We start from the raw sequence: 104,121 nt of genomic DNA on the forward strand, positions 1-104,121 counted from the left end.
TGTCCCCATTGACCTGACCCCGCTCACCTCCACTCCCGCTGTCCCCAGGATGTCCCCAACCCCACGGACACCCTCTCCCCACTGTCCCCAGCATGTCCCCAACCCCACGGACACCCTGTCCCCAACATCCCCAGGATGTCCGCACAGCCCTGACCCCACAGAAACCCGTCCCCGTTGTCCTGACCCTGCTCATCCCCATCCCCCATGCCCCCAGGCCGGTCCCGGCCCCACGGCCACCCGTCCCCGGTGTCCCGACCCAGGCCATCCCCGTCCCCCACGATGTCCCCAGGAGGGCCCCGGCCCCACAGACACCCCCGTCCACGTTACCCACCGCCCCGATCGCCCCGCTGCCCACGCAGACTTACCCCTGCGGGGCTCGGGAGCCGCGGGGGGCCCGGTGGGCCCGGACGAGACCTGCGGGGGGGCAACCGTGAGCCTCCAACCTCCGCTCCCCACGCCCCTCCCCCCGCGGCCACGACCCCCGGTCCCCGGTTCCCGGTCCCGGTCCTCACCCCCGCGGCCCCAGCCCGGCCCCGGGCCCAGGCCCGGACAGCGGCGGCGACAAGGCCGGACCCCCCCGTACGGATCATGGCGGCAGCGTGCGGCCGGCCGGCGCGCCGCGATGACGTCGTCGGGGAGCGCGGCGCGACTTCCGGCGGCGAGCGGAAGTGGGCGCGGAGGGCGGGAGAGTAGGAAGAAGAGGAGGAGGAAGAGGAAGGGGAGGGGGAAGAGGGGAGCGGGGAAGGGAGCAGGAGGGAGGGGAGGGAGCGGGGCCTGGATTCTCCCCCCAGTACAGCCCACTCAGTCACCCCTCACCCCAGTGCCCCCCTTTATCCCCCCCAGTCACCCCCCACCCCACTATCCCCCCCACCCAGTCACCCCCACCCCAGTCACCCCCGTTAACCCCCCCGTTATCCCCCCCCGAGTCATCCCTCACCCAGTCACCCCCACCCCAGTGCCCCCCCGTTATCACCCCATTATCCCACCTAGTAACCCCCCCAGTCACCCCCACCCAGTGCCTCCCCGTTATCCCCCCATTACTCCCCCAGTAACCCCCCCACCCAGTCACCCCCACCCCAATGCCCCCCCCACTATCCCCCTCCCTTGTCGCCTCCCCCAACACCCCCCCCCCCCCCCAGTGCTCCACACCTCTCCCAGTCCAGCCCTGCTATGGGGGGGGGGTGGTCTTCCCCCTGGGCAGAGCCCCCATGGACTGGGGGGGGCTCAGGGCTGGGCTGCGGCTGAGCCGGTGTTGGGGTGTCAGGGGGGGACCCCCCAACTAGGGCTGGCGTCAGCCTCCAGCCCCAAACCTTCACCGGCCCCGGGCAGGGCCTCGTGCCGGAGCCAGGCCGGTGCTGCCGCACTCGTCACGGTGTTCTTGGGGGACATGATGGGGCTGGGGGCAGCAGCACCCACCAACCCCTCCCCAGAGAGCCGCGGTGAGTGCCAGCACCAGTGCTGCTTCCCAGTGCCGCTTCCCAGTGCCACTTCCTGGCACCGGTGCTGCTTCCCAGTACCATTTCATGGCACCACTGCCCCTTCCCAATGCTACTTCCCAGCACCACTGCCCCTTCCCAGTGCCTCTTCCCAGTGCCACTTCCCGGCACCAGTGCCACTTCCCAGTGCTGCTTCCCAGTGCCATTTCATGGCACCACTGCCCCTTCCCAGTGCCGCTTCCCGGTGCCACTTGCCAGTGCCACCTCCCGGCACCACTGCCTCTTCCCGGTGCCCCTTCCTGGCATGTGCCAGTTGCATCGCGGCATTCCCGCTGGGCCGTGTGGCACCGGGGCAGCACCGAGGCCGCCGGGTGGGATGTCCACCTCGACGCCAATCGGGGCTGTAATGGTGCCAGGGCCGGAGCCGGTGGGAACCGAGCGGCCGCCGGGATCCGGGGGGGATCCCACCATGGCGTTTATCCTGGTCAGATCCCGAGCTCCGATCACTAGCGGTCAACTCCATGCTTGGCCGACGGTGCGGAGCTGGGATGGGGGGGCCGGACTGGGGAAGCGGCCCCCCCCCCCCCCCCGACCATCTGGGAACGCTTCTCACCCCCCGATCCCCTTTTTGGTGAGCCAGGATCCGGCCCCAGCCCGGAGGCGGGTGGGCTCTGCCGGCCAAATCACGGCGGCTGAGCTGTGTGCAGCCGTCCCGGGGGTCCGGGGGCGGGAGGGCTGGAGTTGGGGGGGCCTCCGCTGCCTGCCCATCCCCTTCCCCCCCCCTCCATCCCACCGTCTGGTTCTAATTAAATCCCTTCCCCGGCCCCTCGCCGGCGGCCTCTCGATGCCGCGGCAGGGGGGGCCGGTGAGACCCCCCACCCCTCTCCCAGCACCCGGGGGCTGTTTGGGGGCACAAATTGCTCAATATTTGGGGGGGGGGGTCTCCCCTTCCCAGCCCCACCCCATTCTCCTTGGTCAGATCCTCCCCCCCTCCCCAGTTCCTCGCTGGCCCCCGGCCGAGCCGTGGAAAGTCCTGGAAGCTTTTCCAGGCGCGAAAATCCGTTTGCCAAAGCATCAGCATCGGGGGGGGACGGGACGGGACGCAGGATGTGACACCCCCAAAACGCTTCCCAAAAGTGGGGTGAAGGATCCGGAACCATCCTCCGGTTGGGATTTGGGGCCCAATCCTGCACCCCAAGCCCCCTCTCCCTACTCCGGTGTTTTCAGTTCTGGGGCCAGTGCTGGTGGGAACCCACAGCACTGGGGGGGGGGGGGTCCCCCTGGTTTTTTTTGGGGGGGTGGGAAGAAGGGGTGGGTGGCTGGGGTTCCCCCCCGACGTGTCTCTTTCCGTCACCGATGTCACACGACTCTGTGACAAAAAGCCACCGACCCACTTCCCCGTGGGGCGGCGGGGGGGGCGGAACCAGGAGCCCCCCGCCCTAATTTTGGGGCCTCCCCCCCCCCTCAGGACACAGAGGACCCAGACATGCCCCCCCCCCCCAAAAAACGAGGGACCCAGGCGTCCGGGTGGGTCGCGGGGGTGCGGGACACGAGTGGCCTCGCCTCTCCACGGAGGGCGGGGGAACGGTCCGGGACCGCCCCCCGTGGCCCCCCCCCCTCCTCCTCCTCCTCCTCTCCGTCCCCGTTCCCCCCCCCGCCCGCCCCCGCTCCCCCGCACATGTTGCAACCGGTCGGCGGGCAGGAGCTCTGCGCTGCCGGGACCGGCACCGGCACCGGGACCGGGAAAACAACCGGTAAGAGGCTGATTCCCCCCCCCGGCACCCTGCCCCGACCCCCCCCCCCGCCTCCCCGGGGCTTTCCCTCCACGCGTGTCCCCTTCCCACCGTCCCCTCCCCATCCCAGCCCCAGGGGAAAGGGCGGGGGGCACCCACAGAGGGACCCCACTCGGGGGGGGACGACACCCCACTCGGAGAGGGGACACACACACACACCCCCCCCCACCCCGGTGTGTCCCCAAGGGTGGCGGTGCTCGCACCCTCGTCCGCCCCGCGGTGACGAAGCGGGGCGGGTGTCCCACGGATGACACCCTAGGGGGGGCTCAGGGGACCGGACCCTCCGTGACCGGGGGTCTTGGGTGACGATCCCACCACGGGTGACGGTGACCGTCCCTCAGCCGCCGGCCATTGTCCCGCTCGCCGGCGGCCAGGCCGCCCCGCTGCGCCGGCAGCGGAAAGCGGGTGCTCGGATCCGGCCCAGCTGTTTCAGCCTCACCAACATCTGGCCCGCAGCTGGCGGGGCCCCCGGGGGAGCGGCGCCGTTGGCACCCCTCGGCTGCCCCCCCCACACCTTGTGCAACACCTAACGGCTGCGGCGAGCGCCCGCCGGCCCGTGGGTGGCATCGCCGGTGCTGCCCTGGGCACCGTCCCTGGGCACCGCGGGCTGCTGGAGGCTGTGCCCTCGGGTGAGCACCCGTGTGCCCTCGCTGGCACACACACGGGTGTGCAACGGGGTGCTGGCACCCGTGTGCCTTTGCTGGCACCCATCTGGGTGTGCAACGGGGTGCTGGCACCCGTGTGCCTTTGCTGGCACCCATCTGGGTGTGCAACGGGGTGCTGGCACCCGTGTGCCCTCGCTGGCAGCCACCCGGGTGTGCAATGGGGTGCTGGCACCCGTGTGCCTTTGCTGGCACCCATCTGGGTGTGCAACGGGGTGCTGGCACCCGTGTGCCCTCGCTGGCAGCCACCCGGGTGTGCAAGGGGGTGCCAACACCCGTGTGCCCTCGCTGGCACCCACCCGGGTGTGCAACGGGGTGCTGGCACCCGTGTGCCCTCGCTGGCACACACACAGGTGTGCAATGGGGTGCCGGCACCCGTGTGCCCTTGCTGGCAGCCACCCGGGTGTGCAACGGGGTGCTGGCACCCGTGTGCCCTCGCTGGCACCCACACGGGTGCACAACCGGGATGCCAGCATCCATGTCCCCTCACCGGCACCGACCTGGGTGTCCCGGTGTGCTGGTGCCCTCAGCCGCGCACCGTGGCACTGCCGTGCCCTCGCTGGTGCCCCACTGAATCCCGGTTCATGCTCGTGGTGCTCTCTTGGTGTTGGGGTGCTGCCGGCTGCACCCCGTCTCCTGCCCCCACCGAGCCGCGACCCCCAGCTACGGAGGAATTTGGAGCATTCGGCACTGCCAGGGGTCCAGTGGCAGCTGCCGCCGGCCACGGCTCGGTAAACACTCCATGCCCGTCGCGGCGCCGAGCAGCCGTCTCAGCCGGGACGAGGCTGGCACCGCGTGGCTTGGGGGGGGTCCCCGAAGTCTCGGGGGTCCCGCGCTGGGGCGGTTCGGTGGCGGTGGTCAGCCAGGAGGCCACACCGTGCCATGCCACTCCATGCCACGCATCTTCTCCCCTGCGCGTGAGCGCCCACCCGCACACGCATGTCCCCACATGCGTGTGCCGGAGCGGGGGGGGCACGGCGGGTCCCCCACCCCGCAAGGCCGGATCCTGCCCAGCACCATCTGGCCGCCGCCTCCGCGGCTATTTAAACCCGGCGCTAAGCACCGGCTGCCCGGGCCTGATCCAATTTGCTCCGCGGTGGCCGAGTGGCCCCCAGGGTCGGAGCTGGGGATATTTTGGGAACAAGGGACCCTGTGTGTCCCTCCGCGACCCCTCCCCCTGCATCTATGGCCGGGGGGCTCCCAGCCCCCCGAAACACCCCCTGCCCGGGATGTTCACGCCTGCCTGGTGGGTGAGGGGACGGATCCGGTCTGGGACCCCCCCCCAGACCCTGATCCTGCCCGGGACCCCCCCAGATACTCTGAGCCTGGGCCCCCCCCTGGCTACTCTGGGCATGGGATCCCCTAGACCCTGGTCCTGCCTGGGACCCCCCACCCTGGATCCTCGGGTCGTGAGGGGGGTCCTGGGGGAGGATCACGGTGTGGGGTCCCGGGGTGGTCCCAGAAGGGTCCCGGGGCAGGATCCCAGTACAGGACCCCAGTGCAGGATCCTGAGGCAGAGTCCTGGGGCAGGACCCTAGTGTAAGATCCCAGCCTGGGATTCTGGAGCAGGATCCCAGGGCAGGATCCCAGGGCGGTTCCCAGTATAGGATCCCAGTGTGGGGTCCTGGTACAGGATTGCAGTGCAGGATCCCCTGCAGGATCCCAGGGTAGGATCCCAGTTTGGGATCCTGGTGCGGTTCCTGGGGCAGGATCCCCATGTAGGATCCCGGGGCAGGATCCTGGGGCAGGGTGTCCAGGCAGGATCCCAGTGTGGGGTACTGAGGCAGGATCCTGGTTTGGGATCCCAGTGTGGTGTCCTGGTATAGGATCCCAGTAGAGGATCCCAGTGCAGGCTCCCAGTTCAGGATCCTGGCTTGGGATCCCAGTGTGGGGTCCCAGTACAGAATCCCAGTTCAGGATCTTGGTAGAGGATTCCAGTGCAGGATCCTGTTTCGGGATCCCAGTGTGAGGTGCAAGTACAGAATCCCAGTTCAGGATCCCGGTTTGGGATCCCAGTGTGGGGTCCCAGTACAGAATCCCAGTTCAGGATCCCTGTACAGAATCCCAGTTCAGGATCCTGGTTCCTGATCCCAGTTCAGGATCCTGGTACAGAATCCCCGTTCAGGATCCCAGTAGAGGATCCCGGTAGAGGATTCCAGTGTGGGGTCCTGGTGAAGGATCCCAGTGCAGGATCCCAGATCGGGATCCCAGTGTGAGGTCCCGATACAGAATCCCAGTTCAGGATCCCGGTAGAGGATCCCAGTGTGGCATCCCAGTATAGAATCCCAGTTCAGGATCTTGGTAGAGGATCCCAGTGCAGGATCCTAGTTTGGGATCCCAGTGTGGGGTCCCAGTACAGAATTCCAGTTCAGGATCCCATTGCAGGATTCTAGTGTGGGGTCCTGGTGCAGGATCCCAGTTCAGGATCTCGGTAGAGGATCCCAGTGCAGGATTCCAGTTTGGGATCCCAGTGTGAGGTCCCGGTAGAGGATCACAGTGCAGGATCCCGGTTTGGGATCCCAGTGTGGGGTTCCGGTACAGAATCCCAGTTTGGGATCCCAGCATGGGGTCCCGGTACAGAATCCCAGTGCAGGATCCCGGTTCGGGATCCCAGCATGGGGTCCCGGTACAGAATCCCAGTTCAGGATCCCAGTACAGAATCCCACTGCAGGATCCCAGTTCGGGATCCCAGCATGGGGTCCTGGTACAGAATCCCAGTGCAGGATCCCGGTACAGAATCCCAGTGCAGGATCCCGGTTGGGGATCCCAGTGTGGGGTCCAGGATCAGGATCCCGGTTGGGGATCCCAGCGTGGGGTCCCGGTACAGAATCCCGGTTCAGGATCCCGGTAGAGGATCCCAGCGTGGGGTCCCGGTACAGAATCCCAGTACAGAATCCCGGTTCCTGACCCCGGTTCGGGCTCCCAGCGTGGGGTCCCGGTGCAGAATCCCAGTTGAGGATCCCCGCGCGGTTCCCGCCTCAGGATCCCGGGGGTCCCCGGTGCCCCCTTCCCCTCGGCCCCCCCCCCCTCCCCTCCCCGGTCCCTGGCCCCGCCCGGCGGCAGCAGCGGGGGCCGGGGGCGGCGGGGCGGGCGCCGGGAAGGGGAAGGGGAAGCGGCGGATTCTCCGCGCCGGCGGCCGCGGCTCTGCCGGCTCCTCCCGGGACCGGGGACCGGGGAGAAGAGGAGGGTAGAAGCCGGGGGGGGGGGTCCCGGGACGGCGGGAGCGAGGGGCGGTGCCCCGGCACCGGGCGCGGCTGCGCAAGAGCCCGGGCGGCGGCGGGAGGCAGCGCTCGGCGGCACCGGCACCGGGACGGAGCGGGAGGCGGCTGGAGGTGCGGGGGGGGGGGAGCGGGGGTCCCTCCCCATCACCCCTTTTTCCCTTTCCTCCCCCCCCAGGACCTCGGTCCCGGACCCACCGGATCCCCACGGGGGTCCCGGCACCGGGAGATGGGGGGGGGTGTCTAACCGTGACCCCCGTCCCTGACTTTGGAGGGGGACGCGGTACTGGGGGTCCCGTCCCTAACTGGGGAAAGGGCGGACGGTACTGGGAGTCCTGGCTCTAACTTGGGGAGGGGGGGGGCGGACACCGACGTACCGGGTGTCCCGTCCCTAAATGGGGAGGGGGGGACACGGTACCGGGTGTCCCATCCTTACTGTGGGGGGGGGCAATGGTACTGGGTGCCCCATCCTAACTGGGCAGATGCAGGGACCCCCTCCCTAATCAAGGGGGGACAGTACCAGGTGTCCCCCCACCCTGAGGCGGGGGACAGTACCAGGTCCCCCCCACCAACGAGGGGAAGGGGGACATTACCGTGTCCCCTGTCCCTAACTGGGAGGGTGCACGGTCCCCCACACCCTAACTGGAGGGTGAGGCAGCACCAGCCCCCCCCCAATCAAGGGGGGTCAGTACCGGGTCCCCATCCCTCACCAGGGCGGGTGCGTCCTGCCCCCCTCATCCGCGGCTCTTCCATGCCCCTGGGGGAAGACACCTGGGGCTTCACCCCACAGCAGCCCCCGTCCCCATCCCCAGGGAGGGTCCCCATGCCCGTCCCACTCCCACCCCGGCCTCTTTGCACCGGGATTGTGCTCACCCCGGGGTGTCACCTCCGGCCACCCCTGTGTCTCCGTGGCGGCGGCAGGATGGTCCCGCTAGCTGCGCTTTGCACCCCAGGCAGCTCGAAGGTGCATCTCTTATCCCCCGTCATCAGGATTTCCTTTTTGAGTCATTTCTGCCATGCCGGCGCAGACGCTGCGTGGCAGGATCTCAAGCCTCTCTCCTCGCCGAACCTGATGCGGGCCCAGATGTGCACCCCCCCCGCTCCGGCTCGCCGCGGTTGGGGGACCTCGGCGCCGTTCCTATCCTGTTTCTTCTGCCCTGCAGGTCTCCGCAGCCCCGGATTGCCGGCACCATGTCCCGGCAGCGCTGAGGTCGGTGGGACGGGCGGCGAGCGGCGCCGCGGCCGGCGAGGAACCATGGGGAGCATCTACAAGGAATACTTCAACACGGAGAAGATCCGGGAGCACTATAACTACACCAAGGAGGGCTCGGAAAGCTCCCCCACCACCTCCCGTTGGGTGGTCTCAATCCTCATCGTCGTGTTGTGCTGCTTCATCGTGCTGGAGAACCTGCTGGTCCTCATCTCCGTTTGCCGCAACAAGAAGTTTCACTCGGCCATGTACATCTTCATCGGGAACTTGGCTTTCTCCGATCTCTTGGCCGGGTTGGCCTTCATGGCCAACATCTTGCTCTCCGGAGCCACCACCTTCAACCTGACGCCGGTGCAGTGGTTCGTACGGGAAGGCACGGCCTTCGCCACGTTGGCCGCCTCCGTCTTCAGCTTGTTGGCCATCGCTATCGAGCGCCACGTGGCCATCACCAAGGTCAAGGTCTACAGCAGCGACAAGAACTGTCGGATGGTGCTGCTCATCGGGGCTTGTTGGGTGATTGCCGCCGCCATCGGCAGCCTCCCCATCATGGGTTGGAACTGCATGAGTGACCTGCGGGATTGCTCCACCGTCCTGCCCCTCTACTCCAAACGTTATGTCCTCTTCGTCATCACCATCTTCACCCTCATCCTCCTCACCATCGTGGGGCTCTACAGCCGCATCTACTGCATCGTGCGCTCCAGCCACGCTGAGATCGCCACCGCCCAGACCCTGGCCTTGCTCAAGACGGTCACCATCGTCCTGGGCGCCTTCATCGTCTGCTGGCTACCGGCCTTCATCATCCTCCTCATGGACGCCTCCTGCCCCGTCCGGGCGTGCCGGATCCTCTATAAGGCGAACTATTTTTTTGCCTTCGCCACGCTCAACTCGGCCGCCAACCCCATCATCTACACGCTACGGAGCAGGGACATGCGCCGGGAGTTCCTGCGAGTGCTCTGCTGCTGCGGGGCCGGGCGCCGGGACCAGCCCGCCGGCCGTTGCGGGCTCCCGCTCCGCACCTCCAGCTCGCTGGACCGCTGCACCCCAAAATACGAGTTACCCACCTCGCCTATTACCCGTGACTGTACCACCTCCGTCTAGGGGGTCCTGGCCGCCCCGCGGCCGCCCCACGGCCGGGGCCATGGTACGAAGGGAGGAGCGGGCTCGGGGTGGGCGTTTTTCCAGGTACGGATGGACAACTGCACCTTCATCCCGGGCATCCCCCTCCCACCCTGGGCATCCCGCCGGGCATCCCCCGCCCCGACCCCCCAAGCATCCCTCCTGGCATCCCCGGTTGCCGACGGGCGGCGATGCCCGACGCTCCGGCTGGGATTGCTGGTGACCGGCGTGCGCGCGCCGGCCGTGTGCGCGGGCACGGGCACGCGTGTTGCTCTTCCCACGCCCTGCCCGAGCCCCGGGGCCCCCGCGGGACCTGTCGGACGGGTCCCGGGGCCCCTCCCCGGCACCCGGCTCCCTGCGGCACCCCTGGCGCCAGTGGCAAATCCTCTGCCCCCGGCTGCTCCCCGGCACCGTGGGTGGCTCTGACCGCTGCTCCAGCCGGGGGCAGGAGTTGGCGGTGGTGGCGGCGGGGTGGGGGGGCTTTGCCAGGAAAGCCGGGTCTGGGGCGCTCACCGCGGGGGGACGACGAGGCGTACGGGGACCCCCGCGTCCCCCCACCCCGCTCCGCGGTCCTGCCGCGTGCTGGCGCGCGGAGAAGGGAGGGGCCCCGTTGCGGCCGGTTCCGCCGGGACCCCACCCCGTCCCTGTGACACCCCCCCCCCCAGGAGCCCCCCCCATCCCCAGTGACACCCCCCCACCCTCCCAGGGGCGACAGTTGTATTAAAACGGCGCTTCTCCACCTGCCTCTGCCTCCTTCCTGGGCTGGGACCGGGACCACCGAGCCCCCCCCCACCGCCCCAGCTCTCTGGTGCGCCTTTGGGGAGGGACGGAGGGGACGGGGCTGGGGGGGGACGGACACACATGGGGACGTTCAACGCTCGGCGGCTTTTACCACCGGGAACCTCCGAGAGCCCGGCTGAGCATGCCCCTCCCCGCTCCGGGAACGGAGTCGGGTGCTTTGCCCCACGTCCCGGGTTGCCAGCACCCAGGGGGGGTGTCGGGGGCCGCGGACCTTCGCCCTCGCCCCGGCTTTCGCCGCCTCCTTGCACACCGAGGACGGGCAATGCCACGGCGTCGGGCCAGGCAGGCGCTTCCTCATCTCCGTCTCACACGGCTCTGGCCTCGACCGCAGCGGCTTCTCCGCCACGGCGGCGGCGGCGGCATTTTGGGGAAGCCCTGGGCCGTGCCGGGGGGAAGTGAGGGGACACGTGTCCCCCGCCGCGGCCCTGCAGACCCCCTCCCTGCTTTTGCAGCCACCTCGACCCGGTGCTTTGCGCTCCCCGGTGCCGGCTGGGGCTCGGCACGAAGGCGCCGGTGCCGAAACCTTTGATGCCCCAATTTGGGCTCGTTTCCTCCCTCGGAGGGTGCAGAGGAAATGAGAGGGGGGTGTTTCGTTTCCTTTCCCCCACCGCCGTCGGGACGGGTCCCCGTCACGGCACCCTGTGGGCGCCCCGGCAGTCACCCGTGGCGTTTCGGCCGCCCCCGCAGCTCCAGGGCCCCGCTCGCGATCCCAGACCGCCTCTGTGGGAGATGGGGAAATTCCACCGTTTCCTCATCGCCCCGGCTGCCTGCCACCGGGCACGGGGACCCCCACCCGGTCGGCGGAGACCCCCTGCCCGCACCGGGGATCCCGAGGGCAGCTCCCGGCGGGGATGGGGATGGATGGGGGAATCCCGCGGGAACGGGAAGGGCCTCGGCGGGCGTGATTCATTACAAGCAGGCGGGAGACGGGGACGCATTGGCTGTTTTGGGGCCAGAAGAAGGGGTTTGGGGGTCGAGCTGCCCGGCGAGGGGCTGATCTGGCCCCGGTGGTCTTTGAGGCGCCTCGCCGAGGCGCGGGGGGAACACGGGGCTGTGCGAGGGGCGGCGGGTCCCGCGTGGCCCCCGCTGGGTTCTGCTGCCCCGTGGCCGGGGCCCACCCGGGGGGGGTGGTGTCACTGGGTGGCGTAGAGCAGCCCTGGGGCTGCGCCTGGCTGGGCAACCCGACCCCCCGCCATCCCTGCCATGGTACAGCCTGTGTCGTGTGTGTGTCCCCCATCCCCACTGTGCTATTGCATGTGTGTCCCCCCCCCCGTGGTACAGCCCGTTCCCCCCCTTCCCCACAGTGGTACAGCCCATACCGGCTGGGATAGCGCCCCATCCCCGCAGCGCTATGGCCCGTGTCCCCCCCCTCCCCCAGTGGTACGGCCCGCCTCCCCCCTTCCCCGCCCCCCCAGTGGTACCTCCTGTCTCCCTCCCCCCTTCCCCTCAGTGGTACGGCCCCGCACACCTCCCCACCCCCCCGAAACCCCGCAGTGGTACGGTCCCCCCCGAGGCGGCCCCTCCCGCCCGGCCCGGCCCGGCCCGGCCCCTCCGGGCCGCGTCTCCCCGGGCCGCCCCGCTCCGGCCTCCCCCGGACAGGTACCGCCCCGCCGGCCCGGGCCCGCAGCCCCCGCCTCGGCCCGGTGCGAGGTGTGCGTGTGTGGGGGGGGTGGAGGTCCTGGTGTGTCCCCCGTCCCCCCCCCGCTCTGCCCGACCCCCTCTTCCCCCCCCCACCCCCCCGTCCCTCCGGAATGGTCTGTCCCCCGCCTTCCTCCTCCTCCTCCTCCCCCCCCTCCTTCAACCACGCGGAATGGTCTCTCCCGCCCTCCCCTTCCCCCCCCCCTCCCCGCCGCCGTCATGGTCTCGCCCGGCGCCGCCCCGCCCCCGCCGTTGGTTTCCGCGCGAATCCGCCGCCCGGTCCCGCCGCTCCCGCCGCCGCCGCCGCCCCGATGCCGGCCCGGGCCGCCCCGCTGCCCCCGGCCCCGCTGCCCGCCGAGCTGCGCCGACGGTGAGTCCCCGGCCCCGGCAGCCACCCACGCAACCCCCCCCCCCGCCATCCCCCCCCGCTCCGCCGGTGCCCAGCCCTGACCCCCGGCACCGCACCGTAATCCCCCCCCCCGGCGCGGCGCTGACAGCCCCCCGGTGTTGCCCTGACAGCCCCCCGGCATTGCGGGGCCCTGATCTGACACCACCACCACCCCACCCCCCCCCGGTCCGCCGTGACAGCCCCCCCCGGTGTTGCCCTGACCTCCCCCGGTGCTGCCCTGACAGCCCCCCGGCACCGCGGGGCCCTGATCTGACACCCACACCCCCGCCGGGACACCCCCCCCCGGGACTGCCCTGACCCCCCGGTATTGCCCTGACAGTTACCTGGCGCTGCAGTGCCCTGATCTGACACCGCCCCTCCGGGACCACCTTGACAACCGCCCCCCCCACCCGGGACCACCCTGACCCCCCCCAGGACTGCCCTGACGCCCCCGGTGTTGCCCTGTGACAGTTATGCGGCACTGCAGTGCCCTGATCTGACGCCCCCCCTCCGGGACCACCCTGACACCCCCCCGGGACTGCCCTGAGCCCCCCAGCATTGCCCTGACAGTTACCTGGTGCTGCCGTGCCCTGATCTGCCCCCCCCCCCCCGGACCACCTTGACACCCCCCAGCATTGCACTGTATTGCCCTGCATTGATCCCCCCCCACCTCAGCACTGAACTGACAGCCCCCCAACATTGCACTGCATTACACTGCGCTGCCCTGACACCCCCAGGACTGCGCTGACACTCCCCCCCCCCCCCCCCGGCACTGCACTGCATTGCCCTGGACCCCCCCAGCACTACACTGCACTGACACCCCCCCGGGACTGCCCTGATACCCCCCCCAGCATTGCATTGCACTGGCACCCCCCAATATTGCACTGCCCTGACTCCCCCCCTGCAGAGTGGGGAGCCTGGTGCTGCCCTGACAGCCCCCAGCACACCGCAGGATTGCCCCGACCCCCCCCCCCCGCCCCCAGTTTTACACCCCCTGCGGTGTGGGGAGCCCTGCGTTGCGCTGCACGCCCCCCCCCGCCGCGTCGATGCCCAGCTGTGTGCTGCAACCCACCGCACAGCCCTGACGCCCCTGTGCGCTGCGCTGACCCTCGGCACTGCGCTGACGCCCCCCCCACCCCCCCCCCGTGCAGTGCACTGACCCCCCCAGCCCTCCGCTGCACAGCGCCTCCCTTCCCCATGCCTTGTGCTGACCCGCCAACATTGCACCGACCCCTGTGTGCAGTGTCATGGACCCCCCAGGCAGTGTGCTGACCCCCCCGGCAGCGTGCTGACCCCCCAGCACTGCCCTGACACCCCCAGTACAGTGCACTGGTCCTCCGTGCGTCGCATGGACCCCCCCAGCGCCACCCTGACACCCCCCCCATGCTCCCACCACCCCCCAGCACTGTGCTCCGTGGTCCCCCCGACCCCCCCAGCACCCACCAAGCCCCACCACAGCTCAGCCATGCACCGCACCGGGGTCCCACCACCCCCCCCGCAGCCCCCTTTGCTCCACAGGACAGCCCTGACACCCAGCTGTGGGGGGGGGTTTCACCAGGGAGGGCCATCAGGGTGCTCCTGCCCCACAGCCGGGCCCCACGTGGCAGTGGGGACGCCCAGCCTTGCCCCCGCACGGCTTTGTCCCCGTGTTGCCGCTCGGGACAGGGAGCGAAGGTGCACCCGGCCGGGGGGGGGGACACGCTGGGTGGCCCCCCACCTTTCTCCGGGGTGGGGGGCACAGAAATCCCTTCCTGGGGGAGCGGAAGCGGAGTGCAGCGGGGGGACCTTTCCTTCCCTCAGCGTGGGGGGGTTTCAAGCCAATCCCACTCCTCGCTCCGGAGGGATCCGGCACCATCCCCGCGTCCCCCCCCCGCCGGCTCTCGCCCCGCCACCGGCAGCAGGGAGGGCACATGGAGGGGTTGGCGTTTCCTGCGCCGTATTCCCCGCCGGCTATTGTCCCTTCCGCTCGCCTCCCGGCATCCCCTGGCCGGCGGGAAGGGGGGGGCTCGCGCTCGCCGGCTGCCGCCGAGCCGTTCTCCGGTTCGGCTACCCCTCTTCCGGTGCGGCGGCCGCGCGGCACAGCCTTGGCGCGCCCCGACCTTTCCCCGTCCGCCGTTGGTCTTTGCCGGAGCTCCGGCTGCATGGCCGTCTTCAAACCCAGGTGCTGATGACGGGACGGGATTTATCGCCCTCCTGGTTTTTGGGGGGGGTGGCGGTGGGGACCCCTCGCCCTCCCCGCTGGCCCTGGCTCGAAGGAATTGGCGGTAGCGTGGGGGCAGGAAGCCAAAAAAGCGGGTGGCCGGAGGTGAGATGGGAGCGAACGGAGCCGGTGCCGGACATGCCGGTGGCACCGGAGAGGTCCTGTCCCGTGTCCTGGCAAACGGAAGCTTTCCTGGGGGCGGCTGCGTGGCCCTGGTTCGGCAGACAGGCTCCCCATTTTTGGCGGGAGAGCCGTGGTGAACTGGGCGGGGGGGGTGTTGGGGTCGTGCCGAGCCCCCAGCGGGGACGGGGTTTCCGCCTCGCCATCTCCTCGCTGCGGGGCTGGGGGCTGTCCCCGCTGCGCAGGGGCAGCGCCAGCCGCTTCCCCCCACCCTCCGTTCGCCGCTTTGTGCCGCCAGCGCCGTGGGAAGACGACACGTGGCTTCTCCCCCGTGGTTTTTTGCCATTTCCATGCCAGGGTAGGACACGGGTGGGCAACGAGCGCCCGCTGCTACCTCAGGGGGTCCCTTGGGCACCGGCATCCCTTTGCCGGCTCCCCTTTATTCCCCACCTGGGAGCCGAGCATCCCTCTTGCTCCAAGGGAGTTTGGCCCCGCTTTGCGGTTGCAGCCGGTGCCGCTCCTTTGCCGGGTGCCGTTTTTAGAGCTGTAGAGGCGATTTTGGGGTCTGTCCCGGTTGCCGCTGCCCATCAGTGTCCCCTCCCATAACCTTGTCGCCTGTCGGCGGAGCGTGGTCTGACCCCCAACGCTCTTCTCTTGCAGGCTGCAGGACTTGGAGAGGGATGAAGACAGCCTGAGCGAGAAGGTGAGTGTCCCTGGATCACCAGGAGCCCCACTTCCACCTGCCCTCGGCTCCAATTTGGGTGCCCGCCATCCTGCGCTGTCACTGCCGGTCCCGCATCGGGTGCTACCATCAGGCTTGGGATGCTCCGGCTTACAGCGGTGGGAGTCGGCGGGGCTCCGGAGCTGGCTCCTGGATGCTCAGCGGGGAAGTGACTCTGGTGCTGAGTAGGGGACTGCGATTCATCGGTGCTCCTGAGCCTCTTGTTTCTGTGCTGTCGTGACGTTGCCAGGATGGGGGGTTTCTGGAGCCCCACGGGGGAGGGTCGGGGGGGACGGTGTGGCAGGCTGGCCGAGTGAGACCCCCGTGTCTCCCTTGCTGGCCCAGTTCCCTGGACCTGATGAGGTCGTAGTCCTGGTGTTGGCGCTGTCTGTTGTCATATGGAAACTGCCGTCACCTCATATCAGGAGGGTCCTGGTGAGCTGGGTGAGCGGCGCCCGGATTCGGAGTGACCGGCGGTTCGGCTCAGCCCAACCGCCTACGGAGATGCCGCTCTGCCGAGCCCCGAGGGGAGCGTCACCGCCGCCCACCCCATGCCGTCCCCTCCGTCCCCGCAGGAGTGCGTCAAGGAGAAGCTGAGCCTCATCCACGGCTTCCTCCAAGCCGATGTCCAGAACCAGTTGAGCGAGCTGGAAGCCAAACTCCGCTGCGAGGAGCTGTCAGAGGTGAGACCCTGGGTTTCGGTGAGCTGGCGGGTTGGGTTGTGCCGGCTCCTTAGGGGCATGGCTCACCGGAGCCAGGCGGTTTAACTGACGCTCTTCCCTCCCAGGAGAGGTACCTGGCCAAGGTGAAAGCCCTGCTGCACCAAGAGCTCTCGGCGGAGAATGGGGACGTGGCACCGCTGCTGCAGGCATCGAACGGGTGCTCCAAAAACGGCGCCTACGGGAGCGACGAGGACTCGGAGCGAGCAGGACCCGATGGGGAAGAAGACAGCGCGATGGAGATGGAGGAAGCAGCCGCCTCTTCTTCCTCCTCTTCATTGGTCCCCACGCCGCGGGCACGCAAGGCCAGGAGGAGCCGATCCAACGGGGAGAGCAAAAGTAATGGCGACAGCGGGCGCAACTTGGTTTTCTGTCTTCTTTTCCAACGTGCTTAAAGTAAATAATTCATTACCGTTAAATACTAAGCGGGAATGTGATGATTCCTGGAGGGATTGTGAGCAGAGATCCCCCCAGGAAAGGTCTTGGGCTCTCCTTGCCTTGCTCCGGGATGATGGGGTGCGGGGAGAGGGATGCTGTCACCCACGGTGGTTCCAGCCCCGTGGGCTGTTGCAGGAGGGGAAGGGCAGCGGGTCCCCATCGTTAACGCAATCCTTCGTCATCTTCCTAACAGAGTCTCCCGCTAGTTCCCGGGTCACTCGGAGCTCCGGCCGGCAGCCGACCATCCTGAGCATGTTCTCCAAAGGGTCAGTACAGTGGCAGGGCTGGGACCTGCACCTCCTTTACCATGTCCCCCAGGAGCCTTCACCCTCTTCTTCCTCTCTCTGCCATCCGGGGCTGACAGGTTCAATCCCGAAACTTGTGATTCCCAATAAGACTGGCCTTGGGGACCTGCCGGGTGCTCCCCCGGGGAGCCCCGCTCCTGCTGGTGCCAGGAGAGCCCCTCATTCCCCTCCAAATCCTCATGGCGTCGGAGCGCCAGATTGATCCGTTGCGTTTAAAAAACATCAGGTCCAACAAACGGAAATCGGAAGAGGTGAACGGGGAAGTGAAGCAGGAGGCGATGAACGTGGAGAAGGAGGAAGAGGAGCTGGAGGAGAAGGTGTGTGCCGGCACCATTGGCAGCCAAGGTCTTTGCCAGTTGCTTTGCCGGGCAGCCACCGTGCTGGGGTTGAGCATGTGTTGTCCTGGAGGGCGTCGTGCTCTCCAGCCTCCCCTTACACTCCTTCGTTTCTCCCTCAAGGAACAAGACGAGAAAAGGATTAAAATTGAAACCAAAGAAGGGTAAGGAGGAAGGAGAGTGTTCCCTGCTTTGGGCTGGTGCCTGTCAGTGCCCATTTCCCTCTGCCGTGGCCTCGTTAGTGTGGGGAGGATGTCGACATTACGCTTCTCTGTGTCTTCATCCCTTTGTATTTTTTTACACCCAGGTTGGAGATAAAAGATGAAATTACTCAGGTTAAAACTACAACACCTGCTAAAGTAAGTTCCTGTTCTTCTATCTCAGCATTTTCGTTTTGTTTTTTTCTTTATTATTGTTTTAACTCTTCCAAAGAGCGGCTGGACTTCCCTAAGGGAAAGATAAAGCCATTTCCAGCCTATGCAGCTTCCAAAAATCAACCCCCCCAGCAAGGTGGGGAGCAACACAGCCTTTATGAGCTTGGGCTGCTTTTGGAGCAAGGGCAGCAGCCACTGTTTTGCTGCCTGGGTGCTTTAAAAACGAGGGTTGCGCTAACGAACATGACCATTTGTAGAAGGAGCTTTGAGCCTGATCATAGGCTGAAGCTCATGGGGGGCAGAGAAAAGCTGACACCGTCTTCCCTGTTTTGCAGACCACTCCTCCCAAGTGCGTCGACTGCAGACAGTACCTCGATGATCCCGACCTCAAATTCTTCCAAGGAGATCCTGATGATGCCGTAAGGGATTTAATGCTCCTTCTCTGGGTCTGGGGAGAGCTGTCGTGCTAATGGGAATGCTCATTAAACGTCCTCGTCTCTCCCTCGTTCAGCTGGAGGAGCCAGAAATGCTGACGGATGAGCGTTTGTCCCTCTTTGACGCTAACGAAGATGGTTTTGAGAGCTACGAGGACCTGCCGCAGCACAAAGTCACCTCTTTTAGGTGAGATGTGGGGAAAGCAGGCTATAAAAACCTGCTGAATTTGCAAACCCCATGGGACAACACATCAACCTACAACCTCTGTCCCTTGCCAGCGTCTATGACAAGCGAGGTCACTTGTGCCCCTTTGACACCGGCCTGATCGAGAGGAACATCGAGCTGTATTTCAGCGGTGCTGTGAAGCCCATCTACGACGATAACCCTTGTTTGGATGGTGAGTTTGATCTGGAGGAGCCTCGAGGGCTGTGGGGATGTTGGTTTGTCACCTTAAATTTCAGCTCAACACCGTGTGCAAAATGAAGTCGGATCTGGGTGGCAATTTGTCATCTGCAGCTGCTTGGGTTTTTTGGGCACTGAGGACTGAAATTTGTGTTTTCTCGCTTTCAGGTGGGGTGAGAGCCAAGAAGTTGGGACCCATAAACGCCTGGTGGATCACAGGGTTCGATGGAGGGGAGAAGGCTTTGATCGGCTTCACCACAGGTGGGTGAGCGAGGACGGGGGAGGTTGGATTTGGGGAGCACGCCTGGCTTGGGATTTAAGTCTCTGCTGCCTGTCTGGCTGGTGAAGGAGCTTTATCAGGGTTCGTGGACTTTGCTGCTGCCAGGAACTTGCACCAACAAGCACGTGGCAAGGTGGACGACCATGCCGAAGCTTGGGTCTGGGTTTATTTAGCTCAGCAGCACCCAGGCTTGCACTAAATGCATGTAAAACCTCCTGCTGAGCTTGCAGCTGCCAGAAGCACCCTGCATGAGGCTATCGGCGCTGGGATGAGCAAGGTGGCTGGAGGGGGGTATCTCCCTGGCAGCCCTTCCCAGGCAGGAATCCGTCCTCTGGTGCCTCCTCCGTGGGAAGCCACCGATGCAATGCAGGAGTGGGTCAGGGTCGCTCTTGGAGGGAGTTTTCTCTTTGCTCTTGACCTCTTGTCCCCTGTCGCAGGGCTCTGTTCCTTTCTTACTCTACACTCTGGGCTTTTTGGACAGGTTTGTGTTGAGAAAGGTCTTGGAGGAACGCCCAGTCCTGGCCAGCCCTTGGCTCTGTGTCACAGCTGGCTTTTTCACTCTCTAGCCGAATTGGGGGAAGAAGCTGATATTTGGGGGTTTAAAAGCTTTTTCCATTCACCGTTTCTGCAAGGAACCCTTCCAATATCCTGGTGATATCAGAGGAGGACTTAACTCTCCTGTGCATCAGCAAATGGAGTTTGTAGTGACAGAAAAAAACCCTGGATTGTCTTTGCTTTCTAATTAGGTAACAGCAAAAATAAAAGGCTAGTGCGTGGATAGTGTGCCCCACCTCAAGTCCCCACTCCCCCCTCGCTTTGGTGGTGATAGCTGAGTGACCGTGGGTCCTGGCTCGTGGTAGAGTTTCCCCGCACGCTTAGGTCTTGGTGCTGTAGCAGCGTGGACGGGCTGGTCTTCCCCCTCCCCAGGACCTGCTTGCCGCAGTCCTAGCTCATCCTTAAATACCGCTAAATTCCCTGGTATTTAATCGCCCGCCGTGATCTCTCTGCTGCAGCCTTTGCGGATTACATCCTGATGGAGCCCAGCGAGGAGTACGCTCCCATCTTCGCCCTCATGCAAGAGAAGATCTACATGAGTAAAATCGTCGTTGAGTTCCTGCAGAACAACCGCGACGTCAGCTACGAGGATCTGCTCAACAAAATCGAGGTGAAAATCCGAGGGCGGCGTCGGCGTGCGGGGGTGGGTGTTGCTCTGCCACCCTTTCCCTAACCAACCCCTCCTCGCAGACCACTGTACCTCCCGCGGGGCTGAACTTCAACCGCTTCACAGAGGACTCGCTCCTGCGACATGCCCAGTTCGTGGTGGAGCAGGTGGAAAGCTACGATGAAGCCGGGGACAGCGACGAACCCCCTGTCCTCATCACGCCCTGCATGAGGGACTTGATCAAGTTGGCTGGAGTCACCCTGGGGAAGAGGTGAGCCCCGCGTAGATGCTGTCTTTGGGGGGCATTTGGCTTTGCAATATCCCAGGAGGAGCCCGTTGGGTTGGTTCCCCATCGACTTTGCACAGGGGATCCTTCCAGGAAGACCCTTCTGCTTGTTTCCAGCTGGGATGACGCGAGGATTTAGGCTCAGTGGCATGACCAGCACTGGGAGATTGGAGTAGAAATCCTCCCAAAACTTGGAAAACCCTCTACCTAGTGCTGCCCCAAGGGAGGAAAGGCTCTGGCTTGGGTCCCTAGAGCCTGGCTTTGCTCTTTGTCCTGCTGTAGCATCCCTTCAGGACCCCATGCCAGCCACAGCACGTACCTGAGTGCCTGTTAGGGGATCCTGCCGTGGTCCTGGGCTGCTGGGAGAGCTGTGTTCCCTGGGGACCCTCCTCGGGTGCCAGGCTGTTTGTTGTGGCTGTAGCTGTCAGCGGAACAAGGCACAGAGTTCCCTCTCACCGCTCTCACCCTGGTTGCAGGCGAGCTGTCAGGCGGCAGGCCATCCGGCACCCCACCAAAATAGACAAGGACAAGGGTCCCACCAAAGCTACCACCACCAAGCTGGTGTACCTCATCTTCGACACCTTCTTCTCGGAGCAGATCGAGAAGGACGAGAAGGAAGATGACAAGGAGAATGCCATGAAGCGCCGGCGCTGCGGTGTCTGCGAGGTAACGGGGGTCTGGCGTGGAGCCAAAGTGACCCGATCCCCTCCCATCCCCTCCATCCTGCCTGAATGGCCCCTTCTGCGGTCGCTCCCTTGGGGCAGGGGACCTATTTCCAGAGGCCACCGAGCTCCCCTTGTTCGCTGTCCCTCCACTGCGTCTGCCAGTGCTCAGCCTGTCACCTCTCCCTGCTCTAGGTTTGCCAGCAGCCTGAGTGTGGGAAGTGCAAAGCTTGCCAGAACATGGTGAAGTTTGGGGGCAGCGGACGGAGTAAGCAGGCTTGTTTGCAGAGGAGGTGCGTCTCCCACGGGCAGCCATGCCTCCTCTAAGTCCTCTCCGCCTCTGGAGAGAGGGGATGTGGTCCCTGCACCATGCCCTGCTGCAGTGACAGTCCCTGTGTCCCCAGGTGTCCTAACCTGGCCGTCCGGGAAGCTGATGAGGACGAGGAGGTAGATGACAACATCCCTGAGATGCCATCACCTAAGAAGATGCTGCAGGGCAGGAAGAAGAAGCAGAACAAGAGCCGTATCTCCTGGGTGGGGGAGCCCATCAAGGTGAGGCTGGGCAGGACCCCACTCCCCTCCCGCTGGCATGGATGCTCAGGCTGTGAAGGTGGCTGCGTCGCTTGCCGGTGTGGGGATTTAACAGTGCTCTCCGCTTTCTCCCCGCTTCTGCAGAGCGATGGGAAGAAGGACTACTACCAGAGGGTCTGCATTGACTCGGAGACCCTGGAGGTGGGAGATTGTGTCTCCGTCAGCCCTGATGATCCCACCAAGCCCCTCTACCTCGCCAGGTTGGTGCCATGGTGCTGAAGGGGACGAGTCTCTGCTCCTGCTGGGGTGGACGTGTGTGGGGACAGCTGATGTTCCCAATTAGAGAACACTAATTGCTTGGCCATGCTGCTGTTTGAGGACTCTTCAGCTCTGGCAAGGCTCAGAGCAGCTCAGCCCTTTCTTATGGTGCCCCATAGTCCTGGCTCCTTCCCCCTCAGGGTGACAGCCATGTGGGAGGACAGCAGTGGCCAGATGTTCCACGCACACTGGTTTTGCCCTGGCTCGGACACTGTCCTGGGGGCCACCTCTGACCCCCTGGAGCTCTTCTTGGTGGACGAGTGCGAGGACATGCAGCTCTCCTACATCCATGGCAAAGTCAAAGTGATCTACAAGGCGCCCTCGGAGAACTGGTCCATGGAGGTGGGTGACAGCCCTGCAAACCCCAGTTGGCCTGGACCAGGTGTGGCGTGGGCAGCAGCACCGATTCCTGTGAACACCTCTCTCCTAGCAGGGCGGGCTGGACATGGAGATCAAGATGGTGGAAGACGACGGGAGAACTTACTTTTATCAGATGTGGTATGACCAGGAGTACGCTCGATTCGAGTCCCCACCGAAAACTCAGCCCACGGAAGACAACAAATACAAGTGAGCGTGCGCAGGGCAGCGGCTCTCGGGATCTGCTCTGCCTAAAATGGACAGCAGGAGCCTCTCAGCTCCCGGCAGCACCGCAGCCGGCCTTGGCAGGGTCCCCATCACCGCACTCTGCCATCCCCCTTTCCCACAGGTTCTGCATGAGCTGCACACGCCTGGACGAGGTGAGGCACAAGGAGATACCCAAAGTGGCTGAGCCCCTGGAGGAAGGGGATGGGAAGATGTTCTACGCCATGGCCACCAAGAACGGAGTGCAGTACAGGGTGGGAGATGGCGTCTACCTCCTGCCGGAAGCCTTTTCCTTCAGGTTGGTGCTTGCAGGGGGCTGTAAGCACTTCTTGGGATGCTCTTTGGTCAAGCTTTTGGTAGCAGAGGACGTAGTCTCCGGATAGTGAATTCCATCTGTAAACAAAGCACTTCTCACTCTAATTTCCAAAAGCTTGGTTTAAAAATAAAGGTGCTTCTAACTCCAATTTCACCTCCTGTGATTAAACAGAGCAACTTTTCTCCGCTCAGACAATCCTGATCGCTGAGCTGCCGTGTCTTGGCAGCTGAATCGGAATCCTTTTGTGCGTCGCTTTTTCTTCAAAAGAGCGAGCCTGGGTAGATGAACGATGAAACAAGACCCTGCCTGCTGCCTGTAATTATGGGAGGAGAAATGGCAAACCTCTTTGGGGTAGCAACATGTAGGCACCTTGCTTTGCAGCTGTGCACGGTTATGTGATGGTCTGGCTGTAAAATGCCTGTGCTGCGGAGCAGGAGGTTCGGTGCCGGTGCTGCTGCAGTGGCTTGGTGCCCACATTGCCACCCTACGCCACAGAGACCAGGCAGGCTAGGCAGCGACGTGGGAGGAGGATGCTCTGTGTTGCTACGTTTTTTGGGGGGGAAAGGGATAGCCTAAACTCCTTCCCTCCCCTTCTCCCCAGCATGAAACCCGCCAGCCCAGCCAAGCGCCCCAAAAAGGAGGCGGTGGATGAGGAGCTGCACCCAGAGCACTACCGCAAGTACTCCGAGTACATCAAGGGCAGCAACCTGGATGCCCCCGACCCTTACCGCGTGGGCCGCATCAAAGAGATCTTCTGCAACATCCGCAGCAATGGCAAACCGAACGAGGCCGACATCAAGCTGCGCATCTGCAAGTTTTACAGGTGAACAGCGCTGCTGGGGTCTGCGTTACAGGGGTGCAGGCCACTCCCCCCCCCCGCCCCCTGAGTGGGCTGCAGGGCTCGCCCGAGATCTCGGGTGCTGGGAAAAGCTCCGCACCATCAGCTCAAGGTCACGCCGGAGCCAGGTGTCTTGAGCACCATGGCGTGGTTGGTCGGTGCCGTCGAAGGGGCTTACCGCCACGGCGGTCTGGGTTCAGACCCGCTGCTGAGCCACACTGCCAGTGCCGTCCCAGGGTGTGGGTGTTTACCCAAACATTTGCAGGCTCTTAGTCATCTCCCCCACACCACAGAGGGATGTGTGCGAAGAGCCTTGGCAGTGGGAAAAGAACGTGCTGACGCTCAGACTCTATGTGTTTCGAGCCTAACAGCTCTCCTTGCACTAGATCTCTTTGCCTTTAATTTCACTTATCAGCTTTGGTGCCAACTCCCCCCTCCCTCCTCTAAGAAAACCCCCCAAAAACTCCCTTTGGTATGAAACAAATCATCCCTTTGGTGCTGTGCCCAGCCCATGCCAGCAAACACGCGCAGCCGGAGGAAACAAACCCTCTCTCTGGGGAGATGGAGTGGTGTGAGTGCCAGAGGCTGGACTGGGATGAGGATCTTGCCGAAAACATTTCCCTGATCCAAGTGTTTTTTCTCCGCAGACCCGAAAACACGCACAAGTCCATGAAAGCCAGCTACCATGCAGACATCAACCTCCTGTACTGGAGCGACGAGGAGACGACGGTCGACTTCCGTGCCGTGCAGGGCCGTTGCACAGTGGTGTATGGGGAAGACCTGACGGAGAGTATCCAGGACTACTCTGCTGGTGGGCTTGACCGCTTCTACTTTTTGGAGGTGAGGGAGCTGGGGTTCGAGGGGTCTGGCCGTGTCCCTGGGTGTGTTAAGTCCCTGGGGACTGAGCAGAGCAGGCGCATTGACCTCTGCCTCTCGGTGCAGGCTGTCCTGCCTCTCTGGGTGTGTTTTGCCCAGAGGAGCCATTGTGTGGAGTGAGGATTTGTAGCTCATTGCGACCTCCTGGGGACTAAGTCTCGGATACAAAGGAAGCTTTAATCTGAGTGTCACCAGGAGCTGGCTGGAGCAGTTGCTCCCTGTGGAACTAAGGGGCCAAATTTGGACCCTCTGGTGGCCTCCCCAGCTCCCTGAGGCAATGGAGAGGGAGGTGATGGACCCTTTGCGGGGCCCAGTGCTGCGCCTGTGTCCTCCTGCCCTTTGGTTTTGCAGCTGCAGTTGGGTGTTGGCAATCCCTCGGCTGTTCCTGAGCTAGAAAAGCTCTTTGTGTTCAAGTGTCCTGAACCCTTTCTCTTCCCCAGGCTTACAATGCAAAAACCAAGAGCTTTGAAGATCCTCCCAACCATGCTCGGAGCTCTGGCAATAAAGGGAAGGGAAAGGGGAAAGGGAAAGGTAAGTCTGCTTGAGGGGAGAGGTCTCGGGTGGGTGAACCAGTTCACATCTGCCGTTATGTGCTGCCGAGCAGAGATAAGACGTGCCGCCGACCAGATGTTTCTGTGCCCTCCTCCTTGCTCCGATGCTCTGGCAGGATGCAGTGATGTGGTTTTAAGGCACCTCGTCTCTTTGAAATAAACCTTGCGGTGACAGGACACGATCCTTCAGAGATCTCGAAGCCTTTCACTTGCCAGCCCTCTGCCAGGGGCTCCTGCTCTGTAGCGTTGGGCTTTTGTACCCTGCTCCCAAGATGGGGAGCTTCCCTGGGAGTTATTGCTGCGCCCGTCTGACCCTCAGAAACTCTCTGCCCGTGCCCAGAGGCTGTTGGATGGAAAGGGAAAAGACGAGAGGCTTGCCTTCCAAAAGCAAGGGCGTATTCTGGCAGTGGCGGTGAAACAATTAAGGGGCATAAAGGTGCTTGAAGCTGACGTTTTAACTGCTGCGGAGGAGGGGGAGAAGAATTTGCCTTGTAAGCAGTAAGAGGAGGAAATGACTTTGCCTTTTGATGTGAGCGGGGCTCTGTTCGCAGGCAAAGGCAAAGGGAAGTCGTCGGTGACCTGCGAGCAGAGCGAGCAGGAGCCGGCCGAGCTGAAGCTCCCCAAGCTGCGGACGCTGGATGTCTTCTCTGGCTGCGGAGGGCTGTCTGAAGGCTTCCACCAGGCAGGTGAGCGGCAGAGAGGGGACAGCAGTGGGGTGACAAGCAGAGCCTGTGGGGAGACGGGCATTGGCGCTGGCTGCTCAGTTCCTCCAAGCTGGCGGTTGTGTTTGGCATGTGCCGGATCAGGGAGTGCGAGCCAGCGCTCTGCTCCTCCGCACAGGCTCAAGATCCTCCGCTTTGTCTCCCCAGGCGTGTCGGAGACGCTCTGGGCCATCGAGATGTGGGAACCGGCCGCCCAGGCTTTCCGGCTGAACAATCCTGGCACTACCGTCTTCACGGAGGATTGCAACGTCCTGCTGAAGCTGGTCATGTCTGGTGAGAAGACCAACTCACTGGGGCAGAAGCTGCCGCAGAAGGGGGATGTGGAGATGCTGTGCGGTGGTCCTCCGTGCCAGGGCTTCAGCGGCATGAACCGCTTCAACTCCCGCACCTACTCCAAGTTCAAGAACTCCCTGGTGGTCTCCTTCCTCAGGTGAGCAGGGGAGGTGGCGAGGACCTGTGCTGGGGCGTGGGTGCGGATCCCCACCTCAAACATTGCTCTGTCCTTGCTCCCTTGTCCCTCTCCCTCCTCGCAGCTACTGCGACTACTACAGACCGCGGTTTTTCCTTCTGGAGAACGTCAGGAACTTTGTGTCCTTCAAGCGTTCCATGGTGCTGAAGCTCACCTTGCGCTGCCTTGTCCGCATGGGTTACCAGTGCACCTTCGGGGTCCTACAGGTAGGGTGTTGGGTGACTCGGAGAGAGTTAACTGCGGCGAAAGCCCTTCTCCTCTCAGCTGGCTCTGCCATGGACCATCCTGCTCCAAAGGAGCAGTTGGCTGCGTTGCTCCTTGGCTTCCCTCGGTGGCTTGGGGGGCTGTTCCCAGATCTTCGAGGGGCACTGACTGGATGGGGATGCTCCAGCCCCTTCAGGAGTTGTCCTTTCCTTGCCAGGCTGGCCAGTATGGCGTGGCCCAGACACGGCGGAGAGCCATCGTCCTTGCCGCAGCTCCCGGCGAGAAGCTGCCCATGTTCCCCGAGCCCTTGCACGTGTTTGCGCCCCGTGCCTGTCAGCTGAGCGTTGTGGTGGACGACAAGAAGTTTGTTAGCAATATCACCCGGTGAGCCTTCGGTGGCGTGCTGGGGCTGGCAGGGGTGAGGTTTTGTCCGCTCACGGCTCCCTCCTTCCTCCCAGGACGTATTCCGGCCCCTTCCGCACCATCACTGTGCGGGACACCATGTCCGACCTGCCGGAGATCAGGAACGGTGCCTCCGCCTTGGAGATCTCCTACAATGGCGAGCCCCAGTCCTGGTTCCAGCGGCAGATCCGGGGCTCCCAGTATCAGCCCATCCTCAGGGACCATATCTGCAAGGTGTGGATGCCAGGGTCTCAATGAGGGGCCGGGCTGCACTCGGATCCCCCAGAACCAAACCGAGATGGGGGTCAAGGGCAGGTTGGATGTGAGGTGGGGTGAGAGGGACCGTCCCCAAGCCCTCCCTGGTTAACTTTCTCAAAGATGAGGCTGGTGGAGCTTCTGGGACCTGTCCCTCTCCCCCAGCCTTCTCCAGAGAGAGGACCGGGCCTCCTGGGGTAGCTGGTGTCCCTTTGAGTCCCCTGCCCCACCGACGGTGACGGTGGGCTTGTCGTTGGCAGGACATGAGTGCCCTGGTCGCAGCCCGGATGAGACACATCCCCTTGGCCCCCGGTTCTGATTGGCGTGACCTGCCCAACATCGAGGTGCGGCTGTCAGACGGCACGACCACGCGCAAGCTGCGGTACACGCACCACGAGAAGAAAAACGGCCGCAGCAGCTCCGGGGCGCTGCGGGGGGTCTGCTCCTGTGCCGAAGGTAGGTGCTGGCTCCCCAAAACTGACCATGGCTGCTTGTCCGCCCCCCCACCTCACCCCCTCCATCTTCCCAGGCAAGCCTTGCGACCCCGCGGACCGGCAATTCAACACCCTCATCCCCTGGTGCCTGCCCCATACTGGCAACCGGCACAACCACTGGGCCGGGCTCTACGGGCGCCTGGAGTGGGATGGCTTCTTCAGCACCACCGTCACCAACCCCGAGCCCATGGGCAAGCAGGTGAGTGCCGCCAGATCCGTCCCCTCTGCCGGCAAGGGCAGGTGTTGCCCAATGGCCGCCGCGGTTCCGACCCTTGGTTTTATTTGCTGCCATAGGGTCGGGTGCTGCACCCGGAGCAGCACCGAGTGGTGAGCGTGAGGGAGTGTGCCCGCTCCCAGGGCTTCCCTGATACTTACCGCCTCTTCGGGAACATCCTCGACAAGCACAGACAGGTGAGTGCCGGCCGCTCGTCGCCGGCAAACCCCTTGCCGGCGGGCATCCCCTTACCGGTGACGTGGCGGAGCCGGCGTCCAGCGTAACCCTCCCTCTGTCGCAGGTCGGTAACGCAGTGCCTCCTCCTCTAGCCAAAGCCATTGGGCTGGAGATCAAGTCGTGTGTGTTGGCGAAGCTAAGAGAAGACACGGCGGGTAAGTGCTGTGCCGGCAGCCGCTGCCGTCCACCCGTGTGCCATGGGCGGAGGGATCCGGGAAGATGGTACCCGACCTCAGTCCTCCTTTGGGGTCGGGGGGGGTGTCCTGGTTTAGGGCTGGGTGCCGCGGGTTGGGGTATGGCATCGTCACCCCCTCCTCTCTTCCCCAGAGACCAGCGCTCCGGAGAAGATGGAGACCACGGAAACCGCCGACTGACGCGCGGCCTCTCCTCTGGCACCAGGACACCCAAACATGCACTGATTTATTTTAAACCCCTTTTATTTTTTTGTTTGTTTGGTTGGTTTTTTGGGGGTTGTTTTTTTTTCGTTTTGTTTTGTTTTTTGTTTTTTGTTTTTTTTTTAATTCCCGGCCTGTGGGGACCTGCCGTGGCCTGTCCCCCTCTGGCCCTGCTCGTGTCTGTCTCCCGGCTGCCCTCCGCCGCTGTCTGTGATGGTTGAACTCCACTACCACCCCGGGACCCCCCTCCTTTCCCCTTCCCCGGCCCCGGCAGAGCCCTGTGGGACCCCGGGTCCCGGCCCTACGCTGGGGCCCCGCTCCCTGTTTTTACGCCGCATTGTATTGAAAATAATCGGCCGCTTTGTACAAGTGGGAATTGATACTTTATGTAGTTTTTATATGTTGTAATATTTCTTCAAATAAATCTCTCCTATAAATTATAAACCCCTCGTCCTCTCCCCGTTTCCTTTCTCCGGGCCTAGCCTAGGCCTCGGTCCCGTGGCGCCCGCCGATCTGTTGCTTAGCAACCACCTCCCGGCGTGCAGCGCGGCTCGCCCCGCCCCTTCATCCTCTCCTACGCCGGAAGTGGCGCAGCCCCGCCGGAAGCGTAGCGCCTCCTTCCGGTGGTTGGGCGTGAGGACGGACGGGCGGGAGCGCGATGCCGACGGGCGACTACGAGTGAGGAGACGGGGACGGCGAGTGGACCGGGGTGGTGGGGGGGTCCCGGGAACCGGGCGTTGGGCCGGGGCTTGGCCCAGGCAGCGGGGCCGCGGGGGGGAGGAGGGCCTCGGGGGGGGAGCCGGGTATGGGGCCTGGTAGGCCCTGAGGGGGCCTTCGGGCGGGACCGGGGCTCTGGCGGGTGAGGGGAAGGGAAGAAGGCCGGGACGGCGGCGGTGCTGGGGCCCGAGTGGGGCGGGAGCGGAGAGGGGGTCTGTCCGGGGTTGAGGTAATAGTAGGGACCCGGGGCTGAGGGGACAGGAGGGTCCCCGAGCGAAGGGACAGGGGTCCTGCTGGGGGAGGCGGGGCGGGGGGGGCAGCGGGTTTAAGGTTCTCCTCTCTCCACAGCTCGAAGCCCAGCTGGGCCGACCAGGTGGAAGAGGAGGGTGGAGAGGACGGTGAGTGTCTCTTGCCGCAGGCCGGTTCCCTCCCCCTTTTTCTCCGGCTGCTCTGCCTGCTGGTAACCGGTGAATTTTTTCTGGAGAAAAAGAGCAGCTGCTGTTCCTAAAACAGCCCAGAGCTGCTCCCACTCCTTGTCCAGGGCTCAAAACAGGTTCCCGGGCTCTTCTCCGAGGCCAGTCCTTGCGAGCAGAGCTGGGCCTGTCCTGGGACAAGGAGCAGGAACCCTCTCACCATCCTTGCTCCACCCCTTTCAGGGTCTGAGGAAGCTCAGGGGCTTGGAGCGGCTGAGATTTCTTAGCTTTTTGGCCCTTTTCTGTGCTGGGGGGAAAAAACAGCGCACCTCCTCCCTGTGGGGAGAGGCTGTGCCGGGGTGTGGGGCTCCCACCCCCTCTGCCAGGCTCGCCCCAAGCGAGGGGGTGACTCTCCCCCTTCTCTTCCTGCAGACAAATGCATCACCAGTGAGCTGCTGAAGGACATCCCCCTGCCAGGGGTGCTGGGGGGCAGCCTGAGCGCTGAGGCCGAGCTGCTGAAGGGAGGTGAGAGCTGGGCGAGAGGCCGGGGGGGGGGGCTGTTTTCTTGTCACCTCCCCCACAACGGACACTGTCCCACTGTCCCCCCTCCCCATAGGCCCGCTCCCTTCACCAAAGGAACTTATCAATGGGAACATCAAAACGATCACGGAATATCGGGAGGAGGAGGATGGGCGCAAGGTGAAGGTGAGTAGCATGTCCCAGGCTGCCATTTTGGCTTCTGCCTGCTGCCGAGCTCCCCTTCTCCCCTCACAGAGCCCTTGGCTCTGCCCTGGCATGGGGGCTGATCCCTGCCTGCGTGGTCGGGCAGCCACACGTCAGCAGGGACATCGCTGGAGCCCTGTTTTGACTCTGTGGCTTCAGGCAGTCCCAAACTTAGCACGTGTGGGGTGGAGGCGCGTCTGCTGTCCCTCCTCCTGCATTGATAGGTTCTTTTGCACCTTTACAGATCATCCGCACCTTCCGCATTGAAACCAGGAAGGCCTCCAAGGCGGTGGCCCGTCGGAAGGTGAGCATCTGTGGGAATGGAGAGGGAAGGAGGGAGGAAAATCTGCGCTCCAGCAGGAATTGCTTTGTTTCCCAGCCCTCCGCTTCTGTCCGTCTTTTCTCAATCTCCCAATGATTCCTCAGCGGGGAGCGTTTCCCTTCCCGCTGGCTGCTCCTGCCCTGTGTTCAGTGATTGCTCGGGGACGTGCCGTGCAAGTGGGCCCCCCTTTTCCTCCCTAGAACTGGAAGAAATTTGGCAACTCGGAGTTCGATGCCCCCGGACCGAACGTGGCCACCACCACCGTGAGCGATGACGTCTTCATGACCTTCATCACCAGCAAGGAGGTGGGTCGGGCACGAGGGGAGCTTGCAGGCCGGTGGGGAGCCGCCGGTGGGGCTGTGTCTGGGTGCGTGGTGGGTCCTGCGGGACTCAGGAGTCTCCCTGTCCCCCAGGACCTGAACTGCCAGGAGGAGGAGGATCCCATGAACAAGCTGAAGGGGCAGAAGATCGTCTCATGCCGTATCTGCAAGGGCGACCACTGGACTACCCGTTGTCCCTACAAGGACACCTTGGGGCCGATGCAGAAGGAGTTGGCCGAGCAGTTGGGGCTGTCTACAGGCGAGAAGGAGAAGCTGCCCGGAGGTACGGCACCCCTTTATCCTGAGAAGGGGGGGGCTGCCGTCTGCCTGCAGCTGCGGGCAGCCTCACCTCCTGCCTTTCACCTTTCCTACCTTCAGAGCCAGAGCCGGTGCAGGCTCAGCAGAGCAAGACGGGCAAGTACGTTCCCCCCAGCCTGAGAGACGGAGCCAGCCGCCGTGGGGAGTCCATGCAGCCCAACCGCAGGGGTAAGTCAAGGCTTGTCCTCATGGTGGGAGCAATCTCCCTGCTCCCTGCATGACACCGGGCCTCTACGGTGCCGTGTACGGCACGTGCTGGCTCTGGCTGTGGTACCACCAGCGGCCTTGACCTTCCTTATCCTTCCCCCGCAGCTGATGACAATGCCACCATCCGTGTCACCAACCTGTCCGAGGACACGCGTGAGACTGATCTCCAGGAGCTGTTCCGGCCCTTTGGCTCCATCTCTAGGATCTATTTAGCCAAGGACAAGACCACAGGGCAGTCCAAGGTGGGTATGGAGGGATTTCCCTCTTTAGGGGGGCCTGAGAAGGAGACCCCCCCCTGCTTCGTCTCACCCTCTCGCTTTCCTCCCACCCTAGGGTTTCGCCTTCATCAGCTTCCACCGCCGGGAGGATGCAGCCCGAGCTATTGCCGGGGTCTCCGGATTTGGCTACGACCACCTGATCCTCAATGTGGAATGGGCCAAGTAAGCGCCGGGGGGTGGCTCAGATGATTGGGGGGGTGGCGCATGCCGGGTGCCGGAGGTCTGCGTGCGGCCGCCCCTCACCTTACCGCGGTCTCTTTCTCCTCTGCAGACCCTCCACCAACTGAATCCGGTGCCACGCCGGCTCCCAGCAAGAGCGATCAGCGCTTCTAAATAAAGATGCACGGTCTGGTATGCACCAAGGTGTCGATCTGAGCTGCGGGGGGGTGGTTCACCACGCAGGGAGCAGCCCCATCCCTGTCCCTACACTGTTCCTGTCACCCACAGAGGTTGTTCCCGACTCGCTCCCACCCCAGGCACACGGTGGGGCTGGCAGTGCCCTAGCCAATGACGCGGGGAAGGGCACGGCGCTGCCGTTCCTCGTTTTTTAGGCTCATCCCCAGCTTTTCAGCTGGAAAAAAGGGGGATTTCTGCCAAAGAAAGGTGCGACAAGAGGCCGTGCGTGTGGTTTCGGCTTTTAATCCCGCTTCTTCCACATTACTGCCACCCTTTCCGGGAGGGAAACGCATGCCCAAGGGCCTCGCCGAGCCCTGTACCAGCTGTGCCAACCTCCTTGGGCCACCCCAGGGGTCTCCTAGGCTGCTGGCCACAGCTCCAAGTGCTCAGCCCGCTCCTTGGCGGCGGTGCCAGTGCCGGTGTTGCAGCTGGCACCGCAGCAGCTCTGCATGCTGTCGGCCAGGGCAGCGTAGAGCAGCGGCTGCAGGCAGATGTTGAGGTTAACAAGGATCTTGCAGACCTGAGCGGTGGCGTGGATGGCTTTGGAGACGGCACAGTCCTCCATGCCTGGTCGCAGCAGGCGACGCCATAGGTTGAGGTTACGGAAAATGTGGTAGGGCAGGTAGGAAAAAGCATAGAGAGCCACTCCCGCCCCCACCAGCATTCCCACCTTCCTTTTTTCTGGCTGGCTGAGGTGAGGATTACGGAAAACAGTGCGGATAATGGCGGCGTAGCAGGAGGCGGTGAGGAGGAAGGGCAGCCCGCAGCCCAGCCCGGCCAGCAGCAGGCTGTAGGGGTAAAACCTCTGCAGCTGCTGCGGGGCTGCGCTCCCCAAACACTCGGTCACACCCTCCACTTTTTGTAGCTCTGTAAAAAAAAAGGTGGGTGCTGAGAGCACCCCGGCCAGCACCCAAACAACCGCACTCAGCACCTTGGCGTGGCGTGGCTGCAGCCGCCCGTGGACCTGTAGCGGGTGAACGATGCCGAGGTAGCGGTTAAGGCTGATGCAGGTGACGAAGAAGATGCCGCCATAGAGGTTGTAGTTGAAAAAGAAACGTTCCAGCTTGCACAGCACCGATCCGTAGCGCCAGTCCTTGGGCGGGTAGTAATACGCCACCAAAAACGGCAGCGAGAGGGAGTAGAGCATCCCGCTGACGGCCAGGTGGAAAGAGTAGATGATGCCGCTGTGCCAGGAGCGCTCGCGGGTGGCAAAACGGTAGACGGCTATGCCGTTACCCACCAATGCCGGCGGGAACTGCACCGCCAGCACCGGCCACAGCGACTCCTGGAAGCTGCTGAAGTTACCGCAGTGACTGAGATCGGTGGCCATCTCAGTGTGTGTGGGGGGTTCCTCCTGTCGTCCTCCTTTTTTTGGTGGCTGCAGGCAGGGGTAAAGGTTTAGGTTACAGGCAGCCAAGAGGTACGAGCGTGGCCGTGAGGTGTGGCTTCTGGCAAATGGCCGCACAGGGAAGTGGTGAAGGTTGGTGAGAAGCAGCTACCTCGCGCCGGGACCAAGGAAGCCTTGTGGTCCCACGCTGGGGACAGAATGTGTCCCCCTCCGTCCACCCCCCCCCCTTGTCTGCCTCCCAGGGTGCAGGCAGGAGTTTGTGCGTCTGCCTGCAGCCCCACCGCTCGCCCCACTCACCCTGTCCTCCTCGGGGTCCGCACTCCCCTCCCTCCTCTCCTGTCCCTCCCTTCTTGGCAGTAGTCACGGGGATGCCACAGGGTCACGTCCTGCCCCGTTTTGGGGACGGTGGGGGCAAGAGGCTGGCAGCGGGGGGGTTGCAGGCAGGGAAAAATACTTCCTCTTCTGAAGGGCTGTGCCCACACAGAGCCTGGCAGCTGCCCTTGCCTTGGCCAGAAAGGGGGAAGGAGCTGTGCCTGCGTGCCTCCTCCTTACCGGGGCAGGCAGGGGGGCTTCCTGCTCTGCCTGACCACATCGAGGTGGCACGAAAACGGGCACCTAGGGTTTGGGGGATGCTGTTAACAGCCCAGGAGACCCCACCTTCGCCCCCACCCAAACCCAGCACAGCCACAGGCAGTCATTCCAACCAGTGTATTGCACAGGAGCAAGAATGGGGCTGGGTGTGTGTGTTGTGCGTGTGTGTGTTTCCTGTTTCCTCTTCTCCCTCAGTTTCGGCGCGTGGCTGGCGGCTGGTGCCTCAGCGCTTCCCCTTCTTGGCACGTCCGGGCCGCCGGAAAATCATCTTCCCCTTTGTCAGCAGATTCCCTCGCCCCTTTGGCCTTGAGGCAGCACGGCCAGAGCCGGGACCAGCCCCCTCCCGGGCTGGGCGCTGAGTTCTTCGGTGCGGCTTTCGGCCGGCCGCCCCCTGCCTGGCCCTGCTGCGGTGCCGTGAGTCCCTCGGTGCCAGGTTTCCCTGCCGCTGCTTCCCTGGTGCTGTGGGGTGAGCACTGGGGGTGTCGGGATGCTCCGGCTGGCTGTGCCGTCGTCGTTTCCTTAGCGGGGCAGCACGCGAGGAGCTTCGTTTCCTCTTGGTACGGTCAGGAAATAGATCTTGGGGGGGATAGACAAAAAAAAGGGGGGGGTTAGCGAAAAAGGGGTGACAGGGGCGCAGCATTGGGGCTGATGGATGTGTCAGTGCGTTTACTTTGAACCGAGATCACGGAGAGCTCAAGGTTTTCGCGTCATCAGCCACTACCGGCAGGAGAGGACGGAGGGGCTAAGTCCCGGCCTCTCCAGACTCACCTTTGTCCGGCTCCTCGCCCACCTCCTGCCGGTAATACTCAGCATCGCTCTCTTCTGACTGCTCGGCCGCATCCTGCTGCTCCGGCGCACCGGGATCCTCAGCGTCGCTGTCGCCATCCTGCTGCCTTTTCCTCCGGATCCCCGCCAGGCTCCTCTCCCTGTGGTGCCAGCATAGTGTCAGCCTCTGTCCGGCTGCTGCCAGACCCCACTGCTGCCACGCTGCCCTCACCTGTGAGCCTCACGCTGCTGCCGCTTGCGCTCCACGTTTGCCTCCTGCTTCTGCCGCCGCTCCGCCTTCAGCTGCAGCTTCGCCTCCTTCCGCGCCAGGATTTCCTTCACCTCCGCCTCCATCTTGTGGACTTAAACACACGGCAAGAGGGCTGTGAGATGTCCCAGCCCTAGCCCCCGTGCCGGTGGCTTACCGAGGATGGCCGGCACGGCGTTTTGTGGCACTTACTGAAGCTGTGGTAGAGCACGTTGCCCTGCGCCAGGCCCTCCTCCACCTTGATGAGCTGCAGAGTCATGCGGGGTCCGATCTACGGGAAGTGGGGGATGCGGAGAGCCCCGGTCAGGCTCGATCACATCCCCGGGGCGATGGTAACCGCGGCATCACCGCCGACACGGACCTCGGTGAGGCGCACGGCGCTCTGCTGCGCTTTCATGTTGCCTCGGCCGGCGTATGCCTGTGGCAGCTCCAGGATGTTGTGGGTCCCATCCTGCTCGGCCTCGCTCTCCGACAGGTTTATGTCCCTGCCAAGGGACAGGAATGCGTTTGGGGATGGGATGGAAAGCACCTCTGGGACCATTGTCCCCCTCGTTCCCCCCCTCCACGCACTTCACGAGCAGCTCGCTGATGTCTTCCAGGCGGCTCATGTTGGGGAACTTCTCCTGCAGCAGCTTCTTCAGGCTTTTGCTTACGCCCACGGGCACGACCTTCACGCTACTGCGAGGATGAGGAGGAAGAGGTCAGCGCTGGGACATGGGGCGCAGGGACCCCACCCCAAAATCAGGGGCGTGGTACTCACTAATGCCTGAAATCGAGGAGCTGCGTCTCTGTGTTGTAGCTGATGAGTAAACACCTCTTGATGCTGTTGAGGTTGACCTGTGGAAGGAGGAGAGAGGAGAAAAGGAGGAGAGAGGAGAAAAGGAGGAGGAGAGAAGAGAGGAGATTTCAGTTGGAAGGGACCTACACTGACCATCTAGTCCAACTGCCTGGCCAAAAGTTAAAGCATGGTATTAAGGGCATTGTCCAAATGCCTCTCAAACACTGCCAGGCTTGGGGCATCGCCCACCTCTCCAGGAAGCCTGTTCCAGGGTGTGACCGCCCTCTCAGTAAAGTAACGCTTCCTTATGTCCAGTCTGAACCTCCCTGGGCGCAGCTTTGAGCCATTCCCAGGCATCCTCTCCCTGGATCCCCGGGAGAAGAGCTCAGCACCTCCCTTTCCCCGTCCCCTCCTCAGAAAGCTGCAGAGAGCCACGAGCTTGCCCCTCAGCCTCCTTTTCTCCAAACTAGACAAGCCCAAAGTCCTCAGCTGCTCCTCACAGGACATGCCTTCCAGCCCTGTCACCAGCTTTGTTCACCTCCTCTGGATGCATTCACATCCTTCTAAAATGGTGGGGCCCACCGTACTCGAGGTGTGACCGCACCAATGCTGAACACAGCGGGACAATCCCCTCTCTCGATGGGCTGATCGTGCTGGGTTTGATACCCCCCAGGATGCGGTTTGTCCTCCCCGCTGGCTCCTGTGGAGCCTGCTGCCGACCAGCACCCCCAGATCCCTTTCTCTAGCAACTCCTCTCCCAATTTCGACTCGTGCCTGGTGTTACTCCAGCCCAGGTGCAGAATCCGGCCTTTGGACTTTTTAAATTTCATCCCATTAGTCCTTGCCTGATGCTCCAATCTATCTAGATCCCCCCACAAGGCCTCCTGGCCCTCAAGAGAATCAACAGCACCTCCCTGTTTGGTATTCAACACCGACATCCAGATCATTGATAAAAATATTGAAGAGAACTGGTCCTAGAATTGAATCTTGAGGAGGTGGGATGGGTCTCGAGCCCCCACCCCTACCCCAGCCGTGTGGGGACACCCCCCCACCTCGCTTACCCTGTGGACGTTGATGGAGGGAAACATGTTCTGGAACATGCTGGCCATCAGCTTGACCTGGATCTGCTGAAGACCGAAATTGCTGAGGACCAGCAGCGGGTGATGGGTGAACTGCTGCTCATGCATGCGGTGCCGCTTGAGGGACGAGACCACGTCCTTGATCAGCGAGTACTGGAGAGCGGGGGGGAGACACATACGAGGATGAGGAGGGGGCGAGACGCTGCCCTTCGTGCTGGCGAGGAAGGGCAGGGCTCCCGCCAGCACCCACCTGCATCACCTTGAATGTCAGCGTCGGGCCGCCGGGCAGCCGGAAAAGTTTCTGTGTGGGGGGAGAGAAACGGTGCTCAGCGCTGGGGGAAGCCGCCAGTGGCACTGACCGCCCCCCCGCCCCTCGGTGCAGATGCATCAGTGCGTTTACTTTGGATAGAATCACAGCGTGAGCTCAACAGCATTTTATCATCATCTGCATCTGCGAGGGGGGTGAAACCCCCCTAAAAGGCGCCAGCAACCGGCATGGGGAGGCACAGCCGCTGCAGAGGGCCCCCCCTGGAGCCTGGAAGGAGGGGAGGGGGGGATCAGGCTACTCACAAAATTGATGCTGGAGGATGATTTACTGAAGACCAAGAAATGCGTCACCCCCAGGGGCCCAGCCACGGCCACGAAATCCTTCAGGGAGTTGTTCTTCCGCACCTGTGGCACGGAACGGCCGAAACCTTCAGATCCCCCTGCGCCAAATTGCCTCCCGGCTGCGAGCGCTCTACTTTAACCTGGGGACAGGCAGGATCCTTCCCCCCCCTCCCAGCTCACCTTGAGGGCTCTGGCAGTGTAGGGCTCCATCACCTTCCGCATGTCGGCGATGAGCTGCCGCACGTTCTTGCCGACACGGCCGCGGTGGAAGACGAAGGAGTGGGGGACGGTGCCGAATTCCTGCTGGGCGTGTTGCACGGCTGCCGCCCGCTCCTTCTTCTGGTTCTTGCTCTGGCGGTGGGGGGGGGAAGCAGTCAGGGCTGGGGGCTGCGGGGATGGGGAGAGCATCCCCTCCCGACCCCCTTCTGCCCCCCCCCGCCCCGGGAAGGCCTGATCCCCCAGACAGCCGGGCTCCCTGTGTCTCCCTCCGGCACAACCAAACCCCCCCATTCCCTCCTGCGCCCCCAGGAGGGCTCAATCTCCCGGACAGCCGGGTCTCCCCCTCCCATTCCCCCCCCCCCCCGGGACAACCGACAACCAACTCCCCTCCCCATGCTCTCCTGCCCCCCCCCCCGGCAGGGCCCGATCCCCGGGACAGCCGCCGTCCCCTCCCGTTCCCCGCCCCGGGAGGGCCAGATCCCACGGACAGCCGCCCCCCACCCCGGCCCCGGGAGGACCAGGCCTCTGCTGCCCTCCAGGGCCGCCCCGACTCCCGCTCCCCACCCCGGCCGATGCCCGGCTCCCCTCCCGTGTCCCCGGCCGTGTCCTGGCGCACCCCGCCATGTCCCTGTCCCTCCCCCAACCCCGTCCCGTACTTTGCTCGGCCGCCCCATCTTGCCGCCGCCACGACCACCATGCGGCCACGGGCACTTCCGGCGCGCACCCTCCGGTTACTTCCCCTACGTCACTTCCGCTTCGCGCCACCGCCTTGCGTTCCGCCCGCTGTTGCCATGGTTACGCGGCCTTCACCCCCCCCCCCCCCCCCCCCCCCAACCCGGTCCCGCCGCCCCGCGGGTCCCGTCCCCCCCCGGCCCTGCCCGGCGAACCCCCGGTCCCGCCGTCCCGTATCGCTGCCGGCGCGAAGGTCAGTGCGAGGGGACGGCTGTGGGGGGGGGCGAAGTCACACACTTTACTGGAGACCCCCAGAGTTCCTCACACCCCCCCCAGAGCCCCCTCCTCGGGCTCCCCAGGTCCTCCAGAGCCCCCCCCAGGTCCCCCACACCCTCCTCCCAGGCTCCCCAACCCCCCCAGAGCTCCTCCCCAGGCTTCCCAACCCCCCCAAAGCCCTCCCCAGGTCCCCCAGAGCCCCCTCCGACACCCCCAGGTCCCCCAGACCCTCCCCCCAGGCTCCCCAACACCCCCAGAGCCCTGCCCTGGGCTTCCCAGGTTCCCCAGAGCCCCCCCAGAGACCACCTCAATAGCTCCAGGTCCCCCAGAGCCCTGCTCTGGGCTCCCTGGTTCCTCAGACAACACCCTCCCCAGGGCTCTCCAACACTTCCAGGTCCCCCAGAGCCCCCCAGGTTCCCCAAAGCCCCTCAGGCCGCCCAGCCCTTAAGGTTCCCCAAGGCTCTCCCTACCCCAGCTCCTCACCCCACAGGTTCCCCCAACTGCTCCCAAGGCTCCCCACCACCACCCCCCCCAGGCTCCCCCAAGGCTCCCCACCCTCCTCTCCATCCAACGGAGGGCTCAGCCCCACCAGGACCCCATCCTGCCAGTTGAGCCCCCCCACCGGCTCTGACACCCCGGGGGACGTGTTCAGCCGCCGGTGCTGTCCATCTGTCCTGCTGTGAGCGATGCTGGGGAGGGGTGTGGGACTGCAGCCGTAGCCCCCTCCCCATCATCAAGGGACCGGGCTTCCCCTCCCTGGGGTGCCCCGCTCAGAGCGGGGTGACCCTACGTCGGAAGCAGCCGCAGGTGAGGCACCGCAGGGCGGCCATGCTGAGGTGGAAGAGGGTGCCGTAGTTGAAGAGCAGGCGGTAGTAGGTCCTCACAGACAGGTCCCCCGAGGGATCCGCGTACTTGAGGGCCACCAACGGCGTGTAGAGGCTGTTGGTTTGCGTGCGGAAAGCCGGACGCCTGGCTCTGATCACGTTCACGATTGCCTGTGAGTGGAGAGGAGGGGCTCAGGGCTAGCGTAGGGCTGGGAATGGCGCCCAGAGCACACACCCCCCCCCCCCCCAAATCCTCTCAGCCCCACACCTCAGCCACGGCGGCAGGGCTCTGCCCCAGTGTGGCAAAGATTTCGTGGGAAGCCGGCAGGTATACGTCCTTGAAGTACCGCACGGTAGCCGGGTCGGTGCCGGGAAACTCGGAGCGTGAAACCTCTTCCATCAGCTTCAACTCAAAATCCGTGTTCACGGGGCCCGGTTCCACCATGGAGACGCTGTGGGACCACGGCGGGTGCTCAGGGTGGGGGTCCAGAGCCACCCTTGGGCCCTCTGGGGTGCTCCCCGCACCCCATCACACTCACAAGACGTTGAACTGCAGCAGCTGCACGGCCAGGCTCTCGCAGAACCCCTCCACGGCAAACTTGGAGGCGGCGTAGACGTCGTTGAAGACAATCCCTGTGAGCAGAGAGGGGCTGAGCTCATCAAGACAACCCCTGGAACGAGACCCCTGCACAGCGGGACCCCCCCACACCTCACCCTGCAGCCCCATGACGCTACTGATGACCACGATGTGACCACTCTGTCGCCGCTTCATGTCGGGGAGGACGGCTTTGATCATCCTCACGACCCCAAAGAAGTTGGTCTCGAAGATGCGCTTCATCTCCTCCACGCTGATACTCTCCACCGGACCGACGTGCCCCACGCCAGCGTTATTCACTGTGGCACAGTGTGGGGGGCTCAGAGACCCCCTCCAGCCGCCCCTTGTGGCCCCCCACCCACCACCCCGCTCACCCAGCACATCCACCCGTCCCCCGGGGATGTTCTCCATGCACTCTGCCACCGAGCTGTCGCTGCAGACATCCAGGCGTTGGATGCTCAAGGTCTTTCCCAGCGCCGGTCCGGCCGCCTCCTCCAATTTCTCCTTCTTCCGTAGGTCCCGCATGGTGGCGATGACTGCGGGGAGCCCCAGCCCCGGTCAGGGGGACCCCAGATGCCAGCCGGGGTCGGAGGGTCAAGCCGGGATGATGTTCCCTAAGCTGCTTTGGTAACACAGCCTTTAATCTCCCCCTCAGGACTAATCCCCAGCCCTGGTGCGGGGTTGGTGGTGGGGCAGCGGAGTTGTGGGGACACACATGCGTGTATATGACAATGGGTGGCACGGGAACGAGGATGGCGTGGGGGGACCGCACGCGTGTGCGTCCACCCGGGTGGGAGTGTGCCGCCAGACCCAGTTACACACGTGTGCACTCGCAGCCGTGCGCTGCTCGTGCCATCTGTGCCCCCGTGGGGCTGCCCCACGTCCCCAACTCCCCTCCGCCTGGCAGGGCAGTGGGTGGGGGGCACAGGGACACCTCGGCTCTCTGAGGCGGGGGGGGCTGCGAGCTTGGGGCCATGGGACTTCAAGTCCTGGGGGCTGTGGGGAGAAAGGCTCTGGGGCTGGATGGACGGGGACCCCAAATGCTGCACCCTCTCCAGCCTGCCACCCCATCCTGGAGGGCTCCCGCCCCTGCCTTGCTGGGGCAGACGTGGGGCCGTGGGTCCCCTCCCGGGACAACGTGGAAGGGTCCCTTCCCCGCTCCTTACCATGGAAGCGTTGCTGGGGGTCCTGCGCCAACCTCACGGCGACGGCGAGGCCGATGCCGGAGGAGCAACCGGTGATGAGGACGGTGCGGGGCACGAGGGTGGCCATGGCTGCACTAGCCTGCGGTTCAAAGTCTCTTATGAGATCAGGACCCGGCGTCACGTGGGAGCAGGATCAACCTCCCCAGGGCTGCCCTGGGGAGGGCACGGGGGTCCGCCGGGCCACGGCCCCCTCCCCTGCCCGCCGATATGGCGCGCGGCAGCCCTCGGGGACGTGGATGTGGACAGGCAATGGCACGCATGGCTGTGGCCCCGTAGCCAGGTGCCCACCCTGGGCCTGTCGGGGACCCCACACCCCCCCAAACTGTCATGGAGGTCCGTGGGGGAGCTGGGACAAGGCGGCTGAGGGTTGGGGAGGGGGCTGTGTTGCCACCAGAGCCCCGTGTGGGAGTGGGCAGAGGCTCGGTTCGGGGGGCTGGGGGCATCCGCGGGGGCTTGTTACTGCAGAGACGACGGTAAATATTTGCCGGGAAATGGAAAACTGGGGGAGCGGAGCCGAGCGACTGTGACTCAGGCGATGAGGCAATGGGGCGACTCCGGCCAGCCGGGCCCCGGGGACCAGCCCGGCCGAGCGGCAGCTGTGCCGTGGGGTGGGGGGGTCCCCCGAACCCCCCAGTCTTGCTGTGGGGATGGGTGCTCCAAAATCCCCAGCCTTGGTGTAGGGGTGGGAGTGGGGTGGGGGGCTTTGTACCCCAAAATGCGCTGTCCTTGCTGTAGAGTTAGGAGTGGGGTTTGGGCCCATGCACCCCAAAACCTGCCATCCTTGCTGGGGGGCTTGGGGGGGGCCTCTGCACCCCTAAACCTCGCTGTGGGACTGGGAGCAGGGTGGAGGGCTGTGCACCCCAAAACCTGCTGTCCTTGCTGTGGGGCTAGGAGTGGGGTATGGGGCTGTGTACCCCCAAACCTGCCATCCTTGTTGTGGGGCTGTGAGTGGGGTGGGGGGGGCTCTGCACCATTAAACCTCACTGTGGGGCTGGGAGCAGGATGGGGGCTCTGCACCCCAAAACTTCCCATCCTTGCTGTGGGGCTGGGAGCAGGATGGGGAGCTCTGCACCCCAAAACCCCCGGTCCTTGCTGTGGGGCTGGGAGCAGGGTGGGGAGCTCTGCACCCCAAAAGCCCTCGTCCTTGCTGTGGGGCTGGGAGCAGGATGGGAGGCCGTGGACCCCTAAACCTCGCAGTGGGGCTAGGAGCAGGGTGTGGGGGCTGTTCTGCACCCCTAAACCTTGCTGTGGGGCTGGGAGCAGTTTGGGGGCCCTGTCCCCCTAAACCTCGCAGCGGGGCTGAAGTCTCTCTCTCCCGTTGGCCCCGTTCGGGGCGGTGGGATCTCGCAGCCGGGACCACCCGGGGCCGGTGTCGGTCCCGGGACCCGCCCGTGGGCCGGACGGGAGGCGGGGGCTCCCGGTGAGCCGGTCCTCCTCCGGTCCTCCCCTCCTCTCCCCTCCCCTCCCTTCCCCTCCCCGCAGCCCCGACGAGCCTGGAGCGGACAGGGCGGGCTACGAGCTCCGGTACCGGGCACCGGGCACCCACCGGGCCGGGCATGGAGGGTCTCCCGGTCCCCGCCGCTCTCCTCGCCGCTCTCCTCACCCTGCTGCAGGGGCTGCCCCCGGCCAGGGCAGGTAACGCGTACCGGGTGGGCTGGGGGGGGGGACACCCCACGCCCACGCGTGTCTCTTCTGGCCACCCCCCACCCCCCGCCTCAGTTCCGCGGGGAGGTGGGGGACACCGGCGGGTTGAGCCCCGAGACCCCCGGTGTTGGGACCGGGGGGGGGTCGTGGATGTCCCCGTGGGATCCCCGCTGCTGTCACGCGTGGGGGCCCCCGGGGGCCCCGCCGCCGCCTTCAGCACCACGGACAGGGCCGGGGGGGGGGGGCACGGCGTCCCGGGGGGGGTCGGGGCACCCCTTGGGACTCTGGGGGTCCCCCATGGCTCCAGCCGTGGGGTGGCACAGCTGGCGACAGGGACAGCCCCCCCCCACCCCGGGGCGTGGGGTGTTTCCCGTGGGTCCCTTGGGGGTGCTCCCCCCAGGCCAGGGGTGCTCCTCCTGGGGAGGGGGTGCTCCCCCGGGTCCCTTGGTGGGGGTGCTCCCCGTGGGACAGGGGTGCTCCCCCCCCAGGGCGAGGGTGCTCCCTGTGGGTCCCCTGGTAGGGGTGCACCCCACGGGGCCGTGGGTGGGGGTGGTCTCCCAGGGGCAGGGGTGCTCCCCCCGGGTCCCTCGGTGGGGGTGCTCCGTGTAGGGAGGGGGTGCACCCCCCGGGGCAGGGGTGTAATCCCCCGGGTCGCCTGGTGGGGTTGCTGCCCCTGGAACGGGGGAGCAGGCGGGGTGGGGAGCCCCGGATGCCTGGGTCCCCTGGCTGGCCTGGGGGGGCAACAGAGCGGGGGTCTGGGGAAGCACCTGAAGCGTAAATAATGGGGATAAGCACTGGCACGGGCTCCCGGAGGCCATGGGGGGCTGTGGGGGGGCCCCTCGTCCCGCTCCTGCCGACTTCGCCTCACCCTACCCTACCCCTTGGCTTTACCAGGAACGATGCCGAGCCACCGGTACCCCTGTCCCCCCCACCCAGCTCCCTGAGCCACCCATGCCGCACACGCCCGGGTCTGGCGTCTGGAGGGGCTTGGCCAGTACAGCCACTCCAGGGCCACCCACCAACCCTGTACCGGGGGTTCCCAGATCGTGGCGGGGGTCCCTATCCACCCCGGCACGCCATGGCCGGGTGACGGCTCTCCCTGGGGAGCGCCGGCAGGAAGCCGGACCCATGTGCGGGGGTCAGAAGGGCCTGAGAGACGGCTTGACCGGAGCGGGGTCAGCCAGTTCCCAGCCTGGTCCTGTCCTACCGTGTCCCCGCTTATGCTTGGGGTGCCCCAGCCAGGCTGGGGGGGGGGGCTGGGGGCAGTTTGGGGAGCCCCGGGAGGAATTGCTGCCCCCCTGGATCCCCCTGCCTGGCCTGCCCGGACAGGCCTTTCTGGCAGGGAGGGTGGGTCCAGCCCCGGGCTGGGGGGGGCCCTGGTGCTCTCTGATGTGGCTGCAGTCATAGCCCTCAGCCCGCACCCCCCCATACACACCTGGCTGTGCCGGATTAACCCTCCAAGCGCCCAGGCGCAGGTGATGATTGGGGTCCAGCTCCCTGCGGAGAGAGGGCAGCACCCCCAACCCTCTCCCTAAGCCCCCAGTTGGGTGCAGCTGGGCTGTGCTTAGGGGGTGACGGGGATCTCCCATGGGTGACGGAGCCCTCCCGCCCCATGGGGTGCAGCTGTGCCGTGGGGTGCAGAGCAGGGCCGGGGGCGGAGGAATGCGGCGAAGGAATCTGGCGGCTGCGGGACCGGACCTTGGGCCCACGCAGCTGCCTGGCACCGGGCCGGCCCGGCTTGGCAGGAGGCAGGCAGGGGGATGGGGATGCGGCCACGGTCCCCGGCTGGAAGCACAGACAACGGCTGGGGTGTCTCCGGTGGGTCCCCACCCCCTGAAGGGTCCCCTCTTGTCCCGCAGCGGTGCCCGTGGACGTGCTGCAGATGCTGGGCATGCAGGACGGCCGGGACGGTGTCTCCGTCACCGCTGGGATCTGCCCGCAGCGCCCGGGGACCGAAGACCCCGATTTCGCTTTCCGCGTGGACAACCGCACCCAGCTCAGCGCACCCACCAGGCAGCTCTTCCCTGGTACGGCACCGGGTGGCCACGGGGCCGCCGAGCCCATTGTGGGGTGCAAACCGAGCCGCTCCAAGGGCGAGCATCCCCTTTTGGGGTGCAGAGCCACCTCTCGGGGTGCATCGGGGGGGCTTAGCTTGATGGTTGCTCCTTTTCCTCCCTGCTGCAGGTGGCTCCTTCCCCGAGGACTTCTCCATCCTGGCCACAGTGCGTGCCCGGCGTGGAGGACAAGCCTTCCTGCTCTCCATCTACGATGAGCGAGGCGTGCAGCAGCTGGGCATGGAGATCGGACTCTCGCCCGTCTTCCTCTACGAGGACCAGGAGGGCCGGCCAGCCCCCGAGCAGTACCCCGTCTTCCGCAGGGTCAACCTGGCCGATGGCAGGTGAGTGCCGGAGGGGGGGACAGGGGGACTCTCCGGCCCCTCTCACTGCGACCGAGTCCCATCTCCACAGGTGGCACCGCGTGGCATTGGCTGTGAAGGGCACCAACATCTCCTTGCTGGTGGATTGTCACCTCCTCGCCACGCTGCCGCTGGAGCGGGGACCTCAGCCTCTCGTTAGCACCGAGGGGGTGACAATTTTTGGGGCCCGCCTCCTGGATGAGGAGGTGTTTGAGGTGGGTCCCTCCCCAAATCCATGTGCCAGAGGCCCTGGCTGTCCCACAGCATCCTTGCCCTGGTAGTGAGGGGTCCGGGGAAGGCGGGGGGACCCAGTTGCCGTGGTCGGTAGAGGCCCCAGTTGCACTGGGGGCTGCTTTCTGTCCCTGTGGGGTGCCCTGGTTCCTCTCCCTACATTCCTGCCCGCTGCAAATGTCAGGGGCCACGAGCAAAGAGGCAGCATTGAGGCAGCGAGGCAAGTGGGGCTGCCCCCCCCCCATTTTGTCCCCAGCAGGCAGACAAGGGTCCCTTTGTTCACTTGCCACCCCCTGCACCCTCCACCCGGCCGAGGGGGTGTCCACACTGGCTGCCCCAAGCCACCCACGGACCGGCTGGCTACTGCAGGAACAGGGCTGGCCACGAGCACCGGCTCTTGCACGCATGTCTGGGGTGTGCGTGGGCACCTGATCGGCTCGGGGTGCAGATATGGGGGGGGCAGAAAACCCACTCCCTCGTGCTCCCCCCTTCTTCTTTGCTACAGGGTGATGTCCAGCAGCTGCTGATTGTGGCTGACCCTGAGGCTGCCCACTCCTACTGCCAGCTCTACATGCCAGGCTGCGACCAGCCCCTGCTCTACCCCCTTCTAGCCCCCTTCCCGGAGGAGGTAAGCACCCAAGCTGGGAAGGGGAAAGGCTGGGGGGACCCTTGGGAGCCCCCACCCTGCCAGGCAGCCCACAGGGATACTGCCAGGCTTGGTGTCACCATGGGGGGAGCTGCCAGGGCCCCTGACGCCCACGTTTCTCTCCTCGCCGGCGTCTGCGCTGCCCCTTGCAGAGCAGCCCAGAGCCCACCGCTGCCCCACGTAGGAAGGGCAAGAAGGGAAAGGGGAAAGGCAAGCGGAAGGGCAAGGGCAAGAAGAGGAGGAACAAGGAGCTGCTGGAGCAGCATGAGACCTCTGTGCCCTCCGTCACGGCCAGCCAGGTAGAGAGCGTGACTAACCCGCCTCTGCGGCTGCTTAACCCACCCTGGTTAACCCAGCTCTGCTAACCTGCTGCTTGCGCTTGGCTGTGGCGTGCCCGCTCCGCAGCTCCCCAGTGCGTGTCAGCCAGCGCCGTGCCGCAGCTTGGCTCCTTGTGCTGAGGTGGGACAGCCGGGACCCAAATCCGGCTTAAATGCAGAGCGGCTCCAGGTGTGCATGGCCCGAGGCAGACCCAGATGCATCCCGGACCTGGCAGTGCCTGTACACAAAGCTCATGCCGTGCCACACGCGGCCTGTTGCATCCAAAGCAACTCTCAGCCTCATCTTTGCACAGTCCAGGGCAAAGCAGGCCGGCTCCAGCCTCTCTGGCCTCCATGGAGCCTGACCTTTGGGTCTGTTGGATGTGACTGCAGGGCTCTGGCCAGAACGGCTCCCCCTCGGGATTCGAGGGAGCCTGGGCAGCCGGCGCATCCCCACAAGGTTGCCGATCCTGCTGGCACTTGGGGCTGAGCCATCCCCACAGCTCCTGGCCTTACGGAGCGTGTCCTGGGAGCCAGTGGGGATCCCCTGGGCAGAGACGCCGGGGCAGGGCAGGAGGCAGCCCCCCGCACCTCTGCCTTCGGCCCCTTTGGCTCTGGAAATGGGTCAAGGCTGCAGCTGGGGACGACGGTGCCGGCCAAGGGCGGCCCAGGGACGGTGGCCCCTCCTGCCGATGAGTCAGCCTTGGCTGAGCCGGGCCGGAGAGACCCAGCGAGGGGTGGCCGTGCTCCAGGTGCTGCTTGGAGCCAGGGACCGTGCGGCCCTGGTGTGTGGGGGAATGGCCGCCCCCACGCCTGGGAGCAGCAGCTGCCGAGCACTGGCTTGCCTTCCCCTCTGCCCCAGCATCACTGCGAGCCAGCGGTCCCCGAGGAGCGGGAGTCCCGGTGCCTTGTCACAAAAGGGGAATGGCTCCCGTGTCCCAAAGCCAGGCAGGGGCTGTGATGGGGTGGGGACATCGTGAGTCCAGCTGTGGCCCCCCCCCCAAAAGCAGGGCATCCCCTGGCCCTGCCAGCCTGCAGGACCCCACAAGGGTCATGGGCCAGCACCTCCCTCTGCCGCAGCACTCCCTTCCTCACCCTGCGCCCTTTCCACATCGCCCAAGGCCAGCGCACCCACACCGACGCCGTCCATGGAGGAGAGCTCCCTGCTGCCGGTCCCCTCCAGCCTTGCCACCACTGTGAGCGTCACCCTGAACGGCACCGACCCCTTCGAGGTAGCACCAGGGCTGAGGGCTGGGGCAGGCAGGGGGGGCCCCCTCCTTCACAACCCCAGCGTCTCCCCATCTCTTAGAACACTGGCAAGGAGCTTATGCTTGAACTTGAAGATGATGGAGTCGCTGGGGCTGGTAGCACGGAGTTGCCGGGCTATGAGGACTACTACGATGGGGACCCTGCGAGCCGGGAGCGGTTTGGCCCTGCTGAGCGGGAGGAGACGGTGATCCAGGCTCCCCAGGTAATGCTGGGGACAAGAACTGGGACCCCCCGCCAGCTACTGCTGGCTGAGCTGGGGCTACGGTACGGGGTCCAGCAGCCATGTAGGTGGTTCGGAGCCCTTCATTCCAGCCCAGCTCTCGGCCGATTCTCCTCACCCTGATGTTTTGCAGGAGCCTAACTTGAAGGGGGAGAAGGGTGAGCCAGCCATCGTGGAACCGGTGAGTGGGGCACAGCCCCCCTGGGGACATGTGACCCCAGCCCTCTGTGGCACCCCAGGGCCACCCATCTGAGACTGTTCGCAGGACGTGGCTTGCTCTCTTCTCCTTTAGGGCTGGCGATTTGAGGGGCCGCCGGGACCCCCAGGCCCTGCGGTGAGGAGTGAGGGGCTGCGGTGGGGAGGGATTGGAGGTGCCAAAGCATTAACATGCTTCTGTGTTCTCCACAGGGGGAAACAGGTCCCCTGGGACCACCGGGGCTCCCAGGGCTGCCCGGGGACCCTGGAGATCAGGTATGGAGCAGACGGGGAGGGCTGCGACGGGGCCAGAGCTGCCCTGTGGCAGGGCTGGGCCGCAGGCGTCCCGGCAGTCTTGCCGGCGCATGCCGGCATGCACGCGGGGCGATGGAGCTGCAAGCCCTGACCTGACAGCCTGGCTTCTACCGGCGTGATGACGGCTTATCCCCTGCTTCCCCTCTGCTAGGGTCCCGCAGGACGGCCGGGGCTGCCAGGAGCTGATGGAATCCGCGGCCCGGCGGGGACCATGATCATGTTGCCGGTAAGTGCTGGGGCAGGATGGGATCCTCGGGGACCCTGCCGCCTGCTCCCTGTGGAGTCTGGCAGGCAACAGCTCTCTAGGTGACACGGAGCTGGCTGTCCCCAGGGCTGGGGTCCGGTGGCTCCCCTTGTCCCTTACCCTGCTCCTTCCTCCCAGTTCCAGTTCGGTGGAGACTCCCTCAAGGGTCCCACTGTCTCTTTCCAAGAAGCCCAAGCCCAAGCGATCCTGCAGCAGGCGAAGGTAAGGACCCCTCGCGACCAGTCCCCCTGCCCAGCCTCCCCACTCCCCCTCACCCCTCTCCTCCCTTCTCTCCCCAGCTTGCCATGAAGGGTCCCCCAGGTCCCATGGGGCTGACCGGCCGCCCAGGACCGCTGGTGAGTATGGCTGGTGTGGGGGCCTCTGCAGGGTGCCCACCCCACGAAGATGCACCTTGTCGGGCCAATCTCCACATCGAGCAAACCTTCATGGTGGGGTCTCCAAGCTCTCCTGTTTTTGTAGGGTCTACCTGGACACCCGGGACTGAAAGGAGATGCGGGGGACATGGGGCCACGGGTGAGTCTCACTCGGCTGGGCTGTGCGAGGAGAGGGTGTGCAGGCTTATGCCCCAGGCAGAGGTCTGGCAGGCTGCAGGCAAGCCCAGCCCTGATGCCTTCCGCTCTTCTCCATCAGGGTCCCCGGGGAATGCAGGGACCACCAGGGCCGCCAGGGAAGCTGGGCAGACGGGTAAGCACTGGGGATTCAGGTTTTGCCTCCCCCAAATGTCCTGGTCCACTGTCACGTGCCAGAATGCCCCTTTCCCATCCCCATCCCAAGGGGCTCTGAGCTTCGGGCCCCTTCCCACTCCCTGGACTTGTCTTGCAGGGTCGTGCTGGAGCGGATGGTGCCAGGGGTCTGCCGGGGGAAACCGGACCCAAGGTCTCGTGCGTGGGGTGGTATCGGTGCTGGCAGCAGGGTGGGGGGCCAGGACACCCAGGTCGTTGTGTGGCGGGTGGTGATGTGGGCTCAGCCTGATGCCTGTCCTACCCCACAGGGTGACAGGGGCTTCGACGGGCTGCCGGGACTGCCAGGCGAGAAGGGCCACAGGGTAAGTGGGACCGCACCGTGTCCCCTCCTGCCACCACCGTCCCCACACCGCCTCACCCTCTTTCTTCTGCAGGGTGATGTGGGGAAACCAGGACCAGCGGGCCCCCCTGGGGAGAAAGGCGCCAAGGTGAGGAGCGTGGAGAGGGATGGGGAAGGGTCAGGCCCTGCTGGTGTTGGTGGATGTGCTCAGCTCCACTCTGTTCTCTCTAGGGCTCGGACGGCCTCCCAGGACCTCGGGGGCAGCCTGGGGAACCTGTAAGTACCTGCTGCCGGCACTGGGTGCCTGCCCTGGCTTCTCCCCCAGCCCCAGGAGCGGTGGGGGGCAAGCTTGGTCCCCAGCTTTCTCCCTGCACCTTTTTGGAGAGTTTTGGGCACTGGATTCCCCCACCCTAAGGAATACGGTGTGCTGGGGTCAGTGCTGCCATCTGAGCCCCCACTGACCCCTCTGTCCTTGGCCCTAGGGTATGCGAGGCCTGATCGGTTCACGTGGCTCCCCCGGGCCCCCCGGACCACCGGTATGAGACACCGCTCCTATCTGTCTGTCTGTCCATCTGTCCTCACCTTGGACCAAGGGGATTTTTCTCTGTCACCCGTCAGCCTGGGCATGGCATCATCCTTGGTGTGGCGTCACCTTGGGGCGCAGCATCACCCTGATCCTCCCTCCTTCCTCTGCAGGGTGCCAGTGGCATCGACGGAGCACCGGGGCCCAAAGGCAATGTGGTGGGTGTCAGTGGGCCCCCCCCAGGAGCACCCAGCCCGAATTAGCCAGCGAGAGACCGGGATGCTCCAGGGAGGGGGAGGCAGGGCTTGGGCGAGAGCTCCCACATGCCCTCGTGGGGTGCATGGGCTGGGAGCATCCATGGGGGTACAGTGAGGGTCAGAGTGGCACATCCTGGGGTCTGAGGGGGCTTTTTGCTGCACTAATGGACTTTCTCTGCCCCACCAAGGGAATCCACGGGGAGCCGGGACCCCCGGGACAGCAAGGGAACCCCGGTCCGCAGGTACGTGGAGGTGATAGGGGGCCAGTGGGGTATCCCCACGGGGCTGGGGGCTCAAGTGCTCCTTCAGTCCCTTCTCAGCACCCCGGTCTGTTCTCTGGCAGGGTCTGCCTGGCCCCCAGGGCCCCGTCGGGCTGCCAGGGGAGAAGGTGAGTCAGGATCCAGAATGGATGGGGGGGGTCCAGAGCTGCCCCAGCTCTGAGCGGGTGGTGGGGAGCTGCAGGGGTGACCCCAGTCCCTCTGCATCCCCACACGTCCTCCTCTTGCCCAGGGCCTGCCAGGGAAGCTGGGAATACAGGGTGTGGCTGGGGCCGACGGGCCCCCGGTGAGTACCGGCGAGGGGCTGTGTGGTCACTCCGGTCCCCGGCAGAGCGGGGACCGCAGGGCAGCATCACCGTCCCGGCTTGGGACTCACATCTTGCACATCCCTGCAGGGTCACCCTGGCCGAGAAGGCCCAGCCGGAGAGAAGGGCCTTCAGGTAAGGGACTGATCCCCACCTCGTGCCCTGGGTGAGGGGATTGGGTCCTCTTTCCAAGGGGAGGGTCCCGTTTTTGCTGATTCTCTGTCCCCAGGGCCCTGTGGGTGCCCCTGGTCCCGTCGGTTATCCAGGACCCCGTGGGGTGAAGGTAAGCACAGCCTCCTCCTCCGCCAGGCTCTGCCAAGGCACGATGTGGGGGGTCAGGCGGTGTCCCCTGGGCTGGGGTCTCCCCTCCAACCCCTCTGTGTCTCTGCAGGGAGCTTTTGGCTTGCGGGGCCTGAAGGGCAGCAAAGGGGAGAAGGTAAGAGGTGTTGGGGAGAGGGGACAGCAGGGGACAGGGGTCCTTGTCCTGTGGTATCTGTGGGTTCCTGGTGTTGGGGGGCACTCGTCCTTGCCCTGAGATAGCTGTGGGTGGGGGGACGCCTGGGCTGCAGCTGGGGCCAGCCCCTCCATTTTGGGATTTGGGGCTCAGCCCCACACTGTGACCCCATCTGGGGCTTGTACCAGAGCTAATGCAGTCTCAGCCCCCCAAAATGTGCCTCTTGTTCAGGGAGAAGATGGATTCCCCGGCTTTAAGGGGGACATGGGCCCCAAGGGCGACAGGGTAAGTGGGGTCCCGACGTGGGGGTCTCCTCGTCAGGACTGTGTGGGGTGGCTGCGGGTGCTGTGAAACCCCGTGAGGTTTTGCTAGCTGGCTGCAGGATTTGGGGTGGTGGTATGGAACCAGGGGGGACACACACAGCTCTGTCTGTGGGGACAGCTGGGACCCAAGGGAGCAGCCCTGTCCCCCCCTGGCAGCATGCTCCCCGCACCTCTGCATTGCCATTCCAGGGTGACCAGGGTCCGCTGGGCCCCCGCGGTGAGGACGGCCCTGAGGGGCTGAAGGGGCAGACGGGTCCCGTGGGGGAACCGGGTGCTCCCGGCCCCGCAGGCGAGAAGGTGAGGGGAACCCTGTGTCCCTGTGTCCCCGTCCCCGCATCCTTTGTAGCCTGTGGCTCAGCTCTGCTCTCTCCCTTGCAGGGCAAGCTGGGAGTGCCGGGTCTCCCGGGCTATCCTGGGCGCCAGGGCCCCAAGGTGAGGACGGGAGCGACTTTGGGGTGTCCCTGGGACCCCAGGTGCCTCACTGGCCCTGGGTTATCACTTGTCCTCTCTCCTTAGGGCTCCACTGGCTTCCAGGGTCCCATAGGGCTGGCAGGAGAGAAAGGCAAGAGGGTGAGTCCATCGCTGTCCCATCCCTCCGGGCCATTCTCTGTCCCCCACATCCTGCTCTGCCACCCCCTCTGCGAGCCAGAGTGGGGCTGGGCTGAGCTGAAAGCCGGGGAAGGGACCCAGCCGCATGGCCCTCTGCGTTCCCGTGTTACGTGTCCTCTCGCAAATGCGCTTGGGCACGCTCTGTCCCCTCGGGGTGCATGTGGGGGTCTGCCCTGTGCTCTGCTCTCCCCACCTCCTCTTCTTTCCCCGCAGGGCAAGGCTGGCCAGGCTGGGCAGACGGGACAGCGAGGGCCCCCGGTGAGTAACCGCAGCCCCGGCCCCAAGCTCGGGGTGAGAGGAATCACCCCGTGTGCTTTGGCTGGTGACTACTGGAGGGCTGGCTGTATCCCACCGTGACCATCCCAGGGTCCAGCTGCATCCCACCACAACCATTCCCGGGTGGATTGTATCCCACGGCAACAATCCTAAGGCCGGCTGTAACCCACAGCGACCGAGCTTGGGGGTCTGTTGTATCCCACAGCAACACGCTCTGCAGCCTGCCGGTATCAGTTAGGCTGGAGCCGGTTGTTTCCCATGACAACCAGATCATGGGGACCACTGTAACCCGTGGTGACCAGATTCCAAACTTTTGCCTGTATCCCATGGGAACCACCCTGGGGCCAGCCATGTTCCTTCCGCGTCCCTGCCCCACTCCTATCCTGGTCCCCTAGCTTCCCACCCCGCTCCCAGCCCCTCTCCCTGCCCTGTACCCCCACTTCCAGCCCTGTCTCCCCTTTCCTTACCCCACTCCCAGCCCTGCTCCCTGCCCCACACTTCACCCCCACTCTTTGCCTCCCACCTATGCAGGGCCTCCCAGGGGAGCGAGGTCTGCCTGGTCCCACGGGGAAACCTGGCCCAAAGGTAGGTGGGAGCTTGGCCACGGGGTCCCCGCTGTCCCCCATGTCCCCATCTCTCCGCTGTGCTCAGGGCCCCTCAGCTGTGGGTGCTGGCAGTGGGTCTGATGTGGGGGGGTGGGAAGGGTGGGGGTCTTTGCTGCTGCCCTCAGCCTGTTTCTGTCTCCCCAGGGAGATCCTGGCCATGATGGGGCCCCTGGCGCAGTGGGAGAGAAGGTAAGTGAGGGGTGGTCGATGCACAGCAGTGGGGTGTCCTCCTGCAAAAGCACCCCGGGAAGGGACCAAGCACAGGGGAAAATAGGATGCCAGGCGTGGGGAGAGGATCTGGGTGCTGCGGGGCTGTGGGGAAAGTCCCTCTGCCACTGATCGTGGGTTTTCTCTCCCTCTCACAGGGTCCCCAAGGTCCACAAGGACCCAATGGCTTCCCGGGCACAAAAGGTCCCCCTGTAAGTGGTGATGGCTGCGCATGGTCCTGCCCTGGTCCTGCCTGTGCTTGAGATGGTGCAGGGGACAGAATCGGGCTGGCACGTCCTTGTCCTCCCACTGCGCCCTGTGGGGTGCAGGCAGCGGAGGGGGGAACCCAGCTACGCAGCCTGTATCCCCCACCCCGTTACCTCTGTTCCTGCTCAGGGTCCCGCTGGGAAGGACGGCTTGCCAGGACACCCGGGACAGCGTGGCGAGCCGGTAGGTCCTCTGCCTCCCTTGCCTCGGGGAGGGGACTCCTGGCAATACCCAGCATTAACCCCTCTCTCCTCTGCAGGGGTTTCATGGCAAAACTGGCCCCCCCGGCCCCACAGGGGTGGTGGGACCCCAGGTGAGCGCTGGGGATGGAGGCAGGAGGTGTTTGTGTTGAAGCGAGCCTGGTGGAGGGACCCCCAGATGCTCACCCTGCTCTCTCCCCGCAGGGTAAATTAGGTGAGACGGGGCCTGTGGGAGAGAGGGGGCACCCAGGCCCCCCCGGCCCCCCTGGAGAACAGGGCCTGCCTGGAGCTGCTGGCCGAGAAGGAGCCAAGGTAGGAGCCGTGCTGGGGGTCCAACCTCTCACCTGAACCACCACAAGCCTGACCCAGGCGGGGCTGGATCCCCTCTGAGCTCTGCGGGGAACGAGGGCTCCCCCCGACTTGGTGGGGACAGAGCAAAGCTCTCTGCTACTCCTCTCCACCTTGCAGGGGGACCCTGGCCCTGCTGGCATCCCTGGTAAGAGCGGCCCCCCAGGCATCCACGGCTTTCCCGGCACACGGGGGGCACCTGGAGAGACGGTGAGTGCTGTCCCAGGCTTGGACGCAGCCTTTTATGGTCCTCGGGAGAAGGAGTAGGGTCCCTTCTAACCATCTTCCCTGCTCTTCTACAGGGCCCACCTGGCTTGAAGGGTGGGGAAGGTCCCCCTGGTCCCCCTGGACCCACAGTGAGTACAAAGCATCATGACATTTGAGGGGTTATCTGGAGTTTTGGGGTTTCCCTTGGAATATGTATACTCCTTGGGGAGCAATTTTGCCACCCTGCTTAAAATTCTAGTTGATAAATGTTTCTCTGGAGAGGAGGAAGACTGCCGGGGCCTTCTTCCCTCCACCCCACCTCTCTCTTCTCCCCAGGGTTCCCCCGGAGAGCGAGGCCCCACGGGGGCTGCTGGAGGCATTGGACTGCCGGGCCGGGGGGGTGCACAGGGTCCCCCCGGTCCCATTGGCGAGAAGGGCTCCCCGGTAGGTGCAAGAGGGTGTGTGGGGTGAGGAAGGAGGTATGGGACAGCACTGGGACAAGCTGTGTCTCCCATGGGTGCTGGCCAGCTCTGCTCTCAGCCCTTCCCCTTCCTGCCCGCAGGGTGAGCGAGGTCCCATGGGTCCAGCCGGGCATGATGGAATCCAGGGTCCCGTGGGGCTGCCGGGCCCAGGTGGACCCCCCGGCCCCGCCGGAGAAGATGGGGACAAGGTAAGTCAGGGGGGCACAAGTCGGCACCTCTAGCAATAGCTCCTCATCATTTCACTACTGACAGCACAGGGATGCCTGGGATGGGCTTTGGGGACAAGTCCCCTCACCTGGGGGATGTTCCAGGGCTGAGGAACCTCTGGGATGGGGCAGGTTTCCCCTATGGCTTCCCAGGAGCCGGGATTTCCTGGGCCGCAACGGGCTGTTGGTCCTGGCAGGCTTCCTTGGCACTGCTTCCCAGGTGGTGGCAGGTTTCCCTGGTGCTGGGATTTCCTTGGCTGTGGCTCCCCAGCCATGGCAGCTTTCCCTGGCTGCCAGCACTCCCTTCTCGCCATCTCTCACCGGCCGCGGACTCTCACCATCTTCCCTTTGTGGCAGGGCGAGATGGGGCTTCCCGGACAGAAGGGCAGCAAAGGTGACAAGGGCGAGGCGGTGAGTGCTGAGGGGCTACTCTGCCCGGGGATGGTTCTCTGAGGGGCAGAGCAGCTCTGGGAGCAGGCAGGGAGATGGCAGCAGCGAGGCAGGAGATGTTTGGGGGTTGCCCTAACCCTATGTGGGTGCTCCTGTCCCACAGGGCCCCCCCGGACCGACAGGAATCCAGGGACCCATCGGGCACCCTGGCCCCGCGGTAAGCACCCTTCCCACCCCATTTATTCCCTCGACTGAACCCCACCTTTCCCTCTTGGCTCCCTTCCCTGCCCTCCCACCCCACACATTGTGGTTTCTGTGGGGCAGGCAGCACTGACCTCAACCTCTCCCTTTGCAGGGAGCGGACGGGGAGCCAGGGCGCCGCGGGCAGCAGGGGATGTTTGGGCAGAAAGGAGATGAGGGATCGCGGGGTCACCTTGGCCTAAGCGGGCCCCCTGGCCTGCAGGTAGGGAGCAGAGAGGGGTGGGATTGGGTCTGCTGGGCTGGAGGGGACGAGGGACATGTGGCTGCGGGTTCTGCGCAGCCCGCCTGGGCCAGGGCACCCTCTGCCTTGTCCAAGGGGCTTCTAGACCCCCTGAGCTAACCGGTGATCCCCGCAGGGCATGCCAGGCCCACCGGGCGAGAAGGGCGAGAACGGAGATGTTGGCCCCATGGTAAGGAAACCCCGCAGCCATCCCATTCTGCACACCCACCGCTCCCCCTCCACCTCCTTCTGCCTCGTCTCCAGCTTCCCACATCTCCCTTTCCCATGGGAGCTGCACAGTTCAGCTGCCCTTTGCAGTCTGACCCCCCCTCTGTGCTCCCCACAGGGCCCCCCTGGCGCACCAGGACCCCGTGGTCCGCAGGGACCCAGCGGTGCCGAGGTGAGTACAGCCCTAGGGGGGTTCAGCAGGGGCTAATGATGGCAGGGGCTGCCCCCAACGTGGGTATCCCCCATCCTCTTGCCTTTAGGGTCCCCAGGGAATGCCGGGTGGCGTGGGACAGCCAGGTGCCGTGGGAGAAAAGGTAAGCCCACATTTGGGAGGGCGGAGAATGGCGTGGGTCTCAGTCTGGGTGCTGGAGCTGGGCAGAGCTGCCCACACAACCCAGCATCCGGCAGCATCTGCCCCATTGCTTTTCTCACCCAGGGTGAGCCAGGTGAAGCGGGAGATCCCGGAGCCGCAGGGGAGCCCGGACCACCCGTGAGTATTGCAGAAGGGAACAGGGTGTCTTTTAGAGGCAAGACAAGGAGAGCGGGGGCCAGATCCTGCTCTAGCTGGCCACAGAAAGCAAAGGCAGAGCTCCTGGTGAACATTTACTGCCCAAACTGCCCCTTCCCTGCTCTAATGTGACCCTCCCACCCTGTCCCTCTGCAGGGCGTGAAAGGAGATGTGGGGGAGAAGGGAGACGCAGGGCAGTCGGGAGCAGCTGGACCTCCTGGCAAGAAGGGCCCACCAGGAGAGGATGGAGCCAAAGGCAACCTGGTAAGGGGAAGGAGCAAGCACGGAGAGGCAGGGGGATGCTGTCCCGAGCCCCCGCATCTCCCCTAGTAGCCCTGCAAGGCACTAATCCCTGTCCCTGCCTCTGCTTTCCCAGCATGCAGATGATCTGGGGCTCCCTCCCAGTCCCACGCTCGTGTCCCCTTCTCTCTGCAGGGTCCCATCGGCTTCCCTGGTGATCCTGGTCCCCCCGGAGACCCCGGCGTGCCAGTAAGTAGCCCCTGCTCACCCCTTAGAGGGGCCTCAGAGCAGAAGCAGCCCCACTCCTGGGGCTTTCCCAGGGCTGGAGCCAGCCCCCACATTCCCCCACGGTGCTCCGGTGTCACCCACTGCCTCGCTGCCATCAGCCTGGGGTGGTGATGGAGTTGGGAGCTGCCAGGACACCGTGGTTCTCTGCCTGTTCCGCCTCATCGGTGCTGCCCGGTGTCCCAACAGCTCAGGGGTGAGCTGGGGGGGCTTGGCTAGGTGAGTGCTCACCCTCCCCTGTGTTGCAGGGTCTGGACGGAGCTGCTGGAGAGAAAGGTGACAGTGGGGACCCCGGTCTGCCGGTGAGTGGGGCAGCTGGGGATATCACAGCCGCAAAAGGGGGGTCACATTCCCAGCGGGACCACCCTAGGCTGGGGGGCTCCAGGGGCTCTAGCTGAGCTGTGCTGCTTCCCAGGGCTCTTACCCTTTACCCTCCACGCTTCCCCCAGTCCTGGCTGTGGAACTCTCCCCTCACCCCAAACTCCCACTGGGTTCATTTCAGGGTCCGCCAGGTGCTTCAGGGGAGCCGGGTCCCCCAGGTCCCCCTGGACGGAGGGTAAGTAGGGGAACGGCGAGGGTGAGATGGGGAGGGACAGCGCGGGATGAAGTGGGATGGCGAGCGGGGCTGGCCAGGGCCAACGTGCAGCACGTGGTGTCTCTGTCCCCTCGTCCAGGGACCCATGGGACCGATGGGGCGCGAGGGCCGTCAGGGCGAGAAGGGTGCCAAGGTGAGCAGTGGCCGGTAGACCCCAGGGCTCCCCAAACCCACTCCCCTCCAGAAGCCTCCACCAGCCTGGGACAGGGCCAGACCCCCCACCCTGGAGAGGTGAGGCTGGGTCCTGAGGGGTGCTGGCCTCAACTCTGTCTGTCCTTCTGTCTCCAGGGACAACCCGGCACAGAGGGGCCACCCGGGAAGACGGGGCCCGTGGGGGCACAGGGGCCGCCGGGACGGCCGGGCTCTGAAGGACTGCGCGGGATCCCCGGCCCTGCCGTGAGTCGGGGGCTGCGGGGAGGATTTCTCCGTGCCCATGTGGGGCTGCCCGTGTCCCCGAAGCCCTGGCCAGCTGCAACTGGGGGACATCCCCTTGGGCACAATGGGTGCAGCCTGTGGGGGTCACAGCTTGGAGGGGTGTTTTGGAGGGGCTCAGCCTCAGGCCTCTCACTCACACCGAGTCTCTTCCAGGGTGAACAAGGTCTGCTGGGGGCTCCGGGACAAGCGGGACCACCCGGCCCTCTGGTAAGTCAGGGTGAGTGAGCCCTGGGTACGGGTGATCTGAGCTGAGCACGGTCCAGGGTGCGTGACACCCTCTTGGCCTCTTGCAGGGTCCCGTGGGTTTGCCTGGCCTCAAGGGAGACCCCGGCCACAAGGGAGATAAGGTGAGATGAGGTGATGGTTGTGCAGGAGCTGGGGTCCCTTACCCAGACTCATCCCTGAGCCCCCCTGGTCCTGGGGAGGGGGCTGTCTGACGCTGCCCTTTGTCCCCAGGGCCACGCTGGACTGATTGGGCTCATTGGACCACCAGGAGAGATGGGGGAGAAAGGAGACCAGGGGCTTCCAGGCATTCAGGGTCCCCCAGGACCCAAAGGAGACCCTGTGAGTATTTGGGGTCTCCCCTGAGCTCAGGGGCTGGGTGAACGTGGGGGGAGGCAAGGGGCTGATGCTCTCTCTACCCACAGGGTTTGGCTGGACCCACCGGCCCCACTGGGCCCCCCGGCCCCCCTGGCCTCTCAGTGAGTATCTGCCTGTGCTATGTGGGTTCACCAAGGGTCTCCCACCTGCCCTTAACTCCCTGCAGACCCCTGGGGGCTTCATCCCCCAGGAGGGTGAGATGGGTAGTGGGGAGCCCAAGCCTCAGGGAGGGGGTCAGGGGCAGCTGCCATGGGATCACCGTGTGCCTGGCCAGTGCCCCTCTCCTCTCTTCTCTTCCCTGCAGGGACCCTTGGGCCAGAAGGGCTCCAAAGGCTCGCCGGTGAGTGCTGGGGAGGGATGGGGTTGGGTGGGGGGGCAGCTCCTAATGTGCTCCCCAGGGAGAACCCGGGGCCCGTCGCAGGGAGTCAAGTGCTACGGTGCTGAGTCCACTTCTTTTTCAGGGTGCTCTGGGTCCCCGAGGTGACACAGGCCCCCCCGGTCCCCCGGGACCACCGGTGAGTAAGGGATGCTCTGGACATGCACCACTTCATGTCCGTCCCCTCCCGGGAGGGCTTTGATGTCCCCAGACCCCCCCTCATCCTACCACCTGGCCCCCCCATCTGCTCTCATCCCTTCGTCCCTCTCTGTCCCAGGGCCGCCCAGCCGAGCTGCTCGAGCCGCTGCCCTCGAGCCGGAGCAGGAGGCACCGGCGGGCAACCAAAGGGGTTCCAGGGGAGCAGGGAGCCCCCCTGGATTACGAGGGGCTGGAGGAGGTGTACGCGTCGCTCAGCTCCCTGCGCACCGAGGTGGAGCAGCTGAGACGGCCCCTGGGCACCCCCGAGAGCCCCGCGCGGGTCTGCAGGGAGCTGCAGCTTTGCCACCCGCACCTCCAGGACGGTGAGGTTTTGGGGGGCCAGTTTGAGGGAGAGGGAACACCAAAACCCCCTCTGATGGAGGGGGGGATTTTACATCATGCCAGGCGGTGCCCGCACGGAGCATCCCTGGCCAAGGCTCAGTCAGAGCCAGCAAGGAACCAGACCATCTATCCGTCTGTCTGTCCTTCCCAGGCGAATACTGGATTGACCCCAACCAGGGCTGCTCCCGCGACGCCTTCCGCGTTTTCTGTAACTTCACAGCCGGCGGCGAGACCTGTCTTTTCCCCGATAAGAAGTTTGAGGCTGTGAGTTTGGGCGAGGGCAGAGAGGATCTGGGTGTCCAAAAACAACCCCCCACCCCCAGCAGCCCTCCCAGCGGGGATGTGATGAGGGCAGTCTGGGGCTCGCTTTTCCCCATGCTCTGGGGGGCCGGGGGTTGGAGAGGCTTCACCCCCGACACTGTCTCTGTCACCCCCAGGTCCGACTGGCCGCCTGGAACAGGGAGAAGCCGGGGACGTGGTACAGCACCTTCAAAAGGGGCAAGAAGGTAGGAGCTCCTCGTGCTATCCGGCCTGAGGGTGGGGGGAAAGGTGGACCCCCTGCGTGGCATCACCCCGGCCGCTGGGCAGGCGGGTGTCTGTGTCTCAGCCCCTGTCCTGTCTTCCCCCCCGCTCCAGTTCTCCTACGTGGACACGGACGGGAACGCCGTGCCTGTGACCCAACTCACCTTCCTGCGTCTCCTGAGCGCCAGCGCCCGCCAAAACTTCACGCTGAACTGCCAGCACGCCGCCGCCTGGTACGATGCCCACGCCGGCACCTTTGCCCGCGCCCTGCGCTTCCGCGGGGCCAATGAGGAGGAGCTGGGGCACAACCACCCGGCTGCCCCTATCCGTGCCCTCCACGACGGCTGCCAGGTGAGTCCCCAAGCCGCGAGGACCCCGAATCTCCTTCCCGTCGCTCGTCCCGCTGACCCGGTATGCCACGTTTGCCGCCTTCCCGCAGGGACGTCGCGGTCAGGAGCGGACGGTGCTGGAGGTGACCTCGTCCCACGTCGAGTGGCTGCCCCTGATGGACGTGGCCGTCGTTGACTTCGGAGACGCCAATCAGAAATTTGGCTTCGAGCTGGGACCCGTCTGCTTCATGGGCTGAGCGCGGCCCCGGACAGCGCGCGGGGAGGGACGGCTTGGAAGGGGGGGGTCTCTGCTCCCTCCGCCGCTCCCTGTGCCAGGGACAGTGACCCAGGGCCTGCTCTGGCATACTCAGGACTCGGAGCCGCCGCAGTGCCATCCCCTCCTGCCTGCACAGCCCCCCCTTATTTATACTAACGGCTCCCTGCAGTGGGGGGGGGAGGAAAGCTGGGGCAGGGTGCCCCAGGCTGTAGGGAGGGGGTTCGAGCCAGTCCCCCCTCCCCGTGGTGCTACAACGCTCCCCGAGAGTCCCCTTAGTGAAGCACTGGACGTGCCCTCGGCACGGCGACGCCGCGAGCCCCATCCCGATGCCTGCGGGGACCGGACGGGCCCGGATCCAGCCCCCTCCCCGGCCGTCGCGGAGCCGGTGTCCCCGTGCCAGGCCAGGACATGACCCGGGGTGGGGGGTGTTAAACCTCCTCCTTCACACCCCCCCCCCCCCAATTCTCTGCCTCCTCCTTGGGGGGAGCGGGTGGAGGGGGGGGGGACGACCCCCCCCTGCCCTTGGCCGGGGGTTGCCCCAGCTCACGGCAGAGCCCGTCCGGCGCGGGGGGGGCGTGGGGAGGTTGGGACAGGGTTGGGGCCGTACGTTGAGGCTCAGCCCCCGGTCCCGGTGCCGTTGCAATTACTGTACGATAAACCGACTGTATCGAAGCCGTCTCCCATCCCAAATCCTTGCCGATTTCCATGGAAACGGGGGGGGAGGGGGGGCTGCGCGCCCCAAATCGGGGCTCGTGACGCCCTGAGGCTGCCAGCCTCGTGTCTCCGCTTGCACGAGGGCGTGCGAGGCCGTCGCACGCGGGGATTTGGCTTGGGCACGTGCCCGCTGCCGGCCCCTCCAGCCACCCCCCCGTCCCGAGTCCCAGAGAGCTGCCCCCACCCTGGGGACCCGTCGCTGTGTCCCCAAGGGATGAGGGGGACCCCCCCCCGGGGTGGGGGGCTGCGAGGGCAGGGTTGGCACCTGGGCACGAAGCACCGGTGGAAGCCGGACCCCAGCCAAGCGGGACCCGGGTACCCTGACCACCCCCCCTCCTCCTGGTCCCCAAATCTCCATCCCGAGGGGGACCCAGGGCTGCCCCCCCCCCCCCAAATCTCCATCCCCGGAGGGGGGACCGGGCCAGAAAAGGGGACCGGGGGCATCCCCGGTGAGGGGACCGGGGGTCCCTCCGCGCACCCCGAGCATCCCCTGGCCGGGATGCGGGTACCACGGCGAGGGGGGGGGGGGGGATGCTCGGTCGCCTCCCCCCTCCCTCCCTCCCTCCTTTCCCGGCTCGGCTCGGTCCAGCCCGGTTCGGTTCCGCCCAGCCCGACCCGGTTCCCACCGGGCGAACGCCACCCCCCCCCCGCCCCATACACCGGGCCGGTAACAGCCGCTGCTGCAGCCACCGGCGGCGGGTCCCGCTCGGTAGCGACGGGGGCCCCGGTCGGGGCGGGGGCGCGGTGCGGACAAAGACAACGGCAACGGCGGCAACGGGGCCCGCTCGGGGGATGCGGCTGCGGCGAAGCTGAACGGTTGCTGTTCCGGGACCGGCTCCGGTAGCGGTGGAAAGGGGGGGGGTGGGGGGGGTGGGGAAGAACCGGCCCGGTGGGTCTCCGGTACCGGTAGTTGTTGGGCGGGGTCCGTGCCTGCAGGATGCGCTTCATCCCCGGCCTCCTCCTCCTCCTCTCCGCCGGTTCCCCCGCGATGCAGGTAAGGGCGGGCGGGGGCGCCGCGGAGCGGGGAGGGGGGGGGGGTGTCGGGTTTTTTTGGTGTTTTTTTTTTTTTTTGGGGGGGGGGGGGCGGCCGTGCCTTCAGCTTCCCCCGGGGATGCCGGTTCGGGGCCGGTGGGGATGCTGGGACCTGCCCTGGGTGTTTCCCAAGGATGGGGACCCCCGGCACCCCAAGGTGCCCACCGAGGGATGCGTTCCGGGGTGGGGGGGGGTGTTTGTAGGTGGTACTTTGGGTGCTGGGGTCCTTCCCAAGCCAAGGGTGGGTGCTGGGCTTCGTCCCGCTGTCCCACCACCCTCCCCGGCCTCAGGGGTCTCATAGCCACCTGGGTGCGGGGACGGCGGTGTGCCCCCCTCCCCGGACACCCACCCGGGGGTGCCCGGAATGAGCTGGGAGATGGTGGGGCCCTCGCCCTGTGCCAGCGCGGTGGCGGGGACACGTGGGTGACAGATGGCTCCGGCGGGACCGGGAGTGCCTTCACACGTGGCAGCCGAGGACGAGGGAAGGCGACGGCCTGGATCCATTCCGCCTCACCCGGGCCGTGCCACGTGCCGCGGTCGTGCCCCCGACGCCAGCGTGGGCGCGGGGTGCCGGCTCTCCCCACCCCGGGGGACGCCGTGGGGTTGGGGATGGGTCCAGGCCAGCCTGGGAGGGGGGGGAGCAGGCACCCATGGGTGCACCGTGGCAGGGCTTGGGGTCGGCGCCGGTTCTGTGTCGGGATGAGCTGCCCGTGCGGGGACAGACGGGCGATGCGGGTCCTCCGAGAGCAGCCACCACGGTAGGACCGGGAAGGACCGGAGCCGCCCCAGAGCCAGCTGTGCTCCAGCTGTGCCCGGCACCACCGGCGCGGTGGCAGCTGCAAGGGGACCCGCCGAGGCGGGTGTCACAGGGTCGTGCGCCGTGTCCCGGCGGGTCCCAGTACGGTTCCACCGCCTGCCTCCCTCCCTCCACCCAGTGCCACCGGGGATGACGCCATCCCAGCACCGGCGTGCCGGCGGCATCCTTGTGCCGGGGCGGAGGTGGCGAGGCGGGAAGGTCCCAAGGGGTGAGACCGTGAGGACGTAGCTCTGTGTCCCTGCGTCCCCCTCGTACCCCGGGGCTGCCTCTGTCCTCCAAACCGCCTCGGCCCACCCCGGGGTGCCAGCGCTGGGGCTGCGGGAGGTCAACCCACGGGGACACGGCCAGTTTGGTGGCCCTGTCCCTTCCCCGCAGCCCCACGCTCCAGCTTTGGCGCCACGCGGGGCCCTAGTGGGGCGGTGGCCAGAGCCCCTTTGCCGGGCCTGGTGTTATCTGCAATTAAGCGGTTCGTTATTAGCAGCTGGCCCTGCTGAATATTCAGTGGTGGTTGTGCAGCCTGTTGAATATGCATGAGCTGGGGTTGCCAGGCTAGGGGCTGCGCCGGCCTGGCTGGGTCTTCCCTGCACCTGCTTCCCAGGGGGTGCTTTTTGGGGTGCTGGCGTGATGCTGGGGCTGAACCGGGGACGATTTTGGGCAGGAATTATGTCCCCAGCCTGTCCAGAGTGTGGCCCTGCCACCGCCCTGCTCGTGTCCCCGAGCTGCAGGTGATGGGGCTGGTGTGGGACCCCAAACCGGCCTCCTCTTGTGGGTGTGCTCCCCATCCAGGGGGGTGACGGGGCAGGAACGGGATGCGGGGACCCGCCTGCGGACGGCTGGGGTCCGGAGAGATCCGGGGGTGCCTCGGTGTTCACAGCTGCATCCGGATCTCCCCCTTTCCCCCCTAAATGACTTCTCTGCCCCCACCACCCCGGTGGGGTTGGGTTTTGGGGTGGGGTCGCGGCCCCACTGAGGTCCCGCTGCATCCGCACCTCGTTCCCCAGCACCGTGCTCAGCCCCACCTAACGCGCCGGAGTTAACGAGCTGTTTGCAGGCAGATTTCTGGGCTGGGCTGGAAGGGAATGCTGCAATGGAGTAATGAAGAGGTGGGGAGGAGGTTTGGGGGTCTCCCCTGTCCCCCTGCGCTGCCCTGGCTGTGCAAAGCCCCTCAGGTGAAGCTGCCCACCCGGTGTGACCCAGCGTGCGGGTGACACGCTCACCCCATGAGTGTCCCCACGGGAGCATGTGGCACACGGGGCTCGTGGCAGGCAGGAGATGGGGGGGCTTGGGGGTTTGGAAGCCCTGCCCTGTGACTGTGCCGTCAACACCCCCCCAAAAATGGGTCCTCGATATGGCAGCTGCGTCGCTGGGGGTCAGAGCGTGGGGACACCCACGTCACAGGTGACAGTCGCACCCAGTGCGGATCCCCTGTGGGGCCAGATCCCCACTTTGGGGATCCCTGGGCACTTGAGGGGGGGTGTCTCAGAGGTGAGCACCCACCCTTCCGTCCCTGCCGGGGTCTTTCCCACCTGCCAGGGCCTTGTCCCTGGGGACACGGGGACATTTGTCCCTGTGGGTTCTGCCCTGTCCCCTCCGCGGTGGCAGCCAAGCCGGTATCTGCGACATAGAGCCCAAGAGCACCCCAAAACCCACAGCATGGGGTGGGGGGGTGTGTGTTTGGGTGGTGAAGGGGGGGTGTGGGTGGGCTTTCCCCGTGGTTGCCGGCGTGGGAGCCTGTGCTGTGCGTGTCCGTCCCCACGCGGTGGCACTGCGTGACTGTGACACGGGAGATGGAGGAAAAAACCAGGGCGAGGGGGTCCCGCTGCACCCAGTGGGTCGGGTCCCTTGGAGGGGGGGGGGGGGATGTTCAGGGTGGGCACCCACCGGCAGAGCTGCTGAGAGGGTTTGGGGTGTCCGGGGGGACCCCAGGGAGGTCGCTGCTGTGGGATGGGGTGCGCTGGGGAGATGGGGGACCGTTGCGGGGGGGGGGTCGCATCCTTCCCAGTGCCTGTAGCCGTAGGTCAGGGTGAGGATGGAGATGAAGATTTGGGGGGGCTGGGGGGACCTTGCGGGGCCTCAAAGTGGGCTGGGGGGGGTGCGGGCCTGGGGTGATGGATGCTCGGGGGTGCTGCAGCCTCTAAACCAGGCTGGGGGTGCGGAGGACCCTGGTACCGGCACCAGAATAAGGGAGACCGGGGTGATGGGGGTCCTGGTCCCCTAAACCGGGGTTCGCTGGGGGTCCTGGTCCTCTAAACCGGGGTTCTCTGGGGGTCCTGGTCCCCTAAACTGGGGGTCTCTGGGGGTTCTGCTCCCCCAAACCAGGGGGTCTCCGGGGGTCCTGCTTTCCTAAACCGGAGGTCCCCGGGGGTCCTGCTCCCCCAAACCAGCGGGTCTCCAGGGGTCCTGCTTCCCTAAACCGGGGGGTCTCCGGGTATCCTGCTCCCCTAAACCGTGGCTCTCCGGGGGTCCTGCTCCCCCAAACCAAACCATGCCGGGCTGCTCCAAAGGGAGCTGGACTGAACCGTGCCGCACCGGATTGGGACCATCCCAAACCGGGACCGTACCGGCCATAAACCCACCCTAAACCGGGACCTCCCCGAACCGTACCGACCAGACCCGCCCCAAAACCGGGGGCCGTACCGGGCTGGCGGGGGGCCAACGGTGCCGACGTCACTCCGGAGCGGCGCCGGCCCCCCCCGCCCCCCCCCCATCATCTCCTCCTTTTCTCTCCCCCCCCGTTATAAGGACGAAGGAGACGCGGGGGCTCCGCAGGCGGCGGGGGCGGCTCGGCCGGTGCGCGGTTCGCCCCGGCGGGCACCGGTACCGGGTGGTGGAGGAAGAAGAAGAGGAAGAGGAGGAGGAGGAGGAGGTGGTGGGGAAGGTTGGGGGGGGGTGTTCGGGGGGGGGGTGTGTGTGTGATGGGCATGCGGCGGCGACGGCGACATGACGGTGCCGCTGCTGAAGATCGGGGCCGTGCTGAGCACCATGGCCATGGTCACCAACTGGATGTCCCAGACTTTACCCTCCCTGGTGGGGCTCAACGGTACCGCCGTGTCCCGGGCCGGCACCTCCGAGAAGATCGTGAGTCGGCCCGGTACCGGGGAGGGGGGTACAGCGGGAGATGGGGAGGGGGGGGGGGGGGATGTATTTTGGGGCAGGGATGCCCGGGCTGCGGCGCGGAGCTGCGCCACCGGTATCGGGATGCGGTGCACCGGGACCCCCCGCTTCTTCCCCCCGCCCCGGGCATGGGGACCCCCCCTCTGCCTTCCCCTGGGCACCCCCCCGTTGATGGGTACCCCCCCATCCTCCCGTTCTCCCTGGCGGGGTGCACCGGGGACACCCCCCCCCCCGACACGGGGATCCCCCCCTCTGGGTACAGGATACCCCCCCCCCCACACACACCGGGGATTCCCCGGGCATGGGGACCCCCTCCCCGGGCAGGGTACACGGGACGTCCCCCCCCCCCCGGGGCATGGGGATCCCCCCCTCCCTGCCTTCCCCCCACCCCAGGCAGGGTGCACCGGGGACCCCCCCCATGGGGGCTGGTCTCCCCAAGGAACCTGGGGATGGGGGGGTGTCTTTTGGGGGGCTCCTGACCCCCTTCTTTCACCCGGTAGACCTGAGCTGGGCAGTTCCTGGGGGCTGGGGCAGGGCTGGGGGGGGGGGGTTGGACCCCCATAGGGCCCTGCTGCTCCCCCCAGCCAGGAGGACTCCTGGGGGGCTCTTGACCAGGGGAGGTGGGTGAACCCCCCCCCAGTTTGCAGGACCCTGGGGAGCTGGTGACTGTCCCCAGGCTGGGCGCTTCCCCCCAGTGCCCCCCCCCCCCCAGGCAGGGACACCCCAAATTTCCCCAGGGGTTCTCCGGGCTCTGGCTGGCATTAGCTTTTCGGTGCAAAGCCCAGTGAGAGCGGGGCTGGGCGTGTGGCGTGCGATGAAGTTGGGAGCAGGTGGGGGGGACGTGCTTGGAGGGGGGGACACGCACATGTTTTGGGGGGCTGCAATGACAGGGCTGGGCTGGGCTCCGGGGGATGCCGCAGGCAGGAGCGAGCCCCCGGAGAGGGCTGGGCTGCGCAGTTGGTGCTGCGGGGCCTGGCTGGTGCCCAGCCACAGCCAGTAATGTCGGGGCGGAGGGGGGGCATAATGGGGGGGACACGTCCTTTGTGATGAGAAAACCCCTCCTGTAGCCTGAGCCTTCCTGCGTGGGACTGGGCTCCCCATTTTTTGGGGGGGGCTGTGGTGGGCAATCCTGCCAAGGCGGGTGCTTCGTGTTATTGCCGGCGCCGACCTCGGTTGTGGGGTGGGGGGGTGAACCGGTTTGGGGGTGTTCAAGGAAGAAGCTGGCAGAGCCCATCAAGAGCCTGCCATCAGCTGGGCTGCCAGACTTGCCACCCGCCCACCCGGCTTCGTGTGCCCCCCACTCTCGGCAGCCAGCACCCCAGCCCCACTGGAACCACCGGCAGAGCTGGTGGGGGTTCACTGGGCTGCTCCCCCACCTTGGCTCTGCCCTGGGCTGATGCCAGTCGCAGCTGTGAGGGTTTTTCCATAGGGATCCCTAGGGAACTTTTTTGGGGTACCATTCCTGGCCGGGCTTCTGCAGAGGATGAGTGCGGTGGCCTTCGTCGCTGCAGCCCCGCGCGTGGCGGTGGGGTCTCACCGGGCACTGCCAAATAGGCAATCATGTTGCAGGGCAATTAGCGGCACTTGGGGTAAAGCAGGCGCTGCTCTACAATAATTGGCTAATCATTAGTCACTCTTGGTGTTCCTTGTAAAATCATTAATCACTGGGAAGGAGCGCTGCTAATGCGGCTGTAATGGGCTGGCGCAACCGCCCACGGGAGCTGCCGGGACGGCGTGCCGGACCGCGGGGTGCGAGGGGCTGCCGGCACAGCCGTGGCGGAGAGCTGGCGCGCTGGTTGCGGAGCTGATCTCCCACCTGGGTTTAGGGAGGCAGCGCTTTTTCCCTGGATGCTGAAATGAGCCGGGCTTACCCAAAAGCCGGTGCTCGCCTCTCCGGCTTTGGCTCCGGGCACGGTGATGCCCGGCACAGCCTTTCACTGTAGTTTGGGGACTTGCAAAGCCCCTTTCTAGAAAACAGCGGTTCCTTTTCTGCTCTGAGGTCCAGAGCCGGGTTCACCCGGTCCAGGCCTGAGTGCTCCCATCAGCTCAGCCCCGTGGGACGCTGGCTTTTGGGGACACCGGCACTGCAGACCCCGGTACCGGAGCAGCCAACAACTCTCAAATTCCCGTGGAGTAGCAGCACTGTGTGCCGGCTGGTGATGGGGAGAGACCGGAGCATCCTCTGCAGCAGCTCCATCCCTTGCCCTGGAGCGGTCCCCCTCCAGAAAGAGGGGGCAGAGGCACGGAGCGGCTCTCACCCTTACTGCCCGTGCCGATTTGGGGCCTCCTGGCTTCGAAGGGCGCTTGGTTGGATCCCCACGTCCCCGGCTGTGGCTGCTTTGCTGAGGCAAGGGGCTGAGTGGGGATTCCTGGATGCCTGGGGACCCTTATGTCCCACATGAGAGGGGTCAGGATGCTCTGTCAGCCCCCCACCCCCCACGCCAGGCTCCGGTTCTCTGGCAGCTCTCTGCACCGCGGCCGAGGGTGTCAGCAATTTCTCCTCTCTCGAGCTGCGAGCAGGCAGCTTTCCCGGGGAGCTCTAATTAATAACCCAGTGACAGATTGCACAGGCTGCATTTAACCTAATAATACCGCCGGCAGCAGCAGCCGCCGCCGTCGCCAGGCCCCCGAGCCGCAGTGGGCAGGCGCGGGCAGGGCTGCCCTCCACCTCCATCCATCCCTGGGTGTTATCTGCAGGGCGGGGGCTGGATGCGGCCACCGAGCCGCAGCGGGAAAGCATCTTCCCAGGATCTGGCTCTCGCCCACGGATGCTCGCCTGCATCCCGGGGGCCGTTCAGGAGGGACCCCAGGGTTTCCGCGCTGCGCGAAACCCAATCTGGCAGGCAGAGGAGCTCTGCCAGCCTCCAAATCGGTGGCTCTGAGCGCTGCCTGCACACATCCTGCCTGCCACAGGCTGCTGCCTGGCATTAATTATGCATTAGCCCTCTATAAAGTATTTATGCCTGCCTGCTGCTCAGCCACGGCCAGAAGGGTCCCGGGTAAAGGGAAATGGTTCCTCGGTGACTGCGGATGCTCCACCCGGGATGCTCCGGGTTTGCTTTGGGCTCTTTCATTTCAGTAGCTTTTTGCGGGGCGGGGAAGAAATGAAGTTTTTTGGTGCACAGGATCCTCCCAGGATCCTGAGGGCGGGAGATCGGGTGGTGCCTGCCCCAGGTCTGGATGCTTGCGCCGTGGGTGCCAGACCCGTGCCGTGCCCAGAGGAGCTGGGGGGATCCCTCCTGCCATGGGGACCCCAATTTTTTTGGGGGGCGGGGCAACTTCACAGCACGGTGCATTAAGTCTTTCCCGACATGTATATCTGATAATCGTGCATCCTATTAATTCACCTGCCGTAGCAGGGAGCGACCGTCACGATACCATCCACCGGCACGATGCCGTCTGCCGGCGCCTTCCTAAGGGCTCGTTATCCCGCGATGTGGCTCGTCACCAGCCGGGGCTGCCGAGGACTCCCGGCCCCAGCGCCAGCCAGGATCCATCTCCACTGTGTTGGAGTTGGGCTGAATAAATCCTCTATTTACCTCCCCCTGTGATAACTCAGGAATTTACTCGGTTAAGGACGAGTTTTACACCGCCATCAGTTAATTTATTCTCATTGCGCTGGATGTTGGAGAATGGTGTTTAGCCACCGCCATGTCCAATAAATCCCTTCCGATGTGAAACATGAAGTTAAAACCGCTGCATGTAAAGTAAAGTATCGTCCCTGGCTTGTTACAGGGAACGGGTCATTTATCTTTGCCTGGCTCGGTGCAGAAGGCGCTTGGAGAGCGATGAGTTTGCTCTTGATTTTCATAATTAATAATTATGAATTACCCATGAAATGCTAAATGGCCCAGCGCAAAAACACCGGCTTATGGCATGAATAAATCAGGCAAAGGGGAGGAGGGGGTGTGTGTGGATGTTTCTCTGCTTGGTTTTCGGGGTGGGATGGTTGGGGGCAGCCAGAGCCTGCAGTGGTCACCCTCACCCTCAGCTGTGTTGGGAGATGGAAAGCACAACCCCAAGCCTGGATCCACCTGGAAAAGCCGCAGCTGGATGCAAAAATCGGCTTTCTGAGGGCGGCGGGACTGGTGGGATGCTCGGCCGGCCGGGGATGCCCGGGTACCCTCCTTGGTGCCCACCTGGGTCGGGGGGGGATGCACTCGTATTTCCCCACCGCTCCACGGTATTTCACTGACCACTTGGGTCGAAGGGACCCAGAATTCAAGGGGAAGGAATTAGCAATTGCTCTGCTCCCCTCCAGAGGCGAGACGGCCACAGGGGAGGAAATTCCTGCCTCGTTAACTCTATTAATGGGAAATAACACCAGGCTGGGTCTGCAGGAGGACGCGGAGCTGGCTGGTGGGAGATGATGAAGAGCGTTTCCTCGTCGTTCCCTCCCACCCCGCTGTTGTTTCGTGGCCAGCCCGGGAGCGCGGGACCCACTGGGAAGCTGAAATCGCCGTATTTGGAGCAGATCGCTGTGGCGAAATGAGTCTTGGAGAGGGGGAAAAAAAAATAAAAAAAAAAAATTAAATGACCTGGATAAAAACCTGAAAGGAGGGAAAAATACAAAATGGCTCAGACCTGATGGCATGCGAATGGGTTTTGGAGGAGCTCCGTGGGAGGCGGCAGTGGGCAGGGCAGGACCCTGGGGCTCTGCCACGATGGGACGCGCTCGGCACCGGGCTTTGCCGGCACCACGCGGTGACGGTGGTTTGGGAAGGGTTCGGTGGGCTCATCCTGGTGCTGGGACGTTGCTCCCTTGCTGGCTCGTCCCCAGCCGGCTGACGGCAGCAGGGAAGGACGCTCCGGCGTCTCGCCAAGGCGATGCTGCGCTGCCAGCTCTGCCCCAGTCCCCCACGGTTTTTGGGGAAGCCCCAGCACGCCTGGGGAGCCTGGTGCGGGCAGGTGAGCGGCTCTGGCGTCCTTTGGGGCCCTGACGTCTCTCCTCCTCTCTCCCGCAGACCCTCTTCCAGAGCCCCGACGAGGGCTGGCAGGTTTACACCTCGGCGCAAGCCCCCGATGGCAAATGCCTCTGCACGGCCGTCATCCCCGTCCAGGGCACGTGCTCCCGCGACCTGCGCAGCCACCAGCTCCGTCAGCTCATGGAGAAGGTGAGCGTCGGCCGGACCGCCGCTAACCGGCGTTACCGGCCGAGCCTGCTAACGAAGCGCTTAATTTGCGGTGGGGGACCCCCCGTCCAGCGCGTAGGGTGCACCCTACGGTGGGGTGTGACGGGCTCGTCCCTTCCCTGGGCACCCGCAGCTCCCTCCCTGCGTAACGTCGGCGCGTTTGCCGGTCCGAGCATCCTCGACGTTCCCGCAGCAAAAGGGGGAACGTTCGCGTCCTCCTGCCTGGCCGTGAGGTTTGCCGGAAGGGTGTCACCGCGCTGCCGCGCATCCGCGGTGCCGCCGGCACGTGGCGATGCCCTCGCCGCACGAACCCAGCCTGCCAGGCGGCCGCGGAGATGAAACCAGCGCAGAGATAAATCCCGAGCGGGCTTTAGCCTGCGGCCCCGTGAGCCAAATGATGTTTAACGGAGCCCGGGTGGTTTCCCCGTGCGGAACGGGGGACGTGTGGCTGCCCGTGGTGGGGGGGTCCACGCTGCCGCCCCTTCCCCGTGGGCTCTGCAGCAGTGCCGGCAGAAGACATTAGCCTCCCCCCCCCCCAGCACAGGGCTGTGTGCCTGAGCAGAGCTCATTTAATTTCCCCCCGGTTTTTACACGTCCGCACGGGCGGGCACGCTGCAAAACCCGATTAAACTTTTATTATAACGCGCTGCAAAAAACGCCTCTTAAGCAGCTCTCTTCCAAGGCGGCGGCGGCATCGTAAATACCAGCAGGGCTGGTGCTAATAAATAAATAACCATTTGAGGAACACTGTCACGTTCATGTCATTTGAAAGCGTGGAAATAAAATAACTTTGCCGGCTGCGGCAGATGAAATTAAAGAATGAAAGCTCATAGACCGGGCTGGGAAATGTGCACTCGGGTGGTTTAAAAAAACAAATAACAGCTGAAGCAGGATGAGTAAAACGCATTATTTTATACATTAAAGCTGCAGGGGGAAGAGTTTTCTTGCAAGCGTTTACATAAACGCCGGTGCGGTGGAGCGGGGAGCAACTCGTCCTCTGGCTCCCTGGGGATGGGGACACCGGGAGGGGGTCTCCTGGGGCCGTGTCCCCACCAGCACCTGGTGACCACGGGCTGGTCCTGGGGGCTGCTCTCCTTTCCCCATCCCCTCGCTGCCTCTGCACCCCAAATTTCCCTGACTCAGGCCTCCTCGTTAGCAGCGGCGGGGGGGTGGGGGGGGATGTGTTGATTAGACCGAGGGCTTTATCACCGCCCCCGTCCCACCATGCAGGTGCAGAACATCTCCCAGTCGATGGAGGTGCTGGACCTCCGGACCTACCGGGACCTCCAGTACGTGCGCAACACCGAGTCCCTGATGAAGGGCTTGGACTCCAGGCTGAAGGTGGCTGCTGAAAGCCAGAAAAGCCTCAACGCCAAGAGCTTCCAGGTGAGCCCATGCCCCCTCCCCACCCCCCGATGCCTCTCGCGCCCTGTGGGACTGGCTGCCGGGTTTGGGAGACCTCCCCGAGCACATGGTGCTGTGCGATGCTATGAGGTGGGTGGGCACCCTGGGAAGGGTCCTGATTTTCGTGATCTGGGTGGCCGAGCATCCCCACGGTGGTCCCAGGGCTGAGCATCCCTGCGGTGGTCCCAGGGCTGAGCATCCCCACGATGGTCCCAGGGCTGAGCATCCCTGCAGTAGTCCCAGGGCTGAGCATCCCCACGGTGCTCCTAGGGCTGAGCATCCCTGTGGCACCTGAGCGCGCAGGGTGGGTGTGCGGTGCAGGAGCGGGACAGGGTGCCCAGCCGCAGTGGATGTGCTGACAAGGCACAGGGCAAACCAACCTGGGGCCACAACCCACTGCCTCCCCGGGTGCCGCGGCGGGGGGGAGATGTGCCGTTGGCAGGGCAGCAGAGCTGGCCAATTCCCAGCCCATCTGGCTGCAAATCGACACCTTTAATTAAGCAAAACACGGCTCTTCCCTGGCAAAGCCATGATTTCAACCTGACGGGTGGCAGCCGTCAGCGCCGTGTGCTGATCAATGCAGGCTGCAAGTCAATGCTGCCCACGCTGCAGCGGCTTTGCACCCCCAAGAAATCCCATTACCGCCCCCCCCCCCGCTGGGGCACTGGTTTATTTTGGGAGCCTCAAGGCTTCATCCTGACAGCTGAAGAGTGTTTCTGTCTCGGGAGCGGCTGGTTCTTGGCACTGAAACAGGCCAGAGGATGCTCGGGTGGACGCTGGGCGCTGACAGTTGCAGAGACAAGACATTGATTAAACATCTGAGCTGCAGCAAATATCTTGGCTGGTTTAATCACAGCAGGAGGTGCTGAGCCCTGCGACCGGGATGCAATCCCACCGAGAGATGGGAACACTGGCCCATGTAACCCTCGCCCTGAAATGAAAGGCGAGGAGGGAGGAAAGGCGCTGGCGAGCCAGGCTTGTTCCTGGGAAAACCCACTGAGCCGCGGGATGGCGAGTGGGGCCGTGGGCCGTGGAGCAGGACGAAGGTGCTGGCTGTGGATTTACAGCGTCCTTGAGCGAAGGAGACTCGGTGGAGCGGCTTGCAGCCAGGGCCGGCTTGCTGCCGTCTTTCCCCCCCACTGCTTCCCTGCTACGCCGGTGCGGCAGCTGGCACAAGCCTGGCAGGATCATGCGCGGCTCCCGAGCATCCCTGCGGTGATCCCAGAGCTGAGCGTCCCTGCGACATGCAGGGTGCTGGGTGCACGGGCACCCTTTGCCTGGAGCTGTCACCCATCCCTGGCATGTTCTCCCCACTCCATACTTGCACCCCATTCCCACGTCGGCTGTCTGGGACCTGCTCAGACTTTGCCAGCTGGATAGCTGAAGCCTTTGCCTGGGTCACTCCAGGCCAAGGTCAAAACACTTCTTAACCTTCTCTTTGTACTAAAATAAGTGGAGATTTTTAAACCCTGGACCTGGCATATAACTCTGCCTGTTGCTGTCATTCCCTCAGCACCATCACTGCGTCTTCCTGCATCCCTCGTGTGCGGAGCATCGCTCCATGTCCAGCCACCCTGCTGCTCCGGGCTGGCCGGGGAGGGGGGATGTCGCCCTGTCCTCCCACAGTGGGACCGGATCCTGCCTGGTTCCCACTCTGCAGAGCGAGGCGATAGCATCGGCTACGGGTGATTCATTATCTATTGCTCCGCAAGCGCTTGGAAAATGCAAAGCCTTGTAATTGTTATTAATTACCGACCCAGGAAATAGGGCTCGTCTCTGGTGCGTTAACGAAAACCTCTGTGATCCCCAGAGGGATGGACAGAGGGACAGCAGGCATGGGGACAAGCACCACCAGGCTCCAGGCACAGGCTTAATTTAAGGCGTGTGTGTGTGGTTTGGTTTTTTTTTTCCCCTCGTATCCCTTAAACAGGAGCTCAAGGACAAGATGACGGAGCTGCTGCCTCTGATGCCCGTCCTGGATCAGTACAAGTCGGACACGAGGCTGATCGTGCACCTGAAGGAGGAGGTGAGGAACCTCTCCGGGAGCTTGCTGGCCATCCAGGAGGAGATGGGTGCCTACGACTACGAGGAGCTTCAGCAGCGGGTGCTGATGCTGGAGGCACGGCTGCACGCCTGCATGCAAAAACTGGGTACGCTCCCCCCCTCCTCACCACCTCGGCTCTGGTTTGGGGGGGCGCCCAGGTCCCTGCTGCTCACAGCAGCGTCCCTGTAGATGCGGGGAAGGCTGGGATCCCTTCCCGGGCCGGCAGGGCAGGCAGCCCATGCTGCCAGCTTCCCATTTCAGAGAACCCAAGCCATTGCCGCTGCCTGCAGCCCTGCCCACGTGCTGGGCCTCCTGTTTTGCTGCACTGCTGATATCTTCCGAATAATAATAATAATACTGGCAACCCAGCATCCTCCACTATGTGCCAACGGGGAGTTTGCTGGTGTGGCCGGGCCCCGGGACTCACGCAGGAGCCATTTTTCCCTGGTCAGGAATAGCTGCTGCAGCCCAGCAGTGCCTTTTCCTTAAGCATCCCCCAGCCTGCTGCCCTGTCCCCTCCTAGGGGTCCCTGGGGTGAAGAAGAGCCCCGGTTCCTCCCTGCTCGGTGCGTGATGCTCCCTCCCACGAAGGGAGCTGGGCAGTGTCGCGGTCCCGGATGCCCACCCCTAACTCCCAACTATTTTTCCTCCCAGGTTGTGGGAAGCTGACGGGCGTCAGCAATCCCATCACCATCCGAGCATCGGGATCCCGCTTCGGGTCGTGGATGACCGACACGATGACACCCAGCGCTGACAGCCGGGTGAGTGGCACGGGCACCCATGCCGATGGGGTCGGGGCACAGCTCGGGCTTCCCACGGCTCCCGCGCGGCTCTTTTGTGGGCGTCTTTCCCCAAAACCCTCCCAGGCCCAAGCAGAGGTGAATTTTGCAGGAGGGCAGCTCCTCTCTTGGCCGGTCTGGCTCTGAATTTTTTTGCAAAACCTCAGCACTCCTCGGGCACCGTGTCCCCTGCAACCTGCCTGGCTGGTGCTGCTGCGTCCCTCCTGGCTGTGCCCCCACGGGATGCACGTCCCCGGGATGCACGTCCCCGGGATGCATGCTGCCTGGGGTCCCTGCGTCTTGGTGCAAGCTCCCTGGGTTGCACGGTGCCCCTGCACCCGGGGTACACACCGCCTGGGGTGCCCGTGCCCTGGTGCACGCTCGCCAGCGTGCAAACCCTCTGCTCCGTCGCACGAGGGGCGCGTGGCTGCCTCTGCCGGAGCTCTGCCAAGTGCCGACAGAGGAAACTGGGATGCCGTGGCGGGAGGCTGGGCAGGAGCTTCCCTGGAGCCTCTGCAGGCTGGGAACTCAGTCAGTCTGGGTGTTCCTAACGAAGCACGCCCTCTTATTAAAAATTAGCCAAGCATTTGATCTGCAGAAAGAGCAGAAAAAGACATGGAAAGGGGGGAAGCGAGAAAAATGCGTGCCGGCGTGTGGCAGCAGCGTAAATGGCTGCATGTGCGGCGGGGGGGGGCGCGCAGGACGTGGGTCGTGTCCGTCTGTCCTGGGAGCCCATCTTGATGGGGGTGGGGGGTCCCCGTTTCGGCCGGGCATCCCTAACCTGATCCCGCTGCAGGTGTGGTACATGGACGGTTACTACAAGGGCCGCCGCGTCTTGGAGTTCCGGACCTTGAATGACTTCGTGACGGGACAGAACTTCGTGCAGCATCTCCTGCCGCATCCCTGGGCCGGCACCGGCCACGTGGTCTTCAACGGGTCCCTCTACTACAACAAATACCAGAGTAACATCGCGGTGAAGTACCACTTTCGCTCCCGCAGCGTCCTGGTGCAGCGCAGCCTCGCCGGCGCCGGCTACAACAACACCTTCCCTTACTCTTGGGGTGGTTTCTCCGACATCGACTTCATGGTGGACGAGAGCGGGCTGTGGGCCGTCTACACCACCAACCAAAACGCCGGCAACATCGTGGTGAGCCGGGTGGACCCCCAGACGCTGGAAGTCCTGCATAGCTGGGACACGGGTTACCCCAAACGAAGCGCCGGAGAGTCCTTCATGATCTGCGGCACGCTCTACGTCACCAACTCCCACCTTGCCGGTGCCAAGATCTATTTTGCCTACTACACAAACACTTCCAGCTACGAATACACGGATATTCCCTTCCACAACCAGTATTCCCACATATCCATGCTGGACTACAACCCGCGGGAGAGGGTGCTCTACACCTGGAACAACGGCCACCAGGTCATCTACAACGTCACGCTCTTCCACGTCATAAAGACGTCGGGCGAGCTGTGACCCCGTGCCGGACTCCTCTGCTCTCCCTTCCCCAGCTCTTTATTTTTCTACACTTCAGCCTTGGCCATTCTCTCGAGGGGATGGAGCCTTCCTCCTCCTCCTCTTTGATTACTTTTTAAAATTTCTTTGGTTTCTTCCCGCGGTTCATGGCGCATGGATCTCTTCTGCCTTCATTTGAGCTGACCTCGGTTGTTTTTTGGGGTTATTTTTTTTTTTTCAATTTACATCTTTATTTTGATGGCAAATAAAAACAGTCTCTTTGACATTTGATGGGGCTTGTGCTGATTTTTTTTTTCCCCCAAATTTTTAAAAAATTATTATTTGTCACTCAATGGCTTGGTTTCCCCCCCCGCCTTTTCCTGCATCCCCTCTGCCGGCGGATGCCAGGAGCCGGCTGTAATCTCCAGCCCTCTCCTCCAGATGTGCGCCGGCAGCCAGCGATGTTGTTTATGGGCATGTTTAATGCATGCGGGTGCGGGCGCTGGGGAAATTACAGCAGAGCTGGGCAAGGCGAGGAGGAAAGGAAGGGAAATTATAGCGCAGCTGCGGCGAGCGAGGGGGGAGCAGACCCTGCAAGGTGGGGAGCGGACCCTGCGTGGGTGGCTTGCCCCAAAATGAGCCCCCAACGAGGCTGGGGCAGCAGGATCCTGGCCCTGGGGGAGAGCGGGAACCTCTTCCCCAGGGGTGAGGAGGGATGGAGGAGATGTGGGGGGGATGGAAGGGATGGAGGAGATGCGGAAGGGATGGAGGAGACGGGGTGGAAGGGGACAGAGGGATGGAGGGACACACGGGGCTGGACGAGGCGGAGGGGATGCAGGGCTCGGCAGGCAGCCTCCCATGGGCATGATCAGGCGTTACAAAGCTTAAAATGGTCCTGTAAAAATCAAGTTGCAGAGCTGCGCTTCCCAGGGCTACGTGTCAGCTTGCGCCCTGCGAGATGCTTTGCAAATTGGCGGGGGGGGGGAATGACACCCTGCAAGCAGAGACACCCCCCCGCCCCAAACCTGGGTAGAGAGCTGCGTGGGGATGCTGGCAGGATGGGGATGGAGACAGGGTGCGTTAAAGTCCAAACATCAGTCCTTCTGATTCCCCATCACAGCTCCGGGACCTTTGCAGGGTTTGGGCAGGGGAAAGGAGGGGTGGGGGGGGGGTCCGGTCCAGCCCTGGAGCCCACCCCTGCCCCGGAGACAGCATCGCGGAGCCGGTGCTTGGGTCGAGAGCATAAAATCGAAGCTGGAAGCACCTTGTCACGTTTATTCTCCTCTTGAGAGAGGAGTGGGGAACAAGAGGATAATCCCTGCTAATCCCATCAGCTGCTTGTGTGCAAGAGGAGCGGGTTCGGAGGGCTGCGGTGATGCTGGATCTCGGCAGCCCCCCCTCCATGGCAGCGTGTTTTGGGGTGCTGGGAAGCTCGGCTCGCCCCTGACCGTGCCGATGGGCTTGTTGGGCTGGGGAGGGGGGCATCCATAAGTCCTGGGGGAGGGAAAGATCCCTGCATGCCCCTTCTGCAGAGCATCATCCAGGCGCTCGGGGAAACACCTCGGCCCCGGCGCCGGCTGGGTGATGGAGGAACATCAGGGTGCTGCTGGGTTTGGGTGCTGGGCTCCCACCCTGCTCAGGCTGCGCCTGCTGAAGCATATCCCTGGTTTTCCAGCTTCGTTCCTGCGTCCCAGCCGGGCTGTGACCACGGGAAGACGATTAACTCCACGCTGCGAGCTCCGGCCGGAGCGGCTCTGCCCCAGCCCCAGCGAGCGGGACGTGAAGGGCTGCTCGGCCAAGACCCCGCCGGCCACTTTTCACGCCGTGGCTTGAGACTCGCTCATGCAGGGAGTTTAATTTGCTGTGGGAAGGACGTGCGGGCCGGCGGCCAAGAGCAGGCACTGCTCCGGCGCCCGGCTTGGCACGGCGAGGCTGGTTATTGAGCAAAGCCAGGTGAGGAGGAGGAGGAGGAGGATGGAGGTCTTTGCATCATGCGAGGGGTGTGCAATGTGCAGCCACACACCTGACGGTTCCGGGCAGCGGCTGGCAAACCCCCTGCAGTGATTATTTAGCAATTAGTGCCTGAGCAAGGCTCCCCATCTCGGCAGAGGCTGTATCCAAGCGACCTGTGGACTGAGATATTAATCTGGGCTCAGCCTGCAGCACGGCTGCTGCTCGCCTGCGAGGAGCGCTCATTTCTCATGCCGTGGCTTCCAGCAGAGCGAGGGGTGGGTATTTTTTTGGTTTTTTCCCCTGACAGTAGGTGACTATGGCAGGAGGCACGCAGAGGGGTGCTGGCTGCTGTGGTGCAAAGGGAGCAGGGAACAGCAAGGGGTTGGGAGCCAAAGTGCATGCATCCCATCCCCATCCCATCACATCCCCATCCTAATTCCATCCCCATCCCATCCCTATCCCCATCCCATCCCATCCCCATCCCACCCCTTCCCCATCCCAATTCCATCCCCATCCCAATCCCTTCCCCATCCCATCCCTATCCCCATCCCAGACAAGTGTCCCACCCACGCAGTGAACCCTCGGCACAGAGCTGTGCCGGCACACAGGAACGGGCACCACAGAGGGTCTCTGGACCTCGGCCTCCTCATGCCACGGTTAATCATTCCCGGTGCCAGAGATGCTGCGTCCCTCACCGCAGGGACAGCCCCACAGCCGACACGGGACCGCAGGGGTGACCATCCGCAGCCAAACCCCCCTCCTTGAGCCCTGCCCCGCAGCATCTCTCCAAGACTCTTCCCACTTCTTCCCCTCTCCTGGTGCTGGCGCTTGCCCCCCACCTTCAAACCCAGGCTGGATTCAGCTCCCCAAAATGCCACCGCACCGCTTGAGCCAGCGGGCTCGGTAACGGAGATTGACGGGGATGAGATAAAGCTTTGGGGAAAGGCTCACCAGGACGAGGGCACTGCCACTGACTGCCACGCAGGGACCTTGGTCACCTTCCCTGCACCCCTCCACCTCGGCTGTCCTTAGAGGGGACCCTGCGTGGGGATGGGGACGGGGACGGGACCGGACCCCGTCCCCGCCGAGGCAATGCAGCGAGTGCTGCAGTGCAGCTGCTGTTCGAGGCACGTTAGGTTGGTGCCTACAGCTGGGGAAAAAAAAAACCAACACCCAAACCAACGTGTTTTTCCTTTGTGCTGCTATTTATTAGGCTACAAAAGGAAGGGGGGAGGTGGGAAAAAGAAAAATAACCCAGGGCACTTAATAACCTTACACATGTAGAAACTCTTCTGGAAAACAGCCTGTCTCCCTGCCCAAAATCACTCATCCTGCAGGCTGGGTTTTTCCAGCTTATTGTAATTCTTGCGAAGGCTCAGCCCTAACGGGAGGTGAATTGGTTATTCAGCGCTGATCCTGGCTGGGGATGGAGCTGGGGGGGGCGGCGGGGGGGAACGCAGCGCCCAAGCCGGAGGGTGCTGGTGGCTGCGGTTCCTTTGGATGGTGTTAAAAAAAGGGTTTCCAAAATATTTCGGGTGTTCCCAACGCCCGGGGTGCCCAGGTTCCTGAGAAACCCCCCAAAGGGGCTACGACGGACCCCGGTGCCATGTCCCCAGCAGCGTGGGCTGGGTGGGACCCCAGCGGGACCCCTCGTCTGAGCCCGGGTAACCGTCTGCTGGCTCGCCAAGCACCAGCCCTCCCGTTAATAACTCGCTTCGTCATTAAAGCATCAGCAAATCCACCCCCGCGCCTGCCCGAGCCGGGGATACGGCACTAATCATGTTTACTGCAGAGCCATAGTGTTGTGTTTGCAGCCGCTGCGCCCGTCAGGGCCCACCGGGGACTTTCCCCCTAACGAAAAACCAGCGGGCGCTCAATAATTGAGGCTTATTTATGGAAGGGAAGCGGTTAGCAGCGGGAGCGTAGAGCTGTCATTGCTAAAATAGGCCGCGGAAAAGCAAAAAGCTGGGCTTCAGTCCCTCGTCCCGCTGCCCTCGGGACCCTCCGCCTGCTCCCCAGGCTTTATTATCCACCGGCAACCGGCGACGCTGTGCTGGATGCGTTTGTCGGCCCCTCGCCAGAGATAATTGATGGGTTGGGGGTCTTCCCCGGGGCCAAATTGCTGCTGTTGGAAGAATCTGTCTATTAGCTTGCTCGTAGCATCCTCTGTTCCTCGCCGGGTGAGGACCAGCAGCAGGGAGCAGGGCTCAACCCTCCTTAGAGATATCTGCTCTATAATATATTTTGATATCTATAATGTATAGAGAAATCTTAGCTATAAGATATACACGTTAGCTATAAAATACAGAAATCTTAGCTATAAGATATACATATTAGCTATAAGACAGAGAAATCCTAGCTATAATATATACATACTAGCTATAAAATAAAGAAATCTTAGCTATAATATATACATATTAGCTAAAAAATATAGAAATCTTAGCCATAATATATACATATTAGCTAGAATATAGAGAAATCTTAGCCATAATATATACATATTAGCTAGAATATAGAGAAATCTTAGCCATACTATATACATATTAGCTATAATATATATAGATTCCTGTAACATAGAGAGATACATTATATATCTTACAGCTATACGTATACAGTGAAATGCGGAAACCCCAGGGCAGGTTTGAGGGGTGCTGGGGGTATGGCTGAACATCCCCCCAGCTGCGTAGCAAAGATAACAGGGACCTCTGAGAATCTAGGGGGGGGTGAGAGACCCCCAAAAAATTCTCCTGTTGCCCCCCGCCCCCAGCTGGGGCTCCTCTACCCACAGCCCTGGGGCAGCATGGCCCCGGGCTGGGGCTGAGATTCCCACTTTAATATTTAATGTGAGATTAAAGATAAATCTAGGGGGATTTTTTTTTTAATTTTATTTTATTCCAGTGTATCACAAAATGAGCTATGAATAAAACTTAACTTGTGCAGAAGAGGATTTATTTATGAGTTTCAGCTGAAATTTGCTCCGCGAGGGCCCGGAGCAGGCAGGCAGGAATACAGATGAGATCCCGCTTCCCGCAGGCGAAGCCGGCAGCTGGGGAAGCTGGAGGTATAAATTTTACCTCCCATATCCCAGGTCTGTGCCTGCATTATTTTTTTTTTAAATTTATTTTATCTTATTTGGATTATTCTGGCGATATTTACTCTCCAAGGAAATTAATCTTCGGGGGCTCCTCGCAGATGCTCATGCTCCATGTGAGGCTCCCGGCTCCGATTTGGCAAATACAAACCCCATTTCAGCAGAGGGGATGATGCCAGGGACAAAGCATGGATGTAAAAAACTCCCGCCCTCCCCAAATCAGGAAAACCAATTTCCCTTCATCTTTAATTAATTAGTTCATGCTAATGAAAGCATCACATTTCCATGACGACCTGGGATTTCAGAGCCCAGCCCAGTACCGCAGCAATAGTTGGAAATTAAACCGATAAATAATAGATGCTCACCATTAATGAACTAATTTAAAATGGGGATTTAAATTTTTTTTTTTTTTAATTCACAACTTTTTCTGCTCACAGCAAAGCTATTAGCACTTGGCTGGAAGCAGAATTAAGTCAGTGAACAGTAATCGATTCCTTTTATTAGCAAATTGAGAGGCACTTTAATATTTATCAGTATATTGTTAAGAAATCACCTGGGAGGAAAATGCCCCCCCCTGCAAAACTCCACTTCAAATCCAACGCAAACTTTCCAGAATTAAATTTATTAGGGCTATAAATTTATAATGGCTTAACTCGCTACACAGATGGAATATATATTGCTAATGTAATTTTCCAAACCAGTGATGAGTGCGTCTGAGAGATTTATTTTTTTTTTTTATGGCAAAGTAATACAGACTAGTACATTGCACAATGGCAAAATATATTAAATATGTATATGAAACATCAGGAAAAAAAACCAGGGTGATGATCCGCCCGTGCTCTGTTACACGCCGGGGCAGCGGCTGAGGTGCTCGGTGCAAGGTGGGGACAAACCCAGCCGGGATTTCACCTTGTTCCGAGGATAACGCTGGCGGCCGGAGACCGGGATGCGCCTGGGATGCTCAGCAAGGTGCATCTGCTCCCAAAGGCAGCATCTCCTTCCTAAGCCATCTCCTTCCTCCAGCAGCTGCAGCCCAAAAGGACCCGTTATGCCAAAAAGCTTATTTAAACAAGGGTAATTTAAGGCTCTGGTGTGTCTAAATGAGCTGGGCTGCTTTTGCCTCCTCCCTTTCCAGAGGTGGCGGGGGGGGAGCCTGTGGAGCACGCATGAGCAGCTCTGGAAGAAAAATGAAGGGGGGGGGAAAAAAAAAGAAAGAAAGAAAAAGACAAATGGGGTCTAATTGGCATAATGGGGTCTAATTTGTTTTCAAAAGCCGCCTCTCTCCTGACCCAGGGAATTGGCATTGCATGAAAAATACCTGCAGCATGCGAATGAGCCGGCTTCTCGGCAGCTTTATGGATCCCACCTGACACAAGCCCCTCGTTAAATCAAAACAGAGATAGCGCAAGAATTAAACTGTCAGGATAACGCATGCCGATATTTGCCGGGTAGCGGCAGCGCCCGCAACCGGGTCCTGCTCCGGGTGGGATTGATGTGCCGGGGCAGGATGTTATCCCTCACCTCCCACCTCCCGGGGCAGAGAGGGACAGGGCGGGGGGGTAAATGCCCCCAGACTCCCTCCTCCATCAGCGACTCCATCGGCAGCCACTTGCTGAGCGGAGAATTACTGCCGGCTGCGATAACCGCCTCGGAGCATCAATTATTATCTAATCCACATTCTCTAATCCTTCATTCGCCCGGCTTCTGCGCCTGGGGCATGTGGGGGACATAGGGGTTCTTGGGGGGCACGTGGGGGTCCCATGGGGGTGTAGGGAGGGCGTCCAGGGTCCAGGGCCCTTCGGATGGAGCGGGGGAAGCGATAATTCCCAGCACACCGGCTCTCGGAGAAAATAAAAGCGCCTTTGCGGGCTGCCGGGGCATGCGGAGGGGATGCTGGGCTGGCAGCGGTTCTGCCGTGCCCAGTCCTCTCCCAGGGAAGATAATCCCCTTTGTTAATCAAAGCACGGGTCCTGGGGGACAATTAAGGACTTTAAATCACTCGTCCCTTCTGATGGGACCAGGCTTCAGCATCACGGACCTCCGGTGCTGGTCACCCCACAGCACCCACAGGCGTGAGGTTGGGTGGTAGGGCATGGCCAGCTGCTCCCTAAAATATCCGTGAGGAGCAAATCCCCAGCTCCGCTCCATCCATCCATCCATCCCAGCAGAGCCCAGCACCCTGCTGAGCACCCCAGCCCAGGTGGGGCAGGATGAGCCTATATTAGGAGCTCTGCCAGCAGCAGCTGCCCATGGCAGGGCTCAGGGGCAAACAAATCCTGCCCGTGCCTCGATCCATCTCCTCCTTCCAGAAGATGCAGCCAGGAGACAGCGGCTCTCGCCCCTTCAAGCAGAGGAAAAGCCTCGGTACGTTGCTGGGGATAAGGGGAGCAGCAGAGCAGGGACGTGGTGACGGGCTGTGCTGCGCTTATTGCTCTTTCTTTTCTCTTCCGCAGCTACCAGGATGCATGAAGTGACAGAGATACGGATAAAATATCCCAACAAGATCCCGGTAAGGTCTGCACCCCACTTTCTTTGTGGCCACCAATGCCGAAAGGCGAGCTGTGAGAGTCTTTGCTAAAGACTTTATGGCTCCATTTTTTGCTTTTCTGGGTACCCCTGCCAGAGTGGTCCCAAAGCCTCCCAGTCCCTGTCTCCCCGCTCCAGCATCTTCTCCCCGCTGCAGGTGGTCGTGGAACGCTACCAGAAGGAGAAAACCTTGCCCCCCTTGAACAGGACCAAGTTTCTGGTGTCCCAGGACCTGCCCCTGTCCCAGTTTGCTGTCACCCTGCGGTAAGTGGTTAATGGTACAGAGGGTCCCCAGGCTCGCTTTGGGCAAGCGGTGGGGGGGTCCACAGCCCCAGACCAGTGCGAAAGCCCAGTCTAGATACAGCTGGTCCTGGGAAACAGCTTTTTGGCTGCTCAACTGGGCAACTGTTTAGATTTAGCCTAATGCAATTAGCCTTTGTAATTAGCAAAGAGGATTTGACTGCCAATGCATGGGGTGCCTCACGGCAGGATTCCTCTACCCTTGCTGGGATAAAAGGTGACAATTAGCTCTTTTCCTGGGGACTTGCAGCACAGGTGAGTCACTAATTGGGGGTAGGTGATTAGCAGCCCTGCAAACAAGCAGCACTGTTGCAGCTGATTTGAAACCTCTGGGCTCTGCTTAAAATCCCTCCCAAGGACCCACACCTCCTGGCAGCACAGTTCAGGATGGATGGAGGTGAGAGCTTGTGGCTGGGGTTTGGCCCTTACAGATGTTTTGGGGAGCAGCCGGCCGTGCCCTCGCACCCACCTTCGTACCTGTGGGTGCTGGTGGGTGGCTGGCACCTGGGGGAGGTGATGGCGAAGCTTTGTCCCTTTGAGAGGAACCACTGAATATCTGAGCCAGCGCCGTGTTCCCACAACTGGGGCCTCCCCGAAGGCCGCGTTGCTTGCACGCTGCCTTCATCTTCCTCTTGGCAGGACGCGGCTCTGCCTGACCTCCTCCCAGACCTTCTACCTGCTGGCGAACAACAAAGGGTTGCCGAACATGGCCGTCACCATGCAGGAGCTGTACCGGGACAACAAGGACGAGGACGGCTTTCTCTACCTGACCTACGCCTCCCAGGAGATGTTCGGCAGCTCTTCCTCCGGCAAGCCAGCGGCTGCTTGACGGCAAACCGCCTGCCGCCACCGCGTCCTCGTGGCTGCTCGTCTGGGGACTCCCGACGCTGGTGAGATCGGGGAGTATCTCTCCAAACTTGGCTTAAAATCGGTGGGGAGCCCCGAATTGTGGCTGGACCAAACCTTGGCTTCTCTCTGGCTGCGGTTTGACAGGCTCAGCCTTGTAATGGTCTTAAAAACTCCGCTCGACACCTCCTTAATCTTGTGGCTTTAAATACAAATTATTCTCCTGCCACAGCAGAAGATGGTGCTGGTTTACTCTGATCCACAGGAAGGTTATTTTTCTAACTGGCTCTTCTGAAGGGCTTTACAACCTGTCATCCCTGTTCAGAAAACTTAGGCTCCTTCTAAACGCCTCTCCTAATAGGATCGGGTATGGGGAGTTTCACGGTTTGTGCAGGTTCTTGTTAAGCTGCGTGTCCTAGCTGCTGCTCGAGTGTCTGTGCTCTTGAGATGTGGAATAAAGAAAATTGGACTGGTGCTTCTGGTCATCGAAACCGCAGCTCGTCCCTCGGCTGTGAAGCCAGCCTTAAACTCGGGGCTTTGTCCCTGGCTTTGCTGGGCTGCCAGTAGCTGAGCTGGGGGAGTGAGAGCAAAGAGGGGAAAGGACTTGTGCAAAAGCAGCCTGGGAGAGACCCTCCTGCAGAAAAGCAGCTCCCCATCTCACTCCCCTCTGCAGAATAGGGGGGGTTTGACCCCCTCCACCTCAAACCAGCACCCTAAAGACGGGGCACGTAGCTAAAACCCGCAGCAGGGATTAGCTGAGCTCAAATTGTAGTGCTGTGCTGTGAGTCAGACATAAATGCTTCCTGCCACTGATACTGCAAAACACCTCTTAAATATTTAAGGCTTCCCTTGCCATAAAATGCATTGTCACACTGGGTGAATATTTCATGCACGTTTCATGTTAAAATGTTAATAAATAAGCTCTAAAATTAGCTGCCATGACAGCAGGAGCTGGGTCCCTGATGTGCTGCAGGGTGGGGGGAAGTTGAGATGAGTCCCTCTCCTGTACTGGGATGAAACTGGGGAGCAGGGGTCTATGCTGTACCCCCCGCCCCGACTGGCTGCACCCCCAAACTGTGCAGCAGCAGGTTTCTTCCTGAGGCTTCAGGCTGGCTCAAGGCTGAGCTGGGGTGCCAGAGTTTTTTTGGGTTTTTTTTTTTTTGGGGGGGGGATGACAGGTCCATGCCAGTCGGTTGCTGGAGGTAAGGGGTGAGCTGTAGCGATGGAGGAGCCTGGCTTGGCATCTCGGGGGGGGGGGGGGGGGGCTTGTGGTGACTGATGTGGCTTCTGGGCTGCTGGCAGGGGAAAAACCAGGCAGAGCTGTTGTCCCTGCCTGCACCAGGCAGGAGCACGGGGAGCAGCTGGAAATACTCGTAGCTGCCTGGCACGAAGCTGCAACCCTTAAAGCAAAGAGCAGAGCAGGGCTGGGACAGAGCGTAGAGGATCCGCAGGCCTGATTTCCCCAAGGAAAGGAGCTCAAAAAAGATATTTACTGTGCTGCAGGGGATGTCTGCGCCCATGGAGAGGGGAGAGTGCTGCTGCTTGCCCCATCCCCTTCACCTGGGCTCCATCACCTCCAGCCTTTTTTTTCCCATCTTATCCCAACCACAGCGTTTACCTCTGCAACTGCTGGAGCTTCCCAGGCAGATGTTTGGAGGCAGTGCTCATTTCCCCGAACAGACACCTTCCTGCTTGGGGTTGTGGGGTTTTTTTAACAAACGTATATTTAACTTGTCAGTTTGCAGCTGATCCACTTATACCTAAACTCATCTCTCTCCCTGTTGAATAGGGAAGGGGCTGGCACGCCTCACAGTGTTTGCACACACACACACAGCCTCCACGCTCGTATTACCTCTAGGCATCCTGTAATTAAAACCGTGAGCTCTTTGGGGCAAAGACTCTCTGTTTTATGTGTGTATATTATTTATTAGGGTCCCTGCAGTCCATAGAGCTGGCTCTGAGCAGCCTGGATGTTCAATCCCCTTCCATGCTGAATTGCCTTTATGCATGCATGTGTGCATACATGATTTTTCCATGAGCATCCCTCAGATACCTGAGAACTGCCTGGAAGCCCTCAGGCTACAAGCAAAACAGAGAAGCAACATGCGTTGTACGGAGGGGGCTGGGGGAGACCTCCCTCAATCCATCCTCTCCTGGCCAAAGCTCGTGTCAGAGCAGGATGGATGGGGCTGGTATTTGTTGGATGAAAGCGTATTTTTCACTAGCACTGGAGAATTGCTTCCCAGAAAGCTTCTGCGTTCAAAAGGAGGGGGTTGAAAGCAAGGAGAGCCTGACTAGGCTTGCAGCCATGCTCCCCCTGAAAGCTTTCACTGCTCAGAGCATCACCTCCGCAACAGACATGTGCAACCTGGAGGAGGATGGAGTGGCTTGTCCTGCTGGAAAAAAAAAAAATCTCAATTACAGGTTGAATTAATGCTGAAGGCTCCCAGAGGTGTAAGATGTGGCACCTTATGGGTTCAGAGTAGGTTCAACTCCTTCGTTAGCTGGCAGTGAGAAATAACCTGTGAAACAAAGGGGTCTGGAGCAGAGAGGGGTTAAAAAGAGGGAAGTGCAGCTCAGGAAAGCCCTGATCTCTGGTGGTAAAGAGCTTTTCTCACCTTTTTTTTTTCCTCAGCTTTTCTCCCAATCCGCTTTCCTGCCCTTTTCCCATTTCCCCTTATCACGGGGAAGGAGGGGAAGCCCAAAAAGCTGTTTCCTTGCAGACATCAGGGTTTACTCCATGAAGGTGAAGCCTATGGGGAAGGCTGCACTCGAGCACGAAGCTGGAGGGTTTCCCATCACCCAGCCCAGAACAGAGGGGCCAAGGACCCATGTGGGCATCGGCAAAGCCCAGTGAAAGCCCTGAGGTACTCTGGAAGGCAGCTGGGCTTTTGCTGAGCTTTGCTGAAGCCCACAAAGGGTCCTGCTGCCTTCCAGCGCCATTGCTGAACCAATTCTGAAGACTTGCAATCTTCAGCAAAGCCAGGCAAAAGTAAAAATGCACCAGGCTCCTGGGAGGGATGAAGCGAGCTTAGGGAATGTGAGACTTGGCTTTTTCCCACCCCAAATTCCCCTGCAGAAGCGGCTGGGGGAAGATGCCCTCAAATCCCTTCTCCCCTGGGCAGGTTTTCCCAGGAAAAATGTATTTTTAGGGATGGTGAGAGACAGCAGCTGAGCTGCCCCATGGGTTGGGGGGATGCGGGGATGCTGGCAGGAGCCTTTGCTGCTGCATCCTGCAGCCAGGCAGGGCACATCAGTGCAGATTGCTGGAGAACTTGGGTCTATCGTCCTCAGGATCCCACTTTTGCAACGCGAGAACAGTCCTGCCTTGTCCCCTGGATCATAGAGTCCTTGCAGCTTGGTCCAGGTACCAGCACGGTGCTCCGTGACACCAGTAACCAGGGCTCTGCTGCTGCCCAGCCAACATGAGGATCATGCCCAGATGCTGAATTACTGCTCGATGAACAGAACGTGCCGCAGAACCACTCATTCCCTGGGCTTGACAGACTGGGAGTGTCTCTCTCCCCCCATCCAGATGCGGGGATGCCGAAGGATGGTCTTCATGTGTTTCATTTCTTCCTCTAAATCAGTTAAAAATAAAATAAATGCCAGCCGGCATTTTACGGGATGCCGATGGACTTTTTGCTGGTTCATTTATTTTGCTAAATGCCATTTGTAATCGCAAGCAGCCTATACTAGTACAAATATAATTACATATTTATTGCCAATATAATTCTGAGTTAATTATACGGCAACTAATTTTCTCAGCAGGGGCTTGCAATATTTGGGTGTAAAGGAGACAGCTGTAATTCTGAGCACTTTCCTCCCCCGTTTCTTTAACACGCTGTGCAATGTTGCTCCATTACTCTCTAGAGGCACCAAAGGGGACCAGCGGAAGCAGGCGCAGAAGTCGTCTTCTTTCCAGATGCTGCAGAGCACCGAGATTTCCTGACGTGCACTGCCGGACAGGATTTCACCTCCTCGTTCCTCATTAAGATTCCCTTCACAGCCGTTTTGTGTGTTCATTAGTGGGTAAATAGCTATTGTTGGACTCTTTATCAGTTGGAAGAATTGCCATGCCTTTGTTTTTTAAATTGTTCTTTCATTTCTGAAGATGCTGTTTGTGTGGGAAACACTGCTCAACACACTGGCTCCTGATTATACTCAGTTCCTTTTGTCTAGCCCTTGAATAGATGTTTTCCATGAGAGCCATAATAATGAAGTCATCTCCAGATTGAGGTGATTAAGCCCTCACTTCCTCTGGCTGCTTTTTGTCCCCAGCCGAAATTTTGTGGCTTGTCACATGAAGTGTCCGGCTTTTATTTTGTTCTGGTTTTGCTTCTCCTGCACCTGGAGGCTTCACAACTACCGCTTGGCTCCTATGTGATGATGAAGAAGGTACCTAAACAGTCTCAACTGTTTCCTTCCTGGTGTCAGGTCCTTCGTGAGGTGCTCTTATGCTATCCATCTCCCTCAAAACCTTCCCCTGCCATTGCAATGGTTTTTCTGCACCTTGTTGCTAGAGTTGGGGTTTGGGCAGTCCTGGTCAGTGCATTAAAATAGCCCCAAATGGAAAACAAGACGTTGGCTTGCTCAAGGTTCTTCCTGAGCTTGCAAGTTCAGGAGTTCTTGGGCGTCAACGGAGCCCAAGCCCAGGCGATGCAGGCAGCAGGACTTTACCCCCAGCATCCCCAGGCAGGATCAGCCCACACTTTGCCTTCACTGAGCCCAGCCGGGTGTTGCGAGCATCAGCCCGGTGGCCAGCGATGCCGAGGAAGGCACGCAGGTCAAGCCCACGTGCCACCTTGCAGCATGACACAGCTAATAAAGGCGTATTTTTAAGCTGTTTAGGGGCAGGTACCCAGCTGCTGCCCTTCAAAGGGTCCAACTGTTTCCATAAACGGCAGCCAGACCAGCAGAGCCCCTTTGCCTTGGTCTACGAGCCCAGCCTTGATGTTTTCTCCTCTTCAGAGACATTTGTTCACCCATTATTTATCCTGGGATCCCCCAAGGCTGTTTAATTTCAGAGCTAAATCCAGGTTGACCCAGCAGCAGTGCCTGCATTCCTCCTCTTCTCATTACTTGATATTAAAAGCGATTTCACTTGCAGTCACATCTCGCACTATTTATAACCCACAAGAGGGAATATTTTTATAGCAGAACAGGTACTCGGAGGCTCTGACTCCAGCCGGGCTGCTCTGCCTGAGCCTGCACCAGGACCAGGTGGGTCTGGGATCACCATGCCCCCGAGCATCCCCCCCAGGAGAGTCCAGCCAGGTGAGCATCATTGCTGGAAAGGGACTTGCCTTTAAACCCTGAGGGTCTCGGAGCAAGCACAGGCACTTGTGTGCACCCACATATCCCCAGGACCCCCCACCCACCCACCCAGGCTCGCCCACCCTGCAACCGCATCCCGGCAGTACTGAAAGGGCAGGATTTTGTTTTGGCTGGTGCTGGTTCCCTGGTCGAATGAGTAAGGAACAGCTTGGGAATGACTCACCTTCCCTATCAGGCAATTAGCACCAGATTTGCAGCTAATGAGCTCTCCTGTCTCTCACCGGGCAGAGGTAAGATACATATTTAAAGAGATCATGGAAATAAAGCACTAATGCCAGCCACATCATAGGTTATTTTTAAAACAGGGCTTAATTATCCGGATGGACAGTGTCCGGATGAACAGAGCTGGGTGCCCAGGAGCCAGCAGGACCCACACGCGCTCCCAGCGTCATCCCTCGGCTCCAGGGAGGAGCAGGACTAACAGTGCCCGGAGCGGACGAGAGACCCGGCTGAAGATATCAGCTCCTCCAAAAGCTCCTCGGTGCCTACGCCGAGCTCCACTGATCGGCAGAGAGATGGTGTCCAAGAGCTGTCGGTGCAATCCGTTCATCGGATGAAGTTTTCTAATCGACGCTCGTTATGAATAGAAGCCTTCTAGGAATCCAGCATCATCTCTGGCTGGTTTATTAATGATTAACAGCAGGCTGCCTTTCAAAATAAAGGCTTTAGATGTGATTTGAGGGTGGGGGGGATGCACTCTCTCAACTCACTGGGTTATTTTGCTGCTAAAAGTGAGAAATGAGAGAGAGGTGAGAAAGTAAGCTGCAGCACAGGAGGGTGTAGCAGAGGGGGACCAGCTCCATATTGCTCCGTTAACGCTGCTGCTAATTGCGTTCCTGCTGTTTGGCGCAACAGCAGCCAAAAAAAAATAAAATTAAAGAATTGCTCTTTCAATCTGCAATCCCAGGCAGCGAACCGCAGCCGATTAAGGACGATTCAGAGAGTGCCAAAGCCATCGTGATACCATTGAGCCTGGGATGGGGCCACGGAGCAAACCCAGCAGCAAAGAGTGGAAACGAGCAGTGGGAAGTGGGTTGGAAGCAAGGACAGTTGAGAACGATGACCGCGGGGAAGGGTAGATGGGGACAGCACGGGAAGGAGTCAGGGAGAAGGAAGGAGAAGAGGCTGGGCTTGTGCTGAACTGCCCCGAGATCTGGCTTTGTCCGTCCATCCCTCCACTCTGCACCCACCCGTAGCACCGTGGAGGAGGACCTGGAGGACAGCTCGAGCTGTCCTGCTGCCCGGCCGGGCAATACGAGGGGGACAAAGCTGGGAGCAGAGGGGAAGGATGCTTCTCTGGCTGCAAACCTCCATCGGGCTTATCCCTCGCTTTGCCTGAACCCCTCAGCCCTGCAGACGCCATCAGTCTCACCCTCAGCGTCCTTCACATCCGTGGGGACCCCCTTCACCGCACACCAAACCTTGGTGTCTTGATTAAAAAGTTTGAAGCGAGCACCACACAAGATCTCTGCGGAGGCTGGACAGGATCATTGACAGTGAGGACTGTAAATCATCTGCTAGCTTCTACATCAAGTCCTGTCAAACCAGGACTGCGCAAGGACCTGCTGGAGGCGTAGCCTGTCCAAAAGGAGACCACAGGCTTGTTTAAGGAAGGAGTAAGGTCCCACGTCCTCTTGAGGACACTCACATAAGCTCGGCAGATTGTCTGGAAGTGCCGGTTTCTCTCCGCTGATGCGCAGGCAGCTCCAACGCAGCACAGTGAGACAAACCCCGGCTGGAAGAGTGTCTCCGTCTGCTCCTCAGATGGTCTACGGTGTCTCTGGATAACGCTCATCTGGAGAGCAGCCCCCAAACAACCAACATGCAAAGCCGCATCTTTGAGCGGGACCCGATTTCTGCTTGGCCTGAAAGCGTTCTCCTTCGCCACAAGCTCCTGGCAAAGAGGAGCAGAAGCTTCCGTGAAGATAAAAGGGAGCAAGAGCAGACAGACACGGTCCTAGGAAAGACGTCCCAGCAGCAAGGATGCTCCAGAAGAGAGGAAGTTGGAGAGGAAGAGGAGGGAACTAGTTCATCCCAACGGTCATGACACTGCCTTAACCCCCTTTCTGCACTGCACATTCAGTTTTTAGCCTTGTGTGTCACAGAAGATGTAAACCCCGCCTGGCCCCAAAGCTTTCAAGTAATTCCCAGGTTTCCCTGTCCATCCCCAGAAATCATCAGAGCTGCTTTGTTCAAATTAAGATTTCCCCAAGGGCCACAACCTGGCTTCTGCTTTGCAAATTTACAACTGCTGGAGAAGGATAAAAAAAGATCTTTTTTTGCCAGCAAGTGCTCTTGGTGGGAAGCCTTGATGTCTGGGTAATTTTGTTATCCATGCACAAGGGGCCCCTTCCTTCTGCTCTGGCTCTTTCAGCACTCTGCATAATAAATAAGCAGAAGAAGCAAAGAATTTTTACCCCCTTCATTGAGTCGAAAACTACAGAGACTCAGATGCCTCCACTGAACAGCACAAAGCAAGGAGGGAAGGGGATTCCCTACCAAATAACCCACTAGAGACGCTGGGTAGGGAGGAATGGACCATTACTGCCAAAACAGCCTGGGGATCACAAAACCTACCAGCGTCTTCTCTGAAAGCAACATGGTTCTCCACCCCTGCCTCGAACATCAGGATCTACAAGCAAACCACCAAAAGCAACCCCATCTAGTTGAAGACATCCCTGCTTATTGCAGGGGGGTTGGACTAGATGACCTTTAAAGGTCCCTTCCAACCCAAACTCTTCTATGATTCTAAGATAAATCATCCCCTTGCACAACAGCTCTCCCTCCCGAGAGATGTGAGGAAGCAGAAGCCTCATAAGCAACGTTACTCCTGTCCAGATCCAGCCAACAGGTAAATCCATCTACCAACTCAACTGAGGGAGCTGCTGGATTAACGGAGAAGGAAGATCGTGACTTTTTTTACCCCATCTACGCATTTGTTGTTGTCAATGTCATCAGATCGTGACCCAGACCAATGGCCCAAGTTGAAAACACACCTCTGGCATTCCGGAAAAGTCATTAAATTCACACAACAGCAGGGGACAGGCAAAGACACCAAGACACCTGCCTAAATTCAAAGCCACGCTGCTTTTGCCCAGCCAGGGCCTCATCCTGACGGAGCGAGCACACTCATTCTGCATTAGCAGCACATTCCCTGGAAGTAATAAAAGCCCCTCAGGTCATTAATATGGAAATGTATTCCCGCTCCACGGCAGCGAGATGTTTGCGCAGATTGGAAGCAGCTTGCCGAGATTTGCTTCTGAATGTGTGGACATTAAAGCCTCCCATTACAATGTTGATGATTTCTTCCCTTTTGATGAATAGCCTGCCATAAATAGACTCTGATTAATTGCGGCTGCACTTGGAGGGCTGGAAATGCATCATTTGCTGCTATGGATTGGGATAATGGTCATCATCTGCCTTTGAGTGCCATTCAGCAGGAGAGGGCCTCGGCTCTGCCTGTGAAGCCAGGTGGCTGGTTTCAAGTTTTTGCGCCAAACAGAGTCCTGTTCGCACACGCAGCTCCAAATAGAGGGCTCGGGTGCCTCGCCGCAGGCTCGCTGCGAGCTCTTTCTTATTTATCATCTCCAACAAGGGGCAGAAGAGCCGGTAGGGAGCAGAGACGGGTCGAGCATCCTAACGGCACTGGTGGGTTTAGAGATCTGACTCGCAGACAGGAACGAGACGTGCACAAAATCACCCCACACGTGGTTTGCCGGAGCCACGCACCCACCCTCGCACACCTGAACACGCAGAAGTACCCGGGCCAACTCATGCAAAAGGCACGGCACCCTGCCACGTCGAAGCCCTGGTCTCTGGATCCGCCGGCTGTGGACCTTCGGATATCCTTGAGCATCGCATCCTCGTGATACCCAAGCGTCGCAACCAAAATCCCCCCTGTCACCTTCCTGTATTGCACAGAATAGATAAATAATATATATAAAATATGTATAATACGTACAAATATATATTTATATATGCAAATATAGATAAATATACACAATAAATAAAAAATAGAGAAATAATGCCCAAACGTTTGGGTATGTTGGCAAGCTGCTGAGCCCTCCCTGAGCACAGGCAGGGCAGGCAGAGGAATGGCAGCGCAGGGCCCCACAGCTCTCCGCAGCAGCAGCAGCAGCAGCAGCAGCAGCATGGATGCTCGGGGAGTTGCCATGGAAACCTCAGAGTCTTGGGATGCAGCTGAGCATCAGCGAGGGTTACAGCTGGGGCGGGATGGTTGCAGGCAGGTGTAGGCAGCTCCCTGCCGGGCTGGGCTGGGTGGTAAAGGGGGTCCGGAGGGCTGCGTCCCTCTGCTCAAAAGGGACCCCGGCACCTTTGCTCCCAGCCAGTTGGGGGAAAACCATTCCCCCCCTCCTCGCCCACCCTCAACCCCTCCCGGGTTTATTTACTCCTCGCTTGTTAAGGGGGCTGAAACGCCCTGCGCCAGTTTTGCGGGATTTGCGTCTTAATAACATCTCCGCATCCCTGGGAAGCTGTGCCAGGACGCTATAAAAATGCTGACGGTACCAGACCGGGTTATGAGCCCCGAGGGTGGGGGGCACCGATAGGGCAGAAACCCACAGCAAGGCACTGGGGGGGGGGACACGGGGACACATGCACGCAGAAAGAAGTAATAGGATTTTCAAGCTCTACTGGCTGAGTGGAGGCAAACAAGGTCTCGGTGACTAAAGCACATAAGTAAATTATGGCAAGGCAGCTCTGCTGTCAGGACAGAAGGGAAGGAGAGCAGAAGAGAGCAACGGGAGGGCTGAACACCCACGGAGACGTGGGGTGGCGTGGGGCTGGGACCAGCAACACGACCCAAAGATCTCGAGCAGCTGAGCATCTCCCACGTGTCAGATACAGCTAGTGTACCAACCCAACCCAACAGCATTGATGCAAGCCTGAGCTAGCTAAAGCATCACTTGCAATTCATTCTGGGGATGAAAACAGAGAAGTGGATTGCCAACCAGAGAAGCAGCAGTGGATGCGAACAACCCCGGATGATGCCTGCATCCGAGAGCCACGAAGCGCACCTAGGCAGAAAGCCCCGCTCCGACAGCCCCGTTCATCACCCAGGGACTACTAATCCAAGCAAGCAAAAAGCCAGCCCCGCCACACTGGGTTTGTTGGAGCAAAAGCAGCTGAGGGAAAGTTCCCGCTGCTCATCTCTAAGGGATGAGGAGCAGAGGGTTTAAACGGCTCCTTATTTATCTCCCCAAAGGCCAGCAAGGTGCAAACCTCCAGGCGGTTTCACGGACTTCAAAGCCAGCGGATGCCGTCACATCTCCCTGCTCCAGCACAGACCCAGCGCAATTACCCAGCCAGTCTCATCAACAGCCACCGGGTGAGCTAGGATGGATATTTGAGAAGGAAACGCGCAGCTGCTAACGCATGGAAGACCCACCTTGGCCTTTGGTCAGCTATTTCTATGTTTTGTTACTCGTATGATCTAAAAAAATAATTAAAAATCAAAAAATATTCCCCCCTTACTTCTGGTCTCAGTTTGTCTAACACCAGACTGGGGGGGGCACATCCCTTATTAACTGGTCCAGCACCCCATGCAAACCATCTCTACATCGCATTTCTCTTGCTTAAGCTTCCAGTCCTTCCATCTCACCCTGGCTTTTCTCTACTGGACTCAAGAGACGTGGGGACCCCTCACAGAAGGATTTCACACCAGGCAGAGAGGCAGGAAGAGTCTCCACCCCCCCCACCCCCCCCCAAAAAAAAGAGAAAGATCCTTCTCAGTGTGCTTTTTCATTGCTGTAGATTTTGAAATATTTGTTTGAAGGTAGCAGGTTTAATGGGCCAACTGAAAACCATAAAACCAGGCACTAATTGGCTCAGTGAAAAGCGAAACGGGCTGAGCTCCGACTCTGGACGTTCTGCAGCTCCCATCACTCTTGTCAAGTCGCTGGGGCTGATGAGGAAGTGTAATGTGCAGAGCAAGCGGTGATTAATCATTACAGCCGGTGCTTTAAGAGTAAGGAAAAATAAGCAAACAACCCACCAGGAAAAATCTGCTGGAAGCTGGAAAAATTTATAACTTATCCGTCACGAAGAGGACCGTGTTGTTCCGCGCTGCAGAGGGGAAGAGCAGCAGGCAGCTCCTTTCCTGGACACCTCCAAGCTGGTCCCGCATCCGAGAGCTGTTTCCCTGCTGATGCTTCGCCTGCCGCGGCTGGCTCGCTTCCAGGAGGGAACGCGGAGCAGCTCCCACCAGGGACAGGACACGGGGACAGGGACCAGCAGAGCCCAGCTGGTGCCTGTGCCCGAACAGTACGGAAGCCAAACCTTCAGGACAGCATCCCCCTTTTGTAAGAAGAAGGTTTAATTCCGGTAGCCGAGCCCTTCCTTCGCTCTGGCACGAGCAGCCTGGCGCGCCGGCTCTGCTCCACAAGAACCCAGCATGGGAGCCAGGCACCACTTGCCCTTCTTCCCTGGCCTCCCCTCCATCCCAGCACCTTCCTCCTCCATCCCAGTGCTTTCCTCCCCATCCCAGCGCCTTCCCCCTCCATCCCAGTGCCTTCCTCCTCCATCCCAGCACCTTCCCACTCCATCCCAGCGCCTTCCTCCTCCATCCCAGTGCCGCCTTCCCACTCCATCCCAGCGCCTTCCCCCTCCATTCCAGTGCTGCATTCCCACTCCATCCCAGTGCATTCCTCCTCCATCCCAGCACCTTTCTCCTCCATCCCAGTGCCTTCCCCCTACATCCCAGCACAAGCACTGGGTCCTGCCATACCTGGGAGCCAAGTTTCCAACACCAGGAAAGGAAATTCCCTCGGACGGGCAGCCAGAGCTGCCTGGCAGCAGCAGGCTTTACCTCGGCACTGCCACGGGATTTACCAGCACCATAGCCAGACAGGCCTGTCCAGCACCTCTCCCCTTCGGTAACAGCCGCCACCGGTGTGGAGTTGGGGCTTTATGGCAGGAAAAGGGCTGGAGATGGAAGCCATCCCCAGCAGCTGAGGTCCAAGCCTGGCTGAGAGCAGCACAGAGCCCGTGAGGGGTGTATGCCTGCTGCCCTTCCTTTTTCCACCATTAAAGCAACCAGGGGTTGGATCAGAAGAATTAGGGTAATGATCGCTCATCAGTATTTCCCCGCTTATGTCCCATTGGAAGCAGAACTACATACAGAAAGGCAGCTGCTTAAAAAAAAACAAAACAAAACAAAAAAAAACCACCCAACATTTAAAAGCAAAGTTGGCAAGTTTTGTGACCTAGCAAGAACAAAAGGCACTTTATAATCACCCATGGGGGCTGTTGTCAGGACAAGGACTGCCAACCCACGAGCCAGACATGCCCAAGTTTCCAGATGAAGAGGGAAAGGCAGGAGCAGCGACGGGGGGACGAGGAGACCTCGCTCAGCTGAAGCGAAGGCCATCGGAGTCTTTGTCACATTTAAATGTTCTTTGAGACCTTTCATGGAAATAATGACCTAAATACTAGCCAGTGCTGGTGAACATGAATAAATCATGCTCCCCCATCTATTATAGAGCAGCTGGGAGGCACACAGCACCCCAGGGTCCCTGCTCAGGTGCCGTCCCCACTGCTCCCGTGGGCAAAGATCAGAGGTGGCAGATGCCCGGAGGAATTCAGCCTCAGCCGTATTGCCAAGCCAAAATTTCTCTTCCCTGCTTTGGTCTCCAAGCACACGGGAGCTCCTACAACTGGCTTGCTCTCTAATAATTCACCATCGCAGAAGAACGGAAAGCACCCGGCACAGCCCAGCCTCACTGTGGATATTTTATTATGGGGGTAAAGCTGCAGCATCAAGACAAATATCCTGAAGAAAAACATCCCCGATGCACGGGGCAGCTCCCTAAGGTATAGGTATCCTGCTGAAAGCAGCGGAGAACTGGGGCAAAAAGAGAAGCAAAGTCACAAGCCCAGCTGGAAAGGGACCCTCCGTGTCCTGGGACCCCGACCACGAGGTCCATCTGCCTTTCAGAGCTATCTCAGGAAAGTAAACTGGCCCAATTCCTCCTGCGCTTGCCCTGTGGCTGGAAAGCCTCCCGAGCTTGCCACGCTGCTGGGTGCTGCAGCAAAAAGGAACTGCAAGGTGCTGCTGGGCTCATGCCCTCATGGGTGCAGCACCCACAAAGAGCCTGGGTAGGTTCAAGGCAAACCCGGCACCCTAACGCTTCTTTGCCGTGCACGGGGCTTTCCAGCAGGACCCTTCCCTTGCAAGCACGGCTCCGGACCCTGCAGCAGGAGTTTGCAAACACGTTAGCACCCTCCAAGCCCATCCAGGCTCAGTAAAAGGACTTCGTGCTAAAATACAGGAAAAAAAAATATAAAAGAAAGAAATAACCCATCCCTGTTCTCTCCTGAGGAAGAAGCTCGCACAAACCATCGTTTCCTTCCCCAAACCCTCCTGGCTGCACCAAGGCAAGCTCAGTCCTGCACCGCAGAGACGCAGCAGCCCAGCCCCTTCCAGCCAGGCCACGGCAGGGAACGATGGCTCTTATTTAAGCTGGGAGTGCCTAAAAATAATTAGCAGGAAAGTTCATTACAGCAGAGCTAAATGCTCCAGTGTCGTCCTTGGAAGCTGCCAGCAGCTCTCCCGCAGCTGGCAGTGCCGTGCACGCCGCTCGCTTGCCCAGACCCGTAATGAAGCAGGGGGTGGGGAGAGGGGAAAACTCGGCAAATTAGATCCAGTTGATGATCCAATTAAGGTTATGTTTGCAGAACTATTGGACGCAAAAGACAGTCCCTGGGCAGATGCCACGCTGAGAGGCAGCTCGCACAAAATGGCCCTGCAGGGAGTGTGGGGGGGCGGGTTGGGGAGATGCGTCGAGTTCCATCTTTGTACAACAGCTCAAGAGCTACATCTAGAGGTCCAGGCACCCTCCGAACCCACAGCAGCAAACGTCTTCACCAGGGATATTGCTCCTTCCTGGAATATTTGCAATCTGAGCAACACGTTCCTTCATCTGCGACAGCTACGGCTCACCTAATAGCGTAGATACCAGCCATCGTCCCAGCCCAAGTACCAGCAGGTCCCGGAGACGCAGGCTCCAGCCTTGGCTGGGCTCTCCGAGCCAACCTTTGCCTCCCCCAAAAGTCCTTCTGTGCCATCACCTCTGTCAGGGTAAGCGATAAAAGCGTTTGGTGCCAGGAGAGAGCAAGCAGCAATCTTAAAAGAAGGGATTAGTTAGGAAACTTAGCTTGAATGTTAATTGAATGCAAAGTGACATCGGGGTGGCGTGACAGAGGGGCGGAGCGGGCTTCCACCGATGCAAAGATAGGGCTGTGCAAATGGGATTTTGCTGCAGTTGTGAGTTCCCTGCAGAGAAGGATCTGAAGGATCAAGAAATTCAGTAACAGGGATTAGATGGAGCCCCAAAAAATAATTGCATTCCCCAGCAGAGCCACTAAGCGCTCCTTCGCTTTTTGACAGGTAGAAATGGGAGCGTTAAATAAACCCACTCCGGTGTGTCCATGTGCCCTTCTGGATCCCAGTTCCTAGTGCCTGGAGGAGAACTCTCACGTATCCCGTGGAAGGCAGAGAGGCTACACCTGCAAGCAAACAGCAGCGTAGCCTGGCTGTGGAAAAGAAAACTCACAGAGGCTGCCAGGATGGTGCTGGCTGGCTGCTGTTTGGCATGGAGCACATCCATGGGCAAGGGACTGGCAGCGATTCATCCGGACCGAAGGGAAAGAGACCACCGCAAAGCCCCCAAGGCACGGATGGGACCCAAGGGTCCTGACTTGGGTGCTGCTGCTTTGGTCCATGGAGACCCCACTCTTTCCAGGAGCAGGGCCGGACCCTCAGCCATGCAACGGCTGCTTCTCCATCTACTCTACTCTGGGTCTCATAAAGATACTTCCTTGGGCAGACCGTGGATAATTTCTGTTGTATTTCCCAGAAAACACAATTTCTGCAAAGCCTTTGTAAAAACTAACATGCTGGGATTGAACCACTCGGGAACACTCCCAACAAACACCACTTGAACCTCCTCTCCCTTCACACGAACACCACCAGAACCTCATCCCAACCCCACCGTTCAATTTAGCCACATCAGGACTTCGGTCATTAACCAAAATATTGCTCCCTGCTCCACAGTGCACCCAGGAAGCTTCCCCCCCCCCCAAAAAAAAAAATCTTGTGATTTCTTTTGGGGCAGAAATGCCAACCGTGAGCATTCTGTGTGTCCTTCTGAGCACAAGAACTGCTCATTTTTCCACACGGGGCCCCAGCACCTCCGCCGCAGCCCCTAAAGAGCAGGCTGTGCATACGAGCTTCCCTGTCTCCCCTACATCCATGCACACCAGCATATATATACCTCCCCATAGGTGAGAGAGATGCATTTTTAAACGGGACTCTGACATGGCTCCAATTCCCTCCCCAGGCTCCTTTCCAGGGCTGGGAGTGGGAAGCTGCTGCGTCACCAGCCTGAGTCCGGAGTCTCGCAGCCCTGCCTTAATAACGGCGCTTGACAGAGATGGATGCAATCTCCTGCAGCACGACGATAGCCAGCCAGCACAGGCTGCCCTCTCCGCGGGGCGTGCATAATGTACCGCAGATTTCGCAGGCAGAAAAATAAGTCTTGAGCCTGGTCTTGGGGTAGGAGCACGGGCAAGGGGGGCTACCCCTTCCCTGCCTCTTGCCTTCAGCTTCCTCGATAGTGCACACGAGAGAGCTGGAGAAAAGCAACCCTCTCTTGCGACAGCCCCAGACCTGCCTCCAACCCGGCTCCTGATCTCCTGGGATGTGACAGCCTCTTCCTCAGGCCCTGGAGAGAAACCAGAAGAAATCCCTTAAATGATCCTTCTGGAGAAGTGAAGGCTTCAAACACGATACAGTCAGAAGCGGTTACTGTTAGTGTCACCGCTCCAGCGACGGAGTCCAAAGACTGACACTCGCTCGGAGTGCCGAGCCAAGGTTCCCTGCAGGAATGGGGCTGGATGGAGCCGTGCTGCTCCGTATCTCACCCAGGAACGGTACCAGGAAGGGACCTGAATCCAGGCCGTAACGGCATGCCAAATCAGGTTACTATATCACAGATGCTCACCGAGCGCAGCAACAAGCGCCTCTTCCCTGGGGAAACGGCAGGAGACTGAAGCAGCTCGTAGTTTACGACCTCTGCAAAGAGAGAAACGGGACCCAGGACCCCTGCGCGCTGGTTCCTGAGCGGCGCTGAACCCAAATCCCGGGGCGACCGACACTAAAGCTGCGAGTGGAAGCCTCGGGAGAAGCTCCCATCCTCCCCGCGCTCGCTCTGCTGAGTGTTTCGGCAAGGTCTCACCGCCGGGAGACGGATGGGCTAAGCCAAAAGAGCATCGCTGCTAACGATGTGCCGCTGCCCAGCACCACAGAAGAGCTCTCCTCGGCACAGCGCAGGGCTGGATATGGCCGATTCACAACAACGCTGAGACCCGAGGGCCACTAAGCCTACTTACTACGTGGTTTTAAAATTAAAGATAGCTGTAGTTGGTTAACTGGCCTTTGAGGCTGGGACTTTATCTGCTCATAACAACATTCCTCTATAAAAAACAGTAGAAAAATGTTTTAGTTATTGAAACATGCAACTGAGTCTTAAAAGATCAGATCAACAGATCCTCCCTGTTACAGAACTAACTCTCCCCAGATTACTTTGGTAGAAGCTTATTTTGTTTTGAAATCGTGTCCTTGAGCAACACTGGCAGGATGTCCCAAGGGCATTTATTCGTCCCTGGGTGGTTGCTCGGACCCCAACGTACAGCACAGAGCCCCAGAACTGTTATGCTTTAGGATGCTTTCAGCTGTAGTAAATATCCTAAACATCAACCCCAACTGTCAGCAAGCAGTTTTTAGAAGCCAGCACCTTTTCATGCAGCCCCACAGCTTGCTGCTGCGAGGTCTTCGCCCATTACAAACCCGCTGCCTATGACAATACCAGAAAACCCCTGGTAGCATCTTAACCCCCACCCCAAAATTCTCCACCTTCTCTTTCTCTCACGGCTATCTCATCAACCTTTTACTTGTGGTCAGAGGCGATCCCCACCGTGCTTCCCACCTTCTGATGAAGATCTGAACCCGGTACTGGGATCATCTCGGTGCAGCAGGAATGACGGCTGGAAAGCAAAACCACTGCAGGCACAGAAAGACACTTGGCTGCCGCTGCTTTTATTGTATTACCGCATTTCCAGACAGAGATGACATCTCTGCTTGCCTTTATTTACCTTTGATCCTGCTTTCATGATACCACACAGTTATTTGAGGTAATTTTTCTTTTTGAAGCTCTCACCTGCTTGTCACCCTGAGCTGGGTACTTTTCTTTTTTTTTTTCTTTTTGAAATCAATGTGTAGCTATGGAAACCAACTTTTATCTGATGCGCAAGAGCCTTCCATCTCCCCAGCATAACCAGCAAAAAGCAGAACTGCAAGTGATATTCAGATGTTTGGTTTTGGTGGTCACAGTAATTGGAGAGAGTACATAGGAGATGTTGCCTTTCCCCAGCTCTAAGATGAGAGTTTTTAGGAAAAAAAATCCAAACAACACACTGAGGAGCCACTCTCTGTAATGGCTGATTTCATACCACAAATGGAACACCAACACCCACATTTGCAGAACTGAGGAGAGGTAGGAAGTAGTTATTAAATTGCACTAGAAGTACCAGTTTCACCTTATCTGAAGTAATACCTCATACCAGGATTTAAACAATTCTT

The 104,121-nt window shown here is 61.8% G+C and overlaps 10 protein-coding genes across 20 annotated transcripts in view; 6 read left to right on the top strand and 4 right to left on the bottom strand.

The window, feature by feature from the left end:
• Positions 1 to 640, bottom strand: part of MRPL4 (mitochondrial ribosomal protein L4) — a 3,273-nt gene extending 2,633 nt beyond the window's left edge. The window contains exons 1-2 of the mRNA XM_075025166.1: positions 513 to 640; positions 366 to 414 (exon numbers count right to left, since the gene is read on the bottom strand). Coding sequence (XP_074881267.1) covers positions 366 to 414; positions 513 to 590 — 127 coding nt within the window. The 5' untranslated portion in view covers positions 591 to 640. The remainder of the gene's footprint in view (positions 1 to 365; positions 415 to 512) is intronic.
• Positions 641 to 3,090: 2,450 nt separating this feature from the next.
• Positions 3,091 to 10,169, top strand: S1PR2 (sphingosine-1-phosphate receptor 2). Of its 2 annotated transcripts, none has more exons than XM_075026824.1 (2): positions 3,091 to 3,190; positions 8,273 to 10,169. In XM_075026824.1, the coding sequence occupies exons 1-2, from the start codon at positions 3,115 to 3,117 to the stop codon at positions 9,415 to 9,417; spliced, it is 1,221 nt and encodes a 406-aa protein (XP_074882925.1). In that variant the 5' UTR covers positions 3,091 to 3,114; the 3' UTR covers positions 9,418 to 10,169. The 2 variants fall into 2 exon arrangements, with proteins under 2 accessions (XP_074882925.1, XP_074882926.1); XM_075026825.1 differs by lacking the exon at positions 3,091 to 3,190 and adding an exon at positions 7,109 to 7,223.
• A 1,803-nt stretch (positions 10,170 to 11,972) lies between these two features.
• Positions 11,973 to 28,549, top strand: DNMT1 (DNA methyltransferase 1). 5 transcript variants are annotated; one of them, XM_075025167.1, is made up of 35 exons: positions 11,973 to 12,244; positions 15,243 to 15,285; positions 15,649 to 15,747; positions 15,879 to 15,986; positions 16,091 to 16,361; positions 16,654 to 16,726; positions 16,992 to 17,082; positions 17,224 to 17,264; positions 17,408 to 17,459; positions 17,810 to 17,893; positions 17,986 to 18,095; positions 18,188 to 18,306; positions 18,480 to 18,572; positions 19,605 to 19,756; positions 19,837 to 20,024; positions 20,516 to 20,705; positions 20,897 to 20,994; positions 21,106 to 21,253; positions 21,377 to 21,492; positions 21,691 to 21,892; positions 21,981 to 22,117; positions 22,257 to 22,430; positions 23,050 to 23,271; positions 23,934 to 24,126; positions 24,603 to 24,693; positions 25,265 to 25,399; positions 25,583 to 25,865; positions 25,969 to 26,110; positions 26,326 to 26,492; positions 26,567 to 26,744; positions 27,026 to 27,221; positions 27,295 to 27,458; positions 27,554 to 27,670; positions 27,775 to 27,865; positions 28,038 to 28,549. In XM_075025167.1, the coding sequence occupies exons 1-35, from the start codon at positions 11,988 to 11,990 to the stop codon at positions 28,082 to 28,084; spliced, it is 4,872 nt and encodes a 1,623-aa protein (XP_074881268.1). In that variant the 5' UTR covers positions 11,973 to 11,987; the 3' UTR covers positions 28,085 to 28,549. The 5 variants fall into 5 exon arrangements, with proteins under 5 accessions (XP_074881268.1, XP_074881270.1, XP_074881271.1 ...); XM_075025169.1 differs by having other exon boundaries at positions 21,984 to 22,117; XM_075025170.1 differs by having other exon boundaries at positions 15,649 to 15,738.
• Positions 28,550 to 28,672: 123 nt separating this feature from the next.
• Positions 28,673 to 31,757, top strand: EIF3G (eukaryotic translation initiation factor 3 subunit G). Its single transcript, XM_075025174.1, has 11 exons — positions 28,673 to 28,783; positions 29,171 to 29,220; positions 29,668 to 29,760; positions 29,852 to 29,940; positions 30,203 to 30,262; positions 30,481 to 30,585; positions 30,694 to 30,883; positions 30,979 to 31,086; positions 31,231 to 31,367; positions 31,459 to 31,565; positions 31,675 to 31,757. Exons 1-11 carry the CDS (start codon positions 28,764 to 28,766, stop codon positions 31,688 to 31,690), a joined length of 975 nt encoding a protein of 324 aa, XP_074881275.1. The 5' UTR covers positions 28,673 to 28,763; the 3' UTR covers positions 31,691 to 31,757.
• A 262-nt stretch (positions 31,758 to 32,019) lies between these two features.
• On the bottom strand, positions 32,020 to 33,514 carry P2RY11 (purinergic receptor P2Y11). Its single transcript, XM_075025175.1, has 2 exons — positions 33,445 to 33,514; positions 32,020 to 33,177 (listed from the first exon to the last, which is right to left on the bottom strand). The coding sequence occupies exon 2, from the start codon at positions 33,127 to 33,129 to the stop codon at positions 32,158 to 32,160; it is 972 nt and encodes a 323-aa protein (XP_074881276.1). The 5' UTR covers positions 33,130 to 33,177; positions 33,445 to 33,514; the 3' UTR covers positions 32,020 to 32,157.
• Positions 33,515 to 33,945: 431 nt separating this feature from the next.
• On the bottom strand, positions 33,946 to 38,248 carry PPAN (peter pan homolog). Its single transcript, XM_075025173.1, has 12 exons — positions 38,113 to 38,248; positions 37,418 to 37,588; positions 37,199 to 37,300; positions 36,879 to 36,929; positions 36,611 to 36,781; positions 35,532 to 35,608; positions 35,342 to 35,449; positions 35,133 to 35,256; positions 34,964 to 35,042; positions 34,736 to 34,865; positions 34,507 to 34,664; positions 33,946 to 34,314 (listed from the first exon to the last, which is right to left on the bottom strand). The coding sequence occupies exons 1-12, from the start codon at positions 38,128 to 38,130 to the stop codon at positions 33,962 to 33,964; spliced, it is 1,542 nt and encodes a 513-aa protein (XP_074881274.1). The 5' UTR covers positions 38,131 to 38,248; the 3' UTR covers positions 33,946 to 33,961.
• Positions 38,249 to 38,290: 42 nt separating this feature from the next.
• COL5A3 (collagen type V alpha 3 chain) lies at positions 38,291 to 61,603 on the top strand. 6 transcript variants are annotated; one of them, XM_075025179.1, is made up of 68 exons: positions 38,291 to 38,381; positions 40,340 to 40,450; positions 44,532 to 44,699; positions 44,857 to 45,070; positions 45,141 to 45,303; positions 45,825 to 45,947; positions 46,118 to 46,264; positions 47,404 to 47,514; positions 47,592 to 47,753; positions 47,905 to 47,952; positions 48,064 to 48,105; positions 48,180 to 48,242; positions 48,433 to 48,507; positions 48,664 to 48,747; positions 48,825 to 48,881; positions 49,006 to 49,059; positions 49,177 to 49,230; positions 49,369 to 49,422; positions 49,538 to 49,591; positions 49,664 to 49,717; positions 49,801 to 49,845; positions 50,052 to 50,105; positions 50,266 to 50,310; positions 50,538 to 50,591; positions 50,693 to 50,737; positions 50,860 to 50,913; positions 51,023 to 51,067; positions 51,162 to 51,215; positions 51,324 to 51,368; positions 51,618 to 51,671; positions 51,899 to 52,006; positions 52,088 to 52,141; positions 52,226 to 52,279; positions 52,532 to 52,576; positions 53,126 to 53,179; positions 53,344 to 53,388; positions 53,565 to 53,618; positions 53,803 to 53,856; positions 53,933 to 53,986; positions 54,078 to 54,185; positions 54,342 to 54,431; positions 54,524 to 54,577; positions 54,765 to 54,872; positions 54,991 to 55,098; positions 55,474 to 55,527; positions 55,670 to 55,723; positions 55,862 to 55,969; positions 56,124 to 56,177; positions 56,334 to 56,387; positions 56,476 to 56,529; positions 56,652 to 56,705; positions 56,880 to 56,987; positions 57,159 to 57,212; positions 57,497 to 57,550; positions 57,751 to 57,804; positions 57,923 to 57,976; positions 58,132 to 58,239; positions 58,432 to 58,485; positions 58,572 to 58,625; positions 58,735 to 58,842; positions 58,926 to 58,979; positions 59,183 to 59,218; positions 59,340 to 59,393; positions 59,532 to 59,775; positions 59,946 to 60,058; positions 60,232 to 60,300; positions 60,431 to 60,667; positions 60,756 to 61,603. In XM_075025179.1, the coding sequence occupies exons 3-68, from the start codon at positions 44,555 to 44,557 to the stop codon at positions 60,900 to 60,902; spliced, it is 5,223 nt and encodes a 1,740-aa protein (XP_074881280.1). In that variant the 5' UTR covers positions 38,291 to 38,381; positions 40,340 to 40,450; positions 44,532 to 44,554; the 3' UTR covers positions 60,903 to 61,603. The 6 variants fall into 6 exon arrangements, with proteins under 6 accessions (XP_074881280.1, XP_074881281.1, XP_074881277.1 ...); XM_075025180.1 differs by lacking the exon at positions 38,291 to 38,381 and adding an exon at positions 39,086 to 39,211; XM_075025176.1 differs by lacking the exons at positions 38,291 to 38,381; positions 40,340 to 40,450 and adding an exon at positions 42,506 to 42,663.
• RDH8 (retinol dehydrogenase 8) lies at positions 39,116 to 44,188 on the bottom strand. Its single transcript, XM_075025183.1, has 7 exons — positions 44,108 to 44,188; positions 40,990 to 41,107; positions 40,198 to 40,359; positions 39,943 to 40,122; positions 39,768 to 39,861; positions 39,497 to 39,680; positions 39,116 to 39,399 (listed from the first exon to the last, which is right to left on the bottom strand). Exons 2-7 carry the CDS (start codon positions 41,093 to 41,095, stop codon positions 39,175 to 39,177), a joined length of 951 nt encoding a protein of 316 aa, XP_074881284.1. The 5' UTR covers positions 41,096 to 41,107; positions 44,108 to 44,188; the 3' UTR covers positions 39,116 to 39,174.
• A 4,770-nt stretch (positions 61,604 to 66,373) lies between the features above and the next one.
• Positions 66,374 to 77,877, top strand: OLFM2 (olfactomedin 2). Its single transcript, XM_075026826.1, has 6 exons — positions 66,374 to 66,563; positions 71,564 to 71,713; positions 72,962 to 73,117; positions 75,066 to 75,285; positions 75,833 to 75,939; positions 76,754 to 77,877. The coding sequence occupies exons 1-6, from the start codon at positions 66,426 to 66,428 to the stop codon at positions 77,429 to 77,431; spliced, it is 1,449 nt and encodes a 482-aa protein (XP_074882927.1). The 5' UTR covers positions 66,374 to 66,425; the 3' UTR covers positions 77,432 to 77,877.
• Positions 77,878 to 84,766: 6,889 nt separating this feature from the next.
• LOC142030576 (microtubule-associated protein 1 light chain 3 gamma-like) lies at positions 84,767 to 86,109 on the top strand. The gene is made up of 4 exons (XM_075026827.1): positions 84,767 to 84,818; positions 84,908 to 84,963; positions 85,138 to 85,244; positions 85,920 to 86,109. Exons 1-4 carry the CDS (start codon positions 84,767 to 84,769, stop codon positions 86,107 to 86,109), a joined length of 405 nt encoding a protein of 134 aa, XP_074882928.1.
• Positions 86,110 to 104,121: the final 18,012 nt, after the last annotated feature.

Source organism: Buteo buteo, chromosome 4, assembly GCF_964188355.1.
Source record: "Buteo buteo chromosome 4, bButBut1.hap1.1, whole genome shotgun sequence".
Classification (NCBI taxonomy): Eukaryota; Metazoa; Chordata; class Aves; order Accipitriformes; family Accipitridae; genus Buteo; species Buteo buteo.

What these genes read in the sequence shown, in the direction of transcription:
- RDH8 (XM_075025183.1), bottom strand. Translation starts at nt 41,095, where the DNA reads ATGGCCACCCTCGTGCCCCGCACCGTCCTCATCACCGGTTGCTCCTCC. An exon ending in CTGCTGCAGTTCAACGTCTT is followed by an intron (nt 39,681 to 39,767) that starts GTGAGTGTGATG and finishes GTGGTCCCACAG; the next exon opens with CGTCTCCATGGTGGAACCGG. An exon ending in GCCCTGCCGCCGTGGCTGAG is followed by an intron (nt 39,400 to 39,496) that starts GTGTGGGGCTGA and finishes CTCCACTCACAG; the next exon opens with GCAATCGTGAACGTGATCAG.
- LOC142030576 (XM_075026827.1), top strand. Translation starts at nt 84,767, where the DNA reads ATGCAGCCAGGAGACAGCGGCTCTCGCCCCTTCAAGCAGAGGAAAAGC. An exon ending in CAAGCAGAGGAAAAGCCTCG is followed by an intron (nt 84,819 to 84,907) that starts GTACGTTGCTGG and finishes TCTCTTCCGCAG; the next exon opens with CTACCAGGATGCATGAAGTG. An exon ending in CAGTTTGCTGTCACCCTGCG is followed by an intron (nt 85,245 to 85,919) that starts GTAAGTGGTTAA and finishes TCCTCTTGGCAG; the next exon opens with GACGCGGCTCTGCCTGACCT.
- EIF3G (XM_075025174.1), top strand. Translation starts at nt 28,764, where the DNA reads ATGCCGACGGGCGACTACGA. An exon ending in AGGATGGGCGCAAGGTGAAG is followed by an intron (nt 29,941 to 30,202) that starts GTGAGTAGCATG and finishes GCACCTTTACAG; the next exon opens with ATCATCCGCACCTTCCGCAT. An exon ending in AGGCGGTGGCCCGTCGGAAG is followed by an intron (nt 30,263 to 30,480) that starts GTGAGCATCTGT and finishes TTTCCTCCCTAG; the next exon opens with AACTGGAAGAAATTTGGCAA.
- DNMT1 (XM_075025167.1), top strand. Translation starts at nt 11,988, where the DNA reads ATGGTCTGTCCCCCGCCTTCCTCCTCCTCCTCCTCCCCCCCCTCCTTC. An exon ending in TGAAGGCTTCCACCAGGCAG is followed by an intron (nt 25,400 to 25,582) that starts GTGAGCGGCAGA and finishes TTGTCTCCCCAG; the next exon opens with GCGTGTCGGAGACGCTCTGG. An exon ending in CCGAGCCCATGGGCAAGCAG is followed by an intron (nt 27,459 to 27,553) that starts GTGAGTGCCGCC and finishes TTGCTGCCATAG; the next exon opens with GGTCGGGTGCTGCACCCGGA.
- OLFM2 (XM_075026826.1), top strand. Translation starts at nt 66,426, where the DNA reads ATGACGGTGCCGCTGCTGAAGATCGGGGCCGTGCTGAGCACCATGGCC. An exon ending in TCCGTCAGCTCATGGAGAAG is followed by an intron (nt 71,714 to 72,961) that starts GTGAGCGTCGGC and finishes CCCACCATGCAG; the next exon opens with GTGCAGAACATCTCCCAGTC. An exon ending in TCAACGCCAAGAGCTTCCAG is followed by an intron (nt 73,118 to 75,065) that starts GTGAGCCCATGC and finishes TCCCTTAAACAG; the next exon opens with GAGCTCAAGGACAAGATGAC.
- P2RY11 (XM_075025175.1), bottom strand. Translation starts at nt 33,129, where the DNA reads ATGGCCACCGATCTCAGTCACTGCGGTAACTTCAGCAGCTTCCAGGAG.
- COL5A3 (XM_075025176.1), top strand. Translation starts at nt 42,585, where the DNA reads ATGGAGGGTCTCCCGGTCCCCGCCGCTCTCCTCGCCGCTCTCCTCACC. An exon ending in GTCAACCTGGCCGATGGCAG is followed by an intron (nt 45,071 to 45,140) that starts GTGAGTGCCGGA and finishes CCATCTCCACAG; the next exon opens with GTGGCACCGCGTGGCATTGG. An exon ending in CCCTCCACGACGGCTGCCAG is followed by an intron (nt 60,668 to 60,755) that starts GTGAGTCCCCAA and finishes GCCTTCCCGCAG; the next exon opens with GGACGTCGCGGTCAGGAGCG.
- S1PR2 (XM_075026824.1), top strand. Translation starts at nt 3,115, where the DNA reads ATGTTGCAACCGGTCGGCGGGCAGGAGCTCTGCGCTGCCGGGACCGGC. An exon ending in CGGGACCGGGAAAACAACCG is followed by an intron (nt 3,191 to 8,272) that starts GTAAGAGGCTGA and finishes TCTGCCCTGCAG; the next exon opens with GTCTCCGCAGCCCCGGATTG.
- PPAN (XM_075025173.1), bottom strand. An exon ending in ATCAGCGAGCTGCTCGTGAA is followed by an intron (nt 35,257 to 35,341) that starts GTGCGTGGAGGG and finishes GTCCCTTGGCAG; the next exon opens with GGACATAAACCTGTCGGAGA. An exon ending in GCGCCGTGCGCCTCACCGAG is followed by an intron (nt 35,043 to 35,132) that starts GTCCGTGTCGGC and finishes CACTTCCCGTAG; the next exon opens with ATCGGACCCCGCATGACTCT.